This window comes from Lagenorhynchus albirostris, chromosome 1 (genome assembly GCF_949774975.1).
Source record: "Lagenorhynchus albirostris chromosome 1, mLagAlb1.1, whole genome shotgun sequence".
In the NCBI taxonomy this organism is placed as follows: Eukaryota; Metazoa; Chordata; class Mammalia; order Artiodactyla; family Delphinidae; genus Lagenorhynchus; species Lagenorhynchus albirostris.
The window spans coordinates 28,809,500-28,919,135 of record NC_083095.1 but is presented as its reverse complement, the minus strand read 5'-3'; the positions used below and the strand labels follow the sequence as shown (position 1 = coordinate 28,919,135).

The following is a 109,636-nucleotide window of genomic DNA, read 5'->3' as shown; positions in this document are numbered from 1 at the left end:
GATACATATTCTTTTCAAATACTATTGGAATATTTATAGAAGTTGACAATGTATAAAACATTAAAAAATTCAACAAAGTCTCAATAGTAGAAATGATGCAGACTTTATTCTCTAAATACTACACAAGGAAATCGAAACAAACAAAAAGTTACAATCCACTTGGAGCATTAACACCTTTCTGGGAGAGATGAAAAGTGGAAGTTTAAACACTTGGGAAAACACAGGGGTTGCTAATACCTCTATCTTCTAAAGTCACAGATTTAATTGAAAGGTGATGAAACAAGAAAAAAAGACTTAAATATATTATTTAAAATTATAAATGAAACCAAAAGAAAAGCCCAAAATACTAATACATTTATCAAAAACTGGGAGGAAGAAAACAGAGTAAGTAGAATGTTCATGAGACAGTGAACAATTCTAAAATGCAAAAATTAAGAAATAGAGAAAGAGGGCTTCCCTGGTGGCACAGTGGTTAAGAACCCGCCTGCCAATGCAAGGAACACAGGTTTGAGCCCTGGTCCAGGAAGATCGCACATGCCGCAGAGCAACTAAGCCCGTGCGCCACAACTACTGGGCCTGCGCTCTAGAGCCCACAAGCCACAACTAGTGAGCCTGCGTGCCACAATACTGAAACCCGCACACCTAGAGCCCATGCTCCACAAGAGAAGCCACCCAATGAGAAGCTTGCACACCACAACGAAGAGTAGCCCCCGCTCTCCACAACCAGAGAAAGCCCGTGCACAGCAACAAAGACCCAATGCAACCATAAATGAATGAATGAATGAAATAGAGAAAGAGGCATAGTGTCTAATATAATGGAGGTAACCATAAAAAGAAGTGAAAACAGAAAATAGAGATAGTTAAAAGAGGTTGCTCAAAGAACATGAGATTTTGTGACAGAGGAGGGGAGGAAAAGAAGACTTCTGATCTGCATTTTAAGTTCTTTCCTATGCTTATTATACTTATTATGCTCATTATATGCTTATTACTTATGCTATTACTTGCTTATTATATGCTTATTATAGCTTATTACTTATGCTATTACTTGCTTATTATATGCTTATACTTATGCTATTACTATGCTTATTATACTTATTACAATGTGGAAATTACTTCAGAAAAAGTTAAAAATTTCAATTTATACAAAAGCTGCTTCTAAATAACGTGGATTAAAAAGGAGCTAAAGGAAGCTAAAAACTATCTTTAAATTATGATGAAACAATAATGAAAATACAGTTAACCTTTGAATATCAAGAGTCTAAACTGCATGGGTCCATTTATACGTGGCATTTTTCAATAAACCCACTCTTAGCTGAATCTGTGGATGCAGAACCACAGACAAAGATGGAAAGCCATAAAGTTATACTCAGATTTTTGACTGCATGGGGGGTTGGTACCTCTAAACCCTGAGGTGTTCAAGGGTCAACAGTACTGCATATAAAACCGTCACACATGTAGCCATATTGGTGTTCAGAGGAAATGTATAGCCCTAAATAAACTTATTAGTATATAACAAAAACAAAACAGAAGAACTAATCATTCAACTCAATAAATTTTTTAAAATGTAACCTTATCAATGAAAGAAAGAAGGCACTAATAAAAAATAAAAGCAGACACTAAAGACATAGAAACAGGAAGCAACAATAATATGAAAAATGAAAAGGTGATCAGAGTTAAAGTACAGTCAGCCCTCCAAATACATGAGTTCTGCATCTGTGGATTCAACCAACTGCAGATCAAAACTATTCGGGGAAAAAAAATTCCAGAAAGTTCCCAAAAGTTAAACTTGAATTTGCCATGTGCAGGCAACTATTTACATAGCTTTCACATTGTGTTTACAACTATTTGTATTATATTAAGTATTATAAATAATCTAGAGATGATTTAAACTATATGGGAGAGAATATTCATAGGTTATATGCAAATACTATTCCATTTTATGTAAGGGCTTGAGCATCTGCAGATTTGGGTTATCCTTGGGGGTCCTGAAACCAACTGGATACTGAGGGACAAGTGTATTCTATGGTCTTTGTCATATTTGAGAGAAAGATAAAGATACTAACTGTCCACTCTGTTAACATTTCAACAGTAGTCATTAAAATAACAGTTACCTTTTCAAAAATTCAAAAGTAACTACTAAGAAAAAAGAATGTTTAATTTACAAATGAATAGAAGAGAACCCAATAAAAAAAAGAAAACCTCATCAAATCCAAAAGAGGGCAAGAAAGAAATACAAAAGAAGCATAGAGAAAGTACACAATAAAATGGTAGAAATATCTGAATATATCAGTAATCACAATAATTATCTACGGATCAAACTTCCCTGTTAACATAAGTGGATTGTGAGACTGGATTTTTAAAAAAATTAGCTGTGGCCATGACTTGGAGATGTACCAACTACTTAAAAATATTTTTTAAAAAATTAAAAAGGGAAAACAGAAAAGGCACATCAGGCAAATACTAACAAAAAATCAAATTTGTGTTGCTGTATTAACATCAGTCCAAATGAGCTCAAAGCAAACAAGTATTATTATAGGTAAAGGAGACCATGATGATTTTTTAAAAGTTCAATTCACCAAAAAGATATAGCAACTCTAAACTTGTTGCACTTAATAAGATCACTTCAAAATATAAAGGATAAAAGTATTTGAAGAAAATACAGGAAATTTATCTTCTAAATCTGAGAGCATTTATGTTTGGGTTTTCTCAAAAGCAGATCCTAAAACTACAAAACATTGCTGAATAAAAATAATGAAGACCTAAGAAATGGAAAGACATCCCATTTCATGGATCAAAAGACTTAATATTAAGTCTGAGTTAACTTAGTCTATGTTAAGATGGCAGTACTCCCTATTATGGGCTGAATTGTGGCTCCCCAAAATTCATATGTTGAAGTTCAAATCCCTAGTACCACAGAATGTGACTGTATTTGAAAATAAGGCCTTTAAAGAGGTAATTAAGGTAAATGAGGTCATATGTGTGGGCCATAGTCCAATATGACTGGTGTCCTTATAGTAAGAGGAGATGAGGATACAAATATGTATGAGAAAACACCATGTGCAGATACAAGGAGAAGATGGCCATCCACAAGCCAAGGAGAGAGTCCTGCAACGGACTCTTCCCTCATGGCCCCCAGGAAAAAAGAAACTGCTGACACCTCCATCTTGATTTCTAGCCTCCAAAATTGTGAGAAAATAAATTTCTGTTGTTACAGCCACCCTATCTGTGACTGGCAGACCTGGCAAACTAACATGCTCTGCAAATTGATCTACAGATTCAATGCAATCGCCATCAAAATTCCAGGTGGCTTCTTTGCATAAACTGATAAGTTGATCTTAAAATTCCTATGGAAACTCAAGAAACCCATAATCTTGACAAAAAAGAATAAAACTGGAAGACTCACAATTCCCAGTTTTAAAACTTACTAGAAAGCAACAGTGATTAAAACAATGTGATACATACATAAGGACAGACAAAAAGATCAATGGAATAGAAATGAGATTCCAAAAATAAATCCTTACATTTACAGTCAGTTGATTTTTTTTTTTTTCTGCGGTACGTGGGCCTCTCACTGCTGGGGCCCCTCCCGCTGCAGAGCACAGGCTCCAGACACGCAGGCCCAGCGGCCATGGCCCAAGGGCCCAGCTGCTCCGCGGCACGTGGGATCCTCCTGGACCGGGGCACGAACCCGCGCCCCCTGCATTGGCAGGCGGACTCTCAACCACCACGCCACCAGGGAAGCCCCAGTCAGTTGATTTTTGACAAGAAAATTCAAGGGAGAAAGAATGGTCTTTTCAACAAATTGTGTTGACACAACAGGATATCCATATGTAAAGAATGAATTTCAATCCTACCTCACAGCAAACACAAAAATTAACTCAAAATGGATCAAAGACATAAATTTAAGAGCTAAAACTACAGAATTCTTAGAAGAAAATATAGAAGTAAATCTCTGTAACCTTGGATTAGATAATGGTTTGACATCAAAGTATAAGCAACAAAAGAAAAAATAAATGAATTGGACATCAAAATTGAAAACCTTTATGCATCAAAGGATACCATTAAAAATTGAAAAGACAGCTCACAGAATGGTAAGAAATATTTCCAAATCACAAATATGTTAGTGACTTGTATCTAGAATATATAAAGAACTTTTAAAATTCAGTACTAAAAAGCAGCAAGGGAAAAGCAACTAGTAACATACAAGAGAAGTTCCATAAAAATGTCAGCTGACTTTTCAGGAGAAATATGCAGACCAGAAGGGAGCAGCATGATATATTTAAAATGATGAAAGGAAAAAAACTACAATCAAGAACAACCAGCAAGGCCATCACTCAGATTTGAAGGAGAGATAAAGAGTTTTAAAGACAAGAAAAAACTATAAAAGTTCAGGACCACTAAACTACTTTAGAAAATAATGTTAAAAAAAACTTCTCTAAGTAGAAAAGAATAGGCCACAACTAGAAATGTTAAAAGTATTAAAGAAAAAATGTCATTTGTAAAGGCACAGTAAAGATACAAGTTCAACCACTAATAAAGCAAGGTTAAAAGACAAAGTAGTCAAATCACCTAATATATCCACAATAAGTAGTTAAGATACACACAAAACAAAAGGATATAAAATATGATGTCACAAACAGTGAACAGTGGGGTGAGGTGGGGAGAGTAAAAATGCAGAGTGGTTAAAATGTGCCTGAAATTAAGAGATCAGAAACTTAAAATAATCACATATATATGTAGATTTCTATAAATAAACCTCCTAGCCCACATAAACAAAATTCTATAAGAGATACACACACACACAAAAGAAAGGAATCTAAACATAACACTAAATATAGTCATCAAATCACAAGGGAAGAGAGAAAGAAGAAACAAAAAACAACTACAAAAACCAACCAGAATACAATTAACAAAATGGCAGTTAAGTACACACCTATCAATAATTACTTTAAAGGTAAATGGACTAAATGCTCCAATCAGAATACATAGAGTGGCTGAATGGGTAAAAAACAAGGATACAAAGGATCATACAAGATAACTATAATTATATGCCAATAAAATGGGCAACCTATAAGAACTGGATATATTCCTAGGAAATACAATCTCCCAAGGCTGAATCAGGAAGAAATAGAATATATAAACAGACTGATTACCAATAATGAAATAGAGTCAGTAATAAAAATTTTACCAAATAGTAAACAAAAGTTAACACCTATCATTCTCAAACTATTCCAAAAAATTGAAAAATTCAAAGTAAAGGTTTCCAAACACATTCTACAGGCCAGTATCACCCTGTTAAAACCAGACAAAGACACCACCAAAAAAAGAAAATGACAAGCCACTATGGCTGATGAACATAGATGTAAATATCCCAAACAAAATATTAGCAGGCTGAAGTCAATGGCACATTAAAAAGATCATACACCACAATCAAGTGGGATTTATCCTAGGGATGCGAGGACAGGTCGGTATCAACAAATCAATCAATGGGATATCCCACATTAATAAATTGAAATAAAAATGACATGATCATCTCAATATATGCAGGAAAACCTTTTCTCTCAACATCCATTTATGATAAAAACTCTCAACAATGTAGGTATAGAGGGAACATACCTCAGCATAACAAAAACCATATATGACAAGCTGCAGCTAATGCTGCATCATACTCATGTATGATGCAACATCATACTCATGTACAATGTAACATCATACTCAATGTTCAAAAGCTGAAAGCTTTTCTTCTAAGATCAGGAAACAAAACAAGGATGCCCACTCTTTCCACTTTTATTCAACACAGTAGTGGAATTCCTAGTTAAAGCAATCAGACAAGAAAAAGAAATAAAAGGCATCCAAACCAGAAAGAAAGAAGTAAAACTCACTGTTTGCAGATGACATGATACTATATACAGAAAACTGTAAAGACACCACCAAAAAAACTATTAGAACTTATAATTAAATTCAGTAAAAAAAAGTTTCAGGATATGAAATAATTTGGGGATTGACATGTACACACTGCTGTATTTAAAACAGATGACCAGGACTTCCGTGGTGGCACAGTGGTTAAGAATCCACCTGCCAATGCAGGGGACACGGGTTTAAGCCCTGGTCAAGGAAGATCCCACATGCCACGGAGCAACTAAGCCCTTGCTCCACAATTACTGAGCCTGTGCTCTACAGCCCATGAGCCACAACTACTGAGCCCACGTGCCACAACTACTGAAGCCCGTGGCTAGTGTCTGTGCTCTGAAACAAGAGAAGCCACCACAAGGAGAAGCCCGTGCACCGCAACAAAGAGCAGCCCCTGCTCACCGCAACTAGAGAAAGCCCACGTGCAGCAACGAAGACCCAATGCAGCTAGAAATAAATAAATAAATAGATAGATAGATAACCAACAAGGACCTACTGTATAGCACAGGGAACTCTGCTCAATATTCTTTAACAACCTAAATGGGAAAACAATTTGAAAAAGAATAGATATATGTATACGTATAACTGAATCACTTTGCTGTACACCTGAAACTAACACAACATTGTTGATCAACTATACTCCAATATAAAATAAAAATTAAAAAATTAATATACAGAAATCTGTTACTGGGCTTCCCTGGTGGCGCAGTGGTTGAGAATCCGCCTGCCAATGCAGGGGACACGCGTTCAATCCCTGGTCTGGGAAGACCCCACATGCCGCGGAGCAACTAAGCCCGTGCACCACAACTACTGAGCCTGTAAGCCACAACTACTGAGCCCGCGTGCCACACGCTGCAACAAAGAGTAGCTCCCGCTCGCCGCCAACTAGAGAAAGCCCATGTGCAGCAATGAGGACCCAACACAGCCAAAAATAAATAAATTAAAAAAAAAAAATCTGTTGCTTTTCTATACACTAACAACAACCTATCAGAAAGAGAAATGTAAAAACAATCCCAGTTACAACTGCATCAAAAAGAATAAAATACATGGTAATAAATTTAATCAAAGACATGAAACACCTATACTCTGAAAACCATAGGACATTGAGGAAATAAACTAAAAATGATAAAAATAAATACAAATACAGTGCTCATGGATTGGAAGAATTAATATCTTTATTTTTAAAAATTTTTATTGGAGTACAGTTGATTTACAATGTTGTGTTAGTTTCAGGTACTTTTTAAAAATAAATAATATCCTTAAAATGTCCATACTACCCAAAACAATCTACAGATTCACTGCAATCTATCAAAATATCAATGGCATTTTTCACAAAACTAGAACAAATAATCCTAAACTTTTTATGGAAATACAAAAGACCCTAAATAGCCAAAGCAATGTTGAACAAGTAGAACAAAGGTGGAGGTATCATGTTCCCTGATTTTAAACTAAACTACAAAGCTACAGTCATCAAAACAGCATGGTACTGGCATACAAATACACACATAGATCAATGAAACAGAAGAGAAAGCCCAGGAATAAACTCATGCTTATGTGGTCAATTTACCTATGACAGAGGATGCAAGAATATACAGTGGGAAAAGACAATCTATTCAATAAATGGTATTGGAAAAACTGGTCAGCTACCTGCAGAAGAATCAAACTGGACTACTTTCTCACACCATATACAATAATAAACTCAAAATAGATTAAAGACTTAAACATAAGACCTGAAACCATAATACTCCTGGAAGAAAACATAGACAGTATGCTCTTTGTCATTGCCTTTGTCATCAACAAAATGAAAAGGCACCCTATTGAACGGGAGAAGACATTTGCACACAATATATCTCATAAGGGGTTAACAAAAATAGACAAAGAACTCATACAATGCAACATGACAAAAACAAACAGCCTGATTAAAAAAAAAATAGGGAAAGGACTTGCATAGACATTTTTCCAAAGAAGACAGATACCACCAGGCACATAAAAAAGATGCTCAACATCACTAGCCATCAGGGAAATGAAAATCAAACCCACAATGAGATATCACCTCACACTTGCAGAATGGCTATTATCAAAAAGACAACAAATAACAAGTGCTGGCTTGAATGTAGAGAAAGTGAATCCTCATGTACCATTGGTGGGAATATAAGTTAGTGCAGCTGCTCTGGAAAACAGTATGAAGGTTCCTCAAAAATAAAAACAGAACACCGATATGATCCAGCAATTCCACTTCTGGGTGTTTTTTCCAAAGAAAACAAAAACACTAATTCAAAAAGATATATGCACCCCGATATTCATTGTAGCAGGATTTATAATAAACAAGATATGGAAGCATCCTAAGTGCCCATGAATAGATGAATGGATAAAGAAGATGTGATATATGCATGTATATATGTATATGTGTATATACACACACACACACACACACATATTATTACTGAGCCATAAAAAAAAACTGAAATCTTGCTACTTACAACACATGGATGGACCTAGAGGGTATTTTACTAAGTGAAATATATCAGACAGAGAAAGACAAATACCATATGATTTCACTTATATGTGGAATCTAAAAAACAAAACAAGACAGAAACAGACTCACAGACACAGAGAAGAAACAGGTGGTTGCCAAGGGGGAGGGGGTAGGTGGTTCAGTGAAAGAGGTGAGGGACATTAAGGTACACACTTCCATTACAAAATACTTGAGTCACAGGGATGAAATGTACAGCATGGGGAATATAGTCAATAATATTGTAGTAACTCTGTATGGTGAGAGATGATAACTAGACCTATGTACATCTTGTAACGTACAGAAATACTGAGTGCCTACGTTGTGCACCTGGCACTAACATAATGTTGCAGTCAATTATTCTTCAATGTTTAAAAAATAGGCAAAACATATGGATACCTCACCAAAGAAGATATACGGATGACAAGCATATGAAAAGATGCTCAACATCATATGTCATTACAGAACTGCAAAGTAAAATTAACAATGAGATATGACTACATACCTATTAAAATGACTGAACTCTAAAATACTGACAAAATTAAATGCTGGAGAGAATATGGAGCAAGAGGAACTCTCATTTGTTGCTGGTGAAAATGCAAAATGGCACAGCAACTTTGGAAGACAGTTACCTATTTCTAACAAAGCTAAACATAGCCTCAGCATATGATCCAACAATCACTCTATTGTATAATACATCCATACAATAGAATGTTACTCAGCAATAAACAGAAATGACATACCAGGCTTCAGAAAAACATGGAAGAGGCTTAGGTGCATATTGCTAAGTGAAAGAAGCTAATATGAAAATGCTACATACTGTATAACTCCAACTATATGATGTTCTGGCAAAATAAATATCTAAAAATATCAGTGGTCGCCTGGGGATGGGAGGAGGGGACGAACAGGTGAAACACACAGAATTTTTAGGTCAATGAAATTATTCTGTATGATACTGTAGTGATGGATACATGACATTATGCATTTGTCAATTTTTACAGGCATACCTCCGAGATATTGCAGGTTTGGTTTCAGACCACTACAATAAAGCAAATCACACAAATTTTTAGGCTTCCCAGTGCATATAAAAGCTATGTCTACACTGTACTGTAGTCAATTAAATGTGCAATAGCATTATGTCTTAAAAAAACAATGTATACACCTTAATTAAAAAATAATGCTTAGGAGTAAGATGGGAATAAAGACGCAGACCTACTAGAGCGTGGACTTGAGGATATGGGGAGGGGGAAGGGTAAGCTGGGACAAAGTGAGAGAGTGGCATGGACATATATACACTACACCAAATGTAAAATAGATAGCTAGTGGGAAGCAGTCGCATAGCACAGGGAGATCAGCTCCGTGCTTTGTGACCACCTAGAGGGGTGGGATAGGGAGGGTGGGAGGGAGACGCAAGAGGGAAGAGATATGGGAACATATGTATATGTATAACTGATTCACTTTGTTATGAAGCAGAAACTAACACACCATTGTAAAGCAATTGTACTCCAATAAAGACGTTAAAAAATATATAATAATGCTGTTGAGAAAATAACATTGATAGACTTGCTGGATGCAGGGTTGCCACAATCCTTCAATTTGTAAAATACTCAATATCTGCAAAGAGCAATAAAAGGAGGTATGCCTATATAACCTAACTCAGACTTCGGTTAATAATAATGTATCAATATTGCTCCATCCACTGTAACAAATATGCCACACTAACACAAAATATTAATAATAGGGAAAATTGTGTGGGAAGGGAAACTGGGGATATGGGAATTCTCTACACTTTCTGTTGAATTTTACTGTAAAGTTAAAACTTTTTCAAAAATAATGCCTATTAGTATTTTAAAAATCAAAACTTATCTTAAATAAGTGGTTGAAGTGGGAAAATAGTACAAAGTATATAACTTTATTTAAAAAAGCAAACAAACAACAACAAAAAGAACAGTACCGTAGCGTGTTCACACTCCCATATATGTACGTACTTTAAACATTCAGAATCAAAATCTAGTTGGATGCACTCATCTTTGGGGGAAAGCAGCAAATGAACAGAGAAGACTCTATCATTCACACTGTAAATGTTTCAGTATTGCTTACATCTGCTTTGGAAAATATGTCTTTTCCTTTAAAAAGAATTTAAAAAGCAGGATGCAAACCTATGGCAAATATCTCATGAGAAACAAAACACTGCATGGGCTCAATCTCTGCCTCTACGAAATCAAACATGACATTTTGCTTCCCAATGTTCTTCTAAGACTTTCACATACACTATCACCTTTTATCTCCATATAGGAGACTTTCATCACATTACACACAAGAACTCTTAAACCCCAAAAGATATAAACTTACTTAAGACTTCAGAACTAGTCAGTGCTGAACTCAGAGGTAGAATTCTAATATATTTCACTGCAATGCTGCCGCTCACTGTTGAGTTCCACGTTTGGAGTTAAGTCATGGTTCTGACAGTTATTAGAGGCTAATCCTCAGCATCTTAACATTTTCCAAGCCTCAGTTTCCTCCTTTCCAATATTTGAAAAATATTCCCAGTGTTTTATAAACTTGTTAAATTTTGTATGTATAACAGGTGGGACATTGCTAAAGAGTAGCCATTACTATACTACATATAAAATGCTGGGCATCCCTGAACATTATACCTATATTGCTTCTAACGTGGCATTCAAAAGCTTGACATTTAGTATCTACTAAGGCTGAACATTATTATTCTCTATAATACAGCAATTCCACTCCTAGGTATTCACTCCACTGAAACGCACATACATGTCCATCAAAATGGACACATGTTCACTGAATGCTCAGAGCACTATTCCTAAGAGTCCTAAACTGAGAACTACCAAACGTCCATAGGCAATAAAATCGTCAAATACATTTAAGATCACAAAATGAAATAGTATTTGACAGTGATAATGAACAATCTACAACTACGCCCAACAAAACGATGAATCTCACAAACGTAATGAATGTTGAGCGAAAGCAGACACTAAAAAAGGCACACTGAAGGATTCATCACCATAAAATGCAGAGTTGGGAAAAACTAGGCCGTTTTGTTGGACTCGGATAGAGCACCTTGGGGAAGGGAAAGTGACTGGAGCAGAAATGAGGGTGGCTTCTGGAGAAGTAATGATGTTTCTGGATCCTTGTGCTTGGTTACCCCAAGTATGTTTGGGTTGTGAAATTCACTAAAATACACACTGAGAATTTATGCACTTTTTGTGTGTGTGTATAACTCATTAAAAGTTAGAAAAAGAAAAGGTTGTCCTTTTCCATGGAGAGGCTGGAATTCTTGGTATTCTACCTAAAGTCATTCAGCTCTGGTTTCACCACGAATCCATACCCAACAAGTTTTACTCCCACGAGGGGGAGGTTTGAGAAGAGGCGTATACGCGGGCGGGTTGGGTGCCACAGCCAAACAGGACATCCCGGTACGCCCCGCCCCGGGCCTAGAGAACAACCTAGCGCTTTTACCTCAGACGAGTCGGGACCGCGGCAGTGCGCCGGGCATGGCGGTGACAGTGACGCTGGAGCCCGCGGGCCGCTGCCGCTGGGACGAGCCGGTGCGCATCGCCGTGTGCGGCCTGGCCCCGGGACAACCGGTCACGCTGCGCGCGTCCCTGCGCGACGAGAAGGACGCGCTCTTCCGAGCCCACGCGCGCTACTGCGCCGACGCCCACGGCCAGCTGGACCTCGAGCGCGCGCCCGCGCTGGGCGGCAGCTTCGCGGGGCTCGAGCCCATGGGGCTCCTCTGGGCTCTGGAGCCCGAGAAGCCTTTTTGGCGGTTTCTGAAGCGGGACGTGCAGACGCCCTTCAACGTGGAGCTGGAAGTGCTCGATGGCCACGACCCTGACGCCCAGCGGCTCCTGGGCCGCGCGGTGCACGAGCGCGACTTCCTGGCGCCCGGGGTGCGGCGTGAGCCAGTGCGCGCGGGCCGGGTGCGCGCCACGCTCTTCCTGCCGCCGGGTAAGGCTGGGGTGCTGGGACCTCGACAGCATGTTCCCTGGGCTGCCTTGGTTTCTGATACCGCCTCCCAGGGAGTTTGGCTTGGGAGCACGGTCAGAAGAAGCGGATGTTGACTAAATCAGAGACCTGACAGCCACATTGGAGGCTTTTGGTATGTTCCGCACTATGCTACGAGTTTTGCTTGCATTATCTCATTTAATCTCTATATTGTCCCAATGAGGTGGATACTGTTATTATGCAGATAAAAAAAAAAGACTGGATGGGATCGGTAGGTTCACTTTGCTATTAATAACTACGCTACAGATCTCTACAGGCATCAGCTGATCGCTTTTACACTAAATGATGATGGTCAAGAAATCTATTGCCATGTCTCCTTTCTGTAGTGTCCTGGGTACACTGGGCCCCTTACCCACTTTTTCATGTTCCTCTCTACCACAGATGACTTTTGAGACTTCACTGCCTTCCTCACCTGAAGCCTCGCCTGGTATTTCTTTTTCTTTCCTCTAAGTTGACATCTGAACCAAAAATAACGCCAAGGGTTGGTGCAACACAGTATAAAGCTTTGTTTTGATTCTTAACTCTGTGTCCAATCCTGTAACAGAACACTGCAATTCAACACTGTCTAAAAGGTGAAATTCCTCCTTCAATGATGCAGTCATTAGACTTTGTTACCCTCCCTTACAACTAAAGATTCTTAGAACCTTGGAGATAACTTGGAACTTGTATCCCTTGTCAATAATGACTCAGGAAGCCGTTTTCTTTGATTCACGGGAACCCACTAAATACTTTAGAAAGCTCTCTAGAAGGAAAGCAATTTCTTTAAATTATATAATACCTTCTCTCTATAATATTACCTTCTCTAGGACCAGGACCTTTCCCAGGGATCATTGACATCTTTGGTGTTGGAGGAGCCCTGTTGGAATATCGGGCCAGCCTTCTGGCTGGCCATGGCTTTGCCACATTGGCTCTAGCTTATTGTGACTTTGAAGATCTTCCCAAGAAATTCGACACCATACACCTGGACTACTTTGAAGAAGCCCTGTGCTACATGCTTCAACACACCCAGGTTCTCCTAATGTCCTTTATCATTCTCTCTAGAACTACCTCAGAGAGGGTGTCACTTTGCACTCACCTGTGCCAGGTGCATTGATGCTGCTCTATTCTTCTTTCACAGAGATTTCTTCTACTCCACTTTCTTTGTCAGATGGATTAATATTGCAGAATTCACTGTAAAATTCATGTGATATTTTATTTTAGGGAATTATGTAGTAATATTAAAATTTCTTTTGCAAGTGGAGTCTCTAAATTTTTAGCTTTGCATGCTTTTTAATCTTTCTTCTGATAGCAGAGTATGTTCTCAGATTTTGATCAAAACTTGTCCACCCATTTCATAAGCTTAGAACCACTCAGTTGGACTCTGAAGTTGTACTTTGTTTCTGTAAAGTTAATCATTTGTCAATATATATTTAGATGGGGTCTGATGAAAGACTCACTTCTTGGAACAGAATTTGGTTCCACACAGATGCCCAGGAACATTGATGCTTTAATTCAACCTGAATGAAGCTCTGAAATTGACAGGTTCCAATGACTCAGCATTCTCTAGTGGATGACTCTCTGGAAGTTTGCAACCAATTCCCAAATTTGCCAGTGAGTTTAAGATTTGTTTGCCGTGTGTCCAGCACGATAGTCTCTACATGGGAAGAAACTCTGTCAGCTGAGGTTGAGTCTCTTGTGGCCAATTCACAAATTAAAGCTAGCAGCATCTCTAGTCACATTTAGAAAAACATTTTTCTGTTGGGTAGGTTCTTGACTTTTGACTCTTGTCCCTTCTTTTCTTACAGGTAAAGGGCCCTGGCATTGGACTTCTGGGCATTTCTTTAGGGGCTGATATTTGTCTCTCCATGGCCTCATTTTTGAAGAACATCTCAGCTACAGTTTCCATCAATGGATCTGGCTTCAATGGAAACAAAGCCATATACTACAAGGAGAATAGCATTCCACCACTGGGCCATGACCTAAGGAGAATGAAGGTAGCTTTTTCAGGCCTCCTGGACATTGTGGATATAAGGAATGATATTGTAGGGGGATGTGAGAACCCCTGCATGATTCCAATAGAGAAGGCCCAGGGGCCCATCCTCTTCATTGTTGGTCAGGATGACCATAACTGGAGGAGTGAGTTATACGCCCAGATAGCCTCTGAACGGTTACAGGCCCATGGAAAGGAAAAACCCCAGATCATCTCTTACCCTGGGACTGGGCATTACATTGAGCCTCCTTACTTTCCCATGTGCCCAGCTTCCCTACACAAATTATTGGACAAACCTGTGATCTGGGGTGGGGAGCCCAGGGCTCATTCTAAGGCCCAGGTAGATGCTTGGAAGCAAATTCTAACCTTCTTCACCAAACACCTTGGAGCTTGCCCCAAATTGTAATGCCCCAAATTGTAATTGGTCTGTTATTGATAGGAGAGATTCAAGGTCAGATTTTAGTGTTTAATAATCTTATGTGAATCACTTGTCCCCTGGATAACATTAAATTCATGTCATTGGTATTAATGCTATATTTTAGGTTACTTTTTTGAGATTAATTTTGTCATTAATTTTTCTAATGTAACAAATGCCTATTGTAGAAGATCCAATTAGAAGTATACAATACTAAATAGTAAGAAGTATCAACGCTATTAAAATTTGTGTTTTCATCTAGATTTTTTTACTTAACACTTTGAGGCACAGATTAAATTTAAAGCTGAACAAATACTGGGCTACTTTTTCCATCACTGGGAGAGAATGGCCATTCAGTGTTTGCTACTGGTTCCACTACTGGTAGCAGGGTAGAATTTTTATTGGCTAAAATATACAGAGAGGTGTTGATAGAGGGAAAGCCAGACTGACCTTTTTCTCACGGAGATTAGAGAAGAATCCTCTGAGAGGAGTTACGGTAAGAAGGGGATCATCTGGCTCTGGATGGTCAAGTCAAAACTCTGTTCCAAAGGTGATTGACTATGAGCTATTTTCCTTTTTGCTTCCTGGCTCTAAGAACAGACTTTGGCAAATCATACTGTGACATTCTTAGAGGCATCATCATCACTTCCTCTGACATCAAGGCTACAAAGTATTGTGTAAGTGTATTTGAAGAGATAATGGCTGAGAATTTTCTAAAGCTGACAAAGACATCAGCCACATATTCCAACAGCACTATGTCTTAGTCAGCTCAGGCTTCTGTAACAAAATACCATAGATGGGGTGGCTTAAACAACAGACATTTATTTCTCACAGTTCTGGAGGCTGGGAAGTCCAAGATCAACGTTCTGGCAGATTCAGTTCCTGGTGGCGCCTCTTCCTGGCTTACAGACGGCTGCCTTCTTCCTGTGTCCTTACCTGGCAGGGAGAGAGAGGGAGCTCCAGTTTCTCTTCCTCATTTCATAAGGACACTAATCCCATCATGGGGGCTTCACTCTCATGACCTCATTTAAACCTAACAACCTCCCAAAGGTTCTACCTTCAAATACCATCACATTGGGGTTTCGGATTTCAACATATGAGTTTTGAGGGGACACATTCAGTTCATAACAACCATAAACCTCAAGCAAGTTAACCATATTTAACACATCACAGAAAAATTGTTTGTGGCAGTTTTATAACATAGAATTTATAACATAAATTCTTTGACATTTCTGCCACCAAGAGGTGGGAGATCTATGTCCCCTCCCCTCAAATCTGGATGGGTTTCTGACTGCCTCAGTAGAGTACAGCAGAACTGATGCTTTATGATTTTAGAAGGTAGGTCGTAAAGGCCATGAAGGTGATCCCACCTTGCTTGCTGGGAACAACTGCTCTTGGAGCCCTGAGCCACCCTAAGAAGTTTTACAACTTCGAGGCTGTGATGCTGTGAGGAAGCCCCAAATACACGGAGAGGCCAACTGTAAGCTCTTCCTGTAATAGTCCCAAATGAGCTCAACCTTTGAGTCATCTCAGCCCAAGTACAGGGATGTGACTGAAAAAACCTCAAGATGATTCTAGCCCCCAGCCATTTGAATCTTCCCAGTGAAGGCTTTAGATATCCTGAAGCAGAGAAGAGTTGTCCCAGTCAAGCACTGTCCAAATTGTGGATCTGTGAACAAAATATTGTTTTATGTGACTGTGTTTTGGGGGGCGTTTCAGTTATCTATTGCTTTGTAACAAACCACCCCAAAACACAGTGGCTTAAAACATTAACCATTCTTGGATTTCCCTGGTGGCACAGTGGTTAAGAATCCGCCTGCCAATGCAGGGGACACGGGTTCAAGCCCTGGTCCGGGAAGATCCCACATGCTGCAGAGCAACTAAGCCCGTGCGCCACAACTACTGAGCCTGCACACCACAACTACTGAAACCTGCGCCTAGAGCCCGTGCTCTACAAGAGAAGCCACCACATTGAGAAGCCTGCGCAGCACAACAAAGAGTAGCCCCCGCTGTCTGCAACTAGAGAAAAGCCCACGCACAGCAAAGATGCAGCCAAAAATAAATAAATAAATTTATTTTTAAAAAAACATTAACCATTAATTTTTCTCACTCACATGGCAGGCAAGTTGGTATTGGCTGTCAGCTAAGATCTCAGGCAGGGCTATGGTTCACAGGTCTCAGTTCTCTCCTTGTGGGCCTTTACAATGGCTAACTGGGCTGGGTTCCAAGAGTGAGCATCCCAACGTAGCAAAGCGGAATTGTATGGCATGTTTTTGACCTAGTCTTGGAAGCTACATAGCATCACTCTTGCTGTACACTACTGGTCAAGGCAATCACAAAGACCCACCAAGTTCAAGGAGAACATAGAGTTCACCTCTCAAAAGGAGAGTGGAAAGATTCTAGAAGAGCAGGTGGAATGGGAAACATTGTGACCACCGTTTGGAAAATCTGCCTTCTAGCCACAATGGCTCACATTCCTCCCCCCTGTAAAATATGGTCATCCCTCCTTTAAAGCCCGCCCCCGCCCAAAGTTTCATTCCATTATAGCATCATGCTCAGGCTCAAAGTCTAAGATTGTATCATTTATATCAGGTCCAGGTGCAGATGAAGTTCCCCAGGTATAATTCCTTGGGTATAGCTCCTTGAGTATCTTTCTTCTCAATCTGAAGATCTGTGAACTAAAGAAACAAGTTAGCTGTCCACATACACAGACATCCAGAATACGATGGTAGGCAGGTATAAGATAATTCTTACAGATATTCCTGTTCAATAATGGGGAATATGGGAGGCGCACGACACTCACTGGCCCCTAGCCATTCTGAAATCCAGCTGAGAACATGTTGCCAATTCTTCCATTGGTGCTCAGTTTACTCTCTGTGAGTTGTTCTCTGTAGCTCTTGGTTCCACCCTCTGAGTTGAAACCTGTATTTCCAATAAGAAAATTAAATTAGCAAAAAAAGCCTCCTGGATCTGCTTCCTGGATGAAAAAGATGAGGCATCCAAAGATCTCTTTTTATTTTGCACTGTTTCTCTTTTAGTTCAAACTCATTGTGCTTCCACCAGAACCATTCTCTTAAGAATTATGTAGGTTTTCTAAAAAATATCAGTGGGGGGGCTTCCCTGGTGGCGCAGTGGTTGAGAGTCCGCCTGCCGATGCAGGGGACACGGGTTCGTGCCACAGTTCGGGAAGATCCCACATGCCGCGGAGCGGCTGAGCCGGTGAGCCATGGCCGCTGAGCCTGCGCGTCTGGAGCCTGTGCTCCACAACGGGAGAGGCCACAACAGTGAGAGGCCCGCATACCGCAAAAAAAAAAAAAAAAAAAAAATATATATATATATATATATATATATATCAGTGGGGTTCACTTCCTTAGACAACACACCACTACAAATCTGTTTGAGATAGGAACTTTTCTATCTGGGGCTCCTTGGGAGAATGCTGCAGGCAAACATCCTTAAGATTCCCATAAATTCTGTTATATAATAGACAGGATCTGTTAGGTACACCTTAAAATCTTTAGAGGACCTTTGTCATTCTGAAATGTTCTATGGAGCACTACCTTGAATCTTTGAGGTCTTTACAAAGTCTCTCCCACAGAGCCCCCTTAGGTTTGACTTTGCTCTGAGGTCCTGTCTTAATTATAGAATAATTACAGAATAATTTACCATCTGGAGAAGCTGGAAAGGAGAAACATTATTATTGTCAAGCTTGGCAAGTCCTTGTTGCTTCCTATTTAGCAGTTCTTAGCTCACTTCTTCCTCTTGTATATTTTGTCATAGGCAGCAAGGAGAAGCCAGGTGTCACTGTCAGTACTCAGCTGGGAAATCACTTTAGCTAGATCATTGAATTCATTAGGTATATTTACCCTTTTTCACATTACTGCAGGTGTCAGTGTTGCCTCTAGCTTCCAATAAATTTATTTTACTTTCCTTTAGGTCATCAATAATGGCCTTCATGAGTCCCTTTATAGTCTCCCTGGAGCCCTTCCAATTTCTACCTGCCACCTAGTCCTAAAGCCAGTTGTGATTCCTGTGCATATGAATTTCTCCACAGGCTGCTTGAGCTTCCTCACAGCATGATATCTGGGTTTCAAAAATGAATGGTCCAAGAGAGGAAGGCAGAAATACATGGCCTTTTTATGACTTAGCTTTGGAAGTCACATATCATTGCTTCAGCTGTACTCTACTGGTTGAGGCAGACACAGAGACATTAGGTGCAAGGAAAATGTGTATAGACTATCTCCTGATAGGGGAATGGCAAGTTTCTAGAAGGGCATGTGAGATGGGAGTTATTTGTCATAATCATCTTTGGAAAATTCAATCTGTCCACAGAATTGTTTGTTACGTAGCAAAAGGCAATGGAACACTGCAGAAAAGAAAGACAAAGATTAAAAAATCTTACCCGCAACCACAGAAAAAAGTCAACCTTCAAAGAAGCAGCAGTAAGTCTAACAACTGATTTCTCCACAGCTATGATGGAAATCAGGAACCACTGAAAAACGTTTAGAGTGTCGAAAGAAAACATCTGACAACCTCAAAGCCTATTCTAGCAAAATAGATTCTTACATATGAAAGTATATATTGTTCATAAAATTGATTGAAAAAAATTTAACAGAATCAAAATAGTCATTTTCAAAAAAATAGAAATTGAGAGAATTAATATAGCATACCTGCAAGGAAAAACTAGGGTGTTCTTCAAGCAGAATGAAGATGACTCAAGATGGAAATATGGAAATGAAGGAAGAAATGGAACATAATGAAAAAGGTTAAATATGCATGTAAATATAAATATTTACAAATAACATATTGCGGGGTTTAAAATACACATAGAAAAAATGCTTGATGTAATTTCTGTCCTCTTAAATTTGTTAAGATTGTTTTCTGGCCTAGCATGTGACCTATCCTGGAGAATGTTCCATGTGCACTTGAAAAGAATGTGTACTGTGCTATTTTGGGGTGTAATATCCTATCTATTAGGTCCAACAGGTCCATTGTCTCTTGGACCCTGTGGCTTGTGAAATCCCAGTTCCCCGACCAGGGATTAAACCTGGGCAGCCAGCAGTGAAAGCGCTGAGTCCTGGACCATCAGGGAATTCCCCCATTGTCTCATTTAAGATCACTGTTGCCTTACTGATTTTCTAGCTGGATGACCTGTCCATTGATGTAAGTGGGGTGGTAAAGTCCCCAACCATTATAGTATTATTGTAAATTTCTCTCTTTATATCTGTTAATATAGCTTTGTATATTTAAGTACCCCTGTATTGGTTGCATATACATTAACAAGTGTAATATCCTCTTCTTGTATTGATCCCTTTATCTTTGTCTTTTGTTACAGCCTTTATTTTCAGGTCTAGTTGGTGTGGTATGTGTATCACTACCCCAACTTTCTGGTTGTTTCCATTTGCATTTGCATGAAATATCTTTTTCCATCCTCTTACCCTCAGTCTGTGTGTGTCTTTAGTTCTGAAGTGAGTCTCTTGTAGATAGCATATAGATGGGTCTTGGTTTTTTTTTTAATCCAATCAGCTATGTCTTAGGAGCATTTAGTCAATTGACATTTAAAGTAACTATTGATAGGTATGTACTTATTGTCATTTTGTTTCTTGTTTTCCAGTTGTTTTTGTATTTCTTCTCTGTTTATTTCTTCTTCTTTTTCTTTCTTTCCTTGTGGTTTGATGATTTTCTTTAGTAGTGTGCTTGTGTTCCTTTCTCTTTAGTTTTCACGTATCTATTGTAGGTTTTCTTTTAATATATATATTTTAATTTATTTATTTTATTCTTTTTTTTTTTGGCTGTGTTGGGTCTTCGTTGCTGCGTGCAGGCTTTCTCTAGTTGAGGTGAGCAGGGTCTACTCTTCATTGCAGTGTGCAGTCTTCTCGTTGCAGTGTCTTCTCTTGTTGCAGTTGCTAAGCATGGGCTACAGGCACGCGGGCTTCAGTAGTTGTGGTGTGTGGGCTCAGTAGTTGTGGCTCACAGGCTCTAGAGTGCAGGCTCAGTAGTTGTGGTGCATGGGCTTAGTTGTTCTGTGGCATGTGGGATCTTCCCAGACCAGGGCTCGAACCCATGTCCCCTTTATTGGCAGGCGGATTCCCAACCACTATGCTACCAGGGAAGCCCCTCTATTGTAGGTTTTTGATTTGTGTTTACCACAGGTTTCATATATGATGAACTATATCTAAATCTACTTGTTCTGAACTGGCAGTCATTTAAGTTCAAACACATTCTAAAAGATCTACATTTTTTATTCCCCTCACCCATATTTTGTGTTTTTGGTGTCATGTTTTACATATTCATGTTTATCCCTTAACTGTTTGTTGTAGTTATAGTTGATTTTACAGTTTATTGTCTTTGAATCTTCATACTAGCTTCTTTAAGTAAGTGGTTAATCTTCAGCTCTTACTTCATATTTTCCTTTCCTAGTGGGATTTTCCCTTTCCTATGGAATCTTACTTCTTTTCCACTTAGAGAGGACCCTTTAACATTTCTTTTAGGGTAGGTTTATTATTGATGAACTCTTTTTCTTTTTGCTTTTCTGAAAAGTTCTTTATTTCTCTAATTCTAAACAATAATCTTGCTGGGTAGAGTATCCTAGGATGAAGATTTTTCCCTTCTGGCATTTTAAATATATCATGTCAATCTCTTCTGGCCTGCAGAAAAAATCAGCTGATGGACTTATGCAGTTTCCTTTATATATGACTCTTTGTTTTTTTTCTTGCTGACTTTAGAATTCTCTCTTTAAGTTTTTCCATTTTAATTATGATATGTCTTAGTGTGGGTCTGTTTAGGTTCATTCCTCTGTGCTTCCTGTACCTGAATATCTGTTTCCTTCTTCAGGTTTGGGGACTTTTCAGCAATAATTTCATCAAATACATTCTAGATCCCCTTCTCTCTCTCTCTCCTCCTTCTGGAACCCCTATAATGCAAATTTTGGTATGCTTGATGTTATCCCAAAGATCTCTTAAACTATTTTCATTTTTTTAATTGTTTTTTTTAAATAATAGAGCTGGGATTTTATTTTATTTTGGCCACACTGCACGGCTTGCGGGATCTCAGTTCCCTGACCAGGGGTTGAACCTGGGCCACGGCAGTGAAAGCTCAGAATCCTAACCACTAGGCCACCAGGGAACACCCATTAAATTTGTTTTTCTATTTGCTGTTCTTCTTTGGTGATTTCCATTATTCTATCTTCCCAATCACTTATGTGTTTTCTGTATCACTTAATCTGTTATTCATTCCTTCTTGTGTGTTTTTTATTCCAGTTAATGAACTCTTCATTTCTTATTGGGTCTTTTATATATATTCTAGTTCCTTGTTAAAATTCTCACTGTGTTCATCTATCCTTTTCCCTAATTCAGTTAGAATTTTTATTTGACTTTGACTTTTTTATCTGGTAAACACAACTTTCCAAAATCTATGGGATTCAGCAAAAGCAGTTCTAGGAGGGAAGTTTATAGTGATACAGGCCTTCCTGGAGAAACATGAAAAATCTAAAATAAACAACCTAATGTAAAGGAATTAGAAAAAGAACAAACACAGCCCACAGTCAGCAGAAGGACTAAAATTATGAAGATCACAGAGAAAATAAATAAAATAGAGAACAAAAAAATTAGAAAAGATCAATGAAATGAACCAAGAGCTATTTTTTTGAAAAGATAAACAAAATTAATCCTTTAGCCAGGCTAATCAAGAAGAAAAGAGAGAGGATCCAAATAAACAAAATAAGAAATGAAAGAGGAGAAATAACAACCAATAACCACAAGACAATACCATAAATGGTTATAAGCCAACAAACAGAACAACCTAGAAGGAATGGACAAATGTCTAGAAATGTACATTATGCCAAGACTGAATCAGGAAGAAAAAGACAACTTGAAAAGACCAATCACTAGTAGTGAAATTGAATTTGTAATTTTAAAAACTCCCAGCAAACAAAAGTCCAGTACCAGATGGCTTCACAGGGGACTTTTATCAAACATATAAAGAACAGTTTATACCTATCCTTCTCAAACTATTCCAAATAATTGAAGAGGACAAAACACTCCCAAAATCATTCTACAGGGCCACCATTACCCTGATTCCAAAACCAGACAATGACAGCACAAGAAAAAGAGAATTACAGGCCAATATCTTAGATGAATATAGATGCAAAAATCCTCAATGAAATGTTAGCAAATTGAATCCAACAATATATAAAAGAATCATATATCCCAGTAAGTGGGATTTATTTTAGGGATGCCAGGATTGTTAAATATTTGCAAATCATCAGTGTGATATACTACATTAACCACAAGAAGGATAACAATCATATGATCATCACAATAGATGCAGAAAAATCATTTGACAAAATTCAATATCCATTCATGACAAAAACTCTCATCAGTGTTGGTATAGAAGGAACATTTCAGAAAATAATAAAGACCATTTATGACAAACCCACAGCTATCATCATACACAACAGTGAAAATCTGACAGCCTTTCTTCTAAATTCAGGAACAAGACAAGGATGCCCACTCTCACCACTTCTATTTAACATTATGTTGGAAGTCCTAGCTACAGCATCAAAAAAGAAAGAGAAATAAAAGCATCCAAATTGGAAGGGAAGAAGTAAAACTGTCACTATTTGCAGATGACATGGTACTATATATAGAAAACTTTTAAAACTACTGAAAATTATTAGAATTAATAAATGAATTCAGTAAAGTTGCAGGATACAAGATTAATATACAGAAATATGTTGCTTTTCTATACGAAAATAATGAACAATCAGAAAGAGAAACAAAAAAACAACCCTGCTTAAAATTACATTGAAAAAAAAATTACATTGAAAAGAATAAATTGCCTAGGAATAAACTTAACCAAGAAGATGAAGGACCTATACACTAAAAACTATGAAACATTGATGAAGAAATTTGAAGATGATACAAAGAAATGGAAAGATATCTTGTGTTCTTGAATTGAAAGAATTAATAGTTAAAATGGCCATACTCCCCAAAGCAATCTACAGGTTTAATGCAATCCCTATCAAAATATCCAAGACATTTTTCACAGAAGTAGAATAATCCTAAAATTTATATGGAAAAGCAAAAGGTCTTGAATTGCCAAAACAATCTTCAGAAAAAAGAACAAACTTAGAGGTATCATGCTCCCTGTCTTCATACTATACTATCAAGGTACAGTCATCAGAACAGCATGTACTGGCACAAAAACAGATATATAGATCAATGGAACTGAATAGGGAGCCCAGAAATAAACCTACACACCTATGGCCAATTAACCTATGACAAAGGAAGCACAAATATACAATGACAAAAAGACAGTCTCTTCAATAAGTGGTGCTGGGAAAATTGGACAGCTACATGTAAAACAATGGAATTAGAACATTTCCTCACACAATATTAAAAAAAACCCTGAAAATAGATTAAAGACTGAAATATAAGATCTGAAACCATAAAACTACTAGAAGAAAACATAGGCAGAATGCTCTTTGACATAAATCATAGCAATATTTTTTTGGATCTGTTCCCTAAGGGAAAAGAAATAAGAGCAAAAAGAAGCAAATGGGACCTACCTAAACTTAAAAGGGTTTGCACAGCAAAGGAAACCATCAACAAAACGAAAAGGCAACCTACTGAATGGGAGAATATATTTGCAAATGATATGACCAACAAGGGGGTTATATCCAAAATACATAAACAACTCATACAACTAAATATCAAAAAGAACAATACAACCCAATTAAAAAATGGTCAGAACACCTGAATAGACATTTTTCCAAAGATGATGTATAGATGGCTAACAGGCATATGAAAAGATGCTCAACATTGCTAATCACCAGAGAAATGCAAATCAAAACTACAATGAGGGCTTCCCTGGTGGCGCAGTGGTTGAGAGTCCACCTGCCGATGCAGGGGACACGGGTTCGTGCCCCGGTACGGGAAGATCCCACATGCCACGGAGCGGCTGGGCCCATGAGCCATGGCCGCTGAGCCTGCGTGTCCGGAGCCTGTGCTCCGCAACGGGAGAGGCCACAACAGTGAGAGGCCCGCGTACCGCAAAAAAATTTTTTAAAAATTTTAAAAAAATTAAAAAAAAATCTTAATAAACATAAAAAAGGTATTAGATCATGTATAGTATTGATTTCTCGTCAGAAAATTAAAAATGGACACCTTAACCTCAAGTGGCAGCAGGGACCATACCATGCAGGATATAAAGTAAAAGTATAAGATAAAAGAATTATTATATTTAAACACTGTTCTAAGATTTTATCATGGATAAATAATAAAATCCAATCTCATTGAAAATTAGTCAGTTTAACCAATTTGTTTAAGCTCTGTATCTCCTACGTATATTCAAAATTGATTTATATTAGGTATTAATAATATAGTATTCACTTTGTCAAGGTGAAACAAATTTGCTGAGTACCTTGTTGAAAAGAACTCCAAGGTAAGAGAAAGCTTTTATTCTCTATTTCCTTTCCTGTTGTTGCCTTCAGCCATCCAACTTCATTCAAATATTTATTGAAAGCCTACTATGTGGCAAGCAGAGGTCTAAGCTCATGGTAAAGATGAACAAAGATAACAAAGTCTTTGCTGTCAGGAGTATTTATCCTGGTTTGGCAGTCAGAAAATAAAATGATAGGGGCTTCCCTGGTGGCGCAGTGGTTGAGAGTCTGCCTGCCGATGCAGGGGACACGGGTTCGTGCCCCGGTCCGGGAGGATCCCACATGCCGCGGAGCGGCTGGACCCGTGAGCCATGGCTGCTGAGCCTGCACGGGCCGGAGCCTGTGCTCCGCAATGGGAGAGGCCACAACAGTGAGAGGCCCGCGTACCACAAAAAAAAAAAAAAAAAAAAAAAAGAAAAGAAAATGATAAATGCTATGAAGAATAAAAAGCAGAAAAAGAATACAGCATGATGAGGGAGGTAATATTTTAAATAAACCAGTCAGGGAAGGCATATATGAATAGGTCATCTTTGAGCAGAAACCTGATTGAGGGTGAGAGAGTCGAGCTTCAGGCTGAGGTAATGGTGGAGGCAAAGACCACAGTGGAAGCATGTGCTTGGTCTTAAGCCAAGTGGGTGAGGGAAGGAGGAGTAGAAAAATGAGGTCAGAGGAGTAGCCAGGGGATCCCTCTGACTATGGGGAAACACTGGGGAATTGAAAATAGGGAATTGGCAAGATCTAAATTAACCTTTAAAAATACCACTCTGGCTTCTCCATGGAGAAACTGTAGGCAGTGTTAGCACTGAAGTAGTGAGGCCAATTGGGAGGCTACTGTAGTCATCCAGATGAGAGAGAATCATTTTAGAGTAGGGTGCTAGCAGTGCAAGTGATGAAAAGTGGTCAGATGCAGGATACATTCTAAAGTACAGCAGCAGAGTTTGCTGAAGGGTGGAATATGGGATGGAAAAAGGAAGGCAAGAATGACTCCAAGTTTTTGTTTTTGTTAATTCCTTAAACTAATGGATGAATAGTGATGCCATTTACTGAAACAGAGAACCCTGGGGAAAGAGCAGTCTGGGGAGAAAAAGGTCAAGATTTCTATTTCTGTCATGTTAAATTTTCCTATTGGACACCCAAGTGAAGAGGCCAAATAGGAAGTTAGACCTACAAGTCTGAATCTCAAAGGAGACATGAGAGCTGGAAATATAAATGTGGGAATCAACAATCAGGAAACTGGAAGATGAGTGATAACAAAAATCTGGGATGTAAGAGGATCAATGTTGATTTTACATTAAAATCCACCATGAATTCTGGCTAACAAAAATACATTAAAAACTGACATATAGAAATGTATGGGCTTTTTTTTTTTTCCATGTGACGTACCTGAATCAATTCTCCCACTGTAAACAACTAATACTCCTGGATAAAATCTCTTCTAAAAGCATTTGTCAACCTGCCAAGAAAGAAAAGTTCTCAGATCAGGGACTGAGTAAAGATGGGAATGCTGATGTAAGCAGAGCAAGGCAACTTGTTTCCTGAGAGCATTTGCTGAATCCCAAATTGATGTATTAATACATTTCATTATACAATATCAAAAAAATCACATTAGTGATTACACACTACTGATCTCATTTTTTTTAAAAGTCTAAGTATCAGGAAGCTATCATGCTCACAGTGGTTGATAGGCAGGTTTTCCTAAATTCTCATTTTCTCTCGAAAAGTCAAATTTCATCATTAATGACAAAGTTGTTTTCTTTGAAGCAGCAGGCTAAGTTCACTTTTGGAAAAAGGTCTGCCAAATACCCAAGCCTTACTGACAATAGTTAGTCAATCGTTCTTTCAAGTAAGTTGGTGTTCTGTGAAAAAAGTGGCTAGTTCAGCTCACAACTCAATCACATAGGTGCTTTTACTTAAGATGACTGTCATATTCCTGTTGCAGCAGAAGTGCTTTATGTGTACCTCTCAATTTGTCAAACAATATTTTAAAAACATGTATTTAAGGTAAAGATTTAATAAAACTTTATTAAAAGATTTATTAAAACTTTATTAAAGATTTATTTAAAAGATTTAATAAATTTTACAGCTTCATCAAGGAATTCCTAATTGTAACTGGCTTTTTTCTTTTCTTTTTCTTGCTAGTGCATGGTGGTGAGGAATGCATGACTACTGGTACTGTTTGTTATACTGCCTTTATTAATGCTAAAGCAGCAGCAGTTTTACCTGTCATTGCTTTTGCAACATCAGTACAAATGTTAACACAGTGAAAAAGGCACATGTCATCTTAGTATTATTATAAAATAGTTTTGATTTGTACCCTGAGGTCTGTAGACCAACTTTGAGAATATTTATCCTAGAGAAACTCTTTGTTTATGTACCAGAGAACAAAAAGAATATTCCTAGCAGTACTGTTTGTACTAGCAAAAAAAAAAAACCTGTAAACTATCAAAATGTCTATTAACAATAGAATGGACAAATAAATGGACTATTCATAAGATGTAATATGATGAAGCAGTGAAAATTAATGAACCGCAGTGACCCAACACATAAAATAGATGCATCTCAGGAAAAATATTTCACAAAAAAAGCAAATCGCAGAAAAATAAATGTTTTTTTTTTAAACTATGACACCAAAAGCACAAGCAAAACACTAAATAAGTTGGGTATCTTTAAGATAAAAAAACGTTTGCACTTCAAAGGACACTGTCAACAAAGTGAAAGATAACCCACAAAATGGCAAAAATATTTGTAAATTCTATATCTGATAAGGGACTTGTATCTAAAATATACGAAGAGGGACTTCCCTGGTGGTCCAGTGGCTAAGACTCCACAGTCCCAATGCAGGAGGCCTGGGTTCGATCCCTGGTCAGGGAACTAGATCCCACATGCTGCAACTAAGAGTTTGCATGCCACAACTAAAGATCCAGCATGCCACAACTAAGAACTGGCACAGCCAAATAAATTAATATTTTAAAAATAAATAAATAAAAAAATATACAAAGAACTCTTACAACTCAATAATAAAAAGACACATAACCTAATAGGCAATGGTTCTTTTTTTTTTTAACACCTTAATTGGAGTATAATTGCTTTACAATGGCGTGTTAGTTTCTGCTTTATAACAAAGTGAATCAGCTATACGTATACATATATCCCCATATCTCTTCCCTCTTGCATCTCCCTCCCTCCCACCCTCCCTATCCCGCCCCTCTAGGTGGTCACAAAGCACCGAGCTGATCTCCCTGTGCTACGCGGCTGCTTCCCACTAGCTATCGATTTTACATTTGGTAGTGTATATATGTCCATGCCACTCTCTCACTTTGTCCCAGCTTACCCTTCCCCCTCCCCATGTCCTCAAGTCCATTCTCTAGTAGGTCTGCGTCTTTATTCCCATCCTGCCCCTAGGTTCTTCAGAACCATTTTTCTTTTCTAGATTCCATATATATGTTAGCATATGGTATTTGTTTTTCTCTTTCTGACTTACTTCACTCTGCATGACAGACTCTAGGTCCATCCACCTCACTGCAGATAACTCAATTTCGTTTCTTTTTATGGCTGAGTAATACTCCATTGTATATATGTGCCACATCTTCTTTATCCATTCATCTGTCGATGGACACTTAGATTGCTTCCATGTCCTGGCTATTGTAAATAGAGCTGCAGTGAACATTGTGGTACATGACTCTTTTTGAATTATGGTTTTCTCAGGGTATATGCCCAGTAGTGGGATTGCTGGGTCATATGGTAGTTCTATTTTTAGTTTTTTAAGGAACGTCCATGCTCTTCTCCATAGTGGCTGTATCAATTTACATTCCCACCAACAGTGCAAGAGGGTTCCCTTTTCTGTAGGCAATGGTTCTGAATAGACATTTGCCCAGAGAAGATATACAAATGGCCAATAAGCATGTGAAAAGATGCACAATATCATTAGGCTTCAGGAAAATGCAAATTTAGCCACAGTGAGATACCACTTTATACTCACTAGAATGGCTACAATAAAAAAAAAGAAGAAAAAGTGCTGGTGAGGGGGTGATGAAATTGGAACCCTCATACACTGCTGGTGGGATTGTAAAATGGCATAGCCACTTTGGAAGCCTTGCTTTGCCTCAAAAATTAAACACAGAATTGCAGTATGACCCAGCAATCCCGTTCCTAGTTATATATCCACAACAAATGAGAACTGCAAAACACACAAAAACTTAAATACAGGACTGTTCACTGATACGGTATTCCTAGTAGCCAAGAAGTGGATACAACTCAAATGTCCACCAGTCGATGAATGGATAATGAAATTTGGCATATCAATTTAATGGACTATTTAGCAATAAAGAGGGAAGGAGGTACTGATACATGCTATGACATGGATGAAACTTGACAGCATTACATGGAAAAGAAGCTAGTCACAAAAGACCACATATTTATGACTTCCTTTATTAGAACTACCCAGAATAAACAAATCTACAGAGACAGAAAGTAGATTAGTGATTACCCAGGACTGGAAATAAAGACGGATGTGGGGAAATGGAGATGACTACTAATGGGTACTGGGATTCTTCGGGGGATGATGAAAATGTTCTGGAATTAAGTAGTGGTGATGGTTGTACAACCTTGTGAATATACTAAAAACACTGAACTGTACATTTTAAGTAAATGAGTTTTATGGAATATAAATCATACCACATAAAGATGTTATTTTTTTAAGTAGAATGCACTCATAAGATTTGCATACAGCTAAATAAAAATTAACTTTGACCAAGTGAAAATAATGTTCTCATTTACGTAAGACTCAAAAGTTGGCAAAACAAAAAAACATTGTTTAAAGATACAAATGTGAGTCAGAGCAGTCCAAGACGCCATAGGAAAACTCTGAAATCACTTCCTCCCATGGACGTACCAAATTTACAGCTACAGTTGGAATACTTTTCCTCTGAAAAGGACCTGAGAACATGCACCTCCAAAACAGAAGACAAAGTTACATCAAAAATAGTAGAAGAGGCACAGACGTGGCCTTACCTGGGACCTCACCCTAGATGCTGTGACCCCACAATAAGGAGGGATCCCATAAATACAGAATTCTCCCTCAAGGTGTGAATGGATTGTGCCCCACATCAGGCAGCCCGACCCTGGGGGCCAGCACTGGAAAGACGACCCCCACACCTGAAAAAAATCTGATTTTGAAACTCAATTGGTACTAAGACCAGGAGAATCATAGAACCATAGGGAACAGAGATCCCACTCTCAGAGGACTCTCATACAAACCCACTGGCCCTGAGATCCAGCACAAAAGCAACAGATTGAAAAGCCCCTAGACCATAAGTGAGGTAGACCCATTTACTAACTTTAAAGTGGCTGACAGCAAGACAAGAACCTGTAGCGTCTTTATCGGGGACGGAAGCACTAGTGGACACCATTTTTGCAAGCTCAATCTAAGTTGCTGGTGACAAGCCTACAGGAGCCATTTTTGGTGCCCTTCCTCTAGCCTGCTAGCACGGGAGGGCATGCTCTGCCCACCTTGCACTACAACCAGGCTGGGCGAGCATCCCACCCTGTGCAGAACCCCAGGTGCAACGCAACCTGGCAATCGTCCTGCCCTCCCCACACAGCAGCCGAGCCACAATTGGCCTGGGAGGCACCCTGCCCTGAGCCCCACCCAACCCGCACAGAGACGGAGCTGCAACCCTCTCTGCAGAGTAGCTGAGCCAAAACTGGACCAGGCAGAACCCCGAGCCCTGCTCACCCCAGGCAGCAGACAAGTCACAACTGGGCCAGCAAGTGTCCACCTTCCCCTGACAGCAGCTGAGCTGTCATCAGCCTGGACAGGCACCCCAAGTTCCATCCACCGCACGCTGCAGCTCAGCCGCAATTGAATTGCACCAGTGACTTGAACCCTGCTCTCCCCGCACAGTGGCCGAGCCACAGTTGGCTAGGTGAGAGCTCCCAGCCCCGCCCTATGCAACGCTGTCACAGCCATCAGACTCAAGCAGCCCACACAGGTGATGCCCATAGAGTGCCTGGCTCTGGTGGTCAGGGGAGACTGTGCTTCTGGACCACACAGAACAGCTCCTACCCAGGACCACTCTTTCGAGAGTGAGGGCGCTAGCCATTTCGCCTAATTACATGTAACACTGAGAGGCAAAATGAGGAGACAGGAATTTGTTCCAAACCAAAGACCAAGGCAAATACCCAGAAAAAGACCTTTATGAAGTTGAGATTAAAAACACTGACCTGATAGTTTAAAATAATGGCCATAGGCAGAGGCACAACACCCCTTTATTTTCAGGTGCAAACATCACCAGCCATCAGAACTGGCACTGAGAACAGGAGCGAGGCCGAGTCGCGGCAGCTCCACCGCGAGGGCAGCACCGTGTATGTCCGTGCAGCGCGTTTCCACAGGGCACGGCCCGGTCCCGGGCTCGCACTCCCCCCGTGGGTCACCAGCCCACCCCACTCCAGTGAGCCCCGGCCTGGCCAGGGGCAGTTAAGAATCTGCCTGCCAATGCAGGGGACACAGGTTCAATCCTTGGTCTGGGAAGATTCCACATGCTGCAGAGCAACTAAGCCCATGTGCCATGACTACTGAGCCTGTGCTCTAGAGCCCGTGTGCCACAACTACTGAGCCCACGGGCCACAAATACTGAATCCAGGTGCTGCAACTACTGAAGCCCGGGTATCTAGAGCCCATGCTCCACAACAAGAGAAGCCACTGCAATGAGAAGCCTGCGCACTGCAATGAAGAGTAGCCCCAGCTCGCTGCCAATAGAGAGAGCCCACGCACAGCAATTAAGACCCAATGCAGTCAAAAATTAAATAAATAAATGAAAATAAATAAAAGCAAAAATAATGGTCATAAAGATGCTCACCAATCTCAGGAGAATAGATGAACACAGGAGAACTTTAACAGAGAGAGAGAAAATATAAAAAGTACTAAAGGTTATAACTGAAAAATACACGAGAGGTTCAACAGCAGAATGGATGAAATAGGAGCACGAATCAATGAGATGGAAGACAAAGCAATGGAAAACACTCAGAGCAGAAAAATGAGAAAAAGAATTAAAAGAAGCAGGGATACCATAAGGCATCTCTGGGACAACATCAAGCAGAAAAACATTTGCATTATAGGGGTCCCAGATGGAGAGGAGAGAGAGAAATGGCCAGAAAAAGTATTTGAAGAAATAATGGCTGAAAACTTCCTCAGCTGGGAAGGAAACAGACATCCAGGTCCAGGAAGCCTAGAGAATTCCAAGTAAGATGTCCCCAAAGAGAATCACACCAAGATATATTATAAATAAATGGTAACAGTTAAAGAGAGAGAATCTTAAAAGCAGCAAGAGAAAAGCAACCTATTATGTACAAAGGAAACACCATAGGTCTATGAACAGACTTTTCAGCAGAAACTTTATAGGCCAGAAGAGAGTAGCATGATATACTCAAAGGGCTGAAAGGAAAAAAATGCCAACTGAAAATTCTCTACCCAGCAAGGTTATCGTTCAGAATTGAAGGACACATTAAGAGTATTCCAGGTAAGCAAAAGTAGAGGAGTTCATCACCACTAAACTGGCCTTTCAGCAAATGCAGCAAATGTTAAAGGAACTCCCCTAAGCTAAAAAGAAGAGGCACTAACGAATAAAAAGAAAACATTATAAGTAAAAATCTCACTGGAATATGTAAATAAATAAATAATAAAGGTAGTAGATCAATCACTTATAAAGGGCAAAAGACAAAAGTATTAAAATTAATGAAAATACCATAGTTAAGGGATACATTAAAAGATGTAAAATGTGTCATCAAAGATATAAAGCACAGGGGGGAGTAAAAATATAAAGCTTTGGAATGTGTTCAAAATTAAGTTACTATCAACTTACATAAAGACTGTTATATACATAAGGTGTTATATGTGAACTTCATGGTAACCACAAAGAGAAAACTTATAGTAAATATATAAAGGAAAATGAGAAAGGATCTAAACATAACACTAAGAAAACAGTCAAACCACAAGGGAAGAGAGAAAGAGAGAAAAGGAACAGAGAGGAACTACAAAAAGAATGAGAAGACAGTTAACAAAATGGCAAAAAGTGTATAACTACCAATAATTACTTTAAATGTAATGTATATTTGCCAATCAAAAGATATAAGGTGGCTGAATAAAAAACAAGACCCTTCTATATGCTGCCTACAAGTGACTCACTTCAAACACAAAGACACTTAAGGACTGATAGTGAAGGGATGTAAAAAGATGCAATGGAAAGGAAAAGAAAGCTGGGGTGGCAATAATTATATCACACAAAAGAGACTTTAAAACAAAGACTGTAACAAAACAAAGAACAGTATATGATAATAAAAGTGTCAATCCAGAAAGAGGACATAACATCTGTAAACATTTATGTACCCATAATAGGAGCACGTTATATATTGGGTTAGCCAAAAAGTTTGTTCGTTTTTTCCCATAAGATGACTCTAGTAGTGCTTAGTCGTCTTTAACTTCATTCGAAACAATTCTGTTAGATCGTATTATGACAGCTGACATATCAGCGTGCATGAAAAAAAAACATCAAAACTGGTGAATTTTTGTGTAGCCATTTTAATATTGAAGATGGAAGAAAAACAACATTTTTAGCATATTATGCTTTATTATTTCAAGAAAGGTAAAAACGCAACTGAAACACAAAAAAGATTTGTGCAGCATATGGAGAAGGTGCTACGGCTGACTGAACATGTCAAAAATGGTTTGTCAAGTTTTGTGCTGGAGATTTCTTGCTGGATGATGCTCCACGGTCGGGTAGACCAGTTGAAGTTGATAGCGATCACGTGGAGGCATTAATTGAGAACAATCGACGTTATATTACGAGGGAGATAGCCAACATACTCAAAATACCCAAATCAAGCGCTGAAAATCATTTGCTCCAGCTTGGTTATGTGAATCGCTTTGATGTTTGGGGTCCACATAAATTAAGCGAAAAAACCCTTCTTGACCGTATTTCCACATGCAATTCTCTATTTAAACGTAACAAAAACATTCCGTTTTTAAAACAAATTGTGACGGGTGATGAAAAGTGGATACTGTATGAGAATGTGGAATGGAAGAGATGGTGGGGCAAGTGAAATAAACCACCACCAACCACACCAAAAGCCGGTCTTCATCCAAAGAAGGTGATGTTGTGTATACGGTGCGATTGGAAGAGAGTCCTCTATTATGAGCTCCTTCTGGAAAACCAAACGATTAATTCCAACAAGTACTGCTCTCAATTAGACCAAATGAAAGCAGCACTTGATGTAAAGTGTCCGGAATTAGTCAACAGAATACGCATAATCCTCCATCAGGATAACGCAAGATCACATGTTTCTTTGATGACCAGGCAAAAACTGTTACAACCTGGCTGGGAAGTTCTGTTTGTTTGTTGTTTGTGGTACGCGAGCCTCTCACTGCTGCGGCCTCTCCCATTGCGGAGCACAGGCTCCGGACGCGCAGGCTCAGCGGCCACGGCTCACGGCTCACGGCTCACGGCCCCAGCCACTCCGTGGCACGTAGGATCCTCCCGGACCGGGGCACGAACCCGGGTCCCCTGCATCAGCAGGCGGACTCCCAACTACTGCGCCACCAGGGAAGCCCTGGCTGGGAAGTTCTGATTCATCCGCTGTATTCACCAGACATTGCACCTTCGGAATTCCATTTGTTTCAGTCTTTACAAAATTCTTTTAATGGAAAAAATTTCAATTCCCTGGAAAACTGTAAAAGGCACCTGCAACAGTTCTTTGCTCAAAAAGATAAAAAGTTTTGGGAAGATGGAATCATGAAGTTGCCTGAAAAATCGCAGAAGGTAGTGGAACAAAAGGGTGAATATGTTGTTCAAAAAGTTTTTGGTGAAAATAAAAAATGTGTCTTTTGTTTTTACTTAAAAACCGAAGGCACGGGATTTTGGATGCAGGATCAGACATAATGCAAATTCCTGGAAACTTCAATCAAATGGGAAAGACTATGTGTTCAAGGATATGGAAGAGCAAGGATCTGACTGAGGTGAGCAGGTTTTACTACCCCTACAAGTTGGACACAGAGGACCAAAGGAATCCTCTAGGGTGGTTTTATCACTCCCTGGTATTTTAACTTTTTATTTGGCAATAATTTTAGAGTTACAAAAATGTTGCAAAAATAGCCCAGCTATACTCTTCATCTTGATTTCCCTTAATGTTAACTTCTTACATAACCATAGTACAAAATTTCAAAATCAGGAAGTTAACATTGATACAACACTATTAACCATGAGATGATTATTGAAATTAAGGTATTGCAATCTTGGAGAAAGAACATACTCAAATGGATAGATACTGGCTGCTAAAAACAGAAACGTGGAGCTCTCTTGGCCTACCAAATGGTAATAGGAAATAGTACCAGGCCCAGGATCATCAGTGAAACCACACCTAGGATACTGGAATAACTGGGAGTCTGTTCCCACCTCCTGCCTCTTTCCCCTTTAACTCTCACTTGGGGTTATCGGAAAAGCAGCTGGATCTGGGTGTTGACTGAGAATTACAGAAAACAATGAATTTTGTGTTAACTATGGCTGACATTGTTTCTCTATAGGAAGAGCTTTCTAAATCACCCCTGACTGAAATCCTGTTATTGATTTTACAAGAATTGTTTTCAATCCCAATACGTTTTAAATATCAACAGCAGTTTGCTCTCCCTCGGCAGCCAGCGATTTACCTTTACAGTCTTGCCTTCTGAGAGGCAAAACTAGGAAAATTCTTCCCAACATAAAGTTCCTGTGTGTCTGCTTTCGCTCTTGCTTTTAAAGGTCGGCCACTGATCGGCAGGACTTCGCGGCCCTCCAAAGAGTTATAGCAGGCTGCTCGGCCCCATGAGGCCTTAGGCTGCAGGTAGGCAGCCTGTCGCTAGAGGGACTCTAGTTTCTAACCTTCTTCACAGCCCTCTGAAGTTGACCTGAGATCTGAAAAAGGCGCAAAATGGTGGTCTCATTTCCGGCTCTCCTGCGACCCTTCCGACTCTGTCGATGGGACCCGACACCCTGGGCGCGGTTGGCAGGGCCTACAAAGCTCAGGACCGGTGACCCAAACTCTTGGGCCCCTGCCAGGATGGCGGTGACAGTGACGCTGGAGCCCGCGGGCCGCTGCCGCTGGGACGAGCCGGTGCGCATCGCCGTGCGCGGCCTGGCCCCGGGACAACCGGTCACGCTGCGCGCGTCCCTGCGCGACGAGAAGGACGAGCTCTTCCGAGCCCACGCGCGCTACTGCGCCGACGCCCACGGCCAGCTGGACCTCGAGCGCGCGCCCGCGCTGGGCGGCAGCTTCACGGGCCTCGAGCCCATGGGGCTCCTCTGGGCTTTAGAGCCCGAGAAGCCCTTGCTGCGGCTGGTGAAGCGGGACGTACAGACGCCCTTCGCCGTGGAGCTGGAGGTGCTCGATGGCCACGACCCGGAGGCCGGAGGGCTCCTGGGCCGGGCGGTGAACGAGCGCGACTTCCTGGCGCCGGGGGTGCGGCGCGAGCCCGTGCGCGTGGGCCGGGTGCGCGCCACGCTCTTCCTGCCGCCAGGTGAGCAGCCCTCTTCCCAGGCTGTTGTGGAAAGCCAGGTAGAGTCCTGAGACCCTGGGCGGCCCCTTGCCTGTCTAGGGAACCCCGTGGTTGTGGAACTTCCCTAAATTCGTCCCCAAGCTCCAAAGTCTATCATGAATTCTGGGTGGAAGGTTCTCCTCTAAATTTCAGGACACTTCCTGGAGGTACTGCCATTCCCTCAGCTATATGCTAAAAGTTCATTCAGAGTACTCAAAAAGTGTATTTATGCTGCTATGTGCCAGCCATGCAGCTGTGTCTCAGATACTAATATTAGGCAGTACTTCTGCTGGTGTGCAGGAGTGATTTGGGCTTTCTTTCACATCAAACTTCAAAGGAAACTAAAACCCAGAGATAGAGGCAGTGCCCCATAATACTAAAAAACAAACAGAAAAACTCCCTGAAGGTCCCCTCCCCCATAATAAACAGTCTGTCAGTGTTTCTCAACCTGGAATGATTCTCTTCCACTCCAGGGGCAATTGGTAATATCTGGAGACTTTTTTTTTTTTTTTTTTTTTTTTGCGGTACGTGGGCCTCTCACTGTTGTGGCCTCTCCCGTTGCGGAGCACAGGCTCCGGACGCGCAGGCTCAGCGGCCATGGCTCACGGGCCTAGCTGCTCCGCGGCATGTGGGATCTTCCTGGACTGGGGCACGAACCCGTGTCCCCTGCATCGGCAGGTGGACTCTCAACCACTGCGCCACCAGGGAAGCCCTGGAGACATTTTGATTGTCACAATTGGAGAGGGTGCTATTGGCATCTAGTGGGTAGGTGCTAAACATCTACAATCCATGGGACAGCCCCACAACAAAGAAATATCTTACTCAAAATGTCTATAGTGCTAAGGTTGAGAAACCCTAGTCTAAGTAAAAACAAGGTGCTTGGTAGGTAAAAGTGGCCTGTAAACAAGACAATTGACCCACCCCTTCCAACCAAATTCCTGACTGAAACCCCTGCTATATAGAAATGCTGGAGTTGCCACTGCTCACAGAATTCCTAAACTGAATTCTGTGATTATTCTCCAAAACAGGAGGCCCTGCTTTATTCTTACAGCTCTTCAGCAATTCACAGCCTTAACTAGCCCTGCCCACTCAACTGTGAACTCCTGGGTCTGGAATTGCGACTTATACATCTCCATATCTCTGTATGCCTAGAGGCTTACACAGGGATATAATAAGAGCTCAATAAATCATACTGACTGATTCAATAAGAATCTCCTAAAGACTTTAATTTTTTAAAAAATATTTCAAAAAAAAAAATCTTTCACTGCCCAGCTGCGATATTTCAATCAAGTCAGTTGTTAACTATTTTAGTATCTACTCTGTGGCCCATTTAAAATTTATTGTTTTCTGACTCAAAGGCTTTTTGTAAATAATGCAGAAAAGTTCAATTATTTAACAAATATGTGTTAAATCAAGGACTATGCTACATACAGTAGCTAGCAAATTCAGACATGGGCCTCACTGTACCTACCGCCTAATAGAGGATACCGGCAGCTATACTTGGATCTGTAAGTGTGGTAAGTGCTATGATAGGGGAGGTACAGGCCCAGGGTGCTGGTGGGAACATATCAAAGGCTATGTAATTCAACTCAGCCTTGGAGGGCATCTGGGAAGTCTTCCAGGAAGGGAGCTCTAAACTTAGATTTGAAGACTGATGAGTCAACCAGTTCAGAAATGGTGGAGAGGGGAGGAGAATAGTGTACACCATTTTCAGGGCCAAAGAGAGCATAGCACATTTAGGAATGGCGTTCTTGAAGGCTGGAGTAGAGGGTGTAAAGGAGGTGGGGAGTATATTCTAATAATCCCCTGTATATGTAGAGTGCTTTACAGCTGTCAAAGCATTCTCAGTTTTTGGGGGGTTTTTTTGAGGAAAATTTGGTGGAAAATGTACATTTCATCTTATGTTATTTCTAATTTGGTTTATATTATCGTTGTTGTTTTTTGCAAATATATGAAAAATTACGGAGAAAATAAGGCATTTTTCCCCCCTCCCTTCTCCCCAAAGTTTATTAAAAAAAAAAAGACAAAGTAAAAAGAGTCCTTTTCCACCAAACTCCCACCCACAACCTTCCTTGCTTTAAAAACTTCTCTTTGCTGACTGCCAAAATCTGAAACCCAAGAATGTCTTTTGAGTGTCTAAAACTCCTTATGATTTGTGGTGCTCTCCAGGCACAGGACCATTCCCTGGAATCCTCGATCTTTTTGGAAGTGGTGGTGGCCTTTGTGAATACAGGGCCAGCCTCCTGGCTGGACATGGTTTTGCTGTGCTCGCTCTGGCTTATTTCAGATTTGAAGACCTCCCTAAATATTTGAATAACGTGTGCCTGGAGTACTTTGAAGAAGCTGTGGACTTCATGCTGCAACATCCAAAGGTGGGTTCTGGTGCTCACCTGAATGCAGAGGAGAGGGGGTAGAGCAGACACAGGGCTGGATCCAAAAGCTCTACCAGGACACCCAGGGCTGGAAATATGCCATGAGACACAAAGGCTCCTTCAAAAGTTGTTAGGATTATTATTTTCATTTCTGCCCATCTCTCTCCAACCCCTTAAGACTCAACTGTTTAGTTCCCTTTAGTTCTTGACCAGAATTCAAAGAGCTAGACTAAAAAGTTACTAACCTTAAGTTCTGGTTCTGTGTCTACCACCAAGTGGCATTATAATCCTGAATAAGGCAGTTTCCCTTTCTGGAATTCAGTTTTTCTCATTTGTAAGAGTAAGGTAGGGACTTCCCCAGTAGTCCAGTGGTTAAGACTCCGCGCTTCTGCTGCAGGGGATGGGGGTTTGATCCCTGGTTGGGGAACTAAGATCCCGCATGCTGTGCAGCACGGCCCCCCCAAAAAAAAAAAAGATTAATGTAAATGTATAGAGAAAAAAGTGACTGTAAAGAGATTTTTGAGACAATTGGTGACATTTGAATAGGGGTGTGTATTCGATGATATTAAGGAACCATTAATTTTGTTAAGTGTGTTAATGGTATTGTGGTTTTGTAGAGAAAGTTCTTATATGAGACTGGAAAAATTAATTAAAACATTTTGGTATGATTATCAATGGAATACATAGTCTTTGCTACTATCTAGACTTAAAGAAACCCAAACATTCTAATGTTAAGGAGTAAGATGTACTGCAAGGTCTAACTCTGTTAGAATTCAGGGACTGGTCTCAATAGAGCTGCTAAAACCTAGATGATCATGAACTGCGATGACTGGTTTATCTATGGGATATAAGCCCCCAGGAACAAGAAGAGACCAATATATACTATCAGTTCTGCCCTTAGACCTAGGCAAGAGGGGCTTCTGCTCTGGACCTTTTGTTTTAGATGACCACTCTCTGGCCTTCCTTTGGCTGCATCCCTGACCACAGGGTGCGGAGTTTGAGGGGCCAAGGGAATGTGTCTACCTGGAACCCATGTGCCCCTCACACCATGCCCTTTGGATCTGGAACCCCACAATTATCTTCCAACCAGCTCTGATCCTGCTTCCAAGCCCTATGCCTCTTCTCTGGGTCCATTAATGTGAACACACCTAGGCCTTAAACATACAGGCTAGGGTGTCCAAACGCATGTGTGAGAGGGCCCTTATGGTACATGATGGAGCCAGGCAGGGATGGGAAGAGAAAGAGAGTTGGCCAAGGACCAGGGACTAGGGCCAGGGGCTGGCTCTCCCCACATGCCATGTTCTAGTACAGAATCCAGGAAGTTCTAAGATATGAAATTTGAACCTGACCTTATAAGTTGTTATGGAGGTATATTTATCAAGGTAGCAGAAAAGAATATATTTTATTTAATTTTCAAATATTTATAACTTTTAAGTATTTAGGTATAGGGTATATGGGCCTCTGTGTGTACTCTTGACCTAGTCACCATAAATGTTAGTGGAGGGCCTGTGTACCAGGAAATTAATTGATTTGTTTGGGACTTCCATGTTAGTCCAGTGGTAAAGACTCCGTGCTCCCAATGGAGGGGACACGGGTTCAATCCCTGGTCAGGGAACTAAGATCCTGCATGCCGTGCCAGCGCAGACAAAAAAAAAAATTGATTTGCTTATTAGAAGATACGTTTGAACTTTGTGGATTGTTGCATAAGAAAGGGAAGCAAATGACATGTGAGAAAGCTGCCTAGACAATGTAAAATCACAGTTTAAGTTCTCCCTTCATGAATTCTAGACTTGTTCTCTCTCTCTTTCTTTCTCTCTTTTCATCAGGTGAAAGGCCCTAGTGTTGGGCTTCTTGGCTTCTCCAAAGGAGGTGACCTGTGTCTCTCAATGGCCTCTTTCTTGAAGGGCATCACAGCTACTGCAGTTATTAATGCCTGTGTGGCCAACACAATAGCTCCTCTGCATTACAAGGATATGATTATTCCTAATCTCAGCAGTGACCCAGGAAAATATAAAATCACTGAGTCAGGCGTTTTGAATTTGGAGGATATTTGGAATGACCCACTGGAGAAACCCAACCACCGAAGTCTTATTCCATTGGAAAAGGCCCAGGGACCCTTCCTGTTTATCGTTGGCATGGATGATCATAACTGGAAGAGTGAATTCTATGCCCAGATAGCCTCTGAACGGTTACAAGCCCATGGGAAAGACAGACCCCAGATAATCTACTACCCAGGAACTGGCCATTGTATTGATCCGCCTTATTTTCCTCTTTGTAGAGCCTCTGTGCATGCAGTTTTGGACCAACCAGTATTCTATGGAGGTGAGCCAAAGGCTCACTCAAGGGCACAGGTAGATGCCTGGCAGCAAATCCAAACTTTCTTCCATAAACACCTCAATGGTAAAAAATCTGTCAAGCCCAGCAAATTGTAACATTGTAATCATAGACCATATACTGTTAATAAAAATCCTAGTCATACAACATGTATTAGGTTTTCCAGAGAACCTAGGAACCGTTTTGTAACAAAGCAACCATCTCAGCTTCATTGTCAGGTCCTACTGGATTCTGAGCCTTAGCAACACTACTCTCTTCACTGCTGGGTCCATCCCTTTCTCCCCTGAACTTTTCCCAGTGTATAGGCTTAACTCTGATCTGATCTGTAGGACCAATCTTAACCTTAAGCAGGAAAAATGTAAGAAGTGCCTGCCCAAGTCTCAACTGCTGGCCTAGATTTGGCCTTCTGTTCTGGTTCTGAGGACTGAGCTTTTGTACTGCTAAGAGTCCCATATACTCTTTGGGTCCTAACTGACCATGTCTGAACCTTGGGAACCTGCGCACTTGAGCCCCTTAAGGAATGGACTCTGCTTCGTTCTTGTTTCTGAACCCCACTTTGAAGATTGGGGGCATTGACATACTTAGTATCCTAAGCTTTGCTTTTATTTTATGAATGAGGCCCTAGACTTCGATTTCTTCCTTACTGATAAAGTATCCTTTACAAATTTTGAATTTAAAATTCAAAGGATACTTTACAAAGTAAAATTGAATCCTTTACCAAAAAAAATTGCTGTAAGCAAAACAGTTTATTGATATATACTGTTGATATACTTCCTCTGTATTTACCGTCTGAATTCTCAATCTCAGTACTTGGCTACCTAGAGAAATGCCTCGATGCCAATAGATTTTCAGGACTTAATCTTTGGATGTCAGGTTATGCCTGACAAATTAGACTTCTTCCTGGTACCATCGGTTCCTATTACATTCCTACTGGGAAGGACTGGGATCAGTCTATCTCAATCCATTGCCTTATACTGGGCACTATCTAGAGTCATGAGACCAGAGCAGAGGGTGTTCCCTGAGTGCAAGAACATTTTTCTGAGACACATCACTTGGCTTGCTGGGCACATACTGTCTTTCACCAATTTGAGTCTATTCAAGCAAATGCCCATTAGATCTTAATCTAATGAGAAGGGTTCCTTACTTAATTTTGACCAATTGTTAAAAATACGTGTTGAGTGTATTTATTCACTATGAGTATAATTTTCTGTGATTTGAATCCTTAGAGCCTGTGCTTTAACTCACTCTGAGGTGGTCCTGCTACTCTAGAGATGCCTTTGGGCTGGGGTATCATAGGAAGAAGTTATAAGGAAAACGGCTGGGAGGGTGAGAGAAGTGAGGGGTGGAAAGGTAACACCAGAAGCTTAAACATGAGGGTGATGACTCAACATATCTGTGTACTAAAGCACTAGGTGTAGGGATGGCCCTACATCCTAATTTCTTCCTTACTAATAAAGTAGCCTTGGAATGCCCTATACTGACTAAGATATTTGGTCACTTTCCCCTCAGAGTTGATCATATATGGCCCCCTGTCTCTAAGATTTGAAAGAGAATTTCAGGTTGTTACAAAGCTACCTAAAATATGGTAAATGTGAATTAAAAGGGAGAAACAGAAAAGGTATCCATAAAATGGAGCCAGAAATGAGGTCAACACAATGGTGCTTACTATGAGGCCTATATACTTGCCTTGATTGGGCCACTCGTTCAGTCATTTGTTTTCTAGTGGTTTATGCAGAGAAGGAAACCTAATCAGTTACACAAAATTTACAGCCTTCATAAAATAAAATCAAAGCTTAGAAATCAGTTTCTCCCAAAGGCTGTCTTACTAAGAAACATTAAATGATGTAAAGGGTAGTACCCTCAAGGTTGCCTCTACAGTAGGTATAAATCCCAGGCTCCATCGCTTACTGTGTGACCTTGGGTAAGTTATTAACCTCTCTAAGCCTCGATTTCCTCATCTATAAAGTGGGGATAATTATAGTGATAAGAATAGAAACTACTTCATTGGGCTGTTGTGATTAAATTAGGTCATCCAAGTAAAGCACGTAACATATTTAAACTCTCAAATATTAGCTCTTATTATTTCAGCTGAGGAAATTGAGACCCAGGAGGGTTAAGAAATATATCTGGTTGATGAGAGAACTGGGCCAGTCCAACTCCAAAGTCCATGGCCTTCATTAACCATTTGGCTCTACAGCCTTCCAACCTGAGGAGAGAAGCTCAAATAGTGCAGAGCTGACTGGTGAGGATTACTTAGCTGGAAAGTCAACGATAAGTTAGGGTCCCATAATGGAGGCTCCATAAGCCAAATTGGAGAGTTCAGATTTATGTATTTATTTTGGAAACCACCATTTTATTGAGCTCTCCTCACCGCAGAGACCTATTCCAGCAGTCTTTTTGCCACAGGCATCACAGACACAGGGGTGTGACCAGCGTGCCCCCCACTGCCCACTATTTGACCCACCCATGAGAGGGAGATGGAGAGTTTAGACTCAAAATAAGAAATAAGGAACCATTTTTTAACATACTGATTTTTGTTTTTCAATGACAGTCAGTAATTTTTCCTTGATGCTTAGTGGCTCAAAGAAGTTGAAGCCTAAAAGAAACTTAGTTGGAGACACTTAAAAACAACAACAGCAACAAAAAACAAATCAAGGGCTTCCCTGGTGGCGCAGTGGTTGAGAATCTGCCTGCCAATGCAGGGGACACGGGTTCGAGCCCTGGTCTGGGAAGATCCCACACGCCGCGGAGCAACTGGGCCCGTGAGCCACAGCTACTGAGCCTGCGTGTCTGGAGCTTGTGCTCCGCAACAGAGGCCGCGACAGTGAGATGCCCGCGCACCGCGATGAAGAGTGGCCCCCACTCGCCGCAACTAAAGAAAGCCCACGCACAGAAATAAAGACCCAACACAGCCAAAAAAAAAAAAAAAGTTGGATCATATATTCAAAAACAAAAAATCATAAAATATAACCAAATTCAGCCCATTGTTCTGCTTTTGTTTGTACGCCTAATGCCCTTGAATGTACTTCCATCAGGATGAGAAAGGCCAATGAACCATTTTGAAAGCAAATATTGATACATGTTTTCGTCAACCACTGATCCTTTAAGAAATATTTGTATAAACCTGTTACAATTCTCAGCAAACTGAAAACCACAAACACTTCTTAATTCTTTCAGAGTATCATGGTTAAGCTATTGTGTACATTCATTTTAAATGGTCTTTGCACACTGGAAACATAAAAGCTTGTGGGAAGCATTCTGTTTTTTCAGGTGGTACATGCAGAGATGCACAACATCCAATATTTATGGCCACTATAATGATGGATGTGGGCGGCAGAAGTCAAAATTCTTTGAGTTAGGGACTTCCCTGGTGGCGCAGTGGTTAAGAATCCGCCTGCCAGTGCAGGAGACACAGGTTCAAGCCCTGGTCCGGGAAGATCCCACATGCCACGGAGCAACTAAGCCCGTGAGCCACAACTACTGAGCCCACATGCTGCAACTACTGAAGCCCGCGTGCCTAGAGCCTGTGTTCCGCAACAAGAGAAGCCACTGCGATGAGAAGCCCACACACCGCAACGAAGAGTAGCCCCGGCTCGCCGCAACTAGAGAAAGTGCTCGTGAACAACGAAGACCCAACGCAGCCATAAATAAATAAATTTATTTTTTTAAAAAAATTACTTGAGTTGTTTTCTAAAACTGGGGGTCAACCATGTATTCTCCAAAGACAGAGAGACTTTAAACAAGTACTTTTCAAAAAGACAGGGTTGTTGGTCCAGTAACCATGTGCTTTCAGTGGCAAATATTTTCCATCCATAAATCAGAATACATGATAATTACAATCTTATTTATGGGGTAAGAGGGATAAGATATATATCTGAAAATGAGATTGTTCCAAAGGGAATTCAGGATTACATATCCACACATCTTACTTGACATAGCAGTTTAATAGAATGGTTTTACCTGGGTTAATTAACCTCATTTTACATGTACATTTTAAGATAGAATTCTATACTGGAAAACAAATTTTAAATTACATATATAAGTACATTCTTCATTGTAAAAGATTCAAGTAATACAGATAAAATTTTAAAACCTCTTAACTCATTGCTCAATCGCAGTCTTCTCCCAGAGGTATTTACTGTTACCAACTTGAAGTGTAGCCTTCGAGAACCATTTTGTATACATGGACAGTTTTATTTTGTGAGTTCTATGCCTTTTTCTTTTAAAAAACAAACCATAAATGTCATATAATGTAAGTTATTTTCCCCTCATGTAAAAATATACATTTTTAATAATTATGTCAGGCCACAGGACAATATAGATTATTTCCACAGTGTATATACATCTGTACTCTGCCTCATCTGAAACGTTTAAACTTTAATCTCGACAGTCTTTTTTTCTTTTTTAACAGTCTTTATTAATCCAGGCAAAAATAACCTCAAGCAAGAAAAGGGATTTGGCGGGAGCCTAGTACATGGAGCCTCCAACTAAGTTTAGGGAACAGTGTCTCCTGATGGCCAGAGAGGGATTTTAGAGAAGGCGACCGGAGGCATTTTGTCAGAAATCATTAATTTCTCATTCTCGACACGTCGAAGGGTAGGCTAGGTATAAGCTCCTGCCTCTTCCGGACGGTCCCACTTCGGGATCTCCAAAAGCACAACCGACCCCGGGCCCTCCTAAGTCGCCCCTTTTTGCAGCTCTCTACTGAGTGACGCCCCAGGAACCAGTCCAGGTCCTCTTGAGACCCGGCCTGCTTTTTCCCCGCCGGGCCACGCCCCTCCGGGCCCAGCCCCTCCTGCTGCACTCCGGCCGGCCCCGCCCCTGCTCCCGGCCCCGCCCCGCCTACTGAGCCCAGTTCCCCTTGCGCCAAAGCCACGTCTGTGTGCCTGCGCTCAAAGCCGCCCGCAAAGATTCCTGCACCCAGTGACTGGCGGCTCAGGCCGTGCTCCGAACTCCCGGGACTCCCGTCCAGCTTCGGAAGTCTGTCTCCACATCATCCCTTTCCTCCCAAAAGGCCGCGACCCTGGCCGTCAAGCGCAAGACTGGACTAACCAATAAGCTCCTGGGTATTAAAGTGGAAGGCTTAGGCCCCAGGGAGCGGGGCCCTTTGGGGTTCAGTGATCGAGGCCGCCTCTTCCTCTCGCCTGCCGGCAATGAGGCGGACGGCAGTGGGGCGGGAGGTGTTGGACCCGGCCAGGGACCGATCTCCGAGCTCTGGGCGGCGACTTCAGGGGCGTGGAGCCCATGGTGCTCCTGGGGAGCCTAACGCCGGCCGGCTCGGAGGATGCCTCCTCTGCAGGATGCCGAGGGGAGTGATGAAAACCCCCTCAAAGTGGAGGTGACCGTCCACCACGCGCCGTGTCGGCTGGCGGTGCAGCTGAGCCCGGCGCCCGCCTCCGCCCAGGTGCAGCACAGTTCTCTCCGCGCCGAGCTCGGCAGCGAGCTGGCCGCCTGCGCGGCTTCCTGCTGCCCCCTGGTGCGTGAGGCCTTTAATGCAGAGAGCCTTACAGTGGATTTAGGGACTGGACTTAAACTGGCTTGCTTTGCTAGTTAATTTGTCGTCTGAGAATAAGGCGAGTGTCTTTTTTTTTAAACACATGATATCGTTTATTCTGGAAGCATTTCCCCCTAAAAAGACAGTATTTTAAAGAAAATTAGCTTTTCATAGGCACTTGTATTTCAATAATCTGGTGAAGTTTTGCATGGTTTTCCATCACATGAGAGTTATTTCTCTGAAGTGCCAATTATGTTATTCAATAAGATACTATTTTTTAAAATTTTATTTATTTTTTTATACAGCAAGTACTTATTAGTTATCCATTTTATACATATTACTATATATATGTCAGCCCCAATCTCCCAATTCATCACACCACCCCCCCACGCCCACCCCATGCCTCTTTCCTCCTTTGGTGTCATATGTTTGTTCTCTACATCTGTGTCTCAGTTTCTGCCCTGCAAACCGGTTCATCTATACCATTTTTCTAGGTTCCACATATATGCGTTAATATACGATATTTGTTTTTCTCTTTCTGACTTACTTCACTCTGTATGACAGTCTATAGATTAATCCACGTCTCTACAAATGACCCAATTTCGTTCCTTTTTATGGCTGAGTAATATTCCATTGTATATATATACCACATCTTCTTTAGCCATTTGTCTGTCAATGGGCATTTAGGTTGCTTCCATGATCTGGCTATTGTATATAGTGCTGCAATGAACATTGGGGTGCATGTGTCTTTTTGAATTATGGTTTTCTCTGGCTATATGCCCAGTAGTGGTATTGCCGGGTCATAAGGTAATTCTATTTTTAGTTTTTTAAGGAACCTCCATACTGTTCTCCATAGTGGCTCTATCAATTTACATTCACACCAACAGTGCAAGAGGGTTCCCTTTTCTGTAGGCAATGGTTCTCAATAGACATTTCCCCAGAGAAGATCTACAAATGGCCAATAAGCATATGAAAAGATGCACAATATCATTAGGCTTCAGGAAAATGCAAATTTAGCTACAGTGAGATACCACTTTATACTCACTAGAATGGCTACAATAAAAAAAAAGAAGAAAAAGTGCTGGTGAGGGGGTGATGAAATTGGAACCCTCATACACTGCTGGTGGGATTGTAAAATGGCATAGCCACTTTGGAAGCCTTGCTTTGCCTCAAAAATTAAACACAGAATTGCAGTATGACCCAGCAATCCCGTTCCTAGTTATGTATCCACAACAAATGAGAACTGCAAAACACACAAAAACTTAAATACAGGACTGTTCACTGATACGGTATTCCTAGTAGCCAAGAAGTGGATACAACTCAAATGTCCATCAGTCGATGAATGGATAATGAAATTTGGCATATCAATTTAATGGACTATTTAGCAATAAAGAGGGAAGGAGGTACTGATACATGCTATGACATGGATGAAACTTGACAGCATTACATGGAAAAGAAGCTAGTCACAAAAGACCACATATTTATGACTTCCTTTATTAGAACTACCCAGAATAAACAAATCTACAGAGACAGAAAGTAGATTAGTGATTACCCAGGACTGGAAATAAAGACGGTTGTGGGGAAATGGAGATGACTTCTAATGGGTACTGGGATTCTTTGGGGGATGATGAAAATGTTCTGGAATTAAGTAGTGGTGATGGTTGTACAACCTCGTGAATATACTAAAAACACCGAACTGTACACTTGAAGTAAATGAGTTTTATGGAATATAAATCATACCACATAAAGATGTTACTTTTTTAAGTAGAATGCACTCATAAGATTTGCATACAGCTAAATAAAAATTAACTTTGACCAAGTGAAAATAATGTTCTCATTTACGTAAGACTCAAAAGTTGGCAAAACAAAAAAACATTGTTTAAAGATGCAAATGTGAGTCGGAGCAGTCCAAGATGCCATAGGAAAACTCTGAAATCACTTCCTCCCATGGACATACCTAATTTACAGCTACAGTTGGAATACCTTTCCTCTGAAAAGGACCTGAGAACATGCACCTCCAAAACAGAAGACAAAGTTACATCAAAAATAGTAGAAGAGGCACAGACGTGGCCTTACCTGGGACCTCACCCTAGATGCTGTGACCCCACAATAAGGAGGGATCCCATAAATACAGAATTCTCCCTCAAGGTGTGAATGGATTGTGCCCCACATCAGGCAGCCCGACCCTGGGGGCCAGCACTGGAAAGACGACCCTCACACCTGAAAAAAATCTGATTTTGAAACTCAATTGGTACTAAGACCAGGCGAATCATAGAACCATAGGGAACAGAGATCCCACTCTCAGAGGATTCTCATACAAACCCACTGGCCCTGAGATCCAGCACAAAAGCAACAGATTGAAAAGCCCCTAGACCATAAGTGAGGTAGACCCATTTACTAACTTTAAAGTGGCTGACAGCAAGACAAGAACCTGTAGCGTCTTTATCGGGGACGGAAGCACTAGTGGACACCATTTTTGCAAGCTCAATCTAAGTTGCTGGTGACAAGCCTACAGGAGCCATTTTTGGTGCCCTTCCTCTAGCCTGCTAGCACGGGAGGGCATGCTCTGCCCACCTTGCACTACAACCAGGCTGGGCGAGCATCCCACCCTGTGCAGAACCCCAGGTGCAACGCAACCTGGCAATCGTCCTGCCCTCCCCACACAGCAGCCGAGCCACAATTGGCCTGGGAGGCACCCTGCCCTGAGCCCCACCCAACCCGCACAGAGACGGAGCTGCAACCCTCTCTGCAGAGTAGCTGAGCCAAAACTGGACCAGGCAGAACCCCGAGCCCTGCTCACCCAAGGCAGCAGACAAGTCACAACTGGGCCAGCAAGTGTCCACCTTCCCCTGACAGCAGCTGAGCTGTCATCAGCCTGGACAGGCACCCCAAGTTCCATCCACCGCACGCTGCAGCTCAGCCGCAATTGAATTGCACCAGTGACTTGAACCCTGCTCTCCCCGCACAGTGGCCGAGCCACAGTTGGCTAGGTGAGAGCTCCCAGCCCCGCCCTATGCAACGCTGTCACAGCCATCAGACTCAAGCAGCCCACACAGGTGATGCCCATAGAGTGCCTGGCTCTGGTGGTCAGGGGAGACTGTGCTTCTGGACCACACAGAACAGCTCCTACCCAGGACCACTCTTTCGAGAGTGAGGGCGCTAGCCATTTCGCCTAATTACATGTAACACTGAGAGGCAAAATGAGGAGACAGGAATTTGTTCCAAACCAAAGACCAAGGCAAATACCCAGAAAAAGACCTTTATGAAGTTGAGATTAAAAACACTGACCTGATAGTTTAAAATAATGGCCATAGGCAGAGGCACAACACCCCTTTATTTTCAGGTGCAAACATCACCAGCCATCAGAACTGGCACTGAGAACAGGAGCGAGGCCGAGTCGCGGCAGCTCCACCGCGAGGGCAGCACCGTGTATGTCCGTGCAGCGCGTTTCCACGGGGCACGGCCCGGTCCCGGGCTCGCACTCCCCCCGTGGGTCACCAGCCCACCCCACTCCAGTGAGCCCCGGCCTGGCCAGGGGCAGTTAAGAATCTGCCTGCCAATGCAGGGGACACAGGTTCAATCCTTGGTCTGGGAAGATTCCACATGCTGCAGAGCAACTAAGCCCATGTGCCATGACTACTGAGCCTGTGCTCTAGAGCCCGTGTGCCACAACTACTGAGCCCACGGGCCACAAATACTGAATCCAGGTGCTGCAACTACTGAAGCCCGGGTATCTAGAGCCCATGCTCCACAACAAGAGAAGCCACTGCAATGAGAAGCCTGCGCACTGCAATGAAGAGTAGCCCCAGCTCGCTGCAACTAGAGAGAGCCCATGCACAGCAATTAAGACCCAATGCAGTCAAAAATTAAATAAATAAATGAAAATAAAAGCAAAAATAATGGTCATAAAGATGCTCACTAATCTCAGGAGAATAGATGAACACAGGAGAACTTTAACAGAGAGAGAAAATATAAAAAGTACTAAAGGTTATAACTGAAAAATACACGAGAGGTTCAACAGCAGAATGGATGAAATAGGAGCACGAATCAATGAGATGGAAGACAAAGCAATGGAAAACACTCAGAGCAGAAAAATGAGAAAAAGAATTAAAAGAAGCAGGGATACCATAAGGCATCTCTGGGACAACATCAAGCAGAAAAACATTTGCATTATAGGGGTCCCAGATGGAGAGGAGAGAGAGAAATGGCCAGAAAAAGTATTTGAAGAAATAATGGCCGAAAACTTCCTCATCTGGGAAGGAAAGAGACATCCAGGTCCAGGAAGCCTAGAGAATTCCAAGTAAGATGTCCCCAAAGAGAATCACACCAAGAAACATTATAATTAAAATGGTAACAGTTAAAGAGAGAGAATCTTAAAAGCAACAAGAGAAAAGCAACCTATTATGTACAAAGGAAACACCATAGGTGTTTGAACAGACTTTTCAGCAGAAACTTTATAGGCCAGAAGAGAGTAGCATGATATACTCAAAGGGCTGAAAGGAAAAAACTGCCAACTGAAAATTCTCTACCCAGCAAGGTTATCATTCCGAATTGAAGGACACATTAAGAGTATTCCAGGTAAGCAAAAGTAGAGTTCATCACCACTAAACTGGCCTTTCAGCAAATGCAGCAAATGTTAAAGGAACTCCCCTAAGCTAAAAAGAAGAGGCACTAACGAATAAAAAGAAAACATTATAAGTAAAAATCTCACTGGAATATGTAAATAAATAAATAATAAAGGTAGTAGATCAATCACTTATAAAGGGCAAAAGACAAAAGTATTAAAATTAATGAAAATACCATAGTTAAGGGATACATTAAAAGATGTAAAATGTGTCATCAAAGATATAAAGCACAGGGGGGAGTAAAAATATAAAGCTTTGGAATGTGTTCAAAATTAAGTTACTATCAACTTACATAAAGACTGTTATATACATAAGGTGTTATATGTGAACTTCATGGTAACCACAAAGAGAAAACTTATAGTAAATATATAAAGGAAAATGAGAAAGGAATCTAAACATAACACTAAGAAAACAGTCAAACCACAAGGGAAGAGAGAAAGAGAGAAAAGGAACAGAGAGGAACTACAAAAAGAATGAGAAGACAGTTAACAAAATGGCAAAAAGTGTATAACTACCAATAATTACTTTAAATGTAATGTATATTTGCCAATCAAAAGATATAAGGTGGCTGAATAAAAAACAAGACCCTTCTATATGCTGCCTACAAGTGACTCACTTCAAACACAAAGACACTTAAGGACTGATAGTGAAGGGATGTAAAAAGATGCAATGGAAAGGAAAAGAAAGCTGGGGTGGCAATAATTATATCACACAAAAGAGACTTTAAAACAAAGACTGTAACAAAACAAAGAACAGTATATGATAATAAAAGTGTCAATCCAGAAAGAGGACATAACATCTGTAAACATTTATGTACCCATAATAGGAGCACGTTATATATTGGGTTAGCCAAAAAGTTTGTTCGTTTTTTCCCATAAGATGACTCTAGTAGTGCTTAGTCGTCTTTAACTTCATTCGAAACAATTCTGTTAGATCGTATTATGACAGCTGACATATCAGCGTGCATGAAAAAAAAACATCAAAACTGGTGAATTTTTGTGTAGCCATTTTAATATTGAAGATGGAAGAAAAACAACATTTTTAGCATATTATGCTTTATTATTTCAAGAAAGGTAAAAACGCAACTGAAACACACAAAAAAGATTTGTGCAGCATATGGAGAAGGTGCTACGGCTGACTGAACATGTCAAAAATGGTTTGTCAAGTTTTGTGCTGGAGATTTCTTGCTGGATGATGCTCCACGGTCGGGTAGACCAGTTGAAGTTGATAGCGATCACGTGGAGGCATTAATTGAGAACAATCGACATTATATTACGAGGGAGATAGCCAACATACTCAAAATACCCAAATCAAGCGCTGATAATCATTTGCTCCAGCTTGGTTATGTGAATCGCTTTGATGTTTGGGGTCCACATAAATTAAGCGAAAAAACCCTTCTTGACCGTATTTCCACACGCAATTCTCTATTTAAACGTAACAAAAACATTCTGTTTTTAAAACAAATTGTGACGGGTGATGAAAAGTGGATACTGTATGAGAATGTGGAATGGAAGAGATGGTGGGGCAAATGAAATGAACCACCACCAACCACACCAAAAGCCGGTCTTCATCCAAAGAAGGTGATGTTGTGTATACGGTGCGATTGGAAGAGAGTCCTCTATTATGAGCTCCTTCTGGAAAACCAAACGATTAATTCCAACAAGTACTGCTCTCAATTAGACCAAATGAAAGCAGCACTTGATGTAAAGTGTCCGGAATTAGTCAACAGAATACGCATAATCCTCCATCAGGATAACGCAAGATCACATGTTTCTTTGATGACCAGGCAAAACCTGTTACAACCTGGCTGGGAAGTTCTGTTTGTTTTTTGCGGTACGCGAGCCTCTCACTGCTGCGGCCTCTCCCATTGCGGAGCACAGGCTCCGGACGCGCAGGCTCAGCGGCCATGGCTCACGGGCCCAGCCGCTCCGTGGCACGTAGGATCCTCCCAGACCGGGGCACGAACCCGGGTCCCCTGCATCAGCAGGCGGACTCTCAACTACTGCGCCACCAGGGAAGCCCTGGCTGGGAAGTTCTGATTCATCCGCTGTCTTCACCAGACATTGCACCTTCGGAATTCCATTTATTTGTCTTTACAAAATTCTTTTAATGGAAAAAATTTCAATTCCCTGGAAAACTGTAAAAGGCACCTGCAACAGTTCTTTGCTCAAAAAGATAAAAAGTTTTGGGAAGATGGAATCATGAAGTTGCCTGAAAAATGGCAGAAGGTAGTGGAACAAAAGGGTGAATATGTTGTTCAAAAAGTTTTTGGTGAAAATAAAAAATGTGTCTTTTGTTTTTACTTAAAAACCGAAGGCACGGGATTTTGGATACAGGATCAGACATAATGCAAATTCCTGGAAACTTCAATCAAATGGGAAAGACTATGTGTTCAAGGATATGGAAGAGCAAGGATCTGACTGAGGTGAGCAGGTTTTACTACCCCTACAAGTTGGACACAGAGGACCAAAGGAATCCTCTAGGGTGGTTTTATCACTCCCTGGTATTTTAACTTTTTATTTGGCAATAATTTTAGAGTTACAAAAATGTTGCAAAAATAGCCCAGCTATACTCTTCATCTTGATTTCCCTTAATGTTAACTTCTTACATAACCATAGTACAAAATTTCAAAATCAGGAAGTTAACATTGATACAACACTATTAACCATGAGATGATTATTGAAATTAAGGTATTGCAATCTTGGAGAAAGAACATACTCAAATGGATAGATACTGGCTGCTAAAAACAGAAACGTGGAGCTCTCTTGGCCTACCAAATGGTAATAGGAAATAGTACCAGGCCCAGGATCATCAGTGAAACCACACCTAGGATACTGGAATAACTGGGAGTCTGTTCCCACCTCCTGCCTCTTTCCCCTTTAACTCTCACTTAGGGTTATCAGAAAAGCAGCTGGATCTGGGTGTTGACTGAGAATTACAGAAAACAATGAATTTTGTGTTAACTATGGCTGACATTGTTTCTCTATAGGAAGAGCTTTCTAAATCACCCCTGACTGAAATCCTGTTATTGATTTTACAAGCATTGTTTTCAATCCCAATACGTTTAAAATATCAACAGCACTTTGCTCTCCCTCGGCAGCCAGCGATTTACCTTTACAGTCTTGACTCCAAGATATTTCAATTCTCTAACATTTGTCATAATCTGTGAAGGTGGGATTTAAACAGGTGTCCTAAACCTAATTCAGATAGTAAAATTACTCATTATTAAAATTACTGCAAAAAAGAAAAAGAAATCCTTTACAGATAAGGAAACTGGATTCAGAAGCTTAATTATGTAACTTGCTAAGAATCACCACGCTATTAAGGAGCAGGATCAGACTGGAACCCAGGAAGTTCTCTCTCCAGAAACATCTCCCTGCTCTGGAAGCCATTGTAGGTATCCTTAGCTCTAGGAAAAAGGCTCAGTGAAGGATTGAGGGTTAAGGGTAGGATTAGGACTATGTTTCCAGTGATCCCTTTAATTACAATCACCTGGGATGCTTTTTAATACTGATAAATCAAACATTTATAAATCGAATGGAATATATATATATATTTGTGTGTGTGTGTGTGTGTGGTACGCGGGCCTCTCCTGTTGTGCCCTCTCCCGTTGCGGAGCACAGGCTGCAGACGCGCAGCCTCAGCGGCCATGGCTCACTGGCCCAGCCGCTCCGCCGCTACGCGGCACGTGGGATCTTCCCGGACCGGGGTACGAACTCGTGTCCCGTGCATCGGCAGGCAGACTCTCAACGACTGCGCCACCAGGGAAGCCCTGGAATATTTATAAATGGAATATTTCCTGCCATATCAATAAACAAAGGATGTCACAGTCATCAACGATTGCAACCCTCCAACGTGAGCCCGTGAGCCCTGAGGAAACTCAGGGCTGAAAAGAATACCTGCCATCTAGCAGCCATCAGACTGCAGCCACTTCCTGCAATGAGCACTGAGGAAACTGAGGATGTGAAAATACAGGGTACTGGCCCCAGATAGCTGAGGCGCATAGCAAAGGAATGATTTCAGTGAGCCCAGACTCTTGCATCTTCCCATACATAGAAAAGCACTAAATTCCTTAACTTGAGATATCTGGTTTTCTTTAATTAACAATCTTTTGACTTCCCGACTACCTTCCCTTGGTTGCAAAACTCATATATCCTGGCTCCTGCCCGCCCCCCCCCCGCCCCCCCCCCCCCGCCTCCTTGGAGCAGTTTCTCAGAGTTATCTGAAATGCTGTTTCCAGGGCTGCAGTCCTCATTTTGCCCCAAATAAACCCCAAATAAAACTTAACTCACAACTCTTCACGCTGTGCATTTTTTTTAAGTCAACAATACTCAAACTTCTTGGAACTGCCCGGTATCTTTCCCAATCCTTTAGCTGTCACCAATCTTTGTACTTCTATTTCGACACTCTCCATATTGGACCGCAGGATTAATAATTACCATAAAACTCTTATTTTAGCAGATACTCTTCCAGGCAGGCAGTAGTGGACTGCACAAACTCCGGGAGACTTCACAAAGCGGTTTAGCAAGTGTCCCTTCGGCCGCCCAACGGGAGTAGCGCAAACGTTCCAATTGCGACTGCCTCCCAGGGAGGTGGAGAGACGCCAGGCCCTACCCTTGACTCCGCCGGGCCGCCCCTTCTCTGCTGGGATCCAGATGGCGGCGACGGTGACGCTGGAGCCTGCGGGCCGCTGCCGCTGGGACGAGCCCGTGCGCATCGCCGTGCGCGGCCTGGCCCCGGGACAACCGGTCACGCTGCGCGCGTCCCTGCGCGACGAGAAGGACGAGCTCTTCCGAGCCCACGCGCGCTACTGCGCCGACGCCCACGGCCAGCTGGACCTCGAGCGCGCGCCCGCGCTGGGCGGCAGCTTCACGGGCCTCGAGCCCATGGGGCTCCTCTGGGCTTTAGAGCCCGAGAAGCCCTTGCTGCGGCTGGTGAAGCGGGACGTACAGACGCCCTTCGCCGTGGAGCTGGAGGTGCTCGATGGCCACGACCCGGAAGCCGGAGGGCTCCTGGGCCGGGCGGTGAACGAGCGCGACTTCCTGGCGCCGGGGGTGCGGCGCGAGCCCGTGCGCGTGGGCCGGGTGCGCGCCACGCTCTTCCTGCCGCCAGGTGAGCAGCCCTCTTCCCAGGCTGTTGTGGAAAGCCAGGTAGAGTCCTGAGACCCTGGGCGGCCCCTTGCCTGTCTAGGGAACCCCGTGGTCGTGGAACTTCCCTAAATTCGTCCCCAAGCTCCAAAGTCTATCATGAATTCTGGGTGGAAGGTTCTCCTCTAAATTTCAGGACACTTCCTGGAGGTACTGCCATTCCCTCAGCTATATGCTAAAAGTTCATTCAGAGTACTCAAAAAGTGTATTTATGCTGCTATGTGCCAGCCATGCAGCTGTGTCTCAGATACTAATATTAGGCAGTACTTCTGCTGGTGTGCAGGAGTGATTTGGGCTTTCTTTCACATCAAACTTCAAAGGAAACTAAAACCCAGAGATAGAGGCAGTGCCCCATAATACTAAAAAACAAACAGAAAAACTCCCTGAAGGTCCCCTCCCCCATAATAAACAGTCTGTCAGTGTTTCTCAACCTGGAATGATTCTCTTCCACTCCAGGGGCAATTGGTAATATCTGGAGACTTTTTTTTTTTTTTTTTTTTTTGCGGTACGTGGGCCTCTCACTGTTGTGGCCTCTCCCGTTGCGGAGCACAGGCTCCGGACGCGCAGGCTCAGCGGCCATGGCTCACGGGCCTAGCTGCTCCGCGGCATGTGGGATCTTCCTGGACTGGGGCACGAACCCGTGTCCCCTGCATCGGCAGGTGGACTCTCAACCACCGCGCCACCAGGGAAGCCCTGGAGACATTTTGATTGTCACAATTGGAGAGGGTGCTATTGGCATCTAGTGGGTAGGTGCTAAACATCTACAATCCATGGGACAGCCCCACAACAAAGAAATATCTTACTCAAAATGTCTATAGTGCTAAGGTTGAGAAACCCTAGTCTAAGTAAAAACAAGGTGCTTGGTAGGTAAAAGTGGCCTGTAAACAAGACAATTGACCCACCCCTTCCAACCAAATTCCTGACTGAAACCCCTGCTATATAGAAATGCTGGAGTTGCCACTGCTCACAGAATTCCTAAACTGAATTCTGTGATTATTCTCCAAAACAGGAGGCCCTGCTTTATTCTTACAGCTCTTCAGCAATTCACAGCCTTAACTAGCCCTGCCCACTCAACTGTGAACTCCTGGGTCTGGAATTGCGACTTATACATCTCCATATCTCTGTATGCCTAGAGGCTTACACAGGGATATAATAAGAGCTCAATAAATCATACTGACTGATTCAATAAGAATCTCCTAAAGACTTTAATTTTTTAAAAAATATTTCAAAAAAAAAAATCTTTCACTGCCCAGCTGCGATATTTCAATCAAGTCAGTTGTTAACTATTTTAGTATCTACTCTGTGGCCCATTTAAAATTTATTGTTTTCTGACTCAAAGGCTTTTTGTAAATAATGCAGAAAAGTTCAATTATTTAACAAATATGTGTTAAATCAAGGACTATGCTACATACAGTAGCTAGCAAATTCAGACATGGGCCTCACTGTACCTACCGCCTAATAGAGGATACCGGCAGCTATACTTGGATCTGTAAGTGTGGTAAGTGCTATGATAGGGGAGGTACAGGCCCAGGGTGCTGGTGGGAACATATCAAAGGCTATGTAATTCAACTCAGCCTTGGAGGGCATCTGGGAAGTCTTCCAGGAAGGGAGCTCTAAACTTAGATTTGAAGACTGATGAGTCAACCAGTTCAGAAATGGTGGAGAGGGGAGGAGAATAGTGTACACCATTTTCAGGGCCAAAGAGAGCATAGCACATTTAGGAATGGCGTTCTTGAAGGCTGGAGTAGAGGGTGTAAAGGAGGTGGGGAGTATATTCTAATAATCCCCTGTATATGTAGAGTGCTTTACAGCTGTCAAAGCATTCTCAGTTTTTGGGGGGTTTTTTTGAGGAAAATTTGGTGGAAAATGTACATTTCATCTTATGTTATTTCTAATTTGGTTTATATTATCGTTGTTGTTTTTTGCAAATATATGAAAAATTACGGAGAAAATAAGGCATTTTTCCCCCCTCCCTTCTCCCCAAAGTTTATTAAAAAAAAAAAGACAAAGTAAAAAGAGTCCTTTTCCACCAAACTCCCACCCACAACCTTCCTTGCTTTAAAAACTTCTCTTTGCTGACTGCCAAAATCTGAAACCCAAGAATGTCTTTTGAGTGTCTAAAACTCCTTATGATTTGTGGTGCTCTCCAGGCACAGGACCATTCCCTGGAATCCTCGATCTTTTTGGAAGTGGTGGTGGCCTTTGTGAATACAGGGCCAGCCTCCTGGCTGGACATGGTTTTGCTGTGCTCGCTCTGGCTTATTTCAGATTTGAAGACCTCCCTAAATATTTGAATAACGTGTGCCTGGAGTACTTTGAAGAAGCTGTGGACTTCATGCTGCAACATCCAAAGGTGGGTTCTGGTGCTCACCTGAATGCAGAGGAGAGGGGGTAGAGCAGACACAGGGCTGGATCCAAAAGCTCTACCAGGACACCCAGGGCTGGAAATATGCCATGAGACACAAAGGCTCCTTCAAAAGTTGTTAGGATTATTATTTTCATTTCTGCCCATCTCTCTCCAACCCCTTAAGACTCAACTGTTTAGTTCCCTTTAGTTCTTGACCAGAATTCAAAGAGCTAGACTAAAAAGTTACTAACCTTAAGTTCTGGTTCTGTGTCTACCACCAAGTGGCATTATAATCCTGAATAAGGCAGTTTCCCTTTCTGGAATTCAGTTTTTCTCATTTGTAAGAGTAAGGTAGGGACTTCCCCAGTAGTCCAGTGGTTAAGACTCCGCGCTTCTGCTGCAGGGGATGGGGGTTTGATCCCTGGTTGGGGAACTAAGATCCCGCATGCTGTGCAGCACGGCCCCCCCAAAAAAAAAAAAGATTAATGTAAATGTATAGAGAAAAAAGTGACTGTAAAGAGATTTTTGAGACAATTGGTGACATTTGAATAGGGGTGTGTATTCGATGATATTAAGGAACCATTAATTTTGTTAAGTGTGTTAATGGTATTGTGGTTTTGTAGAGAAAGTTCTTATATGAGACTGGAAAAATTAATTAAAACATTTTGGTATGATTATCAATGGAATACATAGTCTTTGCTACTATCTAGACTTAAAGAAACCCAAACATTCTAATGTTAAGGAGTAAGATGTACTGCAAGGTCTAACTCTGTTAGAATTCAGGGACTGGTCTCAATAGAGCTGCTAAAACCTAGATGATCATGAACTGCGATGACTGGTTTATCTATGGGATATAAGCCCCCAGGAACAAGAAGAGACCAATATATACTATCAGTTCTGCCCTTAGACCTAGGCAAGAGGGGCTTCTGCTCTGGACCTTTTGTTTTAGATGACCACTCTCTGGCCTTCCTTTGGCTGCATCCCTGACCACAGGGTGCGGAGTTTGAGGGGCCAAGGGAATGTGTCTACCTGGAACCCATGTGCCCCTCACACCATGCCCTTTGGATCTGGAACCCCACAATTATCTTCCAACCAGCTCTGATCCTGCTTCCAAGCCCTATGCCTCTTCTCTGGGTCCATTAATGTGAACACACCTAGGCCTTAAACATACAGGCTAGGGTGTCCAAACGCATGTGTGAGAGGGCCCTTATGGTACATGATGGAGCCAGGCAGGGATGGGAAGAGAAAGAGAGTTGGCCAAGGACCAGGGACTAGGGCCAGGGGCTGGCTCTCCCCACATGCCATGTTCTAGTACAGAATCCAGGAAGTTCTAAGATATGAAATTTGAACCTGACCTTATAAGTTGTTATGGAGGTATATTTATCAAGGTAGCAGAAAAGAATATATTTTATTTAATTTTCAAATATTTATAACTTTTAAGTATTTAGGTATAGGGTATATGGGCCTCTGTGTGTACTCTTGACCTAGTCACCATAAATGTTAGTGGAGGGCCTGTGTACCAGGAAATTAATTGATTTGTTTGGGACTTCCATGTTAGTCCAGTGGTAAAGACTCCGTGCTCCCAATGGAGGGGACACGGGTTCAATCCCTGGTCAGGGAACTAAGATCCTGCATGCCGTGCCAGCGCAGACAAAAAAAAAAATTGATTTGCTTATTAGAAGATACGTTTGAACTTTGTGGATTGTTGCATAAGAAAGGGAAGCAAATGACATGTGAGAAAGCTGCCTAGACAATGTAAAATCACAGTTTAAGTTCTCCCTTCATGAATTCTAGACTTGTTCTCTCTCTCTTTCTTTCTCTCTTTTCATCAGGTGAAAGGCCCTAGTGTTGGGCTTCTTGGCTTCTCCAAAGGAGGTGACCTGTGTCTCTCAATGGCCTCTTTCTTGAAGGGCATCACAGCTACTGCAGTTATTAATGCCTGTGTGGCCAACACAATAGCTCCTCTGCATTACAAGGATATGATTATTCCTAATCTCAGCAGTGACCCAGGAAAATATAAAATCACTGAGTCAGGCGTTTTGAATTTGGAGGATATTTGGAATGACCCACTGGAGAAACCCAACCACCGAAGTCTTATTCCATTGGAAAAGGCCCAGGGACCCTTCCTGTTTATCGTTGGCATGGATGATCATAACTGGAAGAGTGAATTCTATGCCCAGATAGCCTCTGAACGGTTACAAGCCCATGGGAAAGACAGACCCCAGATAATCTACTACCCAGGAACTGGCCATTGTATTGATCCGCCTTATTTTCCTCTTTGTAGAGCCTCTGTGCATGCAGTTTTGGACCAACCAGTATTCTATGGAGGTGAGCCAAAGGCTCACTCAAGGGCACAGGTAGATGCCTGGCAGCAAATCCAAACTTTCTTCCATAAACACCTCAATGGTAAAAAATCTGTCAAGCCCAGCAAATTGTAACATTGTAATCATAGACCATATACTGTTAATAAAAATCCTAGTCATACAACATGTATTAGGTTTTCCAGAGAACCTAGGAACCGTTTTGTAACAAAGCAACCATCTCAGCTTCATTGTCAGGTCCTACTGGATTCTGAGCCTTAGCAACACTACTCTCTTCACTGCTGGGTCCATCCCTTTCTCCCCTGAACTTTTCCCAGTGTATAGGCTTAACTCTGATCTGATCTGTAGGACCAATCTTAACCTTAAGCAGGAAAAATGTAAGAAGTGCCTGCCCAAGTCTCAACTGCTGGCCTAGATTTGGCCTTCTGTTCTGGTTCTGAGGACTGAGCTTTTGTACTGCTAAGAGTCCCATATACTCTTTGGGTCCTAACTGACCATGTCTGAACCTTGGGAACCTGCGCACTTGAGCCCCTTAAGGAATGGACTCTGCTTCGTTCTTGTTTCTGAACCCCACTTTGAAGATTGGGGGCATTGACATACTTAGTATCCTAAGCTTTGCTTTTATTTTATGAATGAGGCCCTAGACTTCGATTTCTTCCTTACTGATAAAGTATCCTTTACAAATTTTGAATTTAAAATTCAAAGGATACTTTACAAAGTAAAATTGAATCCTTTACCAAAAAAAATTGCTGTAAGCAAAACAGTTTATTGATATATACTGTTGATATACTTCCTCTGTATTTACCGTCTGAATTCTCAATCTCAGTACTTGGCTACCTAGAGAAATGCCTCGATGCCAATAGATTTTCAGGACTTAATCTTTGGATGTCAGGTTATGCCTGACAAATTAGACTTCTTCCTGGTACCATCGGTTCCTATTACATTCCTACTGGGAAGGACTGGGATCAGTCTATCTCAATCCATTGCCTTATACTGGGCACTATCTAGAGTCATGAGACCAGAGCAGAGGGTGTTCCCTGAGTGCAAGAACATTTTTCTGAGACACATCACTTGGCTTGCTGGGCACATACTGTCTTTCACCAATTTGAGTCTATTCAAGCAAATGCCCATTAGATCTTAATCTAATGAGAAGGGTTCCTTACTTAATTTTGACCAATTGTTAAAAATACGTGTTGAGTGTATTTATTCACTATGAGTATAATTTTCTGTGATTTGAATCCTTAGAGCCTGTGCTTTAACTCACTCTGAGGTGGTCCTGCTACTCTAGAGATGCCTTTGGGCTGGGGTATCATAGGAAGAAGTTATAAGGAAAACGGCTGGGAGGGTGAGAGAAGTGAGGGGTGGAAAGGTAACACCAGAAGCTTAAACATGAGGGTGATGACTCAACATATCTGTGTACTAAAGCACTAGGTGTAGGGATGGCCCTACATCCTAATTTCTTCCTTACTAATAAAGTAGCCTTGGAATGCCCTATACTGACTAAGATATTTGGTCACTTTCCCCTCAGAGTTGATCATATATGGCCCCCTGTCTCTAAGATTTGAAAGAGAATTTCAGGTTGTTACAAAGCTACCTAAAATATGGTAAATGTGAATTAAAAGGGAGAAACAGAAAAGGTATCCATAAAATGGAGCCAGAAATGAGGTCAACACAATGGTGCTTACTATGAGGCCTATATACTTGCCTTGATTGGGCCACTCGTTCAGTCATTTGTTTTCTAGTGGTTTATGCAGAGAAGGAAACCTAATCAGTTACACAAAATTTACAGCCTTCATAAAATAAAATCAAAGCTTAGAAATCAGTTTCTCCCAAAGGCTGTCTTACTAAGAAACATTAAATGATGTAAAGGGTAGTACCCTCAAGGTTGCCTCTACAGTAGGTATAAATCCCAGGCTCCATCGCTTACTGTGTGACCTTGGGTAAGTTATTAACCTCTCTAAGCCTCGATTTCCTCATCTATAAAGTGGGGATAATTATAGTGATAAGAATAGAAACTACTTCATTGGGCTGTTGTGATTAAATTAGGTCATCCAAGTAAAGCACGTAACATATTTAAACTCTCAAATATTAGCTCTTATTATTTCAGCTGAGGAAATTGAGACCCAGGAGGGTTAAGAAATATATCTGGTTGATGAGAGAACTGGGCCAGTCCAACTCCAAAGTCCATGGCCTTCATTAACCATTTGGCTCTACAGCCTTCCAACCTGAGGAGAGAAGCTCAAATAGTGCAGAGCTGACTGGTGAGGATTACTTAGCTGGAAAGTCAACGATAAGTTAGGGTCCCATAATGGAGGCTCCATAAGCCAAATTGGAGAGTTCAGATTTATGTATTTATTTTGGAAACCACCATTTTATTGAGCTCTCCTCACCGCAGAGACCTATTCCAGCAGTCTTTTTGCCACAGGCATCACAGACACAGGGGTGTGACCAGCGTGCCCCCCACTGCCCACTATTTGACCCACCCATGAGAGGGAGATGGAGAGTTTAGACTCAAAATAAGAAATAAGGAACCATTTTTTAACATACTGATTTTTGTTTTTCAATGACAGTCAGTAATTTTTCCTTGATGCTTAGTGGCTCAAAGAAGTTGAAGCCTAAAAGAAACTTAGTTGGAGACACTTAAAAACAACAACAGCAACAAAAAACAAATCAAGGGCTTCCCTGGTGGCGCAGTGGTTGAGAATCTGCCTGCCAATGCAGGGGACACGGGTTCGAGCCCTGGTCTGGGAAGATCCCACACGCCGCGGAGCAACTGGGCCCGTGAGCCACAGCTACTGAGCCTGCGTGTCTGGAGCTTGTGCTCCGCAACAGAGGCCGCGACAGTGAGATGCCCGCGCACCGCGATGAAGAGTGGCCCCCACTCGCCGCAACTAAAGAAAGCCCACGCACAGAAATAAAGACCCAACACAGCCAAAAAAAAAAAAAAAGTTGGATCATATATTCAAAAACAAAAAATCATAAAATATAACCAAATTCAGCCCATTGTTCTGCTTTTGTTTGTACGCCTAATGCCCTTGAATGTACTTCCATCAGGATGAGAAAGGCCAATGAACCATTTTGAAAGCAAATATTGATACATGTTTTCGTCAACCACTGATCCTTTAAGAAATATTTGTATAAACCTGTTACAATTCTCAGCAAACTGAAAACCACAAACACTTCTTAATTCTTTCAGAGTATCATGGTTAAGCTATTGTGTACATTCATTTTAAATGGTCTTTGCACACTGGAAACATAAAAGCTTGTGGGAAGCATTCTGTTTTTTCAGGTGGTACATGCAGAGATGCACAACATCCAATATTTATGGCCACTATAATGATGGATGTGGGCGGCAGAAGTCAAAATTCTTTGAGTTAGGGACTTCCCTGGTGGCGCAGTGGTTAAGAATCCGCCTGCCAGTGCAGGAGACACAGGTTCAAGCCCTGGTCCGGGAAGATCCCACATGCCACGGAGCAACTAAGCCCGTGAGCCACAACTACTGAGCCCACATGCTGCAACTACTGAAGCCCGCGTGCCTAGAGCCTGTGTTCCGCAACAAGAGAAGCCACTGCGATGAGAAGCCCACACACCGCAACGAAGAGTAGCCCCGGCTCGCCGCAACTAGAGAAAGTGCTCGTGAACAACGAAGACCCAACGCAGCCATAAATAAATAAATTTATTTTTTTAAAAAAATTACTTGAGTTGTTTTCTAAAACTGGGGGTCAACCATGTATTCTCCAAAGACAGAGAGACTTTAAACAAGTACTTTTCAAAAAGACAGGGTTGTTGGTCCAGTAACCATGTGCTTTCAGTGGCAAATATTTTCCATCCATAAATCAGAATACATGATAATTACAATCTTATTTATGGGGTAAGAGGGATAAGATATATATCTGAAAATGAGATTGTTCCAAAGGGAATTCAGGATTACATATCCACACATCTTACTTGACATAGCAGTTTAATAGAATGGTTTTACCTGGGTTAATTAACCTCATTTTACATGTACATTTTAAGATAGAATTCTATACTGGAAAACAAATTTTAAATTACATATATAAGTACATTCTTCATTGTAAAAGATTCAAGTAATACAGATAAAATTTTAAAACCTCTTAACTCATTGCTCAATCGCAGTCTTCTCCCAGAGGTATTTACTGTTACCAACTTGAAGTGTAGCCTTCGAGAACCATTTTGTATACATGGACAGTTTTATTTTGTGAGTTCTATGCCTTTTTCTTTTAAAAAACAAACCATAAATGTCATATAATGTAAGTTATTTTCCCCTCATGTAAAAATATACATTTTTAATAATTATGTCAGGCCACAGGACAATATAGATTATTTCCACAGTGTATATACATCTGTACTCTGCCTCATCTGAAACGTTTAAACTTTAATCTCGACAGTCTTTTTTTCTTTTTTAACAGTCTTTATTAATCCAGGCAAAAATAACCTCAAGCAAGAAAAGGGATTTGGCGGGAGCCTAGTACATGGAGCCTCCAACTAAGTTTAGGGAACAGTGTCTCCTGATGGCCAGAGAGGGATTTTAGAGAAGGCGACCGGAGGCATTTTGTCAGAAATCATTAATTTCTCATTCTCGACACGTCGAAGGGTAGGCTAGGTATAAGCTCCTGCCTCTTCCGGACGGTCCCACTTCGGGATCTCCAAAAGCACAACCGACCCCGGGCCCTCCTAAGTCGCCCCTTTTTGCAGCTCTCTACTGAGTGACGCCCCAGGAACCAGTCCAGGTCCTCTTGAGACCCGGCCTGCTTTTTCCCCGCCGGGCCACGCCCCTCCGGGCCCAGCCCCTCCTGCTGCACTCCGGCCGGCCCCGCCCCTGCTCCCGGCCCCGCCCCGCCTACTGAGCCCAGTTCCCCTTGCGCCAAAGCCACGTCTGTGTGCCTGCGCTCAAAGCCGCCCGCAAAGATTCCTGCACCCAGTGACTGGCGGCTCAGGCCGTGCTCCGAACTCCCGGGACTCCCGTCCAGCTTCGGAAGTCTGTCTCCACATCATCCCTTTCCTCCCAAAAGGCCGCGACCCTGGCCGTCAAGCGCAAGACTGGACTAACCAATAAGCTCCTGGGTATTAAAGTGGAAGGCTTAGGCCCCAGGGAGCGGGGCCCTTTGGGGTTCAGTGATCGAGGCCGCCTCTTCCTCTCGCCTGCCGGCAATGAGGCGGACGGCAGTGGGGCGGGAGGTGTTGGACCCGGCCAGGGACCGATCTCCGAGCTCTGGGCGGCGACTTCAGGGGCGTGGAGCCCATGGTGCTCCTGGGGAGCCTAACGCCGGCCGGCTCGGAGGATGCCTCCTCTGCAGGATGCCGAGGGGAGTGATGAAAACCCCCTCAAAGTGGAGGTGACCGTCCACCACGCGCCGTGTCGGCTGGCGGTGCAGCTGAGCCCGGCGCCCGCCTCCGCCCAGGTGCAGCACAGTTCTCTCCGCGCCGAGCTCGGCAGCGAGCTGGCCGCCTGCGCGGCTTCCTGCTGCCCCCTGGTGCGTGAGGCCTTTAATGCAGAGAGCCTTACAGTGGATTTAGGGACTGGACTTAAACTGGCTTGCTTTGCTAGTTAATTTGTCGTCTGAGAATAAGGCGAGTGTCTTTTTTTTTAAACACATGATATCGTTTATTCTGGAAGCATTTCCCCCTAAAAAGACAGTATTTTAAAGAAAATTAGCTTTTCATAGGCACTTGTATTTCAATAATCTGGTGAAGTTTTGCATGGTTTTCCATCACATGAGAGTTATTTCTCTGAAGTGCCAATTATGTTATTCAATAAGATACTATTTTTTAAAATTTTATTTATTTTTTTATACAGCAAGTACTTATTAGTTATCCATTTTATACATATTACTATATATATGTCAGCCCCAATCTCCCAATTCATCACACCACCCCCCCACGCCCACCCCATGCCTCTTTCCTCCTTTGGTGTCATATGTTTGTTCTCTACATCTGTGTCTCAGTTTCTGCCCTGCAAACCGGTTCATCTATACCATTTTTCTAGGTTCCACATATATGCGTTAATATACGATATTTGTTTTTCTCTTTCTGACTTACTTCACTCTGTATGACAGTCTATAGATTAATCCACGTCTCTACAAATGACCCAATTTCGTTCCTTTTTATGGCTGAGTAATATTCCATTGTATATATATACCACATCTTCTTTAGCCATTTGTCTGTCAATGGGCATTTAGGTTGCTTCCATGATCTGGCTATTGTATATAGTGCTGCAATGAACATTGGGGTGCATGTGTCTTTTTGAATTATGGTTTTCTCTGGCTATATGCCCAGTAGTGGTATTGCCGGGTCATAAGGTAATTCCATTTTTAGTTTTTTAAGGAACCTCCATACTGTTCTCCATAGTGGCTCTATCAATTTACATTCACACCAACAGTGCAAGAGGGTTCCCTTTTCTGTAGGCAATGGTTCTCAATAGACATTTCCCCAGAGAAGATCTACAAATGGCCAATAAGCATATGAAAAGATGCACAATATCATTAGGCTTCAGGAAAATGCAAATTTAGCTACAGTGAGATACCACTTTATACTCACTAGAATGGCTACAATAAAAAAAAAGAAGAAAAAGTGCTGGTGAGGGGGTGATGAAATTGGAACCCTCATACACTGCTGGTGGGATTGTAAAATGGCATAGCCACTTTGGAAGCCTTGCTTTGCCTCAAAAATTAAACACAGAATTGCAGTATGACCCAGCAATCCCGTTCCTAGTTATGTATCCACAACAAATGAGAACTGCAAAACACACAAAAACTTAAATACAGGACTGTTCACTGATACGGTATTCCTAGTAGCCAAGAAGTGGATACAACTCAAATGTCCATCAGTCGATGAATGGATAATGAAATTTGGCATATCAATTTAATGGACTATTTAGCAATAAAGAGGGAAGGAGGTACTGATACATGCTATGACATGGATGAAACTTGACAGCATTACATGGAAAAGAAGCTAGTCACAAAAGACCACATATTTATGACTTCCTTTATTAGAACTACCCAGAATAAACAAATCTACAGAGACAGAAAGTAGATTAGTGATTACCCAGGACTGGAAATAAAGACGGTTGTGGGGAAATGGAGATGACTTCTAATGGGTACTGGGATTCTTTGGGGGATGATGAAAATGTTCTGGAATTAAGTAGTGGTGATGGTTGTACAACCTCGTGAATATACTAAAAACACCGAACTGTACACTTGAAGTAAATGAGTTTTATGGAATATAAATCATACCACATAAAGATGTTACTTTTTTAAGTAGAATGCACTCATAAGATTTGCATACAGCTAAATAAAAATTAACTTTGACCAAGTGAAAATAATGTTCTCATTTACGTAAGACTCAAAAGTTGGCAAAACAAAAAAACATTGTTTAAAGATGCAAATGTGAGTCGGAGCAGTCCAAGATGCCATAGGAAAACTCTGAAATCACTTCCTCCCATGGACATACCTAATTTACAGCTACAGTTGGAATACCTTTCCTCTGAAAAGGACCTGAGAACATGCACCTCCAAAACAGAAGACAAAGTTACATCAAAAATAGTAGAAGAGGCACAGACGTGGCCTTACCTGGGACCTCACCCTAGATGCTGTGACCCCACAATAAGGAGGGATCCCATAAATACAGAATTCTCCCTCAAGGTGTGAATGGATTGTGCCCCACATCAGGCAGCCCGACCCTGGGGGCCAGCACTGGAAAGACGACCCTCACACCTGAAAAAAATCTGATTTTGAAACTCAATTGGTACTAAGACCAGGCGAATCATAGAACCATAGGGAACAGAGATCCCACTCTCAGAGGATTCTCATACAAACCCACTGGCCCTGAGATCCAGCACAAAAGCAACAGATTGAAAAGCCCCTAGACCATAAGTGAGGTAGACCCATTTACTAACTTTAAAGTGGCTGACAGCAAGACAAGAACCTGTAGCGTCTTTATCGGGGACGGAAGCACTAGTGGACACCATTTTTGCAAGCTCAATCTAAGTTGCTGGTGACAAGCCTACAGGAGCCATTTTTGGTGCCCTTCCTCTAGCCTGCTAGCACGGGAGGGCATGCTCTGCCCACCTTGCACTACAACCAGGCTGGGCGAGCATCCCACCCTGTGCAGAACCCCAGGTGCAACGCAACCTGGCAATCGTCCTGCCCTCCCCACACAGCAGCCGAGCCACAATTGGCCTGGGAGGCACCCTGCCCTGAGCCCCACCCAACCCGCACAGAGACGGAGCTGCAACCCTCTCTGCAGAGTAGCTGAGCCAAAACTGGACCAGGCAGAACCCCGAGCCCTGCTCACCCAAGGCAGCAGACAAGTCACAACTGGGCCAGCAAGTGTCCACCTTCCCCTGACAGCAGCTGAGCTGTCATCAGCCTGGACAGGCACCCCAAGTTCCATCCACCGCACGCTGCAGCTCAGCCGCAATTGAATTGCACCAGTGACTTGAACCCTGCTCTCCCCGCACAGTGGCCGAGCCACAGTTGGCTAGGTGAGAGCTCCCAGCCCCGCCCTATGCAACGCTGTCACAGCCATCAGACTCAAGCAGCCCACACAGGTGATGCCCATAGAGTGCCTGGCTCTGGTGGTCAGGGGAGACTGTGCTTCTGGACCACACAGAACAGCTCCTACCCAGGACCACTCTTTCGAGAGTGAGGGCGCTAGCCATTTCGCCTAATTACATGTAACACTGAGAGGCAAAATGAGGAGACAGGAATTTGTTCCAAACCAAAGACCAAGGCAAATACCCAGAAAAAGACCTTTATGAAGTTGAGATTAAAAACACTGACCTGATAGTTTAAAATAATGGCCATAGGCAGAGGCACAACACCCCTTTATTTTCAGGTGCAAACATCACCAGCCATCAGAACTGGCACTGAGAACAGGAGCGAGGCCGAGTCGCGGCAGCTCCACCGCGAGGGCAGCACCGTGTATGTCCGTGCAGCGCGTTTCCACGGGGCACGGCCCGGTCCCGGGCTCGCACTCCCCCCGTGGGTCACCAGCCCACCCCACTCCAGTGAGCCCCGGCCTGGCCAGGGGCAGTTAAGAATCTGCCTGCCAATGCAGGGGACACAGGTTCAATCCTTGGTCTGGGAAGATTCCACATGCTGCAGAGCAACTAAGCCCATGTGCCATGACTACTGAGCCTGTGCTCTAGAGCCCGTGTGCCACAACTACTGAGCCCACGGGCCACAAATACTGAATCCAGGTGCTGCAACTACTGAAGCCCGGGTATCTAGAGCCCATGCTCCACAACAAGAGAAGCCACTGCAATGAGAAGCCTGCGCACTGCAATGAAGAGTAGCCCCAGCTCGCTGCAACTAGAGAGAGCCCATGCACAGCAATTAAGACCCAATGCAGTCAAAAATTAAATAAATAAATGAAAATAAAAGCAAAAATAATGGTCATAAAGATGCTCACTAATCTCAGGAGAATAGATGAACACAGGAGAACTTTAACAGAGAGAGAAAATATAAAAAGTACTAAAGGTTATAACTGAAAAATACACGAGAGGTTCAACAGCAGAATGGATGAAATAGGAGCACGAATCAATGAGATGGAAGACAAAGCAATGGAAAACACTCAGAGCAGAAAAATGAGAAAAAGAATTAAAAGAAGCAGGGATACCATAAGGCATCTCTGGGACAACATCAAGCAGAAAAACATTTGCATTATAGGGGTCCCAGATGGAGAGGAGAGAGAGAAATGGCCAGAAAAAGTATTTGAAGAAATAATGGCCGAAAACTTCCTCATCTGGGAAGGAAAGAGACATCCAGGTCCAGGAAGCCTAGAGAATTCCAAGTAAGATGTCCCCAAAGAGAATCACACCAAGAAACATTATAATTAAAATGGTAACAGTTAAAGAGAGAGAATCTTAAAAGCAACAAGAGAAAAGCAACCTATTATGTACAAAGGAAACACCATAGGTGTTTGAACAGACTTTTCAGCAGAAACTTTATAGGCCAGAAGAGAGTAGCATGATATACTCAAAGGGCTGAAAGGAAAAAACTGCCAACTGAAAATTCTCTACCCAGCAAGGTTATCATTCCGAATTGAAGGACACATTAAGAGTATTCCAGGTAAGCAAAAGTAGAGTTCATCACCACTAAACTGGCCTTTCAGCAAATGCAGCAAATGTTAAAGGAACTCCCCTAAGCTAAAAAGAAGAGGCACTAACGAATAAAAAGAAAACATTATAAGTAAAAATCTCACTGGAATATGTAAATAAATAAATAATAAAGGTAGTAGATCAATCACTTATAAAGGGCAAAAGACAAAAGTATTAAAATTAATGAAAATACCATAGTTAAGGGATACATTAAAAGATGTAAAATGTGTCATCAAAGATATAAAGCACAGGGGGGAGTAAAAATATAAAGCTTTGGAATGTGTTCAAAATTAAGTTACTATCAACTTACATAAAGACTGTTATATACATAAGGTGTTATATGTGAACTTCATGGTAACCACAAAGAGAAAACTTATAGTAAATATATAAAGGAAAATGAGAAAGGAATCTAAACATAACACTAAGAAAACAGTCAAACCACAAGGGAAGAGAGAAAGAGAGAAAAGGAACAGAGAGGAACTACAAAAAGAATGAGAAGACAGTTAACAAAATGGCAAAAAGTGTATAACTACCAATAATTACTTTAAATGTAATGTATATTTGCCAATCAAAAGATATAAGGTGGCTGAATAAAAAACAAGACCCTTCTATATGCTGCCTACAAGTGACTCACTTCAAACACAAAGACACTTAAGGACTGATAGTGAAGGGATGTAAAAAGATGCAATGGAAAGGAAAAGAAAGCTGGGGTGGCAATAATTATATCACACAAAAGAGACTTTAAAACAAAGACTGTAACAAAACAAAGAACAGTATATGATAATAAAAGTGTCAATCCAGAAAGAGGACATAACATCTGTAAACATTTATGTACCCATAATAGGAGCACGTTATATATTGGGTTAGCCAAAAAGTTTGTTCGTTTTTTCCCATAAGATGACTCTAGTAGTGCTTAGTCGTCTTTAACTTCATTCGAAACAATTCTGTTAGATCGTATTATGACAGCTGACATATCAGCGTGCATGAAAAAAAAACATCAAAACTGGTGAATTTTTGTGTAGCCATTTTAATATTGAAGATGGAAGAAAAACAACATTTTTAGCATATTATGCTTTATTATTTCAAGAAAGGTAAAAACGCAACTGAAACACACAAAAAAGATTTGTGCAGCATATGGAGAAGGTGCTACGGCTGACTGAACATGTCAAAAATGGTTTGTCAAGTTTTGTGCTGGAGATTTCTTGCTGGATGATGCTCCACGGTCGGGTAGACCAGTTGAAGTTGATAGCGATCACGTGGAGGCATTAATTGAGAACAATCGACATTATATTACGAGGGAGATAGCCAACATACTCAAAATACCCAAATCAAGCGCTGATAATCATTTGCTCCAGCTTGGTTATGTGAATCGCTTTGATGTTTGGGGTCCACATAAATTAAGCGAAAAAACCCTTCTTGACCGTATTTCCACACGCAATTCTCTATTTAAACGTAACAAAAACATTCTGTTTTTAAAACAAATTGTGACGGGTGATGAAAAGTGGATACTGTATGAGAATGTGGAATGGAAGAGATGGTGGGGCAAATGAAATGAACCACCACCAACCACACCAAAAGCCGGTCTTCATCCAAAGAAGGTGATGTTGTGTATACGGTGCGATTGGAAGAGAGTCCTCTATTATGAGCTCCTTCTGGAAAACCAAACGATTAATTCCAACAAGTACTGCTCTCAATTAGACCAAATGAAAGCAGCACTTGATGTAAAGTGTCCGGAATTAGTCAACAGAATACGCATAATCCTCCATCAGGATAACGCAAGATCACATGTTTCTTTGATGACCAGGCAAAACCTGTTACAACCTGGCTGGGAAGTTCTGTTTGTTTTTTGCGGTACGCGAGCCTCTCACTGCTGCGGCCTCTCCCATTGCGGAGCACAGGCTCCGGACGCGCAGGCTCAGCGGCCATGGCTCACGGGCCCAGCCGCTCCGTGGCACGTAGGATCCTCCCAGACCGGGGCACGAACCCGGGTCCCCTGCATCAGCAGGCGGACTCTCAACTACTGCGCCACCAGGGAAGCCCTGGCTGGGAAGTTCTGATTCATCCGCTGTCTTCACCAGACATTGCACCTTCGGAATTCCATTTATTTGTCTTTACAAAATTCTTTTAATGGAAAAAATTTCAATTCCCTGGAAAACTGTAAAAGGCACCTGCAACAGTTCTTTGCTCAAAAAGATAAAAAGTTTTGGGAAGATGGAATCATGAAGTTGCCTGAAAAATGGCAGAAGGTAGTGGAACAAAAGGGTGAATATGTTGTTCAAAAAGTTTTTGGTGAAAATAAAAAATGTGTCTTTTGTTTTTACTTAAAAACCGAAGGCACGGGATTTTGGATACAGGATCAGACATAATGCAAATTCCTGGAAACTTCAATCAAATGGGAAAGACTATGTGTTCAAGGATATGGAAGAGCAAGGATCTGACTGAGGTGAGCAGGTTTTACTACCCCTACAAGTTGGACACAGAGGACCAAAGGAATCCTCTAGGGTGGTTTTATCACTCCCTGGTATTTTAACTTTTTATTTGGCAATAATTTTAGAGTTACAAAAATGTTGCAAAAATAGCCCAGCTATACTCTTCATCTTGATTTCCCTTAATGTTAACTTCTTACATAACCATAGTACAAAATTTCAAAATCAGGAAGTTAACATTGATACAACACTATTAACCATGAGATGATTATTGAAATTAAGGTATTGCAATCTTGGAGAAAGAACATACTCAAATGGATAGATACTGGCTGCTAAAAACAGAAACGTGGAGCTCTCTTGGCCTACCAAATGGTAATAGGAAATAGTACCAGGCCCAGGATCATCAGTGAAACCACACCTAGGATACTGGAATAACTGGGAGTCTGTTCCCACCTCCTGCCTCTTTCCCCTTTAACTCTCACTTAGGGTTATCAGAAAAGCAGCTGGATCTGGGTGTTGACTGAGAATTACAGAAAACAATGAATTTTGTGTTAACTATGGCTGACATTGTTTCTCTATAGGAAGAGCTTTCTAAATCACCCCTGACTGAAATCCTGTTATTGATTTTACAAGCATTGTTTTCAATCCCAATACGTTTAAAATATCAACAGCACTTTGCTCTCCCTCGGCAGCCAGCGATTTACCTTTACAGTCTTGACTCCAAGATATTTCAATTCTCTAACATTTGTCATAATCTGTGAAGGTGGGATTTAAACAGGTGTCCTAAACCTAATTCAGATAGTAAAATTACTCATTATTAAAATTACTGCAAAAAAGAAAAAGAAATCCTTTACAGATAAGGAAACTGGATTCAGAAGCTTAATTATGTAACTTGCTAAGAATCACCACGCTATTAAGGAGCAGGATCAGACTGGAACCCAGGAAGTTCTCTCTCCAGAAACATCTCCCTGCTCTGGAAGCCATTGTAGGTATCCTTAGCTCTAGGAAAAAGGCTCAGTGAAGGATTGAGGGTTAAGGGTAGGATTAGGACTATGTTTCCAGTGATCCCTTTAATTACAATCACCTGGGATGCTTTTTAATACTGATAAATCAAACATTTATAAATCGAATGGAATATATATATATATTTGTGTGTGTGTGTGTGTGTGGTACGCGGGCCTCTCCTGTTGTGCCCTCTCCCGTTGCGGAGCACAGGCTGCAGACGCGCAGCCTCAGCGGCCATGGCTCACTGGCCCAGCCGCTCCGCCGCTACGCGGCACGTGGGATCTTCCCGGACCGGGGTACGAACTCGTGTCCCGTGCATCGGCAGGCAGACTCTCAACGACTGCGCCACCAGGGAAGCCCTGGAATATTTATAAATGGAATATTTCCTGCCATATCAATAAACAAAGGATGTCACAGTCATCAACGATTGCAACCCTCCAACGTGAGCCCGTGAGCCCTGAGGAAACTCAGGGCTGAAAAGAATACCTGCCATCTAGCAGCCATCAGACTGCAGCCACTTCCTGCAATGAGCACTGAGGAAACTGAGGATGTGAAAATACAGGGTACTGGCCCCAGATAGCTGAGGCGCATAGCAAAGGAATGATTTCAGTGAGCCCAGACTCTTGCATCTTCCCATACATAGAAAAGCACTAAATTCCTTAACTTGAGATATCTGGTTTTCTTTAATTAACAATCTTTTGACTTCCCGACTACCTTCCCTTGGTTGCAAAACTCATATATCCTGGCTCCTGCCCGCCCCCCCCCGCCCCCCCCCCCCCGCCTCCTTGGAGCAGTTTCTCAGAGTTATCTGAAATGCTGTTTCCAGGGCTGCAGTCCTCATTTTGCCCCAAATAAACCCCAAATAAAACTTAACTCACAACTCTTCACGCTGTGCATTTTTTTTAAGTCAACAATACTCAAACTTCTTGGAACTGCCCGGTATCTTTCCCAATCCTTTAGCTGTCACCAATCTTTGTACTTCTATTTCGACACTCTCCATATTGGACCGCAGGATTAATAATTACCATAAAACTCTTATTTTAGCAGATACTCTTCCAGGCAGGCAGTAGTGGACTGCACAAACTCCGGGAGACTTCACAAAGCGGTTTAGCAAGTGTCCCTTCGGCCGCCCAACGGGAGTAGCGCAAACGTTCCAATTGCGACTGCCTCCCAGGGAGGTGGAGAGACGCCAGGCCCTACCCTTGACTCCGCCGGGCCGCCCCTTCTCTGCTGGGATCCAGATGGCGGCGACGGTGACGCTGGAGCCTGCGGGCCGCTGCCGCTGGGACGAGCCCGTGCGCATCGCCGTGCGCGGCCTGGCCCCGGGACAACCGGTCACGCTGCGCGCGTCCCTGCGCGACGAGAAGGACGAGCTCTTCCGAGCCCACGCGCGCTACTGCGCCGACGCCCACGGCCAGCTGGACCTCGAGCGCGCGCCCGCGCTGGGCGGCAGCTTCACGGGCCTCGAGCCCATGGGGCTCCTCTGGGCTTTAGAGCCCGAGAAGCCCTTGCTGCGGCTGGTGAAGCGGGACGTACAGACGCCCTTCGCCGTGGAGCTGGAGGTGCTCGATGGCCACGACCCGGAAGCCGGAGGGCTCCTGGGCCGGGCGGTGAACGAGCGCGACTTCCTGGCGCCGGGGGTGCGGCGCGAGCCCGTGCGCGTGGGCCGGGTGCGCGCCACGCTCTTCCTGCCGCCAGGTGAGCAGCCCTCTTCCCAGGCTGTTGTGGAAAGCCAGGTAGAGTCCTGAGACCCTGGGCGGCCCCTTGCCTGTCTAGGGAACCCCGTGGTCGTGGAACTTCCCTAAATTCGTCCCCAAGCTCCAAAGTCTATCATGAATTCTGGGTGGAAGGTTCTCCTCTAAATTTCAGGACACTTCCTGGAGGTACTGCCATTCCCTCAGCTATATGCTAAAAGTTCATTCAGAGTACTCAAAAAGTGTATTTATGCTGCTATGTGCCAGCCATGCAGCTGTGTCTCAGATACTAATATTAGGCAGTACTTCTGCTGGTGTGCAGGAGTGATTTGGGCTTTCTTTCACATCAAACTTCAAAGGAAACTAAAACCCAGAGATAGAGGCAGTGCCCCATAATACTAAAAAACAAACAGAAAAACTCCCTGAAGGTCCCCTCCCCCATAATAAACAGTCTGTCAGTGTTTCTCAACCTGGAATGATTCTCTTCCACTCCAGGGGCAATTGGTAATATCTGGAGACTTTTTTTTTTTTTTTTTTTTTTGCGGTACGTGGGCCTCTCACTGTTGTGGCCTCTCCCGTTGCGGAGCACAGGCTCCGGACGCGCAGGCTCAGCGGCCATGGCTCACGGGCCTAGCTGCTCCGCGGCATGTGGGATCTTCCTGGACTGGGGCACGAACCCGTGTCCCCTGCATCGGCAGGTGGACTCTCAACCACTGCGCCACCAGGGAAGCCCTGGAGACATTTTGATTGTCACAATTGGAGAGGGTGCTATTGGCATCTAGTGGGTAGGTGCTAAACATCTACAATCCATGGGACAGCCCCACAACAAAGAAATATCTTACTCAAAATGTCTATAGTGCTAAGGTTGAGAAACCCTAGTCTAAGTAAAAACAAGGTGCTTGGTAGGTAAAAGTGGCCTGTAAACAAGACAATTGACCCACCCCTTCCAACCAAATTCCTGACTGAAACCCCTGCTATATAGAAATGCTGGAGTTGCCACTGCTCACAGAATTCCTAAACTGAATTCTGTGATTATTCTCCAAAACAGGAGGCCCTGCTTTATTCTTACAGCTCTTCAGCAATTCACAGCCTTAACTAGCCCTGCCCACTCAACTGTGAACTCCTGGGTCTGGAATTGCGACTTATACATCTCCATATCTCTGTATGCCTAGAGGCTTACACAGGGATATAATAAGAGCTCAATAAATCATACTGACTGATTCAATAAGAATCTCCTAAAGACTTTAATTTTTTAAAAAATATTTCAAAAAAAAAAATCTTTCACTGCCCAGCTGCGATATTTCAATCAAGTCAGTTGTTAACTATTTTAGTATCTACTCTGTGGCCCATTTAAAATTTATTGTTTTCTGACTCAAAGGCTTTTTGTAAATAATGCAGAAAAGTTCAATTATTTAACAAATATGTGTTAAATCAAGGACTATGCTACATACAGTAGCTAGCAAATTCAGACATGGGCCTCACTGTACCTACCGCCTAATAGAGGATACCGGCAGCTATACTTGGATCTGTAAGTGTGGTAAGTGCTATGATAGGGGAGGTACAGGCCCAGGGTGCTGGTGGGAACATATCAAAGGCTATGTAATTCAACTCAGCCTTGGAGGGCATCTGGGAAGTCTTCCAGGAAGGGAGCTCTAAACTTAGATTTGAAGACTGATGAGTCAACCAGTTCAGAAATGGTGGAGAGGGGAGGAGAATAGTGTACACCATTTTCAGGGCCAAAGAGAGCATAGCACATTTAGGAATGGCGTTCTTGAAGGCTGGAGCAGAGGGTGTAAAGGAGGTGGGGAGTATATTCTAATAATCCCCTGTATATGTAGAGTGCTTTACAGCTGTCAAAGCATTCTCAGTTTCTGGGGGGTTTTTTTGAGGAAAATTTGGTGGAAAATGTACATTTCATCTTATGTTATTTCTAATTTGGTTTATATTATCGTTGTTGTTTTTTGCAAATATATGAAAAATTACGGAGAAAATAAGGCATTTTTCCCCCCTCCCTTCTCCCCAAAGTTTATTAAAAAAAAAAAGACAAAGTAAAAAGAGTCCTTTTCCACCAAACTCCCACCCACAACCTTCCTTGCTTTAAAAACTTCTCTTTGCTGACTGCCAAAATCTGAAACCCAAGAATGTCTTTTGAGTGTCTAAAACTCCTTATGATTTGTGGTGCTCTCCAGGCACAGGACCATTCCCTGGAATCCTCGATCTTTTTGGAAGTGGTGGTGGCCTTTGTGAATACAGGGCCAGCCTCCTGGCTGGACATGGTTTTGCTGTGCTCGCTCTGGCTTATTTCAGATTTGAAGACCTCCCTAAATATTTGAATAACGTGTGCCTGGAGTACTTTGAAGAAGCTGTGGACTTCATGCTGCAACATCCAAAGGTGGGTTCTGGTGCTCACCTGAATGCAGAGGAGAGGGGGTAGAGCAGACACAGGGCTGGATCCAAAAGCTCTACCAGGACACCCAGGGCTGGAAATATGCCATGAGACACAAAGGCTCCTTCAAAAGTTGTTAGGATTATTATTTTCATTTCTGCCCATCTCTCTCCAACCCCTTAAGACTCAACTGTTTAGTTCCCTTTAGTTCTTGACCAGAATTCAAAGAGCTAGACTAAAAAGTTACTAACCTTAAGTTCTGGTTCTGTGTCTACCACCAAGTGGCATTATAATCCTGAATAAGGCAGTTTCCCTTTCTGGAATTCAGTTTTTCTCATTTGTAAGAGTAAGGTAGGGACTTCCCCAGTAGTCCAGTGGTTAAGACTCCGCGCTTCTGCTGCAGGGGATGGGGGTTTGATCCCTGGTTGGGGAACTAAGATCCCGCATGCTGTGCAGCACGGCCCCCCAAAAAAAAAAAAAGATTAATGTAAATGTATAGAGAAAAAAGTGACTGTAAAGAGATTTTTGAGACAATTGGTGACATTTGAATAGGGGTGTGTATTCGATGATATTAAGGAACCATTAATTTTGTTAAGTGTGTTAATGGTATTGTGGTTTTGTAGAGAAAGTTCTTATATGAGACTGGAAAAATTAATTAAAACATTTTGGTATGATTATCAATGGAATACATAGTCTTTGCTACTATCTAGACTTAAAGAAACCCAAACATTCTAATGTTAAGGAGTAAGATGTACTGCAAGGTCTAACTCTGTTAGAATTCAGGGACTGGTCTCAATAGAGCTGCTAAAACCTAGATGATCATGAACTGCGATGACTGGTTTATCTATGGGATATAAGCCCCCAGGAACAAGAAGAGACCAATATATACTATCAGTTCTGCCCTTAGACCTAGGCAAGAGGGGCTTCTGCTCTGGACCTTTTGTTTTAGATGACCACTCTCTGGCCTTCCTTTGGCTGCATCCCTGACCACAGGGTGCGGAGTTTGAGGGGCCAAGGGAATGTGTCTACCTGGAACCCATGTGCCCCTCACACCATGCCCTTTGGATCTGGAACCCCACAATTATCTTCCAACCAGCTCTGATCCTGCTTCCAAGCCCTATGCCTCTTCTCTGGGTCCATTAATGTGAACACACCTAGGCCTTAAACATACAGGCTAGGGTGTCCAAACGCATGTGTGAGAGGGCCCTTATGGTACATGATGGAGCCAGGCAGGGATGGGAAGAGAAAGAGAGTTGGCCAAGGACCAGGGACTAGGGCCAGGGGCTGGCTCTCCCCACATGCCATGTTCTAGTACAGAATCCAGGAAGTTCTAAGATATGAAATTTGAACCTGACCTTATAAGTTGTTATGGAGGTATATTTATCAAGGTAGCAGAAAAGAATATATTTTATTTAATTTTCAAATATTTATAACTTTTAAGTATTTAGGTATAGGGTATATGGGCCTCTGTGTGTACTCTTGACCTAGTCACCATAAATGTTAGTGGAGGGCCTGTGTACCAGGAAATTAATTGATTTGTTTGGGACTTCCATGTTAGTCCAGTGGTAAAGACTCCGTGCTCCCAATGGAGGGGACACGGGTTCAATCCCTGGTCAGGGAACTAAGATCCTGCATGCCGTGCCAGCGCAGACAAAAAAAAAAATTGATTTGCTTATTAGAAGATACGTTTGAACTTTGTGGATTGTTGCATAAGAAAGGGAAGCAAATGACATGTGAGAAAGCTGCCTAGACAATGTAAAATCACAGTTTAAGTTCTCCCTTCATGAATTCTAGACTTGTGCTCTCTCTCTTTCTTTCTCTCTTTTCATCAGGTGAAAGGCCCTAGTGTTGGGCTTCTTGGCTTCTCCAAAGGAGGTGACCTGTGTCTCTCAATGGCCTCTTTCTTGAAGGGCATCACAGCTACTGCAGTTATTAATGCCTGTGTGGCCAACACAATAGCTCCTCTGCATTACAAGGATATGATTATTCCTAATCTCAGCAGTGACCCAGGAAAATATAAAATCACTGAGTCAGGCGTTTTGAATTTGGAGGATATTTGGAATGACCCACTGGAGAAACCCAACCACCGAAGTCTTATTCCATTGGAAAAGGCCCAGGGACCCTTCCTGTTTATCGTTGGCATGGATGATCATAACTGGAAGAGTGAATTCTATGCCCAGATAGCCTCTGAACGGTTACAAGCCCATGGGAAAGACAGACCCCAGATAATCTACTACCCAGGAACTGGCCATTGTATTGATCCGCCTTATTTTCCTCTTTGTAGAGCCTCTGTGCATGCAGTTTTGGACCAACCAGTATTCTATGGAGGTGAGCCAAAGGCTCACTCAAGGGCACAGGTAGATGCCTGGCAGCAAATCCAAACTTTCTTCCATAAACACCTCAATGGTAAAAAATCTGTCAAGCCCAGCAAATTGTAACATTGTAATCATAGACCATATACTGTTAATAAAAATCCTAGTCATACAACATGTATTAGGTTTTCCAGAGAACCTAGGAACCGTTTTGTAACAAAGCAACCATCTCAGCTTCATTGTCAGGTCCTACTGGATTCTGAGCCTTAGCAACACTACTCTCTTCACTGCTGGGTCCATCCCTTTCTCCCCTGAACTTTTCCCAGTGTATAGGCTTAACTCTGATCTGATCTGTAGGACCAATCTTAACCTTAAGCAGGAAAAATGTAAGAAGTGCCTGCCCAAGTCTCAACTGCTGGCCTAGATTTGGCCTTCTGTTCTGGTTCTGAGGACTGAGCTTTTGTACTGCTAAGAGTCCCATATACTCTTTGGGTCCTAACTGACCATGTCTGAACCTTGGGAACCTGCGCACTTGAGCCCCTTAAGGAATGGACTCTGCTTCGTTCTTGTTTCTGAACCCCACTTTGAAGATTGGGGGCATTGACATACTTAGTATCCTAAGCTTTGCTTTTATTTTATGAATGAGGCCCTAGACTTCGATTTCTTCCTTACTGATAAAGTATCCTTTACAAATTTTGAATTTAAAATTCAAAGGATACTTTACAAAGTAAAATTGAATCCTTTACCAAAAAAAATTGCTGTAAGCAAAACAGTTTATTGATATATACTGTTGATATACTTCCTCTGTATTTACCGTCTGAATTCTCAATCTCAGTACTTGGCTACCTAGAGAAATGCCTCGATGCCAATAGATTTTCAGGACTTAATCTTTGGATGTCAGGTTATGCCTGACAAATTAGACTTCTTCCTGGTACCATCGGTTCCTATTACATTCCTACTGGGAAGGACTGGGATCAGTCTATCTCAATCCATTGCCTTATACTGGGCACTATCTAGAGTCATGAGACCAGAGCAGAGGGTGTTCCCTGAGTGCAAGAACATTTTTCTGAGACACATCACTTGGCTTGCTGGGCACATACTGTCTTTCACCAATTTGAGTCTATTCAAGCAAATGCCCATTAGATCTTAATCTAATGAGAAGGGTTCCTTACTTAATTTTGACCAATTGTTAAAAATACGTGTTGAGTGTATTTATTCACTATGAGTATAATTTTCTGTGATTTGAATCCTTAGAGCCTGTGCTTTAACTCACTCTGAGGTGGTCCTGCTACTCTAGAGATGCCTTTGGGCTGGGGTATCATAGGAAGAAGTTATAAGGAAAACGGCTGGGAGGGTGAGAGAAGTGAGGGGTGGAAAGGTAACACCAGAAGCTTAAACATGAGGGTGATGACTCAACATATCTGTGTACTAAAGCACTAGGTGTAGGGATGGCCCTACATCCTAATTTCTTCCTTACTAATAAAGTAGCCTTGGAATGCCCTATACTGACTAAGATATTTGGTCACTTTCCCCTCAGAGTTGATCATATATGGCCCCCTGTCTCTAAGATTTGAAAGAGAATTTCAGGTTGTTACAAAGCTACCTAAAATATGGTAAATGTGAATTAAAAGGGAGAAACAGAAAAGGTATCCATAAAATGGAGCCAGAAATGAGGTCAACACAATGGTGCTTACTATGAGGCCTATATACTTGCCTTGATTGGGCCACTCGTTCAGTCATTTGTTTTCTAGTGGTTTATGCAGAGAAGGAAACCTAATCAGTTACACAAAATTTACAGCCTTCATAAAATAAAATCAAAGCTTAGAAATCAGTTTCTCCCAAAGGCTGTCTTACTAAGAAACATTAAATGATGTAAAGGGTAGTACCCTCAAGGTTGCCTCTACAGTAGGTATAAATCCCAGGCTCCATCGCTTACTGTGTGACCTTGGGTAAGTTATTAACCTCTCTAAGCCTCGATTTCCTCATCTATAAAGTGGGGATAATTATAGTGATAAGAATAGAAACTACTTCATTGGGCTGTTGTGATTAAATTAGGTCATCCAAGTAAAGCACGTAACATATTTAAACTCTCAAATATTAGCTCTTATTATTTCAGCTGAGGAAATTGAGACCCAGGAGGGTTAAGAAATATATCTGGTTGATGAGAGAACTGGGCCAGTCCAACTCCAAAGTCCATGGCCTTCATTAACCATTTGGCTCTACAGCCTTCCAACCTGAGGAGAGAAGCTCAAATAGTGCAGAGCTGACTGGTGAGGATTACTTAGCTGGAAAGTCAACGATAAGTTAGGGTCCCATAATGGAGGCTCCATAAGCCAAATTGGAGAGTTCAGATTTATGTATTTATTTTGGAAACCACCATTTTATTGAGCTCTCCTCACCGCAGAGACCTATTCCAGCAGTCTTTTTGCCACAGGCATCACAGACACAGGGGTGTGACCAGCGTGCCCCCCACTGCCCACTATTTGACCCACCCATGAGAGGGAGATGGAGAGTTTAGACTCAAAATAAGAAATAAGGAACCATTTTTTAACATACTGATTTTTGTTTTTCAATGACAGTCAGTAATTTTTCCTTGATGCTTAGTGGCTCAAAGAAGTTGAAGCCTAAAAGAAACTTAGTTGGAGACACTTAAAAACAACAACAGCAACAAAAAACAAATCAAGGGCTTCCCTGGTGGCGCAGTGGTTGAGAATCTGCCTGCCAATGCAGGGGACACGGGTTCGAGCCCTGGTCTGGGAAGATCCCACACGCCGCGGAGCAACTGGGCCCGTGAGCCACAGCTACTGAGCCTGCGTGTCTGGAGCTTGTGCTCCGCAACAGAGGCCGCGACAGTGAGATGCCCGCGCACCGCGATGAAGAGTGGCCCCCACTCGCCGCAACTAAAGAAAGCCCACGCACAGAAATAAAGACCCAACACAGCCAAAAAAAAAAAAAAAGTTGGATCATATATTCAAAAACAAAAAATCATAAAATATAACCAAATTCAGCCCATTGTTCTGCTTTTGTTTGTACGCCTAATGCCCTTGAATGTACTTCCATCAGGATGAGAAAGGCCAATGAACCATTTTGAAAGCAAATATTGATACATGTTTTCGTCAACCACTGATCCTTTAAGAAATATTTGTATAAACCTGTTACAATTCTCAGCAAACTGAAAACCACAAACACTTCTTAATTCTTTCAGAGTATCATGGTTAAGCTATTGTGTACATTCATTTTAAATGGTCTTTGCACACTGGAAACATAAAAGCTTGTGGGAAGCATTCTGTTTTTTCAGGTGGTACATGCAGAGATGCACAACATCCAATATTTATGGCCACTATAATGATGGATGTGGGCGGCAGAAGTCAAAATTCTTTGAGTTAGGGACTTCCCTGGTGGCGCAGTGGTTAAGAATCCGCCTGCCAGTGCAGGAGACACAGGTTCAAGCCCTGGTCCGGGAAGATCCCACATGCCACGGAGCAACTAAGCCCGTGAGCCACAACTACTGAGCCCACATGCTGCAACTACTGAAGCCCGCGTGCCTAGAGCCTGTGTTCCGCAACAAGAGAAGCCACTGCGATGAGAAGCCCACACACCGCAACGAAGAGTAGCCCCGGCTCGCCGCAACTAGAGAAAGTGCTCGTGAACAACGAAGACCCAACGCAGCCATAAATAAATAAATTTATTTTTTTAAAAAAATTACTTGAGTTGTTTTCTAAAACTGGGGGTCAACCATGTATTCTCCAAAGACAGAGAGACTTTAAACAAGTACTTTTCAAAAAGACAGGGTTGTTGGTCCAGTAACCATGTGCTTTCAGTGGCAAATATTTTCCATCCATAAATCAGAATACATGATAATTACAATCTTATTTATGGGGTAAGAGGGATAAGATATATATCTGAAAATGAGATTGTTCCAAAGGGAATTCAGGATTACATATCCACACATCTTACTTGACATAGCAGTTTAATAGAATGGTTTTACCTGGGTTAATTAACCTCATTTTACATGTACATTTTAAGATAGAATTCTATACTGGAAAACAAATTTTAAATTACATATATAAGTACATTCTTCATTGTAAAAGATTCAAGTAATACAGATAAAATTTTAAAACCTCTTAACTCATTGCTCAATCGCAGTCTTCTCCCAGAGGTATTTACTGTTACCAACTTGAAGTGTAGCCTTCGAGAACCATTTTGTATACATGGACAGTTTTATTTTGTGAGTTCTATGCCTTTTTCTTTTAAAAAACAAACCATAAATGTCATATAATGTAAGTTATTTTCCCCTCATGTAAAAATATACATTTTTAATAATTATGTCAGGCCACAGGACAATATAGATTATTTCCACAGTGTATATACATCTGTACTCTGCCTCATCTGAAACGTTTAAACTTTAATCTCGACAGTCTTTTTTTCTTTTTTAACAGTCTTTATTAATCCAGGCAAAAATAACCTCAAGCAAGAAAAGGGATTTGGCGGGAGCCTAGTACATGGAGCCTCCAACTAAGTTTAGGGAACAGTGTCTCCTGATGGCCAGAGAGGGATTTTAGAGAAGGCGACCGGAGGCATTTTGTCAGAAATCATTAATTTCTCATTCTCGACACGTCGAAGGGTAGGCTAGGTATAAGCTCCTGCCTCTTCCGGACGGTCCCACTTCGGGATCTCCAAAAGCACAACCGACCCCGGGCCCTCCTAAGTCGCCCCTTTTTGCAGCTCTCTACTGAGTGACGCCCCAGGAACCAGTCCAGGTCCTCTTGAGACCCGGCCTGCTTTTTCCCCGCCGGGCCACGCCCCTCCGGGCCCAGCCCCTCCTGCTGCACTCCGGCCGGCCCCGCCCCTGCTCCCGGCCCCGCCCCGCCTACTGAGCCCAGTTCCCCTTGCGCCAAAGCCACGTCTGTGTGCCTGCGCTCAAAGCCGCCCGCAAAGATTCCTGCACCCAGTGACTGGCGGCTCAGGCCGTGCTCCGAACTCCCGGGACTCCCGTCCAGCTTCGGAAGTCTGTCTCCACATCATCCCTTTCCTCCCAAAAGGCCGCGACCCTGGCCGTCAAGCGCAAGACTGGACTAACCAATAAGCTCCTGGGTATTAAAGTGGAAGGCTTAGGCCCCAGGGAGCGGGGCCCTTTGGGGTTCAGTGATCGAGGCCGCCTCTTCCTCTCGCCTGCCGGCAATGAGGCGGACGGCAGTGGGGCGGGAGGTGTTGGACCCGGCCAGGGACCGATCTCCGAGCTCTGGGCGGCGACTTCAGGGGCGTGGAGCCCATGGTGCTCCTGGGGAGCCTAACGCCGGCCGGCTCGGAGGATGCCTCCTCTGCAGGATGCCGAGGGGAGTGATGAAAACCCCCTCAAAGTGGAGGTGACCGTCCACCACGCGCCGTGTCGGCTGGCGGTGCAGCTGAGCCCGGCGCCCGCCTCCGCCCAGGTGCAGCACAGTTCTCTCCGCGCCGAGCTCGGCAGCGAGCTGGCCGCCTGCGCGGCTTCCTGCTGCCCCCTGGTGCGTGAGGCCTTTAATGCAGAGAGCCTTACAGTGGATTTAGGGACTGGACTTAAACTGGCTTGCTTTGCTAGTTAATTTGTCGTCTGAGAATAAGGCGAGTGTCTTTTTTTTTAAACACATGATATCGTTTATTCTGGAAGCATTTCCCCCTAAAAAGACAGTATTTTAAAGAAAATTAGCTTTTCATAGGCACTTGTATTTCAATAATCTGGTGAAGTTTTGCATGGTTTTCCATCACATGAGAGTTATTTCTCTGAAGTGCCAATTATGTTATTCAATAAGATACTATTTTTTAAAATTTTATTTATTTTTTTATACAGCAAGTACTTATTAGTTATCCATTTTATACATATTACTATATATATGTCAGCCCCAATCTCCCAATTCATCACACCACCCCCCCACGCCCACCCCATGCCTCTTTCCTCCTTTGGTGTCATATGTTTGTTCTCTACATCTGTGTCTCAGTTTCTGCCCTGCAAACCGGTTCATCTATACCATTTTTCTAGGTTCCACATATATGCGTTAATATACGATATTTGTTTTTCTCTTTCTGACTTACTTCACTCTGTATGACAGTCTATAGATTAATCCACGTCTCTACAAATGACCCAATTTCGTTCCTTTTTATGGCTGAGTAATATTCCATTGTATATATATACCACATCTTCTTTAGCCATTTGTCTGTCAATGGGCATTTAGGTTGCTTCCATGATCTGGCTATTGTATATAGTGCTGCAATGAACATTGGGGTGCATGTGTCTTTTTGAATTATGGTTTTCTCTGGCTATATGCCCAGTAGTGGTATTGCCGGGTCATAAGGTAATTCTATTTTTAGTTTTTTAAGGAACCTCCATACTGTTCTCCATAGTGGCTCTATCAATTTACATTCACACCAACAGTGCAAGAGGGTTCCCTTTTCTGTAGGCAATGGTTCTCAATAGACATTTCCCCAGAGAAGATCTACAAATGGCCAATAAGCATATGAAAAGATGCACAATATCATTAGGCTTCAGGAAAATGCAAATTTAGCTACAGTGAGATACCACTTTATACTCACTAGAATGGCTACAATAAAAAAAAAGAAGAAAAAGTGCTGGTGAGGGGGTGATGAAATTGGAACCCTCATACACTGCTGGTGGGATTGTAAAATGGCATAGCCACTTTGGAAGCCTTGCTTTGCCTCAAAAATTAAACACAGAATTGCAGTATGACCCAGCAATCCCGTTCCTAGTTATGTATCCACAACAAATGAGAACTGCAAAACACACAAAAACTTAAATACAGGACTGTTCACTGATACGGTATTCCTAGTAGCCAAGAAGTGGATACAACTCAAATGTCCATCAGTCGATGAATGGATAATGAAATTTGGCATATCAATTTAATGGACTATTTAGCAATAAAGAGGGAAGGAGGTACTGATACATGCTATGACATGGATGAAACTTGACAGCATTACATGGAAAAGAAGCTAGTCACAAAAGACCACATATTTATGACTTCCTTTATTAGAACTACCCAGAATAAACAAATCTACAGAGACAGAAAGTAGATTAGTGATTACCCAGGACTGGAAATAAAGACGGTTGTGGGGAAATGGAGATGACTTCTAATGGGTACTGGGATTCTTTGGGGGATGATGAAAATGTTCTGGAATTAAGTAGTGGTGATGGTTGTACAACCTCGTGAATATACTAAAAACACCGAACTGTACACTTGAAGTAAATGAGTTTTATGGAATATAAATCATACCACATAAAGATGTTACTTTTTTAAGTAGAATGCACTCATAAGATTTGCATACAGCTAAATAAAAATTAACTTTGACCAAGTGAAAATAATGTTCTCATTTACGTAAGACTCAAAAGTTGGCAAAACAAAAAAACATTGTTTAAAGATGCAAATGTGAGTCGGAGCAGTCCAAGATGCCATAGGAAAACTCTGAAATCACTTCCTCCCATGGACATACCTAATTTACAGCTACAGTTGGAATACCTTTCCTCTGAAAAGGACCTGAGAACATGCACCTCCAAAACAGAAGACAAAGTTACATCAAAAATAGTAGAAGAGGCACAGACGTGGCCTTACCTGGGACCTCACCCTAGATGCTGTGACCCCACAATAAGGAGGGATCCCATAAATACAGAATTCTCCCTCAAGGTGTGAATGGATTGTGCCCCACATCAGGCAGCCCGACCCTGGGGGCCAGCACTGGAAAGACGACCCTCACACCTGAAAAAAATCTGATTTTGAAACTCAATTGGTACTAAGACCAGGCGAATCATAGAACCATAGGGAACAGAGATCCCACTCTCAGAGGATTCTCATACAAACCCACTGGCCCTGAGATCCAGCACAAAAGCAACAGATTGAAAAGCCCCTAGACCATAAGTGAGGTAGACCCATTTACTAACTTTAAAGTGGCTGACAGCAAGACAAGAACCTGTAGCGTCTTTATCGGGGACGGAAGCACTAGTGGACACCATTTTTGCAAGCTCAATCTAAGTTGCTGGTGACAAGCCTACAGGAGCCATTTTTGGTGCCCTTCCTCTAGCCTGCTAGCACGGGAGGGCATGCTCTGCCCACCTTGCACTACAACCAGGCTGGGCGAGCATCCCACCCTGTGCAGAACCCCAGGTGCAACGCAACCTGGCAATCGTCCTGCCCTCCCCACACAGCAGCCGAGCCACAATTGGCCTGGGAGGCACCCTGCCCTGAGCCCCACCCAACCCGCACAGAGACGGAGCTGCAACCCTCTCTGCAGAGTAGCTGAGCCAAAACTGGACCAGGCAGAACCCCGAGCCCTGCTCACCCAAGGCAGCAGACAAGTCACAACTGGGCCAGCAAGTGTCCACCTTCCCCTGACAGCAGCTGAGCTGTCATCAGCCTGGACAGGCACCCCAAGTTCCATCCACCGCACGCTGCAGCTCAGCCGCAATTGAATTGCACCAGTGACTTGAACCCTGCTCTCCCCGCACAGTGGCCGAGCCACAGTTGGCTAGGTGAGAGCTCCCAGCCCCGCCCTATGCAACGCTGTCACAGCCATCAGACTCAAGCAGCCCACACAGGTGATGCCCATAGAGTGCCTGGCTCTGGTGGTCAGGGGAGACTGTGCTTCTGGACCACACAGAACAGCTCCTACCCAGGACCACTCTTTCGAGAGTGAGGGCGCTAGCCATTTCGCCTAATTACATGTAACACTGAGAGGCAAAATGAGGAGACAGGAATTTGTTCCAAACCAAAGACCAAGGCAAATACCCAGAAAAAGACCTTTATGAAGTTGAGATTAAAAACACTGACCTGATAGTTTAAAATAATGGCCATAGGCAGAGGCACAACACCCCTTTATTTTCAGGTGCAAACATCACCAGCCATCAGAACTGGCACTGAGAACAGGAGCGAGGCCGAGTCGCGGCAGCTCCACCGCGAGGGCAGCACCGTGTATGTCCGTGCAGCGCGTTTCCACGGGGCACGGCCCGGTCCCGGGCTCGCACTCCCCCCGTGGGTCACCAGCCCACCCCACTCCAGTGAGCCCCGGCCTGGCCAGGGGCAGTTAAGAATCTGCCTGCCAATGCAGGGGACACAGGTTCAATCCTTGGTCTGGGAAGATTCCACATGCTGCAGAGCAACTAAGCCCATGTGCCATGACTACTGAGCCTGTGCTCTAGAGCCCGTGTGCCACAACTACTGAGCCCACGGGCCACAAATACTGAATCCAGGTGCTGCAACTACTGAAGCCCGGGTATCTAGAGCCCATGCTCCACAACAAGAGAAGCCACTGCAATGAGAAGCCTGCGCACTGCAATGAAGAGTAGCCCCAGCTCGCTGCAACTAGAGAGAGCCCATGCACAGCAATTAAGACCCAATGCAGTCAAAAATTAAATAAATAAATGAAAATAAAAGCAAAAATAATGGTCATAAAGATGCTCACTAATCTCAGGAGAATAGATGAACACAGGAGAACTTTAACAGAGAGAGAAAATATAAAAAGTACTAAAGGTTATAACTGAAAAATACACGAGAGGTTCAACAGCAGAATGGATGAAATAGGAGCACGAATCAATGAGATGGAAGACAAAGCAATGGAAAACACTCAGAGCAGAAAAATGAGAAAAAGAATTAAAAGAAGCAGGGATACCATAAGGCATCTCTGGGACAACATCAAGCAGAAAAACATTTGCATTATAGGGGTCCCAGATGGAGAGGAGAGAGAGAAATGGCCAGAAAAAGTATTTGAAGAAATAATGGCCGAAAACTTCCTCATCTGGGAAGGAAAGAGACATCCAGGTCCAGGAAGCCTAGAGAATTCCAAGTAAGATGTCCCCAAAGAGAATCACACCAAGAAACATTATAATTAAAATGGTAACAGTTAAAGAGAGAGAATCTTAAAAGCAACAAGAGAAAAGCAACCTATTATGTACAAAGGAAACACCATAGGTGTTTGAACAGACTTTTCAGCAGAAACTTTATAGGCCAGAAGAGAGTAGCATGATATACTCAAAGGGCTGAAAGGAAAAAACTGCCAACTGAAAATTCTCTACCCAGCAAGGTTATCATTCCGAATTGAAGGACACATTAAGAGTATTCCAGGTAAGCAAAAGTAGAGTTCATCACCACTAAACTGGCCTTTCAGCAAATGCAGCAAATGTTAAAGGAACTCCCCTAAGCTAAAAAGAAGAGGCACTAACGAATAAAAAGAAAACATTATAAGTAAAAATCTCACTGGAATATGTAAATAAATAAATAATAAAGGTAGTAGATCAATCACTTATAAAGGGCAAAAGACAAAAGTATTAAAATTAATGAAAATACCATAGTTAAGGGATACATTAAAAGATGTAAAATGTGTCATCAAAGATATAAAGCACAGGGGGGAGTAAAAATATAAAGCTTTGGAATGTGTTCAAAATTAAGTTACTATCAACTTACATAAAGACTGTTATATACATAAGGTGTTATATGTGAACTTCATGGTAACCACAAAGAGAAAACTTATAGTAAATATATAAAGGAAAATGAGAAAGGAATCTAAACATAACACTAAGAAAACAGTCAAACCACAAGGGAAGAGAGAAAGAGAGAAAAGGAACAGAGAGGAACTACAAAAAGAATGAGAAGACAGTTAACAAAATGGCAAAAAGTGTATAACTACCAATAATTACTTTAAATGTAATGTATATTTGCCAATCAAAAGATATAAGGTGGCTGAATAAAAAACAAGACCCTTCTATATGCTGCCTACAAGTGACTCACTTCAAACACAAAGACACTTAAGGACTGATAGTGAAGGGATGTAAAAAGATGCAATGGAAAGGAAAAGAAAGCTGGGGTGGCAATAATTATATCACACAAAAGAGACTTTAAAACAAAGACTGTAACAAAACAAAGAACAGTATATGATAATAAAAGTGTCAATCCAGAAAGAGGACATAACATCTGTAAACATTTATGTACCCATAATAGGAGCACGTTATATATTGGGTTAGCCAAAAAGTTTGTTCGTTTTTTCCCATAAGATGACTCTAGTAGTGCTTAGTCGTCTTTAACTTCATTCGAAACAATTCTGTTAGATCGTATTATGACAGCTGACATATCAGCGTGCATGAAAAAAAAACATCAAAACTGGTGAATTTTTGTGTAGCCATTTTAATATTGAAGATGGAAGAAAAACAACATTTTTAGCATATTATGCTTTATTATTTCAAGAAAGGTAAAAACGCAACTGAAACACACAAAAAAGATTTGTGCAGCATATGGAGAAGGTGCTACGGCTGACTGAACATGTCAAAAATGGTTTGTCAAGTTTTGTGCTGGAGATTTCTTGCTGGATGATGCTCCACGGTCGGGTAGACCAGTTGAAGTTGATAGCGATCACGTGGAGGCATTAATTGAGAACAATCGACATTATATTACGAGGGAGATAGCCAACATACTCAAAATACCCAAATCAAGCGCTGATAATCATTTGCTCCAGCTTGGTTATGTGAATCGCTTTGATGTTTGGGGTCCACATAAATTAAGCGAAAAAACCCTTCTTGACCGTATTTCCACACGCAATTCTCTATTTAAACGTAACAAAAACATTCTGTTTTTAAAACAAATTGTGACGGGTGATGAAAAGTGGATACTGTATGAGAATGTGGAATGGAAGAGATGGTGGGGCAAATGAAATGAACCACCACCAACCACACCAAAAGCCGGTCTTCATCCAAAGAAGGTGATGTTGTGTATACGGTGCGATTGGAAGAGAGTCCTCTATTATGAGCTCCTTCTGGAAAACCAAACGATTAATTCCAACAAGTACTGCTCTCAATTAGACCAAATGAAAGCAGCACTTGATGTAAAGTGTCCGGAATTAGTCAACAGAATACGCATAATCCTCCATCAGGATAACGCAAGATCACATGTTTCTTTGATGACCAGGCAAAACCTGTTACAACCTGGCTGGGAAGTTCTGTTTGTTTTTTGCGGTACGCGAGCCTCTCACTGCTGCGGCCTCTCCCATTGCGGAGCACAGGCTCCGGACGCGCAGGCTCAGCGGCCATGGCTCACGGGCCCAGCCGCTCCGTGGCACGTAGGATCCTCCCAGACCGGGGCACGAACCCGGGTCCCCTGCATCAGCAGGCGGACTCTCAACTACTGCGCCACCAGGGAAGCCCTGGCTGGGAAGTTCTGATTCATCCGCTGTATTCACCAGACATTGCACCTTCGGAATTCCATTTATTTGTCTTTACAAAATTCTTTTAATGGAAAAAATTTCAATTCCCTGGAAAACTGTAAAAGGCACCTGCAACAGTTCTTTGCTCAAAAAGATAAAAAGTTTTGGGAAGATGGAATCATGAAGTTGCCTGAAAAATGGCAGAAGGTAGTGGAACAAAAGGGTGAATATGTTGTTCAAAAAGTTTTTGGTGAAAATAAAAAATGTGTCTTTTGTTTTTACTTAAAAACCGAAGGCACGGGATTTTGGATACAGGATCAGACATAATGCAAATTCCTGGAAACTTCAATCAAATGGGAAAGACTATGTGTTCAAGGATATGGAAGAGCAAGGATCTGACTGAGGTGAGCAGGTTTTACTACCCCTACAAGTTGGACACAGAGGACCAAAGGAATCCTCTAGGGTGGTTTTATCACTCCCTGGTATTTTAACTTTTTATTTGGCAATAATTTTAGAGTTACAAAAATGTTGCAAAAATAGCCCAGCTATACTCTTCATCTTGATTTCCCTTAATGTTAACTTCTTACATAACCATAGTACAAAATTTCAAAATCAGGAAGTTAACATTGATACAACACTATTAACCATGAGATGATTATTGAAATTAAGGTATTGCAATCTTGGAGAAAGAACATACTCAAATGGATAGATACTGGCTGCTAAAAACAGAAACGTGGAGCTCTCTTGGCCTACCAAATGGTAATAGGAAATAGTACCAGGCCCAGGATCATCAGTGAAACCACACCTAGGATACTGGAATAACTGGGAGTCTGTTCCCACCTCCTGCCTCTTTCCCCTTTAACTCTCACTTAGGGTTATCAGAAAAGCAGCTGGATCTGGGTGTTGACTGAGAATTACAGAAAACAATGAATTTTGTGTTAACTATGGCTGACATTGTTTCTCTATAGGAAGAGCTTTCTAAATCACCCCTGACTGAAATCCTGTTATTGATTTTACAAGCATTGTTTTCAATCCCAATACGTTTAAAATATCAACAGCACTTTGCTCTCCCTCGGCAGCCAGCGATTTACCTTTACAGTCTTGACTCCAAGATATTTCAATTCTCTAACATTTGTCATAATCTGTGAAGGTGGGATTTAAACAGGTGTCCTAAACCTAATTCAGATAGTAAAATTACTCATTATTAAAATTACTGCAAAAAAGAAAAAGAAATCCTTTACAGATAAGGAAACTGGATTCAGAAGCTTAATTATGTAACTTGCTAAGAATCACCACGCTATTAAGGAGCAGGATCAGACTGGAACCCAGGAAGTTCTCTCTCCAGAAACATCTCCCTGCTCTGGAAGCCATTGTAGGTATCCTTAGCTCTAGGAAAAAGGCTCAGTGAAGGATTGAGGGTTAAGGGTAGGATTAGGACTATGTTTCCAGTGATCCCTTTAATTACAATCACCTGGGATGCTTTTTAATACTGATAAATCAAACATTTATAAATCGAATGGAATATATATATATATTTGTGTGTGTGTGTGTGTGTGGTACGCGGGCCTCTCCTGTTGTGCCCTCTCCCGTTGCGGAGCACAGGCTGCAGACGCGCAGCCTCAGCGGCCATGGCTCACTGGCCCAGCCGCTCCGCCGCTACGCGGCACGTGGGATCTTCCCGGACCGGGGTACGAACTCGTGTCCCGTGCATCGGCAGGCAGACTCTCAACGACTGCGCCACCAGGGAAGCCCTGGAATATTTATAAATGGAATATTTCCTGCCATATCAATAAACAAAGGATGTCACAGTCATCAACGATTGCAACCCTCCAACGTGAGCCCGTGAGCCCTGAGGAAACTCAGGGCTGAAAAGAATACCTGCCATCTAGCAGCCATCAGACTGCAGCCACTTCCTGCAATGAGCACTGAGGAAACTGAGGATGTGAAAATACAGGGTACTGGCCCCAGATAGCTGAGGCGCATAGCAAAGGAATGATTTCAGTGAGCCCAGACTCTTGCATCTTCCCATACATAGAAAAGCACTAAATTCCTTAACTTGAGATATCTGGTTTTCTTTAATTAACAATCTTTTGACTTCCCGACTACCTTCCCTTGGTTGCAAAACTCATATATCCTGGCTCCTGCCCGCCCCCCCCCGCCCCCCCCCCCCCGCCTCCTTGGAGCAGTTTCTCAGAGTTATCTGAAATGCTGTTTCCAGGGCTGCAGTCCTCATTTTGCCCCAAATAAACCCCAAATAAAACTTAACTCACAACTCTTCACGCTGTGCATTTTTTTTAAGTCAACAATACTCAAACTTCTTGGAACTGCCCGGTATCTTTCCCAATCCTTTAGCTGTCACCAATCTTTGTACTTCTATTTCGACACTCTCCATATTGGACCGCAGGATTAATAATTACCATAAAACTCTTATTTTAGCAGATACTCTTCCAGGCAGGCAGTAGTGGACTGCACAAACTCCGGGAGACTTCACAAAGCGGTTTAGCAAGTGTCCCTTCGGCCGCCCAACGGGAGTAGCGCAAACGTTCCAATTGCGACTGCCTCCCAGGGAGGTGGAGAGACGCCAGGCCCTACCCTTGACTCCGCCGGGCCGCCCCTTCTCTGCTGGGATCCAGATGGCGGCGACGGTGACGCTGGAGCCTGCGGGCCGCTGCCGCTGGGACGAGCCCGTGCGCATCGCCGTGCGCGGCCTGGCCCCGGGACAACCGGTCACGCTGCGCGCGTCCCTGCGCGACGAGAAGGACGAGCTCTTCCGAGCCCACGCGCGCTACTGCGCCGACGCCCACGGCCAGCTGGACCTCGAGCGCGCGCCCGCGCTGGGCGGCAGCTTCACGGGCCTCGAGCCCATGGGGCTCCTCTGGGCTTTAGAGCCCGAGAAGCCCTTGCTGCGGCTGGTGAAGCGGGACGTACAGACGCCCTTCGCCGTGGAGCTGGAGGTGCTCGATGGCCACGACCCGGAAGCCGGAGGGCTCCTGGGCCGGGCGGTGAACGAGCGCGACTTCCTGGCGCCGGGGGTGCGGCGCGAGCCCGTGCGCGTGGGCCGGGTGCGCGCCACGCTCTTCCTGCCGCCAGGTGAGCAGCCCTCTTCCCAGGCTGTTGTGGAAAGCCAGGTAGAGTCCTGAGACCCTGGGCGGCCCCTTGCCTGTCTAGGGAACCCCGTGGTCGTGGAACTTCCCTAAATTCGTCCCCAAGCTCCAAAGTCTATCATGAATTCTGGGTGGAAGGTTCTCCTCTAAATTTCAGGACACTTCCTGGAGGTACTGCCATTCCCTCAGCTATATGCTAAAAGTTCATTCAGAGTACTCAAAAAGTGTATTTATGCTGCTATGTGCCAGCCATGCAGCTGTGTCTCAGATACTAATATTAGGCAGTACTTCTGCTGGTGTGCAGGAGTGATTTGGGCTTTCTTTCACATCAAACTTCAAAGGAAACTAAAACCCAGAGATAGAGGCAGTGCCCCATAATACTAAAAAACAAACAGAAAAACTCCCTGAAGGTCCCCTCCCCCATAATAAACAGTCTGTCAGTGTTTCTCAACCTGGAATGATTCTCTTCCACTCCAGGGGCAATTGGTAATATCTGGAGACTTTTTTTTTTTTTTTTTTTTTTGCGGTACGTGGGCCTCTCACTGTTGTGGCCTCTCCCGTTGCGGAGCACAGGCTCCGGACGCGCAGGCTCAGCGGCCATGGCTCACGGGCCTAGCTGCTCCGCGGCATGTGGGATCTTCCTGGACTGGGGCACGAACCCGTGTCCCCTGCATCGGCAGGTGGACTCTCAACCACTGCGCCACCAGGGAAGCCCTGGAGACATTTTGATTGTCACAATTGGAGAGGGTGCTATTGGCATCTAGTGGGTAGGTGCTAAACATCTACAATCCATGGGACAGCCCCACAACAAAGAAATATCTTACTCAAAATGTCTATAGTGCTAAGGTTGAGAAACCCTAGTCTAAGTAAAAACAAGGTGCTTGGTAGGTAAAAGTGGCCTGTAAACAAGACAATTGACCCACCCCTTCCAACCAAATTCCTGACTGAAACCCCTGCTATATAGAAATGCTGGAGTTGCCACTGCTCACAGAATTCCTAAACTGAATTCTGTGATTATTCTCCAAAACAGGAGGCCCTGCTTTATTCTTACAGCTCTTCAGCAATTCACAGCCTTAACTAGCCCTGCCCACTCAACTGTGAACTCCTGGGTCTGGAATTGCGACTTATACATCTCCATATCTCTGTATGCCTAGAGGCTTACACAGGGATATAATAAGAGCTCAATAAATCATACTGACTGATTCAATAAGAATCTCCTAAAGACTTTAATTTTTTAAAAAATATTTCAAAAAAAAAAATCTTTCACTGCCCAGCTGCGATATTTCAATCAAGTCAGTTGTTAACTATTTTAGTATCTACTCTGTGGCCCATTTAAAATTTATTGTTTTCTGACTCAAAGGCTTTTTGTAAATAATGCAGAAAAGTTCAATTATTTAACAAATATGTGTTAAATCAAGGACTATGCTACATACAGTAGCTAGCAAATTCAGACATGGGCCTCACTGTACCTACCGCCTAATAGAGGATACCGGCAGCTATACTTGGATCTGTAAGTGTGGTAAGTGCTATGATAGGGGAGGTACAGGCCCAGGGTGCTGGTGGGAACATATCAAAGGCTATGTAATTCAACTCAGCCTTGGAGGGCATCTGGGAAGTCTTCCAGGAAGGGAGCTCTAAACTTAGATTTGAAGACTGATGAGTCAACCAGTTCAGAAATGGTGGAGAGGGGAGGAGAATAGTGTACACCATTTTCAGGGCCAAAGAGAGCATAGCACATTTAGGAATGGCGTTCTTGAAGGCTGGAGCAGAGGGTGTAAAGGAGGTGGGGAGTATATTCTAATAATCCCCTGTATATGTAGAGTGCTTTACAGCTGTCAAAGCATTCTCAGTTTCTGGGGGGTTTTTTTGAGGAAAATTTGGTGGAAAATGTACATTTCATCTTATGTTATTTCTAATTTGGTTTATATTATCGTTGTTGTTTTTTGCAAATATATGAAAAATTACGGAGAAAATAAGGCATTTTTCCCCCCTCCCTTCTCCCCAAAGTTTATTAAAAAAAAAAAGACAAAGTAAAAAGAGTCCTTTTCCACCAAACTCCCACCCACAACCTTCCTTGCTTTAAAAACTTCTCTTTGCTGACTGCCAAAATCTGAAACCCAAGAATGTCTTTTGAGTGTCTAAAACTCCTTATGATTTGTGGTGCTCTCCAGGCACAGGACCATTCCCTGGAATCCTCGATCTTTTTGGAAGTGGTGGTGGCCTTTGTGAATACAGGGCCAGCCTCCTGGCTGGACATGGTTTTGCTGTGCTCGCTCTGGCTTATTTCAGATTTGAAGACCTCCCTAAATATTTGAATAACGTGTGCCTGGAGTACTTTGAAGAAGCTGTGGACTTCATGCTGCAACATCCAAAGGTGGGTTCTGGTGCTCACCTGAATGCAGAGGAGAGGGGGTAGAGCAGACACAGGGCTGGATCCAAAAGCTCTACCAGGACACCCAGGGCTGGAAATATGCCATGAGACACAAAGGCTCCTTCAAAAGTTGTTAGGATTATTATTTTCATTTCTGCCCATCTCTCTCCAACCCCTTAAGACTCAACTGTTTAGTTCCCTTTAGTTCTTGACCAGAATTCAAAGAGCTAGACTAAAAAGTTACTAACCTTAAGTTCTGGTTCTGTGTCTACCACCAAGTGGCATTATAATCCTGAATAAGGCAGTTTCCCTTTCTGGAATTCAGTTTTTCTCATTTGTAAGAGTAAGGTAGGGACTTCCCCAGTAGTCCAGTGGTTAAGACTCCGCGCTTCTGCTGCAGGGGATGGGGGTTTGATCCCTGGTTGGGGAACTAAGATCCCGCATGCTGTGCAGCACGGCCCCCCAAAAAAAAAAAAAGATTAATGTAAATGTATAGAGAAAAAAGTGACTGTAAAGAGATTTTTGAGACAATTGGTGACATTTGAATAGGGGTGTGTATTCGATGATATTAAGGAACCATTAATTTTGTTAAGTGTGTTAATGGTATTGTGGTTTTGTAGAGAAAGTTCTTATATGAGACTGGAAAAATTAATTAAAACATTTTGGTATGATTATCAATGGAATACATAGTCTTTGCTACTATCTAGACTTAAAGAAACCCAAACATTCTAATGTTAAGGAGTAAGATGTACTGCAAGGTCTAACTCTGTTAGAATTCAGGGACTGGTCTCAATAGAGCTGCTAAAACCTAGATGATCATGAACTGCGATGACTGGTTTATCTATGGGATATAAGCCCCCAGGAACAAGAAGAGACCAATATATACTATCAGTTCTGCCCTTAGACCTAGGCAAGAGGGGCTTCTGCTCTGGACCTTTTGTTTTAGATGACCACTCTCTGGCCTTCCTTTGGCTGCATCCCTGACCACAGGGTGCGGAGTTTGAGGGGCCAAGGGAATGTGTCTACCTGGAACCCATGTGCCCCTCACACCATGCCCTTTGGATCTGGAACCCCACAATTATCTTCCAACCAGCTCTGATCCTGCTTCCAAGCCCTATGCCTCTTCTCTGGGTCCATTAATGTGAACACACCTAGGCCTTAAACATACAGGCTAGGGTGTCCAAACGCATGTGTGAGAGGGCCCTTATGGTACATGATGGAGCCAGGCAGGGATGGGAAGAGAAAGAGAGTTGGCCAAGGACCAGGGACTAGGGCCAGGGGCTGGCTCTCCCCACATGCCATGTTCTAGTACAGAATCCAGGAAGTTCTAAGATATGAAATTTGAACCTGACCTTATAAGTTGTTATGGAGGTATATTTATCAAGGTAGCAGAAAAGAATATATTTTATTTAATTTTCAAATATTTATAACTTTTAAGTATTTAGGTATAGGGTATATGGGCCTCTGTGTGTACTCTTGACCTAGTCACCATAAATGTTAGTGGAGGGCCTGTGTACCAGGAAATTAATTGATTTGTTTGGGACTTCCATGTTAGTCCAGTGGTAAAGACTCCGTGCTCCCAATGGAGGGGACACGGGTTCAATCCCTGGTCAGGGAACTAAGATCCTGCATGCCGTGCCAGCGCAGACAAAAAAAAAAATTGATTTGCTTATTAGAAGATACGTTTGAACTTTGTGGATTGTTGCATAAGAAAGGGAAGCAAATGACATGTGAGAAAGCTGCCTAGACAATGTAAAATCACAGTTTAAGTTCTCCCTTCATGAATTCTAGACTTGTTCTCTCTCTCTTTCTTTCTCTCTTTTCATCAGGTGAAAGGCCCTAGTGTTGGGCTTCTTGGCTTCTCCAAAGGAGGTGACCTGTGTCTCTCAATGGCCTCTTTCTTGAAGGGCATCACAGCTACTGCAGTTATTAATGCCTGTGTGGCCAACACAATAGCTCCTCTGCATTACAAGGATATGATTATTCCTAATCTCAGCAGTGACCCAGGAAAATATAAAATCACTGAGTCAGGCGTTTTGAATTTGGAGGATATTTGGAATGACCCACTGGAGAAACCCAACCACCGAAGTCTTATTCCATTGGAAAAGGCCCAGGGACCCTTCCTGTTTATCGTTGGCATGGATGATCATAACTGGAAGAGTGAATTCTATGCCCAGATAGCCTCTGAACGGTTACAAGCCCATGGGAAAGACAGACCCCAGATAATCTACTACCCAGGAACTGGCCATTGTATTGATCCGCCTTATTTTCCTCTTTGTAGAGCCTCTGTGCATGCAGTTTTGGACCAACCAGTATTCTATGGAGGTGAGCCAAAGGCTCACTCAAGGGCACAGGTAGATGCCTGGCAGCAAATCCAAACTTTCTTCCATAAACACCTCAATGGTAAAAAATCTGTCAAGCCCAGCAAATTGTAACATTGTAATCATAGACCATATACTGTTAATAAAAATCCTAGTCATACAACATGTATTAGGTTTTCCAGAGAACCTAGGAACCGTTTTGTAACAAAGCAACCATCTCAGCTTCATTGTCAGGTCCTACTGGATTCTGAGCCTTAGCAACACTACTCTCTTCACTGCTGGGTCCATCCCTTTCTCCCCTGAACTTTTCCCAGTGTATAGGCTTAACTCTGATCTGATCTGTAGGACCAATCTTAACCTTAAGCAGGAAAAATGTAAGAAGTGCCTGCCCAAGTCTCAACTGCTGGCCTAGATTTGGCCTTCTGTTCTGGTTCTGAGGACTGAGCTTTTGTACTGCTAAGAGTCCCATATACTCTTTGGGTCCTAACTGACCATGTCTGAACCTTGGGAACCTGCGCACTTGAGCCCCTTAAGGAATGGACTCTGCTTCGTTCTTGTTTCTGAACCCCACTTTGAAGATTGGGGGCATTGACATACTTAGTATCCTAAGCTTTGCTTTTATTTTATGAATGAGGCCCTAGACTTCGATTTCTTCCTTACTGATAAAGTATCCTTTACAAATTTTGAATTTAAAATTCAAAGGATACTTTACAAAGTAAAATTGAATCCTTTACCAAAAAAAATTGCTGTAAGCAAAACAGTTTATTGATATATACTGTTGATATACTTCCTCTGTATTTACCGTCTGAATTCTCAATCTCAGTACTTGGCTACCTAGAGAAATGCCTCGATGCCAATAGATTTTCAGGACTTAATCTTTGGATGTCAGGTTATGCCTGACAAATTAGACTTCTTCCTGGTACCATCGGTTCCTATTACATTCCTACTGGGAAGGACTGGGATCAGTCTATCTCAATCCATTGCCTTATACTGGGCACTATCTAGAGTCATGAGACCAGAGCAGAGGGTGTTCCCTGAGTGCAAGAACATTTTTCTGAGACACATCACTTGGCTTGCTGGGCACATACTGTCTTTCACCAATTTGAGTCTATTCAAGCAAATGCCCATTAGATCTTAATCTAATGAGAAGGGTTCCTTACTTAATTTTGACCAATTGTTAAAAATACGTGTTGAGTGTATTTATTCACTATGAGTATAATTTTCTGTGATTTGAATCCTTAGAGCCTGTGCTTTAACTCACTCTGAGGTGGTCCTGCTACTCTAGAGATGCCTTTGGGCTGGGGTATCATAGGAAGAAGTTATAAGGAAAACGGCTGGGAGGGTGAGAGAAGTGAGGGGTGGAAAGGTAACACCAGAAGCTTAAACATGAGGGTGATGACTCAACATATCTGTGTACTAAAGCACTAGGTGTAGGGATGGCCCTACATCCTAATTTCTTCCTTACTAATAAAGTAGCCTTGGAATGCCCTATACTGACTAAGATATTTGGTCACTTTCCCCTCAGAGTTGATCATATATGGCCCCCTGTCTCTAAGATTTGAAAGAGAATTTCAGGTTGTTACAAAGCTACCTAAAATATGGTAAATGTGAATTAAAAGGGAGAAACAGAAAAGGTATCCATAAAATGGAGCCAGAAATGAGGTCAACACAATGGTGCTTACTATGAGGCCTATATACTTGCCTTGATTGGGCCACTCGTTCAGTCATTTGTTTTCTAGTGGTTTATGCAGAGAAGGAAACCTAATCAGTTACACAAAATTTACAGCCTTCATAAAATAAAATCAAAGCTTAGAAATCAGTTTCTCCCAAAGGCTGTCTTACTAAGAAACATTAAATGATGTAAAGGGTAGTACCCTCAAGGTTGCCTCTACAGTAGGTATAAATCCCAGGCTCCATCGCTTACTGTGTGACCTTGGGTAAGTTATTAACCTCTCTAAGCCTCGATTTCCTCATCTATAAAGTGGGGATAATTATAGTGATAAGAATAGAAACTACTTCATTGGGCTGTTGTGATTAAATTAGGTCATCCAAGTAAAGCACGTAACATATTTAAACTCTCAAATATTAGCTCTTATTATTTCAGCTGAGGAAATTGAGACCCAGGAGGGTTAAGAAATATATCTGGTTGATGAGAGAACTGGGCCAGTCCAACTCCAAAGTCCATGGCCTTCATTAACCATTTGGCTCTACAGCCTTCCAACCTGAGGAGAGAAGCTCAAATAGTGCAGAGCTGACTGGTGAGGATTACTTAGCTGGAAAGTCAACGATAAGTTAGGGTCCCATAATGGAGGCTCCATAAGCCAAATTGGAGAGTTCAGATTTATGTATTTATTTTGGAAACCACCATTTTATTGAGCTCTCCTCACCGCAGAGACCTATTCCAGCAGTCTTTTTGCCACAGGCATCACAGACACAGGGGTGTGACCAGCGTGCCCCCCACTGCCCACTATTTGACCCACCCATGAGAGGGAGATGGAGAGTTTAGACTCAAAATAAGAAATAAGGAACCATTTTTTAACATACTGATTTTTGTTTTTCAATGACAGTCAGTAATTTTTCCTTGATGCTTAGTGGCTCAAAGAAGTTGAAGCCTAAAAGAAACTTAGTTGGAGACACTTAAAAACAACAACAGCAACAAAAAACAAATCAAGGGCTTCCCTGGTGGCGCAGTGGTTGAGAATCTGCCTGCCAATGCAGGGGACACGGGTTCGAGCCCTGGTCTGGGAAGATCCCACACGCCGCGGAGCAACTGGGCCCGTGAGCCACAGCTACTGAGCCTGCGTGTCTGGAGCTTGTGCTCCGCAACAGAGGCCGCGACAGTGAGATGCCCGCGCACCGCGATGAAGAGTGGCCCCCACTCGCCGCAACTAAAGAAAGCCCACGCACAGAAATAAAGACCCAACACAGCCAAAAAAAAAAAAAAAGTTGGATCATATATTCAAAAACAAAAAATCATAAAATATAACCAAATTCAGCCCATTGTTCTGCTTTTGTTTGTACGCCTAATGCCCTTGAATGTACTTCCATCAGGATGAGAAAGGCCAATGAACCATTTTGAAAGCAAATATTGATACATGTTTTCGTCAACCACTGATCCTTTAAGAAATATTTGTATAAACCTGTTACAATTCTCAGCAAACTGAAAACCACAAACACTTCTTAATTCTTTCAGAGTATCATGGTTAAGCTATTGTGTACATTCATTTTAAATGGTCTTTGCACACTGGAAACATAAAAGCTTGTGGGAAGCATTCTGTTTTTTCAGGTGGTACATGCAGAGATGCACAACATCCAATATTTATGGCCACTATAATGATGGATGTGGGCGGCAGAAGTCAAAATTCTTTGAGTTAGGGACTTCCCTGGTGGCGCAGTGGTTAAGAATCCGCCTGCCAGTGCAGGAGACACAGGTTCAAGCCCTGGTCCGGGAAGATCCCACATGCCACGGAGCAACTAAGCCCGTGAGCCACAACTACTGAGCCCACATGCTGCAACTACTGAAGCCCGCGTGCCTAGAGCCTGTGTTCCGCAACAAGAGAAGCCACTGCGATGAGAAGCCCACACACCGCAACGAAGAGTAGCCCCGGCTCGCCGCAACTAGAGAAAGTGCTCGTGAACAACGAAGACCCAACGCAGCCATAAATAAATAAATTTATTTTTTTAAAAAAATTACTTGAGTTGTTTTCTAAAACTGGGGGTCAACCATGTATTCTCCAAAGACAGAGAGACTTTAAACAAGTACTTTTCAAAAAGACAGGGTTGTTGGTCCAGTAACCATGTGCTTTCAGTGGCAAATATTTTCCATCCATAAATCAGAATACATGATAATTACAATCTTATTTATGGGGTAAGAGGGATAAGATATATATCTGAAAATGAGATTGTTCCAAAGGGAATTCAGGATTACATATCCACACATCTTACTTGACATAGCAGTTTAATAGAATGGTTTTACCTGGGTTAATTAACCTCATTTTACATGTACATTTTAAGATAGAATTCTATACTGGAAAACAAATTTTAAATTACATATATAAGTACATTCTTCATTGTAAAAGATTCAAGTAATACAGATAAAATTTTAAAACCTCTTAACTCATTGCTCAATCGCAGTCTTCTCCCAGAGGTATTTACTGTTACCAACTTGAAGTGTAGCCTTCGAGAACCATTTTGTATACATGGACAGTTTTATTTTGTGAGTTCTATGCCTTTTTCTTTTAAAAAACAAACCATAAATGTCATATAATGTAAGTTATTTTCCCCTCATGTAAAAATATACATTTTTAATAATTATGTCAGGCCACAGGACAATATAGATTATTTCCACAGTGTATATACATCTGTACTCTGCCTCATCTGAAACGTTTAAACTTTAATCTCGACAGTCTTTTTTTCTTTTTTAACAGTCTTTATTAATCCAGGCAAAAATAACCTCAAGCAAGAAAAGGGATTTGGCGGGAGCCTAGTACATGGAGCCTCCAACTAAGTTTAGGGAACAGTGTCTCCTGATGGCCAGAGAGGGATTTTAGAGAAGGCGACCGGAGGCATTTTGTCAGAAATCATTAATTTCTCATTCTCGACACGTCGAAGGGTAGGCTAGGTATAAGCTCCTGCCTCTTCCGGACGGTCCCACTTCGGGATCTCCAAAAGCACAACCGACCCCGGGCCCTCCTAAGTCGCCCCTTTTTGCAGCTCTCTACTGAGTGACGCCCCAGGAACCAGTCCAGGTCCTCTTGAGACCCGGCCTGCTTTTTCCCCGCCGGGCCACGCCCCTCCGGGCCCAGCCCCTCCTGCTGCACTCCGGCCGGCCCCGCCCCTGCTCCCGGCCCCGCCCCGCCTACTGAGCCCAGTTCCCCTTGCGCCAAAGCCACGTCTGTGTGCCTGCGCTCAAAGCCGCCCGCAAAGATTCCTGCACCCAGTGACTGGCGGCTCAGGCCGTGCTCCGAACTCCCGGGACTCCCGTCCAGCTTCGGAAGTCTGTCTCCACATCATCCCTTTCCTCCCAAAAGGCCGCGACCCTGGCCGTCAAGCGCAAGACTGGACTAACCAATAAGCTCCTGGGTATTAAAGTGGAAGGCTTAGGCCCCAGGGAGCGGGGCCCTTTGGGGTTCAGTGATCGAGGCCGCCTCTTCCTCTCGCCTGCCGGCAATGAGGCGGACGGCAGTGGGGCGGGAGGTGTTGGACCCGGCCAGGGACCGATCTCCGAGCTCTGGGCGGCGACTTCAGGGGCGTGGAGCCCATGGTGCTCCTGGGGAGCCTAACGCCGGCCGGCTCGGAGGATGCCTCCTCTGCAGGATGCCGAGGGGAGTGATGAAAACCCCCTCAAAGTGGAGGTGACCGTCCACCACGCGCCGTGTCGGCTGGCGGTGCAGCTGAGCCCGGCGCCCGCCTCCGCCCAGGTGCAGCACAGTTCTCTCCGCGCCGAGCTCGGCAGCGAGCTGGCCGCCTGCGCGGCTTCCTGCTGCCCCCTGGTGCGTGAGGCCTTTAATGCAGAGAGCCTTACAGTGGATTTAGGGACTGGACTTAAACTGGCTTGCTTTGCTAGTTAATTGTCGTCTGAGAATAACGCGAGTGTCTTTTTTTTTTTTAAACACATGATATCGTTTATTCTGGAAGCATTTCCCCCTAAAAAGACACAGTATTTTAAAGAAAATTAGCTTTTCATAGGCACTTGTATTTTAATAATCTGGTGAAGTTTTGCATGGTTTTCCATCACATGAGAGTTATTTCTCTGAAGTGCCAATTATGTTATTCAATAAGATACTATTTTTTAAAATTTTATTTATTTTTTTATACAGCAAGTTCTTATTAGTTATCCATTTTATACATATTACTATATATATGTCAGCCCCAATCTCCCAATTCATCACACCACCCCCCCACGCCCACCCCATGCCTCTTTCCCCCATTGGTGTCATATGTTTGTTCTCTACATCTGTGTCTCAGTTTCTGCCCTGCAAACCGGTTCATCTATACCATTTTTCTAGGTTCCACATATATGCGTTAATATACGATATTTGTTTTTCTCTTTCTGACTTACTTCACTCTGTATGACAGTCTATAGATTCATCCACGTCTCTACAAATGACCCAATTTCGTTCCTTTTTATGGCTGAGTAATATTCCATTATATATATTTACCACATCTTCTTTAGCCATTTGTCTGTCAATGGGCATTTAGGTTGCTTCCATGATCTGGCTATTGTAAATAGTGCTGCAATGAACATTGGGGTGCATGTGTCTTTTCGAATTATGGTTTTCTCTGGCTATATGCCCAGTAGTGGTATTGCCGGGTCATAAGGTAATTCTATTTTTAGTTTTTTAAGGAACCTCCATACTGTTCTCCATAGTGGCTGTATCAATTTACATTCACACCAACAGTGCAAGAGGGTTCCCTTTTCTCCACACCCTCTCCAACATTTGTTGTTTGTAGATTTTCTGATGATGCCCATTCTAACTGGTGTGAGGTGATACCTCATTATAGTTTTGATTTGCATTTCTCTAATAATCAGTGATGTTGAGCAGCTTTTCATGTGCTTCTTGGCCATCTGTATGTCTTCTTTGGAAAAATGTCTATTTAGATCTTCTGCCCATTTTTGGATTGGGTTGTTTGTTTTTTTAATATTGAGCTGCATGAGCTGTTTATATATTTTGGAGATTAATCCTTTGTCCATTGATTCGTTTGGAAATATTTTCTCCCATTCTGAGGGTTGTCTTTTCACCTTGTTTGCAGTTTCCTTTGCTTTGCAAAAGCTTTTAAGTTTCATTAGGTCCCATTTGTTTTCCATTACTCTAGGAGGTGGGTCAAAAAAGATCTTGCTGTGATATATGTCAAAGAGTGTTCTTCCTATGTTTTCCTATAAGAGACTTATAGTGTCCGGCCTTACATTTAGGTCTCTAATCCATTTTGAGTTTATTTTTGTGTATGGTGTTAGAGAGTGTTCTAATTTTATTCTTTTACATGTAGCTGTCCAGTTTTCCCGGCACCACTTATTGAAGAGACTGTCTTTTCTCCATTGTATATCCTTGCCTCCTTTGACATAGATTAGTTGACCATAGGTGCATGGGTTTGTCTCAGGGCTTTCTATCCTGTTCCATTGCTCTATGTTTCTGTTTTTGTGCCAGTACCATATTGTCTTGATTACTGTAACTTTGTAGTATAGTCTGAAGTCAGGGACTCTGATTCCTCCAGCTCCATTTTTTTCCCTCAAGACTGCTTTGGCTATTCGGGGCCTTTTATGTCTCCATGCAAATTTTAAGATTTTTTGGTTCTAGTTCTGTAAAAAATGTCATTGGGGGCTTCCCTGGTGGCACAGTGGTTGAGAGTCCACCTGCCGATTCAGGGGACACGGGTTCGTGCCCCGGTCTGGGAAGATCCCACATGCCACGGAGTGGCTGGGCCCGTGAGCCATGACCGCTGAGCCTGTGCGTCCGGAGCTTGTGCTCCGCGACGGGAGAGGCCACAACAGTGAGAGACCCGCGTACCGCAATAAATAAATAAATAAATAAAATGCTATTGGTAATTTGATAGGGATTGCATTGAATCTGTAGATTGCTTTGGGTAGTATAGTCATTTTCACAATATTGATTATTCCAATCCAAGAACATGGTATATCTCTCCATCTATTCGTGTCATCTTTAATTTCTTTCATCAGTGTCTTATAGTTTTCTGCATACAGGTCTTTTGTCTCCCTAGGTAGGTTTATTCCTAGGTATTTTATTCTTTTTGTTGCAATGGTAAATAGGAGTGTTTCCTTAATCTCTCTTTCAGATTTTTCATCATTAGTGTATAGGAATGCAAGAGATTTCTGTGCATTAATTTTGTAACCTGCAACTTTACCAAATTCATTGATTAGTTCTAGTAGTTTTCTGGTGGCATCTTTAGGAGTCTCTATGTATAGTATCACGTCATCTGCAAACAGTGATAGTTTTGCTTCTTCTTTTCCAATTTGTATTCCTTTTATTTCTCTTTCTTCTCTGATTGCTGTGGCTAGGACTTCCAAAACTATGTTGAATGATAGTGGTGAGAGTGGACAACCTTGTCTTGTTCCTGATCTTAGAGGAAATGCTTTCAGTTTTTCACCATTGAGTATGATATTTGCTGTGGGTTTGTCATATATAGCCTTTATTATGTTGAGGTAGGTTCCCTCTGTGCCCACTATCTGGAGAGTTTTTATCATAAATGGGTGTTGAATTTTGTCAGAAGCTTTTTCTGCATCTATTGAGA

The 109,636-nt window shown here is 42.5% G+C and overlaps 5 protein-coding genes and 1 long non-coding RNA gene across 28 annotated transcripts; 5 read left to right on the top strand and 1 right to left on the bottom strand.

The window, feature by feature from the left end:
- The first annotated feature begins 11,920 nt into the window (after positions 1–11,920).
- Positions 11,921–15,005, top strand: ACOT4 (acyl-CoA thioesterase 4). 3 transcript variants are annotated; one of them, XR_009538903.1, is made up of 4 exons: positions 11,921–12,400; positions 13,264–13,466; positions 13,871–14,047; positions 14,242–14,375. XR_009538903.1 is itself a non-coding variant. In XM_060139774.1 (3 exons), the coding sequence occupies exons 1-3, from the start codon at positions 11,944–11,946 to the stop codon at positions 14,830–14,832; spliced, it is 1,251 nt and encodes a 416-aa protein (XP_059995757.1). In that variant the 5' UTR covers positions 11,921–11,943; the 3' UTR covers positions 14,833–15,005. The 3 variants fall into 3 exon arrangements, 2 of the variants coding, with proteins under 2 accessions (XP_059995757.1, XP_059995772.1); XM_060139774.1 differs by lacking the exon at positions 13,871–14,047 and having other exon boundaries at positions 14,242–15,005; XM_060139789.1 differs by lacking the exons at positions 11,921–12,400; positions 13,871–14,047 and adding an exon at positions 12,851–13,029 and having other exon boundaries at positions 14,242–14,998.
- A 638-nt stretch (positions 15,006–15,643) lies between these two features.
- On the bottom strand, positions 15,644–56,676 carry LOC132514705 (uncharacterized). Of its 2 annotated transcripts, none has more exons than XR_009538907.1 (3): positions 56,107–56,676; positions 17,596–17,763; positions 15,644–15,777 (listed from the first exon to the last, which is right to left on the bottom strand). It is a non-coding gene; the product is annotated as an uncharacterized LOC132514705 (long non-coding RNA). The 2 variants fall into 2 exon arrangements; XR_009538906.1 differs by having other exon boundaries at positions 15,646–15,777; positions 17,645–17,763.
- LOC132514576 (acyl-coenzyme A thioesterase 6-like) lies at positions 36,184–45,223 on the top strand. Of its 7 annotated transcripts, none has more exons than XM_060139535.1 (4): positions 36,192–36,824; positions 39,012–39,214; positions 41,041–41,614; positions 44,100–45,223. In XM_060139535.1, exons 1-4 carry the CDS (start codon positions 36,239–36,241, stop codon positions 44,171–44,173), a joined length of 1,437 nt encoding a protein of 478 aa, XP_059995518.1. In that variant the 5' UTR covers positions 36,192–36,238; the 3' UTR covers positions 44,174–45,223. The 7 variants fall into 7 exon arrangements, with proteins under 7 accessions (XP_059995498.1, XP_059995518.1, XP_059995476.1 ...); XM_060139507.1 differs by lacking the exon at positions 44,100–45,223 and adding an exon at positions 38,259–38,359 and having other exon boundaries at positions 36,714–36,824; positions 41,041–41,697; XM_060139500.1 differs by lacking the exons at positions 36,192–36,824; positions 44,100–45,223 and adding exons at positions 36,831–36,862; positions 38,259–38,359 and having other exon boundaries at positions 41,041–41,697.
- Positions 56,218–61,650, top strand: LOC132514683 (acyl-coenzyme A thioesterase 6-like). Of its 5 annotated transcripts, XM_060139740.1 has the most exons (4): positions 56,788–56,817; positions 58,212–58,312; positions 58,965–59,167; positions 60,994–61,650. In XM_060139740.1, the coding sequence occupies exons 2-4, from the start codon at positions 58,216–58,218 to the stop codon at positions 61,597–61,599; spliced, it is 906 nt and encodes a 301-aa protein (XP_059995723.1). In that variant the 5' UTR covers positions 56,788–56,817; positions 58,212–58,215; the 3' UTR covers positions 61,600–61,650. The 5 variants fall into 5 exon arrangements, with proteins under 5 accessions (XP_059995732.1, XP_059995714.1, XP_059995741.1 ...); XM_060139749.1 differs by lacking the exons at positions 56,788–56,817; positions 58,212–58,312 and adding an exon at positions 56,218–56,779 and having other exon boundaries at positions 61,446–61,650; XM_060139731.1 differs by lacking the exons at positions 56,788–56,817; positions 58,212–58,312 and adding an exon at positions 56,294–56,779.
- A 14,519-nt stretch (positions 61,651–76,169) lies between these two features.
- Positions 76,170–81,602, top strand: LOC132514557 (acyl-coenzyme A thioesterase 6-like). Of its 5 annotated transcripts, XM_060139452.1 has the most exons (4): positions 76,740–76,769; positions 78,164–78,264; positions 78,917–79,119; positions 80,946–81,602. In XM_060139452.1, the coding sequence occupies exons 2-4, from the start codon at positions 78,168–78,170 to the stop codon at positions 81,549–81,551; spliced, it is 906 nt and encodes a 301-aa protein (XP_059995435.1). In that variant the 5' UTR covers positions 76,740–76,769; positions 78,164–78,167; the 3' UTR covers positions 81,552–81,602. The 5 variants fall into 5 exon arrangements, with proteins under 5 accessions (XP_059995445.1, XP_059995426.1, XP_059995455.1 ...); XM_060139462.1 differs by lacking the exons at positions 76,740–76,769; positions 78,164–78,264 and adding an exon at positions 76,170–76,731 and having other exon boundaries at positions 81,398–81,602; XM_060139443.1 differs by lacking the exons at positions 76,740–76,769; positions 78,164–78,264 and adding an exon at positions 76,246–76,731.
- A 14,495-nt stretch (positions 81,603–96,097) lies between these two features.
- On the top strand, positions 96,098–105,080 carry LOC132514534 (acyl-coenzyme A thioesterase 6-like). 6 transcript variants are annotated; one of them, XM_060139393.1, is made up of 4 exons: positions 96,707–96,721; positions 98,116–98,216; positions 98,869–99,071; positions 100,898–101,554. In XM_060139393.1, the coding sequence occupies exons 2-4, from the start codon at positions 98,120–98,122 to the stop codon at positions 101,501–101,503; spliced, it is 906 nt and encodes a 301-aa protein (XP_059995376.1). In that variant the 5' UTR covers positions 96,707–96,721; positions 98,116–98,119; the 3' UTR covers positions 101,504–101,554. The 6 variants fall into 6 exon arrangements, with proteins under 6 accessions (XP_059995394.1, XP_059995386.1, XP_059995373.1 ...); XM_060139411.1 differs by lacking the exons at positions 96,707–96,721; positions 98,116–98,216; positions 100,898–101,554 and adding exons at positions 96,098–96,683; positions 103,957–105,080; XM_060139403.1 differs by lacking the exons at positions 96,707–96,721; positions 98,116–98,216 and adding an exon at positions 96,122–96,683 and having other exon boundaries at positions 101,350–101,554.
- Positions 105,081–109,636: the final 4,556 nt, after the last annotated feature.

Excerpts from the sequence above, each read along its gene's own strand:
- ACOT4 (XM_060139774.1), top strand. The coding sequence starts at position 11,944 with ATGGCGGTGACAGTGACGCTGGAGCCCGCGGGCCGCTGCCGCTGGGAC. Across the intron at positions 12,401-13,263 it reads CACGCTCTTCCTGCCGCCGG|GACCAGGACCTTTCCCAGGG; the intron begins GTAAGGCTGGGG and ends TACCTTCTCTAG. Across the intron at positions 13,467-14,241 it reads ACATGCTTCAACACACCCAG|GTAAAGGGCCCTGGCATTGG; the intron begins GTTCTCCTAATG and ends CTTTTCTTACAG.
- LOC132514576 (XM_060139535.1), top strand. The coding sequence starts at position 36,239 with ATGGTGGTCTCATTTCCGGCTCTCCTGCGACCCTTCCGACTCTGTCGA. Across the intron at positions 36,825-39,011 it reads CACGCTCTTCCTGCCGCCAG|GCACAGGACCATTCCCTGGA; the intron begins GTGAGCAGCCCT and ends GGTGCTCTCCAG. Across the intron at positions 41,615-44,099 it reads CTTCCATAAACACCTCAATG|TCAGTAATTTTTCCTTGATG; the intron begins GTAAAAAATCTG and ends TTTCAATGACAG.
- LOC132514683 (XM_060139731.1), top strand. The coding sequence starts at position 56,323 with ATGGCGGCGACGGTGACGCTGGAGCCTGCGGGCCGCTGCCGCTGGGAC. Across the intron at positions 56,780-58,964 it reads CACGCTCTTCCTGCCGCCAG|GCACAGGACCATTCCCTGGA; the intron begins GTGAGCAGCCCT and ends GGTGCTCTCCAG. Across the intron at positions 59,168-60,993 it reads TCATGCTGCAACATCCAAAG|GTGAAAGGCCCTAGTGTTGG; the intron begins GTGGGTTCTGGT and ends TCTTTTCATCAG.
- LOC132514557 (XM_060139443.1), top strand. The coding sequence starts at position 76,275 with ATGGCGGCGACGGTGACGCTGGAGCCTGCGGGCCGCTGCCGCTGGGAC. Across the intron at positions 76,732-78,916 it reads CACGCTCTTCCTGCCGCCAG|GCACAGGACCATTCCCTGGA; the intron begins GTGAGCAGCCCT and ends GGTGCTCTCCAG. Across the intron at positions 79,120-80,945 it reads TCATGCTGCAACATCCAAAG|GTGAAAGGCCCTAGTGTTGG; the intron begins GTGGGTTCTGGT and ends TCTTTTCATCAG.
- LOC132514534 (XM_060139390.1), top strand. The coding sequence starts at position 96,227 with ATGGCGGCGACGGTGACGCTGGAGCCTGCGGGCCGCTGCCGCTGGGAC. Across the intron at positions 96,684-98,868 it reads CACGCTCTTCCTGCCGCCAG|GCACAGGACCATTCCCTGGA; the intron begins GTGAGCAGCCCT and ends GGTGCTCTCCAG. Across the intron at positions 99,072-100,897 it reads TCATGCTGCAACATCCAAAG|GTGAAAGGCCCTAGTGTTGG; the intron begins GTGGGTTCTGGT and ends TCTTTTCATCAG.